The 144,179-nt window shown below is 44.5% G+C and overlaps 1 protein-coding gene and 1 long non-coding RNA gene across 4 annotated transcripts; one reads left to right on the top strand and one right to left on the bottom strand.

Moving 5' to 3' along the window:
• Positions 1-53,997: 53,997 nt before the first annotated feature.
• SUSD3 (sushi domain containing 3) lies at positions 53,998-134,199 on the top strand. Of its 3 annotated transcripts, XR_005774220.1 has the most exons (6): positions 53,998-54,292; positions 88,910-89,098; positions 105,254-105,401; positions 123,813-123,974; positions 127,067-127,493; positions 134,134-134,199. XR_005774220.1 is itself a non-coding variant. In XM_040407470.1 (5 exons), the coding sequence occupies exons 1-5, from the start codon at positions 54,208-54,210 to the stop codon at positions 127,272-127,274; spliced, it is 792 nt and encodes a 263-aa protein (XP_040263404.1). In that variant the 5' UTR covers positions 53,998-54,207; the 3' UTR covers positions 127,275-127,622. The 3 variants fall into 3 exon arrangements, 2 of the variants coding, with proteins under 2 accessions (XP_040263404.1, XP_040263406.1); XM_040407470.1 differs by lacking the exon at positions 134,134-134,199 and having other exon boundaries at positions 127,067-127,622; XM_040407472.1 differs by lacking the exons at positions 88,910-89,098; positions 134,134-134,199 and having other exon boundaries at positions 127,067-127,622.
• Positions 75,259-86,533, bottom strand: LOC120978987. Its single transcript, XR_005774221.1, has 3 exons — positions 86,522-86,533; positions 79,936-79,940; positions 75,259-75,397 (listed from the first exon to the last, which is right to left on the bottom strand). It is a non-coding gene; the product is annotated as an uncharacterized LOC120978987 (long non-coding RNA).
• Positions 134,200-144,179: the final 9,980 nt, after the last annotated feature.

Genomic DNA, 144,179 nt, shown 5'->3' with positions numbered 1-144,179 from the left:
TGCATACCTCTCTGCTCCACCACACCACTCATACAACCAAGTGTGAGGGAAGTTTTTTTTTTCTTTTTTCTTTTTCTCTTCCACCTGTGATTTAACATGAGGACAAGAAAAAATAAAATGACCCCTCTTTCCACAAAAGTAACATAGATTGTGCACTTTTCTAAAGTCTCTACTATCAGAATGGCAAGATATCTGACCTAACTGCACGCAGGAGGGATCCCCTGCACGGAGGGACCCTTACACCTCTCTCTGATACGTCTATCCAACCGTATAGCCAAAGACATTGCTTTCTCTAAAGTATCTGGGTATTCATGAAAAGCCAGGGCATCTTTCAACCTTTCAGATAACCCCTGACAAAACTAACTACGTAATGCGGGGTCGTTGCACCCCGACTCAGTAGCCCACCTCCTAAACTCTGTGCAGTAACCCTCTGCAGTATGTTTACCCGGTAGTAAGTTACGTAATTTCGATTCTGCCATCGAGACCCGATCTGGGTCATCGTAAATCAATCCCAGGGCTTGGAAAAATTCCTCCACTGACCGGAGAGCCAGAGAACCGGGCGGCAGAGAAAAAGCCCAGGATTGCGCGTCCCCTTTAAGCAGAGACATGATGATACCAACCCTCTGATCTTCATTACCTGACGAAAATGGACACAGTCGAAAGTACAATTTGCATGACTCTTTAAAGCGGAAAAAAATCATCCGTACCCCCTGTAAATCTCTCGGGAAGAGCGACTTTAGGCTCCCCACCAATTTGACCTGTACCTGATGCCAGAAACCTCTGACACCGTGTGACCGAACTACGCAGATCAGCAACCTCTAGGGATAAACCCTGCATGCGGTCACTCAGTGCATCAATTGACGCCATCACAAAAGCGCTGAGTGATGGCAGTCACAGTATGGCGGATTATAATGTCACGGTGGGCGTGCACTCAGTATAAAAGAGAACGCACCACTGAGATGGTGAAGTGGGAAATAGGAGCAGCCTGCTCGCACAGAACCTGGATGGGATAGATAACACAAAACAACCAACTAGAGATAAAACTTATCCTCCTGAGCTGGAACGGACAGCCAACCTTCCTTCCTAGCTTCCAAGACCACAATGATGAGTATAATCCACTCAGGGCACTGGGCTGAGGAGCTATTTAAACTAATGACTCCACCCAGTGCACCTGATGAGGGGCGGATCCAGCACGACTCCAAAATAAACACTAAACTCGTGCTGCAATCCTGGCCGACCTCCGCACATTGTCAGAGTGGGGCATGACAGGAAGCCCCTAGGAAACTGGAACCCCGGACAACTGACCAGTTTGCTACTCCAAACACCGGCACAGTATGTAAGAGCTCATTATTTTAGTAGTTTTATCATTTTCTTGTTAATCACGCATACACATTGCCAGCGACTGAGTTGTCAGCTGCAGGATACCTTTGTTTCGCGCTAGTTCTTATGAATACTCCTGCAGCGGTAGCGACAAGACGTATTCTCACAGAGGATAAGCAACATCATTTTAAGTTCAGAAGAACCGGAGTCGCGGAGGGTATTTGTCTCACGACTTATTTGAATATTCGTGTAATAATTGTTTGTTGCGTTTGGTTAAATTGGTTATCAGAATGAAACAAAGTGGAGATCTGGTACGTTAAGAGCCCGCCACTTTCCTAATTTACTTCACAAAAGGTACTTAGGCTGAAAGCGCTTTTGTTTTCGCATAGTAATATCAGAAGCCTCTTCTCCAGAAAGGGATTAGGTATAATGAATTCAATTTTAGCAAGAAATGTCTTTTCTATGAAGAAGAAAAAAAAACATTATGTAGAAGGACAAGAAATAATGTCTTAATCCAAAAATTATAAAAGCATTATGCACTTACAGAATAGAAAGAGGCAGAGAAATGCATTAACCTTTTATTCTAGTGGAGGCACATGATTCTCAATGTGAAATAAATTAATACCGAGCAATAGTCATTTAGGGACATTTTACACCCAAAAAATGTTAAATATAAAAAAAATCTGTTTCTAAAAAAAACAGTTTGGTTAAAGTGGTCTTCCAGTACAAAAACTAATTGGAGACAGTGGGGTCAGAGTGGCATAAAGACATAAAAGAACAGATACTCACCCCACCGAACACCCACCGTTCCAGTGCTGCTTTAGTCCTTGCTTCTCTCCACTTCCGGCCCCCATCTCAACACACAGGAAATTCCTGCTCATCTTATTACAGGCTGATGGGCGTCACCATTGCACCAGTGATTGGCTAAGGGGGCATTTCCAGTGTGCCAACACAGAAGCAGGAAGTAGAGAACAATGAGGACCAGAGCAGCGACAGATCCACAGCGGTCTGTTTCCACCAATTTTTTCACACTTAAAAACCCCTTAAAGTGTACCTAGCCTTATAAATTTATTTATTAAAACGTAAATGACCTAAAATGATTTTTTTCTAATATACTTTATTTTTTTATTTCTCCTGCATTTGCTCCACCCTGGTCGTTACACCTAGAGACTCTGCTCTCTCCGCAACGGCTGTGCCCTCTGCACTTAGATTGACACGATCAGGCAGTGTAAATGTCATCACACCTGGCCCTGTCAATCAAAGTACAGAGGGTGCGGCAGTTGCAGAGAGAGCATTTTCATGTAGTAAAACATCATTTTTCCCAGCAATGCGGGCACATATGAACATGGGACCAACACAGATGTCTTCAGCTGCCAAGTGCACATGTAACATCAGCCAGTGTCATAGGGACAAACCTGCTGACAGATGTCTTTTTAAAAATCCGTATTTGTTTCATTGGGTAAGACTAGTTCATTCATGGAATAATCTTATTTAGATGTTGAATAGCATAATCGGTCGAAATGGCTGGATCCTGAATGAGTGAAATGCCTCTGGAATGGATGCGAAAAACAAATGTATTTTCTGCAAAATCTGAAATATTTAGAATTAGATAGTATTGCATTAATATGTATTCAAAATCTATGTGTCAGTAACATTGCAGTGTATAGAATAGATCTTTGGGTCCGGATCAGACAAGAAAGATTTTAAGATTCTACCAGATTTATGAGGAATTGTGGCAACGTTTTTTCATCATTTGTCAAGCTTACGGCAGCAAGTATTTGGGCATAAATGCCTACTGAGATATGCCGGTTAGCTTACAATATCCTTCCGTCTCCAGAGTCTGAGAACTCCATTTCGCTAGCAGTCCGAATATATATTATATGTATTTTCTTTTTAGTACAGCACAAATTTCATTCACAAATTCCATTTTGTCTAATTGCTCTTTGTTTAGTGTAATCAGGGATGTAACTAAATATGGTGCAGAGGTAGCAATTGCACCGGTGCCAAATGCCCCTCTACACACCATTAGTTTCCGATAATTGCCTGCTCATCAGAGGCGGTGAGAGCGGCATGGATGAGCAGCAATCACCTCTGCTGTGTAGGGATGAATGATCACTAGAGTGATCACTCATCTCCATACACATTGGTTGCTTCTGGGCAGCAGAATCTGCTGTTCAGAAACAATGATTCAGGTGACCACAGCAATGATGCTTTCGCCTATCTTTACACAGGGCAATTATCATCTAGGGACTCCCTCCTTCCTGATAACTGCCCCAATCATTGGCCCATGTAAAGGGGCTTTAAGGGAGAATGGGGACCCTATAACAAATATAAGGCTAGCCATACATAAGGATAAAGATCAGCCAAAGCTGCCGATTTTGGTGAGACAGGCAGACTATCTAATGTGTATGGGGTACTCGTCTGTGATGGCATATGGGGTGGGACATAAGGATTGGGCATGTTGGATTTTAACTGCTCAATCCTTTTGTTCCTGGGCAGATAATCTGCTGCCAGAGGTGTTTAATTCAGTTTTTTCTATAATCTGAATTATTTGATGTGAGAATGAAGGGAGGAGTATTTCTTACAGGGGTTACCCGAGAGTATAAAAAGCCCCCCAATATGCCGGGCCCCCCACACAGAATATACTTTCCCCACGCCGCTCCTGGTCCCCGCACCGCCGCTGCTTCTCCCCGTGGGCGGATGAAAACATCCGGTGTCGGGGGAGAGCAGCCAATGGCAGGCGGGGACCAGCCTCCTTAGCATCGCGGGTGCCGATAGAGAGGCTCATCCCCGTCCCCACCTGCCATTGGCAGCACCCCTCTGACACCGGATGTTTTCATTCGCCCACGGGGAGAAGCAGCAGCGGCGGTGCAGGGACCAGGAGCGGTGCAAGAAGCGGGTAAGTATATTCGGCGTGGGGGACCCAGCATATTGGGTAGCTTTTCATAATCTTGGATAACCCCTTTAAGATCTGTTTTTTGCCTGTAAATGATAATGCAGGTAGGACTGACTCCTGTATCTCAGGAAGCCATTAGCAGTATACTGAAAAGCTGGAGTTAGCATTGGAGGAGCAGTGGTAGCAGTATATTATCAGTGGTCTTTTGTTTAAATGATTTTACCGTGTCGCTTTCATCACTTGGACATCTCAATGATTGGGCGGGTCACAGACGGCTGGTATTGATCCCCACCTTTTGTAATACGGCCATTGTTGGGTCAGCAGTAAAGTACTCTAAAGGAAAAAGCATTGTAATTAAATCAGACCATTATGAGAGAAATCAATGTGCTTAAAATTGTAAGAAATATGTTTAAATGACAAGAAACTTTGATAGAGGAACATACCGGTCACATTATATAGCAAATCGAAGGGTTTGTCCAAATTAATATTATTGTGGCACAAGATAAATAGTACTTTAGTATATTACATATGCAAGATTTAAGGAAAATTACCCCCATCGAGAAAAATCTTTCTCCCACCCAACGCTATTCATCTAAGGGTGTGTGCCCACCTTTGTACTAATTTTTTCGTATTGCCACATTGGATCAAAAAAAAATAAAGCATCTTTCCAAATGACCTTCATAACCCTTTACACAGACAGATGAAGCTGATGATTGTCAGGAAGGAACGATTCCTTCCTGACAATCACCTGCTCGTCAGTGGAGGAAACCACTGCAATTAAACATGTGGCCATCCCCTCCACATTATGGGGAGAGGGGATCACTAACGCCATTGCTCGTCCTCATACAGAATCATTGTTTGCCAGCAGCAGAGGCTGTTTAGATGGCCCGATAAGCTGGCCCCAAATAATAATTTAGGTCACCGCACCAACGATTTGGTGGCACTTTCAGACTGGTCGATTATCACTATCGTAAGAGCGTTCGTTAGCGATTATCTGCTGTGGGGATTCGCTCTGGTAGTTAGGATAAGCCGGCTCAGTACAGAGGCAAAATACAAGTTCGTAATTCAATCTTCAGTGTTTATTCACACATGATGCCAAAAACAAAACATCACTTTTGCAGTGTTGGTGTTACTTCAAACCCAATGGCAAGTTAATAAAACAAAAGTCACCTTGGTGGCAGATCTGCCTCAGAAAGTTCAAATACAGGCTTTAGGCGGCCTGTTCCCCTAACACACGGGTCTCCGCTCTCCAGCCCAGCACAGGCACCAGATCCCAGCACACAGACCTCCTGAGCTCCACTGTCAGACGAAAGTAATCCTCTCCACCTGGCAGTGCTGGCTGGTTTTTATGCCTGGCAAAACCCGGCCTGGAAAGTGAGGAGTAGTCACCCACCCAGCACTTTGACTACTCCCAGTAAGAGACGTCCCGGATGAGCTATTAGAGCCATGCTAAGTACCAAGGTGTCGAACAGCAACTGCTGCTGACACATAAAAACCGGCTCTTAATCCACCGAGGCCAGGAACCTCGGTGACATGTACCCATCATCCACAATGATTCCTTGTACCTTCTTACACTGCCCAAATATTGGGCAGTATAAAGGGGCCTTTACTGTTTTCAGGATAGCAGGGGCAGATGAAATAACACACAACTCCAGGGTCAGACTACACATAGGTAGGCTTGTAGTTTGTAAACATGGAGATCCATAGATCTACTGCACATACAAGCTGTGGAAGAAACACACCCATAATACATAATTAGGGCTTATTTAGACGGCCGTTTGTTTTGTCCCGCACCCGTTCCGCATTTTTGAGAAAGGGGTGCAGACCCATTCACTTCAAAAGATGCGGACAGCACACCGTGTGCTGTCCGCATCCATTGTTCCGTTCGGCGGCCAGCAAAAAATATAGACCATGTCCTATTTTTGTCCGCAATTGAGGATAAGAATAGGCATTTTCTATAAGGGTGACGGCCATGTGCGGTCTGCAAATTGAGGACCGCAAAACACATACGGCCACCTGAATGAACCCTAACATTGAGAAACAATGGCTTATAATCCCGTTTCCATTTAATCCTCTTTCGCTCATTGTTCACTTTCATCTCTGTCAGCAGACACCAAAAATCTAGTACCATTGTTAATGAGAATGCTGCAAAGCCCCAGAAACATAGTTCCCATAGCTCAGCACCAAAGGCACTCACAGAACTCTACCAATAACAGGTTCTGACATGGCAATTAAAGAGAGTTTCCTGGAGTTCAGTAATGATGGTCTATCCTCAGGATAAGTCCTACTCCTGGTATCCCCACCGATCATATTTTCAGTCAATCCATTCAAGTGACTGGGCCTGGGCTGCAATACCAAGCACAGCCACTATACAACGTACGACGCGGTGCTTGGTCTGCAGTGAGGCTGCTCACTGGAGTCCCAAAACCTCTTCAAAAAGCTGATTAGCTGCGGTTCCGGGAGTCAGTCCCCCAGCTATCAGATATTGATGACCTATCCTATGGACTTTTTCTTAAAATTCCACTGGACAAATTCCTGAACCAGTTGTATGGATACTAAATTCCCTATTTCCATGTAATTGATATACAGTGCAAGCCTTAGAGCTGTGCAACCTGTGAAGTTACCTCTACTAAGGGATGCGCCACTGATGGATCGGACAACCGACACTAGAACCCCAGTTTCTCTTTGGAGAGGCAGCAGTACAAGATGCAACCACATGCCCTAGTTTATAGATTGGGCAGTATTATTGTAATAGTTGGGCACCAAAAGGAGCACCATAAGGGAGGCACATCCATCGAAGGTACTGCACAGAGTATCTTACTGTATAGCATCAGCCTGGACTACCTTGAGCCCACCAGAGGAGATAAGTCTGAGGGTCCACTTCCAGCTTTACAGAACAAGTTCATGTTCCTTTTAGTTGCATCATAAACTCTGGATGTCTTGGGCCCTGGCCCCAAAGTAGGGCCAGTCCAATCATAGATTGCAATAAATAATAATGCCAACAATATCATTGAGTTCCCTTTGTTCCTTAGAAAATAAAATGGCACAGAGTGCATCTGCTGACTTTACCACAGTCAATATGCCAACAAGTGCAGTGTCTATAAATGTAAGAAACAGCAGCTTGAAAACAGATGCTGCTCAACTGCATTACGGAAACGTGGCTTGGAAAAGTCTATTATTTGCATATTCTACTTTTTAATTAAGGGCACAGGGATGTAGCTATAGGGAGTGCACAGGCAGCAGTCACATTTGAGTCTTGGCGCTTAAAGGGATTGTCCGAGTGTTTAAAACTGATGACCTATCCTCAGGACCATCCTTGAAACAGCTGATCAGTGGAGGTGCTGGGAGTCAAAGGCCCACCGATCAGCTGTTTAAAGAGACCATAGCAATCCGTTAGCACTGTGGCCTCTTCCTGGGCCAGTGATGTCATGGTCACATGGCCTAGGAGCAGCTCAGTTCCACTGAATTGAATGGGGTTGAGCTGCAATACCGAGCGCGGCAGCTATCCAATGGACAGTGCTCTGCTTGGTAAGCTGCTCGGAAGCCGCAGAGCTCATCAGAGTCACCATTCATTCCAAATGAACTCACACATGCCATGGTCACCGGGGCTAGCTGAGCTAAACTGCTGAGATGAACTGCTTCTACACTGCTTCTGAAGAGAAAAGAAGCTCCTGTGTGTATGTAAGTATGATCTCTTCCTTCTTATCAGCTTTTCAAGCTCTCTTAAAGAAAACAAACATAGTGGTACATAAGGGAAGTGAGGTTACTGCATACAGTACTGGCAAATTCCACGGAAGGGAGATGACCCCTGCGTGTGAGAGAAATGCATCTAGCTGCGCAGCTGAAACAGGGAATAATATAGCTGAGGAAGACATTAAAGAGGACCTTTCACCACTCCTGACATGTCTGTTTTAATAGCTTAATGCATTCCCCGCGTACTAACAATTGTGGAGCATCTATTCTTCTGTCTGTATGTTGTGCCATTCCTCTATTACTTCTACTAGAAGTTATGAATAATTGCTAGCTGTCTGCAGAAAGGGTACAGAGGGGAGGTAACAAGTTGGGGGGTGTACCTGCACAGTCTGAAAATGGCAGCACTGATTGGATAGAGTCAGTCTGTGCAGGTACACCCCCCCCCCCCAACTTGTTACCGCCCTCCTGTCCCCTTACTGCAGACTGCTGGCAATTCATTTATAACTTCTAGCAGGGATAATAAAGGAAAGGCACAACATACAGACATAAGAATAGATGCTCCAGAATTGTTAGTACGCCTTGAATGCATGTAGCTATTAAAACAGACATGTCAGGAGCAGTGAAAGGTCCTATTTAAGAAAGCCCCAAAAGACCTGCTCCTTCACAGTTCGGATTCTTTAATGTCTAAAGCTCCTGACTACTCCAGACTACTTAACGCCACAGCAGGTCGCGTAGACGTGTTGGACTGCAGACTCTGACTCTGGGCGGTTTGGAGTTAAATCCTCAGTCGCCTGCAGCTATCCGAGTTGTAGTGGACATAGGGGTGTTAGTAGCCTGAGGGAGCCTGTTAATTGAGCTGCTCTTCCTCCCCTTCCCCTCGAGTCTTCAAATGGTAGGTTCGGCCCCTCCCCTCAGAGTTAATAAAAAGGAGGGTCCCCCCCCTGGCCAGGTCTCTTTGATCCGGACCCACTCAGCAGGGAGCTTTTCCCTTTTGAAGTATGGCAGAGGCTAGAGCCCTTGTGGCAGCAATAGCTGCCAAAATTCAAGCTGAAGGAGCGGGATTCTTATCCCAGTTTATCTCTGGCATGCAGGAGCCCCCTCCTGCTTTGCCAGTGCCTGTTAGTGGCGTCGCTACAGGGGGGTGAGGGGGGGCAATTGCCCCCCCTATGTTATTCTTTGCCCTCCCCAGGTGCCCCCCCGCTGATTCCCCCCAAAGCAGGCCGGTGAATACTAATGAGCGCTTCCATTATGGAAGCGCTCATTAGTACCGAAGGACCAGGAAGCGGTAAACGCTCTGTACTTACCACTTCCTGGTCCTCGGCTGTCGGCTGTGCAGGGCTGCGCACAGCGTGAGGGCGCTCTGTGACCTCACGCTGTGCGCGCCAGTTCAGAGCACAGTCGACTGAGGAGAGAGAAAATTGCAGGCGGCGTCCAGGAGCAGGAGAGGTAAGTGTTTTTTTATTTTATAAAAAATGTGGCTGCTGGGGGCATAATAGGGGCTAATCATGAGAGGCATAATGGGGGCTAATTGGAGGCATATGGGGGCTAATTAGAGGCATATGTGGGCTAATTAGAGGCATATGGGGGCTAATGAGGCATATGGGGGCTAATGAGGCATATGGGGGCTATTGATGCATAATGGGGGCTAATGAGGCATATGGGGGCTAATGATGCATAATGGGGGCTAATGAGAGGCATCATGGGAGCTAATTAGAGACACAATGGGGGCTAATTAGACTATTAGAGGCATATGGGGGCTAATGAGGCATATGGGCGCTAATAAGAAGCATATGGGCGCTAATAAGAGGCATAATGGGGGCTAATTAGAGACATAATGGGGGATAATTAGGCATATGGGAGCTAATTAGGCATATGGGGCTAATAAGAGGCATAATGTGGGCTAATGAGGCATAATGGCTTATAATGGGGGCTAATGAGGCACAAGGGCTGATATGGGGGCTAATGAGAGGCATGGGGGCTGATATAGGGGGTGATAAGAGGCATAATGGGAGCTAATAAGAGGAATAATGGGGGCTAATGAGGCATAAGGTCTTATAATGGGGGCTAATGAGGCATAAGGGCTGATATGGGGGCTAATGAGAGGCATGGGGGCTGACATGAGGGGTGATAAGAGGCATAATGGGGGCTAATAATAGGAATAATGGGGGCTAATGAGGCATAAGGGCTTATAATGGGGGCTAATGAGGCATAAGGGCTTATAATGGGGGCTAATGAGAGGCATGGGGGCTAATATGGGAGTGATGAGAGACATAATGAGGACTAATGAGAGGCATAATAAGTGTCATCCACAGATGCCCCCATAACAGTGTGTCTTCCACAGATGCCCCCATAACAGTGTGTCTTCCACAGATGCCCCCATAACAGTGTGTCTTCCACAGATGCCCCCATAACAGTGTGTCTTCCACAGATCCACCATAACAGTACGCCTGCGCACTGACAAGAGACAGAAAGAAGAGGAAAGAATCCGTGGAAGCAAGCAGAGGACGGCACAGCAGACGACTGAATAGCTTCTTTTGTAAGTAAACTGTTTTATTATAAATGTATACCTGCATACCGCAATTCTCTCGTATTTAGTAATCTTATTTATATATACTTATTTTGTTTTTGCCCCCCAATTTTTGACTGTGGTATCTTTGTGCCCCCCTATATATTGTACCTAGAGTCGCCACTGGCACCTGTTATATCAGGGGCCAGTCGCTCTAAGCGGCGTACCCGCCCCCCTGAACGTTTAAGCCCCAGCCATCACCCTCCTGTATATAGACATCTGGTCCTTGGTTACAGTTGACCAGCATACGGTGGACAAGGAGCGTCGACCTAATTCAGATAGATTTATTGATCGTCGGCCTAAGGTGGCACGCACCATGGGCAATTGGCTCCAGGCATTTTCGGTTTTAGGTTATGTAATGGCTCAAAAACACCCAGAGCAATGTGCAGAATTATTTCTTTATATGGATTCCATTTATAGCACCTACAAGCGCCTACAAGGCACACGGCGTAACCGCCTGGTGGCGTTATGACGAGGAATTCCGCAGACGTTTGGCACTTCACCCAGAGATTGGTTGGGGAGTCAAAGCTACGGACCTGTGGTTGCGCCTCATGCTGTCTCAGAGAACTAATCCCTTTCTGTCCGCGGCCCCTGGCCCCCCCTCTGGTGGCCAGGGGCCCGTCGCAGTTTGTAGGCCAGGTGCCTGCTGGCTCTACAATGAGGGTCACTGCAAATTCTTCACGTTGTGTAAGTATAAACACGAATGCTCAGTTTGTGGTGGGGCCCACGCGGTCATCCACTGCCCCAGACAGCTACCCGCAAAAACAACAGCTTCCGTTAGCGCAAAAGACTCCAGTGAACGTAGCCGAGATGTCGCCATGGCTAGACCGGTACCCCAATAAATCCGCTGCTGCGCAGCTGCGTTTCGGTTTTACTTTTGGTTTTTTCATTCCCTTCCGTTTATCCTGGAGCTCCTGACTATCACCCAATTTGCCTTCGGCCTCTCAGCATCCGGAGGTTTTGCGATCTAAAATTCGAAAAGAGGTTGAGTTGGATAGGATTGTTGGTCCTTCCGACTCACCCCCTTTTGCCAATGTCAGGGTCTCCCCGCTGGGACTAGTTCCAAAACATGAGCCGGGATGTTTTCGGCCTATTCACCACTTATCCTTTCCCAAGGGTGTGTCAGTTAACGACGGTATCACCAAAGATGACGCCTCAGTTTCCTACGTTTCTTTTGACGGGGCTGTCACATTGGTTAGGGCTGCAGGAAATGGGGCGTTAATGGCCAAGTCAGACATTGAGGCGGCCTGTCGCCTACTTCCGGTGCACCCGGATTGTTATCACCTTCTGGGTTGCATGGTAGATGGCTGTTATTACTATGATACGTGCTCATGGGATGCTCCATTTCCTGCCATTTCTTTGAATTATTCAGCTCGTTCCCCGAATGGGTAGTGCGTTATGAGACTGCTTCCCGTTCCATTATTCACTATCTAGACGACTTTCTTTTTGTTGCCCCTGGTGACTCCCCCAGTGTCAATTCTTGCTAGACACCTTTTGTTCGTTAATGGCCAAATTTGGCGTTCCCCTGTCTGGGGACAAGACCCTGGGGCCGGCCACCTCCATTGTCTTTTTAGGTATTGAGATTGATTCCCTGGCTATGGTTTTCCGGCTTCCCGGAGAGAAGCTGGCAAAACTTTTGGCCTTTATAGAAGGTTTTTGCGCAGTAAAATCTGTCACCCTAAAACAGCTTCAATCTCTCCTCGGTCTCCTTGTTTTTGCGTGCCGGATTATGCCCATGGGCAGGATTTTCTCTCGTCGCTTGTCTCTGTCTACGCGGGACGTTACTAACCATCATCACCATGTGTGCTTAACCCTGCAGCTGAAACGGGACCTCCAGGTATGGCGTCGTTTCCTCCATAGCTACAACGGACACACATGTTGGCAGCTTCCAGAGAGTCCAAGTCCCGACTTGGCCCTTTTCACTGACGCGGCGGGATCCTTGGGTTTTGGCGCAATCCTGGGCGAGAGTTGGTGTGCTGCCCCCTGGCCTGCAGAGTGGCTCGCCGTGGGCCTCTGTTCAAACATTACTTTGTTGGAATTATTATTGTTGCTATTGAACTATGGGGTTCCACTTTGCAGAACAGGCGGATAATATGTCAGTTGTCCATTGTATTGACTGCTTATCCTCTTCTTCTCTTCCAGTTTTGTCTCTTTTACGCCAACTCGTCCTTAAATGTTTGCAGTTTAATATTTACTTCCGCGCCTCACATGTGCCAGGGTATGCCAATTGCGCACCTCATGCTCTCTCACGTTTCCAGTTTCAGGCATTCAGGAAGCTAGTACCGGTGGTAGCACCGGAGGGTTCCCCGTGCCCTGCTTATCTATGAGACATTCTATTGACCGCCTGATGCCTCTCATCCGAGCTTTGGTGGCGCCAAGAACCTGGACAGGTTATGGTAAGGCCTGGGCAGACTGGGTGGCGTTAGCAGTAGACGCTCCAGTTCACACGTCGCTGGCAGACCGGCTTCAAGTAACGGTCGACTACATGTTGCAATTGCGGGCTGCAGGGGTTTCAGCGGTAGTGGCACAGCGCCGTTTGGCAGGTGTTAGCTTTCATTTCCGCTTGCTGGGGTGGGCCGATGTCACTACGTTTTTTTCGGTTCGCCAAGCCCTCAAAGGGTGGCGGAAAGGATTTGTCCGGAAGGAGAGCAGGCACCCGATTTCGTTTCACCTCCTTAGTCGGCTACTTCAGTCCCTGTATTATGTTTGCTCTTCCCCCGCGGAGGTTGTACTTTTTCAGGCCGCTTTTTGCTTAACCTTTTTCGGCACTTTTCGTATCAGTGAACTCCTTCCTCCGTCCAGGTATCGCCCCGGGAGCATTACCCCAGAGGATGTCTCCTTTTCTGAGTCCTCGATTCGTATTCGTATCCGGCGATCGAAAACCAACGTCTTTGGCCGCGGTGCCAGCACTTTGTTGTATCGAATCCCGGGCCCAGCTTGTCCAGTTACGGCGGCGGCGGAATTCTGCGCATCGCGTCCACCGTGCCCCTCCTTTTTATGCCATGCCTCAGGTGTTCCGCACACCCGTTTCCAGTTTTGCTCGGTTTTTCGTCTTTGCCTTTAGTTCTTAGGTTTGTCGGTGTCGGAATACGGATCCCATTCGTTCAGGATTGGCGCTGCGACGGAAGCCGCTAGAGCGCGGTTACCAAACTCTGAGCTCCAGCGTATTGGTCAATGGAAATCAGATTGCTTTGTTTCTTACGTTCGTCCTGACTTACTTTGATTGTTTCGTTGCAGATCCCCAACGCCCTACGGTGTGTTTCCTGGGGCATTCCTACATGTTTTGGGCCGGCCAAAGGGTGGAAGCCAGACCTGGTGGACGGAGCCTAGGTTTTAGGAACGTCGAAGTCCTGTGGCGCGGCATCAGGGACCTTGGCTGGTCCCAGGTCCTTCCGGAAACCGTTCATATCAGTACGGTAACTCACCCCCCGGTGGTTTTAGTTGTACATGCGGGGGTAATGACCTCTGCATGCTCAAAGTGGCAGAGCTCATTACCCTCATAAGGGCCAATTTGGAAAGGATCCCTGCCTTCTTTCCCGAGGTTATACTGGTGTGGTCTGAGATGGTCCCTATAGTTACTTGGCAGGGTGCTAGGGATTCAGGGTCCATTAAGAGGGCTAGACGGACAGTCAATGCCAGGATTTCCCGTTTTGTCCGCTCCCGGGGGGGCGTGGTTGTCCAGCATTATCAGCTGGAAGGAGATAACCATTGTCTTATGCGTCCCGATGGTGTCCACCTTAATGAGATTGGTTTGGATAATGAGATTGGTTTGGATATCTTCCTCTCTGGTCTTCAGGATGCAGTGGAACAGGCCCTGTTTTTGCTGGGTGGGGGTCGGAGCGCCGTGTAGAGGTACACGGACTCCTCCGTAGAGGTCGGAAAATTAAAGTTAAGAATAACGGAGGAGAAGGCGGACTTGCCTTCAGTGGGGCATAACGCTTCTCACACTCCGGGGAGTGGCCTATGGCCGTACGGAAACAATGGTTGGTTGTTATAAACTGAGAGAAAATAGATATGAAAATAAAGCTGTGACCGACCCTTCACCCACAAAAACTGGTTATGGTGTGATTATTTATAAGCCAGGTGACAGGTGTTGTGCCGGTTGTCTGCAGTCCACTACTGTGCAGCAAACCTCAGTATTTTACTATACATAGGGGCAGGGCAAAAATAGACATGATATGGCACCCAGTTTAGGCAGAACTACTGGAGAGGCTAGATTAAACTAACCTTCACTGTATTCACAAAACAAGGCTCACCACAATAAAGAAGAATTTGGGAAAAGGGGAACTGACAAAACTGAATTTTTTTTATATATTTTTTTTTTTGCTCAAGACTCTGTATCTATAAAACGTTTTACCATCAAATTAGACTTTATTTCCAAGTTTTCAACTGGATTTACACTACAATCAGTGATCCATTCATAACTAGACTATTTCCTTTATGGGCAAGAAATTCATTATTACTTTGTGCTGGTTTATGAAGCAGGTTATCACTGCAGAGGGGCGAGAGGCGCCAGGGAGATCCATTCCCAGATGTGATAAATTCATTGCGCCTGTCCTACTTTTGCTAGCTCAGAGGATTAGGGGGATAAAGGACTGCACTGGAACTTTGGCTCCACATGCATTTCTTGGACTGTCGTAAGATGAGATGCCCTGGATTTACCTGAGCTCGAGAAGAATGAGCTAGGTATCTCAGCCTGAAAGAGACACACGGAGAGCATAAAGCACAATAGGGGCTTTGAACACCAATATAATACAGGATATGAATTCTTCCCAAATCAGCTCGGGTTTCCGCCACTGAATATCCTGCTATTCAAATCGAGCATGATATTGGTTAGAGAGTCTTCTGTTAATTAATTTGCTAATGCTCTACAAATCCAATAATGCACAAATAACTCAAATGTTAGTTTAAAGAACGTCAAACAAAGTAAAATGCCGGAGCTTGACTGTGAGAGCAGCAGAAAAGGCAAAGAAAAGAAAAGTTGTTGGGTAGGCGGTGGACTGGAAAATGCAACTCTTGAGGATTTGGAGGAAGTGAGATTGTTTTCACCAGAGAAGATGAGGATTAAGTGAGATGTTATTATGTGATTGTGTTCTGCACATGCCTACACCGGGCACACAAAACACTGAAAGAGAGCTTGTTCGTACAAGAAAGTTCAGGAACACGGCAAGAAGGAATATCTAGTCTTATAGGGGACCGACTCACACTTGAGGTCTTACAGGAAAACAAGCAAAAAAAAGTGTACGAAACCGTCGAGAAGGCAGAAATTGTAAAATACTGTTGGGTGTTCAGCTGTCTGACATTTAGAACTCAACCTACACCTGCATGACCTCCCATGTAGCTGTTATCCATGCTAGAATAATCTGCTTTAAAGGGTTGTATGGGATTAGGTGAAACGAATCTCAGTTTTTTCAGAAAAGGTGCTACCCTGGACCACAGGCTGTGCGTGATATTGCCGCTTACTGCACCAGAAATGGCCAATGAGCCAACAGCTGCACGAACTGAGTTTACGATTCCTTTGTGGTTGATGGACGAGCATCTGCCGGGACGGGGGCGAACGCGATCAAATGTTCGCAAACCGCAAGTTTGCGGCGGGTCCCATTCATTTTAATGGCAGGCGAACCTGAAAAACCTTCAGCTCATATTTGCAGCCAAGAAATAATTACTAGAAGTGCACAAATAGTCCCACAACATGGACAGTGACATACTAGATGTATTGTTCGAATTTGCGATCTCCATTCATTATTTTTTTCAATGCAAAATATCGGAAATATAATTTTCGCGTATGCGCATGCGCAAATGCACTATACAGTACCCAAATGCACTATAAAGAAAGTATATTGGTATATAACACCCCGCTTTAATCAGTTTTTTTGTGGGACGATTGGTATATCCCACCAGTAGAAATGATTTGTTCCAATAACGCTTGTCCCTCTATATACCTGCAGTATCGCAGCAGAACCGCACACAACTGCCGCACAATACAAATGCACTATAATATACTTTCTAATATAGAAAGTATATTATAACATTGTACAAGGAAGGCAATCCATTAGGCCCCTTTCACACGGGCGAGTTTTCTGCGCGGGTGCAATGCATGAGTTGAACGCATTGCACCCGCACTGAATCCGGACCCATTCATTTCTATGGGGCTGTGCACATGAGCGGTGATTTTCACGCATCACTTGTGCGTTGCGTTAAAAATTGCAGCATGCTCTATATTGTGCGTTTTTCACGCAACGCAGGCCCCATAGAAGTGAATGGGACTGCGTAAAAATCGCAAGCATCCGCAGGCAAGTGCGGATGCAGTGCGATTTTCACGCACGGTTGCTAAGAGACAATCGGGATGGAGACCTGATCATGATTATTTTCCCTTATAACATGGTTATAATGGAAAATAATAGCATTCTGAATATAGAATGCATAGTAAAACAGCGCTGGAGGGGTTAAAAAAATAATAATAATAATTTAACTCACCTTAATCCACTTGTTTGTGCAGCCGGCATCTCTTCTGTCTTCTTTCTTCAGGACCTGGGTAAAGGACCTGTGATGATGTCACTGCGCTCATCACATGGCCCGTCACATGATCCATCACCATGGTAAAAGATCATGTGATGGACCATGTGAGGATCGCAGTGACGTTACCACAGGTCCTTTACCCAGGTCCTGAAGAAAGAAGACAGAAAAGAAGCAGGGCTGCGCGAACAAGTTGATTTAGGTGAGCAAATTTTTTTTAAAAAATTTTTTTAACCCCTCCAGCGCTATTGTACTATGCATTCTGTATTCAGAATGCTATTATTCTCCCTTATAACCATGTTATAAGGGAAAATAATACAATCTACAGAACACCGATCCCAAACCCGAACTTCTGTGAAGAAGTTCGGATTTGGGTACCAAACATGCCGATTTTTCTCACGCGCGTGCAAAACGCATTACAATGTTTTGCACTCGCGCTGAAAAATCACGCATTTTCCCGCAACGCACCCGTATCTTATCCGGGCAAAAAACATGACGCCCGTGTGAAAGAGGCCTTAGAATATACATAAAGATAAAACGTAACCTTTAATAATTTTACTATGAGGGTCCATTCACACGTCCGTAAGTGTTTTGCGGATCCGCAAAACACGGACACCGGCAATGTGCATTCCGCAATTTGTGGAACTCACATCGCCGGCACTATAATAGAAAATGCCTAATCTTGTCTGCAATTGCAGACAAGAATAGGACATGTTCTATTTTTTTGCGGAAACGGAAGCACAGATGCGGAAGTGCGGATCCGCAAATGCAGATTTGGATCCGCAAATGCGGATGCGGACAGCACATTCCGGCCCCATTGAAAATGAATAGGTCTGCACCCGTTCTGCAAAATTGCGGAACGGATGCGGACCCATTTTGCGGACGTGTTAATGGAAAAGATATCCCTCAAAATGAAAATAAATTAAATTATTAAAGTTAAGCAAAAAGCATTGATGTGGTAGGCAATAGCAAGTGCTCGGCGGCACCAAATCAGAAACCATATGTCCTACCACAATCCGGGGGGTTCCAGTGAACATCCATGAATCCCGGAGGGAAAGCAAAAAACATCTATCCCTGGGCTAGATGATGATGATGTGGTATTGAAGGACAGGGTGGGCAAAGAACTGTCCCTGATATTGCCCTACAGGGGGGTGCTATTCTGGCCCTAATAGCCTAACCACAGAGCACCCGCCCTGATAAGAGCGACCCCGTCCGGAACCTTACCCTATATAAAAATGGCCCTAGTAAGCCCCTAAACTTCCAGGTGATCACTATATAGATCTATGTGTTTTTGACTCATTATAAAAGTATATTATAAGTATATCGCACCCCTCTGTGTATCACACCTATCGATAGCACACCTATACTAGTGCTCAAAAGTACTTTTGTGGCCCTATTAGCTAGCGTTTGGGGCCCTAACAGCCTGTCCCTGCTCCACACAGCAACCTCTCCCTACACTGGCAAAACACTGAATGTAAAATGGCGGCCAGATCAGGTTTATTTATAAGGTAGGGGGTATGTCCATGTGCTGAAACGTCTCAATTGGCTGTCCTGTACCACCTGATGGATGTGTCATGGGTCAAAGTTCTTCATAATGTAAAAGAATATGGCGGGCGCGAATTTCTCCATATGTTCGCATGTTTGGCGAATCGCAAACACGCAAAGTTCGCCGTGAAACGACCGCCGGGCGAACCGCAAGGCCATCTCTATTCCTTTGCACTACTGCATTTAGTTTGCAGAGTATTGACTAAACTGGATATAATTGTTCCAAATCCTATTCTGCTTTTCTCCTCTGGACGTAAACAACAATATTCCCGTAAACCCATATACACACTGTGCCGACGCCAGCGGGATGTAGTTCCCTCATAGCACCATAAACAGATGACGCAGGATGGTGCGTGCTCAGGAGCTGAGTCTCCACCATAGCTGTTAGCTGTAACTTACAGTTCATAGCGTGCTGTAATGGAAGCAGTTTTCTAAGCTCATGTGTTGTCATGGCAGATGGGGGCCTAACAAAGGTATGACAACCCATCAAACCCCATCGAAAAGCCTAAAAGGCTGCCTGTCAGTACAACACTGACAAGCATTACAGTGTATTATAGAAGCAATCAAATAGTTGCAAGTTTCAAGCGGAATTAATCAATGAATAATGAACTTTTCCTTACAAAATGCTTCTGGAAATATTATGAAAAGATAAAAAAAAAAATTATCTCCAAATAAATAATGACCCAAACTGTAATATGATCACATTATTTAACCCTCCAAAAAAGACAAAGTCAGAAGGGGTTAACTGACATGGTAAGGAATTATGCCATAAGAGTGGTATATAACTTTTTATTATACAGTAAGTTTAATTTACTTTCGCAAAGCAGAACCCCCCTTTAAAATAAAAGCAGAGGTATAATTATTGAGTGGAATTAATAATTTACCATAAGATGACAAAATTGCAGTATCACAGTCTTTAAATGGCTATGCCCAATGCCATAAATGTTAGACTGGATTGGGTCCCCCAATCTCCAAAGCAGGGCCCCAAAGGGAAAAGAGAGTACACCGTGCGTATGTGGTATCCTCTGGTATCCTCTGGGTTCACCACTATGGGAGTACTGAAAATAGTGGAGCCAGCGCTCAAGTCTTATAGAGGTAAATGTAGGGTGACTAAGTATGCACAGCTTGCTCTCCATTTGCCTCAGGGTCCTGTTCTGGAAATAGGAGCGGGTCCTAGAGGTTGAACCTGCACCTAACCAACATTTTTGGCATATGCTATCAATATGCCATAAATGTCCCAATCGGGAATATCCCTTTAAATTAACGTTTACATGGGGGGGCGTGGCCTGCAGCCGGATGGTGTAGACGTGATCCACCATGGCTCCTGCGGATGGGATCTAATCCTACCCCATCCACCGCATTAACACCGCCACAGTGCCTTAATTCCTGCAGTCCTGCGCTCCACTCATCACCCGGCACCGTCCTAACCAAGTGGGGAGCTTCTACGACCCAGGCGGCCCAAGATACAATTGCGGCCTAACCGACTGGACGGATCCCCGACCTCGATTTTCACGCCAGAGGCCCTCTGATTCATCTTTGGACCCCAGCGGAGCTCGGAGGGGATTGAGCGGAGACCAAGCCCCATCAGTTCAGCGCTCTCCCCCTACCACCCCTCACTCACTGGGTCAGACGAGGATCATCGCCATAGTGGCGGCCCCATCTTCGAGACGGCGTTCTCCTTCTCCAGCATCCTGCCACAAGGGAGCAGAAGTTCTCTGTGCCCGCCATCTACCGGATCCACGCTAGAGGTGAGTGATCCACAGTGAGAGACCCCCAGCTAAGTGCCCTGGGCTTAAAACCACTCCACATCCCCAGCCAGCTAATATATCATAGTGCTTCAGCCCTCAAAAGCTTCTGCCGATCACAGCAGACTTTGCAAAAATCAATACAGCAGCAGCACTGCTACATTTCCTTAAAGGCACAGCCTTCATTTTTTACAGTACCCTTTCCTGAGAAAGAGAGGGCCACACAGGACCACCATATACCTGATAAAAGGCACAGCCTTGATTTTTTCTGACACATCTCCTAGAAAACAAAGGAATAGATGTATAACACCAGACCAATCTGGAGGGAAAGATAACCTGTTTCATGTATACCCTCTTAATAGCATTACCCTGGGGCGCATGCACGAAGTTCACGGGGGAGGATGTGCGCTGAGTGAGCTCTGTGCCCGCCACTGCTGAAGGGCTTTAAAGCGCTGCCTAGGAGCTCCATGAGCATTGACCAGAGCTTCTAGCCTACCAAGACGATAACTAAAACCAAGAAATCGGGTGCACAGCCAACTTCCCAGCCTCTATCCCAGTCTATCCCGGCCATCTTCGCCTGTCAGGCCGCTTCCAAAATGGCGACCCCATCCACCCCAGACGCCAATGAGGACTCTAATCAGGGAGTACCGGGATCCCAATCACCGGCCCCAGCCTCACCCTCTGCATCTCCACGAGAGACCTTTTTCAAAACATCAGACAAATGTTCCGGGATGATCTAGCCCAAGCAGTAAATGAGTTTTCCCGCAAAATTCACAACCTAGGCCAACGTGTCGTTGATGTTGAAGCGAAGGCTGAAAGCATGGTCGATGCTATAGCAGCAGACCGGCATGATATTGATGCCCATGCAGCGCAAATAGAGGCCTTGGAGCTTAAATAGGAAGATCTAGAAAACCGCTCCAGGAGGGCGAACCTTCGTATCCGAGGGGTACCAGAGACTATCACCTCATTGCAACAAACAGCATCAGAGCTCTTTAAGACCCTGCTGCCCCAACAGGACGATTCACTGTTCCGTATTGACAGAATACACAGGGCTCTGGGCACTCCAAAGAATCTGAACATCCCTAGGGACATTGTGCTGAAACTCCACTATCCGAAAGCCCGCGACAAGATTCTTCTAGCGGCACGCAATCTATCATCATTACCGGGCCTTCCTCCCACAGCAAAGCTGTTTTCTGATTTGGCACCCTCAACTCTAAGTCGCTGCAGAAATATGAATCCTATCACATTGGCCCTCCAACAAGCCCAAATGCGCTACCGATGGGGCTTTCCTTTCTCTCTGACTTTTACCCACAGCTCCAGGACTTATTCAGTCCGCTCTCTGGAGGAAAGTAAAGAAGCTCTATCCAAAGTGGGAATTCCTATGGAGACGCAAGCGCCTCTACCTCCGAGGACCCCGAGACCAACAAGATCTTGGTCCAACAAAGCACACCCATCGATGGGATCTAGAGTGGGAACCCAGAACTGATCATACTTCATTTTCCACTTCTCCTGAGACTGCACTTATCTGATGGGTAGGATCTGAGCCAATGGCTCCTAGCAGTCCTCCCACGCCCTGAGAAGGTTCAGGGCCGGGTCTCTCGAGGTGGTGAATCCACGTTTTGGTCACTATCCTCAATATACCCTCTGGTCAATATTGTTAGAAAAATATAGTTGCCCTGCAGTGGCAGAATTATCATGTTGCCTTATGTTTCCTGGTCTGGGGGACCAAGGCTTTGGTACCCCAACTCCAGACCTACTGATTTGTTTTGGTTTTTTATTTTTTTAAATTCTCTGCTCTGTTCTAGTTATAACAGTGTTTTTGTACTGTATACTTTAATGCTTTATATTATGCTACATGGGGATTGTGATTATGTTGATTTGGGGGAAAGATGGCAGGGGGGTGGGAGGGGTGGTGTGAGAGCGAGTACTCCCAATCTTGCTCTTCTCCTGAGATTATCTGTTTTTAACCATGTGTCGCATAATCTCACATAATGTTAGGGGGTTTAATTCACCCCACAAGCATTTATTGACTAATAAAAAATACTCCCCTGATATTGTTTGTCTGCAGGAGTCTCACTTCTCCACCACCTCGTCCCCCCTCTTATATTCACTTTCGGTACTCTACCTTCTATACTGCTTCGTCTACATCCAAGACAAGGGGTGTGGTTGCAGCGTACTCAAGTTGTGTGCAATAGGTGTTTCTGAGTGATGTAGTGCAATATACACTAACCTGGTACAGCTGACTCTCTGCAAGGGCAGGTATAGGTAGAAATAGTTCGTGACGCCAGTGCCAAGTAAACGGTGGCACGCCGTTTGCGGATGCAGGAATAAATTGAGGAAACGTAGTATTAAAACAGAACTCCAACTTTAGTAGTTTTCAAGCAGAGACAATATTGGAATCGCAGTTCCTTGGCATACAGTCGATTTTGCAATTCGGTCGATGCAGGCAATTCAGTTACAGCAAGGTGATTACAGAGTGTTGAACACAGGACTTGCAGCACAGGAGCTTGCACTCTAATTCTGTCTGATCCTGGAATATAGCATATCTTCACCAAGGCCCATTAACCTAGTTCTGGCTTTATATCCTTGGCTATAGCTTTAATAAGTACCTCCTCTGTCTTTCTGAGTACCTCTTGCTTTCCTGATCTTTGCTTCTGTCTCTCTCAGCTTCTGGACACTTCCTCAGGCTCTAGAAACTTCTGAGCTGTGGTCTAGACTGACTTTTACTTCCCTGTCTGGGCCTTATATAAACTAGGGCTCCCTAGCTCCCTCTAGCGACTAGAAGCTGGAATGACACCCCTGCAGGCCTGTACATGCAAGTTTCATAGTAACAGGGAAACACATAGCATTGCATTACATGACATTTTATAAAACTGACATATACCAACTTCTCCATAATTAAGGAGGGACGACAGCACACCAAGTGACACTTTGGTAGTGACGGGTATTACAGTTCCCGTACACTACATACCCCACTGCTTTAAGCTGAGTACGACCTCGTACTCCATCATGGGTCGCCCAACTGGAATCTCTACCTGAAATAGAAAATAGAGACATGCAGGCATACATACATGTAATTCATCTGCATTTACATTTACATCAGGTCCAATTGGCAAAGGTGAAGGGTAGTGACAAGGGGCGTCGTTCTCTTCTCTCAGGATAATGAATGGAACTGGGGCGCTGACCTGGCACAGCGTAACATTATAACCAGGATAGTCCATGACAATGAATAAGTCCATGATAGAACAGCAAAATGGATAAAACAGTATAAAAGTTCTTGGAGGCTCAAAGAACAAACATGAGTCCGTACCCAGGTTATCTCTTATTAATCACAGAGGCTCTCATGCGGTGGAGTCCATCTCTGGGCACATTACTTTTAAAAGAATAAGAATCTCAGAGGCTCAGGTACTTTTGAGTCTGTCTCCGGGCACGGTTCCTTAGTATGAAGTTGCACAATAAAAGGACAGCAAAGACAAGTGCTGTAATACCCCTGATCAACCTGAAAAGGGGTGAAGGGTAAAAGGTGCAACTAAAGGAACAGGCACAACTTGGCGTGGGGTAACAAAAGCAGGCAGGAGATCCTGGAACCAAACGTGGCCTTGCTGACTTTGTGATTTCAGTGGTCAACACCTACCACTGAGCCGTGGACAAACTGGCAGCCGCAACAAAGGACCAGAAACGTAGGACTCCTGTCCTGGAAGGGTTAATACCCTCATTCATGGAGGAAATAAATCAAAGGCCTAGCAGGCTGATTACAGTGGCATATCATAACCACTCGGCTCCGCTGGCAAGTATCGTCTGTAGTATTCTTCTACAGGAGGGTGTGCCCACATAACTGTATCAGGGGGCAGCTGTAGGGTAAAGGGGCCCCTAATAGGTATTGGCCCATGAGGCCTAGGGGTGAACCCTCTGGTGGACCGTGCCGGTCCTTGCATGATCACTGCAGGGTGTAATGCGCTTGGCACCGCCGCAGCAAGCGGTCCGGTGCTCTGGGTGCAGCAGTTTACGGCAATCGCGGGTCCGGTCTGGGGCACTGACGGAGCGGTGGCAACAGAAGGTGGTCTACGGGTGGAGACAGGCACCCTTACCTCATCCTTCCTTGGCGGTGTCCGGATCCTGGCGGTGTGTATCTTGCGTAACTCCCGCAACTTCTCCTCCAGCCGGACGATCTGCTCACCGATGCTCTCTGTGTCGGAGTCGCTGTCATCTGCTGGCTCCGCCGGCGCAGGTACAGTCACCGATGGTGCGGACTCGGCCTCTGCAGGTTCTGGCGATGCGTCTGGTCTCCGTCCCATCCGGATGTTCTGAAAGGTAGCACTAAGTCCTTTTAACTGCTCCAGCTCCGATATTGTCTTCTCCCGACGAGGCAGCTCGGGGGAAGGATAGGGGCTCACCCATTTCTCCAACACATTTGGCTGCCAGAAGACATTAGGCCCAATGAAGGAGCTCCGCTCCTGAAAGGCGTGATGGGCCGGCTCTGGAGAGCGTTCCGGTTCTCGCTCGCAGCCAGAGTAGTCTTCTCCTTCTTCTGCCTCCCAGTCCTCAGGAGCTCGCTTGGGACGGGTCACAGCAGTTGCATAAGGGCCTCGTAGGCTCTCGGCAGGGGTGTACTCCACTTCCTCTCCCTCGCGGAGGCTGTGCTGGTACGAAGGGAGGTAGTCTCTTTTGACAGACCTTCGATTCACATAGAGGTCTCTGCCAGTTAGATAGTCCTGTATGAACCCGTAGCCACGGGATTTGTCAAATGACAGCACCACTCCCTTTCTCCTTTCCAGGCGGGGTTGGGTGTGCGTATGCTTCTCATGTATTGTCTTGGTTAGTTCCTCATAGATGATTTTGGTCTTTGTATTCCGCTTGATAGCGGCCTCTCGGATCTCCGCCATCAGGGAGGACCATTTGAAAGATGGTTGGAAAAAGTCCCTCCACGAGCCATAGCAGGGCTCGGGTTCTTTCTCCCTTGGGCGGCAGGCGGGTTGCTCCGGTCCCGGAGCGTAGGCTGGTGGAGCCTCTTCTGGCTCTACACCGATATCAGTCATCTTTGCAATTTCAGGTGCGGACGCTGCAGTAACACTCTGCTCGCTTTCCAACATGCTCGATCCTTCTGAGGAGAGCGATAGGGTCGCGTCAATTAGAGTAGCCAGCTCCTCCCACTGCACTGGGGAGCCGCCCCCCAGGTATTCCAGTATATGGAAGGCGGTGTCCATGCTGGCAGACATGCAAATGTCCAGATAAGCCGTGGCGCCTGCCCTTGACCTTCTTCCCGCTTTTTCCTCAGAAAGGCGCCAATTTTTCCCGCCTTTTCGGGATGAAGGTGACGCAGCAGTAAATTCAGCAAGCCCGGCAGCCATCTTTGGGTATAAACGCTGTCTATTCACTGACAGCAAGCAGGATTGTAAAAAGTCCACAAAACCACACTCCAATGCGGCGGTTTTCTTCCTCTTGATAGCGCAACACTGCACAGCGCTTTTTGGAGGTTTTAGGTACACTTTGGGTAGATTTTCAGTCCACAAAGTCCACTTGCAATAAACAGGCAATTTGTCACTTTGGTCACAGGGCAACTGTATAAGGCACAAAGTTCACGCTTCTTGCACTAGAAAGCGTGCGTATCCTGTTCGTGACGCCAAAAGAGAGGTGCAGCGTACTCAAGTTGTGTGCAATAGGTGTTTCTGAGTGATGTAGTGCAATATACACTAACCTGGTACAGCTGACTCTCTGCAAGGGCAGGTATAGGTAGAAATAGTTCGTGACGCCAGTGCCAAGTAAACGGTGGCACGCCGTTTGCGGATGCAGGAATAAATTGAGGAAACGTAGTATTAAAACAGAACTCCAACTTTAGTAGTTTTCAAGCAGAGACAATATTGGAATCGCAGTTCCTTGGCATACAGTCGATTTTGCAATTCGGTCGATGCAGGCAATTCAGTTACAGCAAGGTGATTACAGAGTGTTGAACACAGGACTTGCAGCACAGGAGCTTGCACTCTAATTCTGTCTGATCCTGGAATATAGCATATCTTCACCAAGGCCCATTAACCTAGTTCTGGCTTTATATCCTTGGCTATAGCTTTAATAAGTACCTCCTCTGTCTTTCTGAGTACCTCTTGCTTTCCTGATCTTTGCTTCTGTCTCTCTCAGCTTCTGGACACTTCCTCAGGCTCTAGAAACTTCTGAGCTGTGGTCTAGACTGACTTTTACTTCCCTGTCTGGGCCTTATATAAACTAGGGCTCCCTAGCTCCCTCTAGCGACTAGAAGCTGGAATGACACCCCTGCAGGCCTGTACATGCAAGTTTCATAGTAACAGGGAAACACATAGCATTGCATTACATGACATTTTATAAAACTGACATATACCAACTTCTCCATAATTAAGGAGGGACGACAGCACCCCAAGTGACACTTTGGTAGTGACGGGTATTACAGTTCCCGTACACTACATGGTAACTCTCTTTAAGAATAATTTCCCCTTCCAGGTTAAACAGACCTATTCAGACTCTGATGGAAGATAACTGATTATTATAGGAACCCTTCATGATACGTCCATTTGTGTCGTGAACTCTTACTCCCCTAATGAGCACCCCATTCATTTTTTCAAGAATTTAGATGAAATAATCGAACTTCTAGAATACCTATATCTTGTATGGTGTGGGGATTTCAACTTTGTACTGAAAACCACTCTGGGCAGGTCACACACGTCGGTCTCACACCACACACGAGAGCAAAAACAGATCATTAGCGACACTATGCACCAACTCTCTCTCTCAGATACTTGGAGAGAGCATAATGGATTAGCTAGGGGACACGCTTTCTACTCCTCAGCTCACAATTCCCATACTCTAATTGACTTAAAGGGGTTGTCCAGGTTCAGAGCTGAACCCGGACATACCTCCATTTTCACCCCAGCAGCCCCCTTGACATGAGCATCGGAGCAGTTTATGCTCCGATGCTCTCCTTTGCTCTGCACTAAATCGCGCAGGACAAATGTATTTTTTGGAGATCCGGTGACGTACCGGGGCTACCCATGGGGCTGCCAGGAAGTAGAACGGCTAGGGCAGCGCTAAAGCCCACCCATCAGAGCCAGTAACGTCACCGAATACACTGCAGTGTGTTATGATAAACAAAAGAGCCAGTGCCCTGCGCGATTTAGCGGAGCATGGGATCCGATGCTAGACTCAGGAGGGCTGCCTGGGTGAAAATAAGGGTATGTCCGGGTTCAGCTCTGAACCCGGACAACCCCTTTAATTCTTTCCTCAGCTAATGCACTCCCTCTTCTCCTATACAGTAGACACATTGTCTCAGCTTGGTCTGACCATGATGTTGTTTTTTCTTTTTTTGACTTCAGCCTAGAAGGTCGCTTCCCTTTTCGTGGCGCCTCAATGAAGTCCTGCTTTCAGACCTTGCAGTCCAGACTCAGATTGCCACTGACTTGACCAATTTTTTCACCGAGAACACAACGCCTGATTCCTCTCCGCACTGTGTATGGTTAGCCCATAAGGCTTTTATCAGAGGTAAATAATAGCTATTGGGTCAAAAAAGAAAAAAGATAGAGGACAGGCACAGTCCCAATTAGAGTCTAAGCTAGCTAGTCTAGTCCATGCTCACCAACAACACCCATCCTTATACCTCCAACAGGCCAATCCCAGCAACATATTAACCAAGTCCTGCAGATTCAAACAAAAGAAGGCCAAGTCACTAGTAACCCTAACCATATAAATAAGACCTTCCATGATTTTTATCAAGCCCTTTATAAACACCGAAACCCTCAAATGCCCACACTAACTGACTCCTTCCTCTCCAAAGCCAACCTTCCTAAACTGACCTCTGACGCTCTTCCACAGCTTAATAGGGAGGTATCAGCTGAAGAAGTTGAGATGACCCTTAAAAACCTGACTGCACTTTACTTTAAGAAATTCTCCCCAATCCTCATTCCGCACATAAGAACCTACTGTAACCATCTCCTCCAGGGTAATGCAATGCCGGATAGATTCCTGGATGCTCTTATAACAGTTATCCCCAAGCCTAACAAAAATCCTTTGTCCCCAGCTAATTATAGACCGATAACTTTATTAAACCTTGATGCAAAGATCTTTACATCAATTCTAGCTAGCAGATTAAACCTTCTACTTCCACTCTTGATCCATCCCGATCAAGTTGGATTTATCCCTCAAAGAGAAGCCCCTGATAATGTTCCAAAAAATTCTCAATGTAATCTCTTGGTCACATCAGCATCAACGTCCTCTAACCTTACTTTCATTAGACCTATAAAAAGCCTTTGATTGTCTCTCTTGGGATTATATGCTATCAGTCCTTAAAACTATGAGTTTTCATGGCCCCTTTGTCCAAGCGCTAGCAACTCTACTCACACCCTACAGCCTTCCTAAAATTACCATCTACCTCCCCCTCTCCTGTTAATATTGGAAGAGGCACGAGACAAGGATGTCCCTTGTCCCCAGCCCTCTTTGCCCTAGCGATTGAGCTGTTAGCTGCCCTTATACGGCAAGATCCTAATATCACTGGCATTACAATTGGGACCCAGGAACTAAAAGTGAATTTATTTGTGGATGATATGCTCCTTACAATCACCAACCCAGCTGTCTTCCTTCCCAACCTCAACGTCCTCCTACAGGAGTTCTCTAGGGCTTCTGGCCTGAAAATTAACCCTTCTAAGTCTGAGGTCCTGCATTGTAACACCCCTGCCAATAATGTTGCCCTGATAGAAAGGGAATTTGGTTTCCGCACCTGTCCTAACAAACTTTCCTATCTGGGAATATTCCTCACTTCACAACTGTCCAATATGTACAAAGTGAACTACATTCCCCTCCTCAGAGAGATTAGGTCTGACCTGGCTAAATGGGACTCAACTTTATTGTCTTGGTTAGGTAGAATCCATTCTATTAAGATGGCAATATTGCTGCGTCTATTGTATCTATTCAGAACCTTACCCATCCCGGTTCCCCTGGCGGATCTACACCGACTACATAGAGACCTCTCCTCTTTCATCTGGGCGCGTCGAAGGCCGAGGATTAAACTGGAAGTTATGTTTCTTCACAAGCGATTAGGAGGCCTTTCAGTCCCCAATTTCATCAAATATTACAAAGCAGTTAGTTTAGCACAACTTCTTTTGGTCCATGGTCGTCGACACCCCCTGTATATGGGTTGCCTTGGAGACGTACATGATTGCCCCATTTTCCTGGCCTGCATTGTTTTGGGATACAAATCCTATCCCTACTGACCTTAAATCTAAGGCCCTATTGCCTTTCTACGCTATCCAACTATGGCAATCAGTCCGTTTTAAGGCTGGTGTCACCAGTTAGAGGACCCAGGAGAGACCTCTGCGTCGTCAAGCAAAAACAAATGGAAATCAGGTACAGACACACAAGAGTTTATCGCACAAACAGAAACCAAGGAGGGAAACACAGGGAAAATCGAGAGCTCTATGTACCGTCCGCACAGTGGGAGGAAAACCACCACTGCGCCACTGTCTAGTAATACTCCAGAGGGGCGTGACTAAGCAACTCCTGGTATTCACTAGGGCCCCAGATGGTAGGGTTAGGCTTTGCCGCAGGGAGTTGCCAGGGTCCACTCTGGAGCGTGAACTAGACAGTGACAACAGGAGCAAACGGACAACAGGTACCAGAAAGTACCGACGGTACATAGACAAAAATAACAAACAGGCAAATACAAGCAGGCAACTAAAAACACAAGCAGGAGTTCACGCAAGGGAACAGGAGTGGCAATGAGCAGAGAAGGACTAGCTCCACCAGTGGTATACTGCGTGGCCTTGCCCATAGCACTCTGCAGCAGGGAACAGGATTGGCAATGAGCAGAGAAGGACTAGCTCCACCAGTGGTATACTGCGTGGCCTTGCCCATAGCACTCTGCAGCAAGGCATGCTGCAGCAAGGGCTTGCTGAACAGAGACATGAATACACACAAGGTGACTAAGACATAACTGGCAGAACAGATAACAGAAACAAAGGAAAGAGGACGTCAATGAACAAGTAGGAAACCCACAGAGCACAGACAGACACTGATCCCATGGGTCAGCAGCATGGGAGAGTGAGTACAAACAAGGAGCAGGACAAGTCAACACACACCAGGAGAGCTCACCCAGAACTGAGGAAACCTCAGCCTTAAATACAGGTTCCATGGGTGCAGCAGAGAGGCCACACCCATGGAGCAGACAGAGGATTAACTCCAGAATGAAACACAGGGGAGTTAACCCATAAAGAATCAAAGAATACACAGAAACGAAACTTCAGCGAGGAGCGCCGAACGAGCAAGGACGGAAGGTCACAGCCAGAGGTAACGACTGTGACAGCTGGCCTCCAATCCAGGCCCGCTCCCCTCACTCCTCTACTGACCAACCCGACCTTCCCACCTGGGATGGACCTGAGTGGTTTCTCATGGTGGTCGGCCAATCGCTTGACAAAAATGCATGACTTTATTATTGCTGGTAAATTACCATCTGCAGATCAGTTAAGGTCTAAATATTCTATTCCCACATCTGAAAGCTATAGACTGATCCAGATTTTGTCCTTTTGGCGGTCCATTGTTGGGACTACCTCTACTGCTCTCCTTTGAGGGAAGAAATACAAATGAGCTCTTAACAAGCTCTGCCTCTAATGCCACCAGATGTAAGGCAGCTAACCTATAAGTCAATGTTCAGCTCTTAAAATAAGCCTTGAGACAAGAGCTGAACATTGTCTTATAGGACAGCTGCCTTACATCTGGTGGCATTAGAGACAGAGCTTGTTAAGAGCTCATTTGCATTTCTTCCCTCCCAGAATTCCAGAGGAGCATGTATGGCCTATAAGTCTCCTCACACTGATTAAGGTGCTCTCTCCCTAAGGAGAGTTAGTGCCCGCCTGCTCTCCTTTTGAATGTTTTATCTTACATTCTTTTAGAAGAGCAGGACTGATATCTCTTCTCTATTGTTGGTTAAATACTCCATCCAGTGTACCATATATGGTGGGCATGCACGGTAGCAAGCTCATTTTGGTCGGGAGTTTGCGCAGTCTTGTCGGACGTTTTAGGCACCATAAGACCCCATCGGTTTGTTTCCTTGGAGATAAGCCTGTACGCTTAAAATACTCCCTATTTAAATTGGCCCAACACTTTCTGCTCGCAGCGCGCATTCACATAGCAGCCAAATGGCGATCCAACGTCTTCTGTCTTTCTGAGGTTGTGCAGCGGATGGATAGAATGGCCATATACGAAAAAATTGCTGCCACTATGGGGGATACGATGGAATGATACTCGAAACTCTGGCAGCCGTGGCTGACCTCCTCCCACACTTCTCATAGGATATCCTACTTGTCATTATAAAGTTGATTAGAGGTTCTTGATCCCCATAATTTATACTCTGAGATCCCTGGGGTACACTCTGCCTGCAACATCTGCCCCCTCAATGTGGCTAAGAATTCCAAAAAAGCCTTACTTTGAACAGGATACCATGTTTTTGTTACATGTTGTTTGTAAATCTATTGATTTTATTGTTATTATTATTATAATTTTTCTGTTCTCTTGCTCACCAATCCCTGGTTGCTTGATACTACATGCATAAAACCATACGCTTATCATTAACTGCCTCCTGCGTGAGGTGCAATTCTGCAATATTGCTTTTGGTTGTGTAACCGTACCTTTTGTTATTCTTTAATAAAATCTACTTTTTTTTTTAACTAGATTAACGTTCACATACAAATGTCACATATTGTAATTCCTGGATGCAGTTTACAATAGGAAGGACTATAAGGCTGGGGCTATACTGCGATCTTAGCTGCGACACCTGTCAAATGACCAAAGATCGCTGTGTAGTGACCACAATTCCGGAATCGCTAAAATCCAGCAGTGCTGGACTTTTTTGCGATTTTGGAGTTGCAACAACATGTGAGTTCAGTGGTTGCACTGCTACATGCCGATCTTTGCTCATTCGAAGGGTGTCGTGGCCAAGATCGCACTGTGGCGCTGGCCTGAAATCTTGCACTGAAGGATAAGATGCAACTATTGCTACATACAGACTGAAATAAGGACACATTTAACCCATCGCAGCCTGAGCCTACTAGAAATTATGCTTTAACCGGCTTGTTTGTCAGGAAATGAATCCTAGTGTATTAATATAGTCAATAAATCTAGACAGGCGCAAGAGATTTGTACTGTGGATATTAAGATAGTATTTTACGTCAGGGCGGCTGCGGCTGAGTCAAACAATCTGATTGCCGTGTGTAAAATGTTAATGAGGCATTTTTTAGTATAAAGCGCTATGATCTACAGGTATTTTCTGCCACAGGAGGAAATAAATTTTTGAGCTGATAATACAGTTAGATATATATATTTGATTTTAGCTTCGGAATGAAAGTTCACAATAATCGCAATATATTTATGGCTAGTATAGTACCGGGAGTGACCCAGTTCTCGCCTGCTGTGAGATAAGCCTAAATCTGCCTAAGTCTAATCTAGGTGTAATACAATATATGAATCCTCTACTGCATGAACCGGCAAACTTTTTTTTGGCTGCGTTAAAATTGCGATGGTTATATATTCTACTTTTCATTCTGTCTGGTTTAAGGTAGTGTTAATAAAAGTGTAATAGTGTAATAAAAGAACAGACCCAATACTTCTCAGAGCCCACCATTTGCTAGAATTGTATCCAACCAGGATTATCTACTGTGAGCTGAACAGCCTTCTGGTTTAGGGTGCATTCACATGACCGTAGTTTTGCGGAACGGGTGCAGACCCATTAATTTCAATGGGGCCGCAAAAGATGCGGACACCACACCGTGTGCTGTCCACATCCGTTGTTCTGTTCCGCATCCCCACAAAAAATATAGATCATGTCCACAAACAAGAATAGGCATTTTCTACATAGCGCGGGCCATGTGCGGTCCACAAAATGTGGAACACACATGGCCGGAATCTGTGTTTCCGTCGTGGGAAAGCACCTTACTTTCGGCTACTCCTAAGGGCATTATCCTTGCAGTCCCCTGGTTTTTACCCTTTAACCCCTGGACAGGATCTGGACTTTGCTGCAGGGGAACCACCAGGCTACTATCTCCTAGAGTAGTCTCTGTCTGGCTGACAGCTGACTCACGAGGATCAGAGACACTAGTGCAGGGCTCTGAGAAGTCAGATAAAAACGTGGTCGGGCTGAGGCCAGGGCAGACAGAAAACGTGCTATATGGTAAACGGTCCAAGGTCAGGGCAGGAAGCAGAGGGTCATTATAGAGATTAAGTAGAGGTCAGTTCCGGTAGCTGAGGGGCAGAATCCAGTAAACAGGCAGAGGTCAGTACATGGAAAGACAATGAGAAGTGTCAAATCTTTAAAAGAGTTAGCAGACTAAGAACCTTATAGCCTAGCATTTATACATTTGGATGAAAGTGCATTACCCCACTCACTGCCATGATCATATCTTATGGGAAAAACATATCTGTATGCAGTGCTATTATTCCTGTCAAAAACAAAGGGATCCACTTCGGCCCCAACTGTAAGTCTATCGGGCCTGTCAGGCACCTTACGCAGCCTTGTCAGCTTCTTATAATATTTCATAGTAGAGGGTATATTTTCCTTTATAATTCACTTATAATCACAGCTGCTGCAGAACCTCCACTGAAGTTTGGGCAGCTTCTTGTCCATTCATTCTGAATGAATTGATAAGAAACATCCTCATCCATTTCATGAGGGTATGACCACTCTGCGCAGATGTGACGCGGCTGCGCTTTTGTCGACTGCCATGCTCCCATATAAGTTCCAATTAATTATGACCGCACTGTTCGGTCAGTCTGCATTGCCAGTGCCCGCCTGGCCGTTAACAAATTAGACCAAATAAACAGCGGCGTTCTAGGAAGTGGAAAATGTCAATAGCGCGCATCAGCGAAACATGGAAATGTGAACGAGGCCTAAGGCACATGTACAGATCCACTGGCACCATGAATCAACCGCCCTCACGCCTGCACTTTCTTTCTCACACTGGATTTGTCAGGGGTGTCTCCTTGATTTGTAGGTGTCATGACGTGGGAACCATGTACTTTTATTAATATGATTTGGCCATCGACAACATTTTTCTTCTACTCCATGGTCGAGAGCGGCTTAAAAATAAACATGATAACGGGAAAATACCTTGAATGCTGACAGATCGTTGAAATGCCTTTCGTTATAAACAGCCAATTTTGCACAGATCAGCCATTGTCATAGAAACGTGGCCCGTTTCATATGAATAAAGGCATTTTTGTCTGCTTGCATTCAGTAAAATATAAATTTGATTCCATTACGTCTGTTGTGAAGGAGTTATATAACAGGGATATTGCTGCACAAGCACATAAAAGCATAAATCGCGAGAGAAAGATGTCTAAAAGACAGTTGGTTAAAGAAGCACGCGAATATACAATATATGGAACTGGTGCCCATGGGTCAGGCTGGTAATTAAAAAAGCCTCAGGCTTACAATACTATTCGGGTAAAGTAAAAGGAGTTGTCCTGCTCCCACTGGATCATGCAAAACACAACAGGTTTTCAAGTGGAATCATTAAAAGTGTAACTGTCTTTTTTTTTTTTGTAATGTGTAGTCAGGTCTGCACCGGCGCCTTTCTGCTGCCTGTGGTGAAAACTGAAATGGCGCCACCCTCCCCTGCACCGATGTTAAATTCTCAATTCAACCTGCAACCCTACAGGTATGTAATGTTATACTGTACATACATACCTCTAACATCCAGTGACATCTCCTCTGATGTTCTCTTTCCTCTTCTCCTCTCTTCGGACCAGACCACCTTGACGGCTTCTTTCACCCACATCTAATATCTGCATAGTTTACCACACAGACAACTTAGATTCATCATTTGTCCATCATCCTACCCCTCCTTGTGTCCCAAAGCTGTTATCCCGCTGCTAAACCAAATACTGTGCCCGCTGTGCTCCCTAATGCCCCCAAATACCATACTGCTAAAAGAATAGTGCCATAATAGTAAGTTATCCTTGAAGTCCCACCAGTGGTAATCATTTTTTTCTCCCAAAGTACCCTCATTAGTAATAGTGCCCCCTGCAGTGCGCCAATAACAAGAATGCTCCCCAGGACTGCCCCCTTTAGTAGTAATGCCTTCAATATTGTGCCCTATAATAATAATAATAATGTCCCCACAGTAAGCTCAGTAGTAACAATGCCCCCATAGGGCCCCCAGTAGAAATAAGGTCCACTTATAGTGCCCCCAGCAGTAACAAGGCCCCTCTATAAGGCACCCCTTTACAGCCCACAGTAGTAGCAAAGCCCATTTAATAAGTCACCCCTATAGAGCCCACAGCAGTAATAAGGCCCCCTTTAGTAGCCCCAGTATTTATAAACCCCACTGTAGTGCCCCCTGTATTACAATGTCCCCTTGTGGTGCTCCCTCCTGTACTATAATTCCCTCTTCCTCTGTGTACCGTAGTGCCAGTATGTATAATGTTACACCTATGATCCCCCTGTAGTGCTAGTATGTATATTGCTCACAACCCCCTGTATAATGATCTCCCCCATAGCATAGTGCTAGTATAGTTTAATGCTCTCACTCGCCCCCCCCCCCCCAGAAGTGCCCCCTGTAGAATAATATCCCCCTGTAGTATAATGCCCCTCTGCAATATAATGCACCACTTTAGTATAATGTGCCCTGTACTTCCTCTGTGGTATACTGCACCTTCTGTAATAAAAATGCACCCCTGTAGCCCCCCACTTAGTAGAATGGCCCCATGGAGATTTTATATATAATGCCACCCCTTGTGGTCTACCACTTAGTATAATATCCCCCTGTAGGGTTGCATAAATAATGTTCTCCCCCTGTAGGCCGGTATCTATACTAGTACTACTTCTATCCAGATACTTAGGACACTGGTGCTATCACCTATATACAGAATAAGCAGATGTTGACACAGATACAGTGGATATAAAAAGTCTACACACCCCTGTGAAAAAAATGTCAGGTTTCTGTTATGTAAAAAAAAATTATAGGTAGAAAGATAAATAATTTCAGAACTTTTTCCACCTTTAATGTGACCTATAAACTGTGCAACTCAATTGAAAAACAAATTAAAAACTTTTAGGTGGAGGGAAGAAAACAAAAAAAACACAAAAATAATATGGTTGCATAACTGTGCACACCCTCTTATAACTGGGGATGTAGCTGTGTTCAGAATTAAGCAATCACATTCAAAATCATGTTAAATAGGAGTCAGCAGGCTTCTGCTAGAAAGCTGAGCATGAAGAGGAACTTCATCTTTCAACATGACAACGACCCAAAGCATACATCCAAATCAACAAAGGAATGACTTCACCAGAAGATTAAAGTTTTGGAATGGTCCAGCCAGAGCCCAGACCTGAATCCGATTGAAAATTTGTGGGGTGATCTGAAGAGGGCTGTGCACAGGAGATGCCCTCGCAATCTGACAGATTTGGAGTGTTTTTGCAAAGAAGAGTGGGCAAATCTTGCCAAGTCAAAATGTGCCATGCTGATAGACTCATACCCAAAAAGACTGAGTGCTGTAATAAAATCAAAAGGTGCTTCAACAAAGTATTAGTTTAAGGGTGTGCACACTTATGCAACCATATTATTTTATTTTTAGATTTTTTTCTTCCCTCTACCTAAAAGATTTCAGTTTGTTTTTCAATTGAGTTGTACAGTTTATAGATCACATTAAAGGTGGAAAAAATTCTGAAATGATTTATCTTCGTCTTATTTTTTTTTACATCACAGAAACCTGACATTTTAACAGGGGTGTGTAGACTTTTTATATCTACTGTATATACACATACACAGAGATATACAAACATACTCACACAAACACTTATTTACTTACAGGCTGCAGGTTCTCCATTCTCCTCCTACTCCTCTTGTGTATTTTGCAGACTAAAGGACCTGCGATAATGTGACATGATGACATCATCAAAGGTCCTTTAGCCTACTATTACTGTATTGCAAAGTTATTTCATACTCTTGTATGTTGAATTAATTGTTGATCTATGCCTTTGTATATCGTGGTTTTGTTTAGGTTTTTGCAGCGAATTGCAGCAAAAACCCCAGTAAAGCCGTGATATACAATAATCTCTAAATACACAGTCACAAAGATGTCTGCAGCGCTGTGCAGGAATGCAGGCTAAATAACCACCCTTTTGCTGATCTAGCACAACACCACCTGAGGCCACTACCTCACATTGCCTAATTAGTAAAGTGCCCCTGTGTATAGGGGCATTGTTACTGACCATTTTTGTAATATATAATTACTTAAATTGTACATTTCTATTAGGAAAATAGCTCTAAAGTGGCCCATTTTGGGCCTCAGCAACATTCCTTCTGTTTACTTAACTGTGGAGACTTGCTCCACACTGACTGCTGCTGTACTTACTATATACTGACTGCTGCTGCCTCTCTCTCTCTCTATAAATATATATATATATATATATATATATATATATATATATATACTGACTGCTGCCTCTCTCTCTCTCTCATATATATATACAGTATATACATACACTCACCTAAAGAATTATTAAAAACGCCTGTTCTATTTCTCATTAATGCAATTATCTAGTCAACCAATCACATGGCAGTTGCTTCAATGCATTTAGGGGGGTGCTCCTGGTCAAGACAATCTCCTGAACTCCAAACTGAATGTCAGAATGGGAAAGAAAGGTGATTTAAGCAATTTTGAGCGTGGCATGGTTGTTGGTGCCAGACGGGCCGGTCTGAGTATTTCACAATCTGCTCAGTTACTGGGATTTTCACGCACAACCATTTCTAGGGTTTACAAAGAATGGTGTGAAAAGGGAAAAACATCCAGTATGCGGCAGTCCTGTGGGCGAAAATGCCTTGTAGATGCTAGAGGTCAGAGGAGAATGGGCCGACTGATTCAAGCTGATAGAAGAGCAACGTTGACTGAAATAACCACTCGTTACAACCGAGGTATGCAGCAAAGCATTTGTGAAGCCACAACACGCACAACCTTGAGGCGGATGGGCTACAACAGCAGAAGACCCCACCGGCTACCACTCATCTCTACTACAAATAGGAAAAAGAGGCTACAATTTGCACGAGCTCACTAAAATTGTTGAAGACTGGAAAAATGTTGCCTGGTCTGATGAGTCTCGATTTCTGTTGAGACATTCAAATGGTAGAGTCCGAATTTGGCGTAAACAGAATGAGAACATGTATCCATAATGCCTTGTTACCACTGTGCAGGCTGGTGGTGGTGGTGTAATGGTGTAGGGGATGTTTTCTGGGCACACTTTAGGCCTCTTAGTGCCAATTGGGCATCGTTTAAATGCCACAGGCTACCTGAGCATTGTTTCTGACCATGTCCATCCCTTCATGACCACCATGTACCCATCCTCTGATGGCTACTTCCAGCAGGATAATGCACCATGTCACAAAGCTCAAATCATTTCAAATTGGTTTCTTGAACATGACAATGAGTTCACTGTTCTAAAATGGCCCCCACAGTCACCAGATCTCAACCCAATAGAGCATCTTTGGGATGTGGTGGAACGGGAGCTTCGTGCCCTGGATGTGCATCCCTCAAATCTCCATCAACTGCAAGATGCTATCCTATCAATATGGGCCAACATTTCTAAAGAATGCTATCAGCACCTTGTTGAATCAATGCCACGTAGAATTAAGGCAGGTTTGAAGGCAAAGGGGGTCCAACACCGTATTAGTATGGTGTTCCTAATAATTCTTTAGGTGAGTGTATACTGACAGCTGATGTTCTCACGGCATCTCTCATATATATATATATATATATATATATATATATATATATATATATATAGAAAAAGAAAATCCAGCGGGAGCACCAACCTGGAAGATGGGTGCAATATCCAAGGGGGGGACAACGGCAATCCCCAATAGTATAATAAAGAAAGCAGGACTGCACTCCGGATTGTGATGAAAATCAAAGCAGTTTTATTCACCCATATATATATACACATTGACTGCTGCTGCCCTCACTGCCTCTCTCCACATATATATATACTGACTGCTGCTGCCCTCACTGCCTCTCTCCGCATATATATATATATACTGACTGCTGCTGCCCTCACTGACTCTCTCTCTCTCTCTCTATATATATATATATATATATATATACAGTGCTGCCCATAATTATTCATACCCCTGGCAAATTTTGACTTAAAGTTACTTTTATTCAACCAGCAAGTAATTTTTTGACGGGAAATGACCTAGGTGTCTCCCAAAAGATAATAAGACGATGTACAAGAGGCATTATTGTGGGAAAAAAAACATTTCTCAGCTTTTATTTACATTTGAGCAAAAAATGTCCAGTCCAAAATTATTGATACCCTTCTCAATAATCAATAAAAAAGCCTTTATTGGCTATTACAGCAATCAAACGCTTCCTATAATTGCAGACCAGCTTTTTGCATGTCTCCACAGGTATTTTTGCCCATTCATCTTTAGCAATGAGCTCCAAATCTTTCAGGTTGGAGGGTCTTCTGGCCATCACCCTGATCTTTAGCTCCCTCCACAGATTCTCAATTGGATTCGTCTGGACTCTGGCTGGGCCACTCCAAAACGTTAATGTTGTTGTCTGCTAACCATTTCTTCACCACTTTTGCTGTGTGTTTTGGGTCATTGTCATGCCACTGCTGAGGCCCAAGACCAAGTTTCTCTGCAGACTGCCTGATGTCATTGAGAATCCTCATGTATTCCTCTTTTTTCATGGTGCCGTTTACTGTGATTAGGTTCCCTGGTCCATTGGCTGGAAAACACCCCCAAAGCATTAGGTTCCCACCACCATGTTTAACAGTGGGGATGGTGTTCTTTGGGTTGAAGGCTTCCCCTTTTTTACGCCAAACATCATTGTGACCAAACAATTCAATTTTTGTTTCATCTGACCATAACACAGAAGACCAGACTTCTTCTTTGTCCAGATGAGCTTTTGCAAAGGCCAAGCGAGCTTTTGTGTGCCTTATCTGGAGAAGTGGCGTCCTCCTTGGTCTGCATCCGTAGAACCAAGCAGTGTGCAGTGTCCGTTGGATTGTCTGCCTTGAGACATTGCCACCAGCAGAGCCCAGATTCACCAGGAAGGCCTTGGTGGTGATCCTTGGATTCTTTTTCACCTCTCTAACTATCCTCCTGGCCAGCACAGGTGTCACCTTTGCCTTCCGACCACGTCCTCTGAGATTTTCTACAGTGCGGAACATCTTGTATTTTTTTTATAATACTTTGCACTGTAGCCACTGGAACTTGAAAACATTTAGAGCGGGACGTAGATGTTGATTTTTAACTTCCTTTTTTCAATTCCTGTCGGCTGAGGAGTGGGAGGGGGCCTGGCCTAACCGGATCGGGGGGGGGGGGGGGGGGCTTGCTGGACTTGCATAGTCTCCATATGGGAGTTTCTGCTGCTGAGCTAGCCTGTTGCTGCAGAAAATTAGCCTGCACCAAATGCTTTACTAGATCCTCCATGTTTGGAAGTTCAGACTGTAATCTGGCTGCTTTTTTTACCCAGGACATTAACCTCCTACAACTGCCTGTGGCTATGATTTCTAGAAGCGTTTTGCGCACATTCTCCACCAATTGTGGGGGTTTTAACTCAGTCACTCTTCACACACACAGGCGTCAATTTAGACTTCACCACAGGCAGAGTTTATTCCAGCAAACAATAATAAAAATGTCCAAGCTTTAGCTTTAAGCTTTCTTCAGCCCACACATATTTGATAACATAAAGTCCCACACTCTGGGTTAAATCCAAGCAGGGCAACAAAACAGTAGAATCTCACTACTCTTTGGGATCTTTCTGAGATCAACTCCCAGCCCAGCTTGTGCAGCTTTCAGATAGCCCATCCACACTTGATCTCCCCAACCTCTTTAACCACCCCTTTAGTGACCTGTCCCACCCAAACTCTGGTCACTCCTAAAACCCGGACCCAAAATCCACTTTAATCAAAACCTCGCAGCAACCTAATGTTACTGGCGTATTACTTCCTGTTGTAATTCCTACATATGCAAACTGTTGTAATTCCTACACCGTTCACATGATTTGGATGTAAATACCCTCAAATTAAAGCTGACAGTCTGCAGTTAAAGCACACCTTGTTTGTTTCATTTCAAATCCATTGTGGTGGTGTATAGAGCCAAAAATGTTAGAATTGTGTCGATGTTCCAATATTTATGGACCTGACTGTATATATATATATATACCGTACAGACCAAAAGTTTGGACACACCTTCTCATTCAAAGAGTTTTCTTTATTTTCATGACTATGAAGGCATCAAAACTATGAATTAACACATGTGGAATTATATACATAACAAACAAGTGTGAAACAACTGAAAATATGTCATATTCTAGGTTCTTCAAAGTAGCCACCTTTTGCTTTGATTACTGCTTTGCACACTCTTGGCATTCTCTTGATGAGCTTCAAGAGGTAGTCCCCTGAAATGGTTTTCACTTCACAGGTGTGCCCTGTCAGGTTTAATAAGTGGGATTTCTTGCCTTATAAATGGGGTTGGGACCATCAGTTGCGTTGAGGAGAAGTCAGGTGGATACACAGCTGATAGTCCTACTGAAAAGACTGTTAGAATTTGTATTATGGCAAGAAAAAAGCAGCTAAGTAAAGAAAAACGAGTGGCCATCATTACTTTAAGAAATTAAGACAAAAACAAAATGGCTGCACACCATTATATATACAAACAATAGAGCTAGGAAATGGGGTTCATTCTAGATAAAAGTGGTACAATACCGACTATAAATGAGTATACATGAATAATGGAAGCTCTTAGTGCACATACGTGTCGGGCCCATCTACCAGGCGTCAAGGTGGCTTCCGCATTTCCTAGCTCTATTGTTTGTATATATAATGGTGTGCAGCCATTTTGTTTTTGTAATTATGTTTGCCTCATGGATATGCACCTGTGATCCTGAAGGTTTTAGTCTAAATTTTCTTGAAACAATTTAAGAAATGAAGGTCAGTCAGTCAGCCCAAAAATTGGGAAAACTTTGAAAGTAAGGGCTATTTGACCATGAAGGAGAGTGATGGGGTGCTGCGCCAGATGACCTGGCCTCCACAGTCACCGGACCTGAACCCAATCGAGATGGTTTGGGGTGAGCTGGACCGCAGAGTGAAGGCAAAAGGGCCAACAAGTGCTAAGCATCTCTGGGAACTCCTTCAAGACTGTTGGAAGACCATTTCAGGGGACTACCTCTTGAAGCTCATCAAGAGAATGCCAAGAGTGTGCAAAGCAGCAATCAAAGCAAAAGGTGGCTACTTTGAAGAACCTAGAATAGGACATATTTTCAGTTGTTTCACACTTGTTTGTTATGTATATAATTCCACATGTGTTAATTCATAGTTTTGATGCCTTCATAGTCATGAAAATAAAGAAAACTCTTTGAATGAGAAGGTGTGTCCAAACTTTTGGTCTGTACTGTATATATACTGACTGCTGCTGCCCTCTTTCTCTCTCTCTCTCTCTCTCTCTCTCTCTCTATATATATATACATACACTGCTTCTGCCCTCACTGCCTCTCTTCATATATACAGTGGGATGCGAAAGTTTGGGCAACCTTGTTAATCATCATGATTTTCCTGTATAAATCGTTGGTTGTTATGATAAAAAATTTCAGTTAAATATATCATATAGGAGACACACACAGTGATATTTGAGAAGTGAAATGAAGTTTATTGGATTTACAGAAAGTGTGCTATAATTGTTTAAACAAAATTAGGCAGGTGCATAAATTTGGGCACCACAAAAAAGAAATGAAATCAATATTTAGTAGATCCTCCTTTTGCACAAATTACAGCCTCTAAACGCTTCCTGTAGGTTCCAATGAGAGTCTGGATTCTGGTTGAAGGTATTTTGGACCATTCCTCTTTACAAAACATCTTTAGTTCATTCAGGTTTGATGGCTTCCGAGCATGGACAGCTCTCTTTAAGTCACACCACAGATTTTCAATTATATTCAGGTCTGGGGACTGAGATGGCCATTCCAGAACGTTGTACTTGTTCCTCTGCATAAATGCCTTAGTGGATTTTGAGCAGTGTTTAGGGTCGTTGTCTTGTTGAAAGATCCAGCCCTGGCGCAGCTTCAGCTTTGTCACTGATTCCTGGACATTGGTCTCCAGAATCTGCTGATACTGAGTGGAATCCATGCGTCCCTCAACTTTGACAAGATTCCCAGTCCCTGCACTGGCCACACAGCCCCACAGCATGATGGAACCACCACCATATTTTACTGTAGGTAGCAGGTGTTTTTCTTGGAATGCTGTGTTCTTTTTCCTCCATGCATAACGCCCCTTGTTATGGCCAAATAACTCAATTTTAGTTTCATCAGTCCACTGCACCTTATTCCAAAATGAAGCTGGCTTGTCCAAATGTGCTTTAGACCACCTCAAGCGCCACTTTTTGTGCTGTGGGCGGACAAAAGGCTTCCTCTGCATCACTCTCGGATACAGCATCTCCTTGTGTAAAGTGCGCCGAATGGTTGAACGATGCACAGTGACTCCATCTGCAGCAAGATGATGTTGTAGGTCTTTGGTGCTGGTCTGTGGGTTGACTCTGACTGTTCTCACCATTCGTCACTTCTGTCTATCCGAGATTTTTCTTGGTTTGCCACTTCGAGCCTTAACTTGAACTCAGCCTGTGGTCTTCCATTTCCTCAATATGTTCCTAACTGTGGAAACAGACAGCTGAAATCTCTGAGACAGCTTTCTGTATCCTTCCCCTAAACCATGATGGTGAACAATCTTTGTCTTCAGGTCATTTGAGAGTTGTTTTGAGACCCCCATGTTGCTACTCTTCAGAGAAAATTAAAAGAGGAGGGAAACTTACAATTGACCCCCTTAAATACTCTTTCTCACAATTGGATTCACCTGTGTATGTAGGTCAGGGGTCACTGAGCTTACCAAGCCAATTTGAGTTCCAATAATTAGTTCTAAAGGTTTTGGAATCAATAAAATGACAACAGTGCCCAAATTTATGCACCTGCCTAATTGTGTTTAAACAATTATAGCACACTTTCTGTAAATCCAATAAACTTCATTTCACTTCTCAAATATCACTGTGTGTGTCTCCTATATGATATATTTAACTGACATTTTTTATCGTAACAACCAACGATTTATACAGGAAAATCATGACGATTAACAAGGTTGCCCAAACTTTCGCATCCCACTGTATATATATACTGACTACTGCTGTCCTTACTGACCCTCTCTTTCTCTATCTCTCTCTCTCTATATATATATATGTATGTGTGTGTGTGTACTGACTTCTGCTGCCTTCGCTGCATATCCCCCCCCCCCCCCCCCCTCTATGGAGAGAGGCAGTGACAGCAGCAGCAGTCAATACACACACACACACATATATATATAGAGAGAGAGGGGGGGGCAGTAAGGAGAACCTGTCACCTCTCCAGACATGTCTTATTTAGTAACTACTTGCATTCCCAATGTAATAACAATTTTGGGGCACCTTTTCTTACGACTCTGTGATGTGCCATTCCTCTATTATTCCTACTAGAAGTTCATGAATGAATTGCCAGTCGTCTGCTATAAAGGTCTAGATGGGTGTTACCAGTTCAGGGTGTGTCCCTGCACACTCTGACACTGGCAGCGTATATTAGATAGCGTCAGACTGTACAAGGATACACTCCCTAGCAGTCTTTGTGGAATATACAGTAGATGACATACGGAGGGGAAAAATGGACACATGGACCAACATTTCACAGATAAAACACTAATCACCATCTTGGACACAGAAAGTATTTTTGCTTTCAGATGTGGATCCATTCATTTCAATGGGGCTGCAAAAAAATGCAGACAGCACACTGTGCATCCGTATGTCTGTTCCACAGCCTCACAAAAAAGATAGAACATGTCCTATTCTTGTCTGTTTTGTGGACAAGAATAGGCTCTCTTAGGCCTCTTGCCCGCGACCGTATGCCCTCCGAGATATACGGTCTGTGAGCGGGCTATATGTTCCGGAGCGGCATTGATTGTGCGCATGGGAGTACACAGCATCATAGATTACAATGATGCTGTGGACGTCGGGCCGCCCGCGGGACTAATATAAAGATCAAGTGAGTGCAGGACAATAGCCCTGCGGGCGGCCCGGCGCGCACAGCATCATTGTAATCTATCCCCGTGCTGTGTATGGCCCGCTCACGGACCGCGGGCAAGAGGCTTTACAAAAAGGATGCAACACAGATGTCACACAGATGCCATCGATATTTTTTGTGGATCTGCATTCTGCAGACCGCCAAATACATACGGTTGTGTGAATGCACCTTACTTTTCAGTATTGATTCGAGGATGGCTGTCATGGTCTTACCTTCTTGCTGTTCTCCTTCGTTTGACATGTGCTGGCGGCCATCTTGGTTTCTGGGTTTCTTGTAACCTCCCACCCTGCGGCTTCTCCTTCCCACTGGGAGGAGCTGGATGCCTAGCTCATATATATAGGAGGTCTGTGGCTTCAGTTCCTTGCTTGGTCCTCCTGTGTTCACATGCTTCTAAGACTGCTGCTGCTTCTGGTTCCTGATCCTGGCTTCGTCTGACTACCCTGCTGGTTCCTGATCCTGGCTTCGTCTGACTACCCTGCTGGTTCCGGATCCTGGCTTCGTCTAACTACCCTGCTGGTTCCTGATCCTGGCTTCGTCTGACTACCCTTCTGGTTCCTGACCTCTGGCCTCCCAAAGACTCTGCTTCGGTTTCACCATCCGTTTGGACTTTTGCTTCACAGCTTTATTTTCAATAAAGCCTTCTTATTTTCACTTATCTCTTGTTGTACGTCTGGTTCATGGTTCCGTGACATTAGGACCAAGCCATGAATTCTGACGGTACAGGGCCATCCTCGCTACCCACGCTGGTTGCCAGACTTGATCAGCAGGATCACCTGTTGGGCCGGTTCGCTGTGGCGTTGCAAACCCTGCTTGAACGCACGGCTCATTTCGCTCCTACTGCCGCTCCGGTTGTTGCGCCAGAGTCTACCCCGACACCTGTTGTTGCGCCTGCGGTGTTTCGGGGTATGACCGGATCTGCCCCTCTTCCACAGCGCTTTGGGGGAGAGCCAACTCAGTGCCGAGGTTTCCTTAACCAGGTGGGCATTTATTTCGAGTTGCTGCCACATGCCTTTCCTACTGAGAGATCAAAGGTGGGCTTCTTGATCTCGCTGCTCTCGGACAAGGCCTTGGCCTGGGCCAGTCCTTTATGGGAGAACAACAATCCGGTGGTTGCCGAGTTTTCCGGTTTTGTTGCTTCTCTTCGGAAGGTATTCGATGTGCCGGCTCGTGCTGCCTCTGCTGCGAAGCTCCTTATGTCCATCAGACAGGGTTCACGATCCGTAGCTGAATACGCCATTGAGTTTCGTACCCTGGCAGCAGAGGTGGGCTGGAATAATGAGGCTCTGGTCGCTGCTTTCTCTCATGGTCTCTCGGATGCCTTGAAGGATGAGGTTGCAGCTAGGGACCTACCAGTGGAGCTCGAGTCTCTTATTACTTTCCTGATTTTGATTGACACCAGACTCAGGGAGAGACCTTCCTTTAAGGAGAGCCTGCGGAGGCCTTCTAACAGATTGGCGCCTACGTTTGCTGTCCCACCCGTGCCTCCCTCTCCTCCCACGCCTCCTGGGGATGACTTGTCTGGGGGTGAACCCATGCAGCTGGGGTTTGCTCGCCTGTCCGAGGGGGAGAGGGTACTCCGGAGACGCGAGGGCCGATGCATATACTGTGGTCTCGGTGGGCATTTTCGGTTGGCATGTCCGAACCGTCCGGGAGAACGCTCGTACCTGAGATCCTGTCGGGGGCAGATCTTGGGTGGTCTCCTCGTCCCCGGTTTCCCGTGTTAACAAACCACTGATCACTGTTGTCCTCTCCTGGGTCGGGGGCTCGGTGACGACCCAGGCGTTGGTGGACTCTGGTGCTGGTGGTTTGTTCATTGATAGTGTGTTCGCTGCCGCCAATTCCATTCCTCTGCAGGCTCGAGGTTCCCCACTGGCTCTTGAGGCGATAGACGGCAGACCCCTTCTGCCGCCACACGTGACTCATGAGACCCTTCCAGTGGGGATAGCCATTGGTGCCGTTCACAGAGAGTCGGTCTGCCTCCAGGTTATTTCGTCTCCACACTACTCGGTGGTCTTGGGGTACCCCTGGCTCCAGAAGCATAATCCGACTTTCGATTGGAGATCGGCCGAGATCCTCTCGTGGTCACCGCAGTGTGGGGCTAGTTGCATCCATGGGTCTGTCAAGTTGCTGTGTACTTCCTCGGACTCTCTGTTGCCTCCTGAATACGAGGAGTACCGGGATGTATTCGATAAGGTGCGCGCGGTTGCCCTACCTCCGCACCGCCCATACGATTGTGCCATAGAGTTACAATCTGGTGCCGTTCCTCCTCGTGGCAAAGTCTATCCACTGTCGGTAGCGGAGAATGAGGCCATGGAGGAGTACGTGAGGGAGGCGCTTTCACGCGGACACATTCGCAAATCCTCGTCCCCGGCAGGGGCTGGATTTTTCTTTGTGAAAAAGAAGGGCGGTGAGTTGAGGCCTTGCATCGATTACAGGGGTCTCAATCGCATCACGATCAAGAACGCTTACCCGATACCCTTGATTTCCGAGCTGTTCGATCGCCTTAAAGGGGCCACGGTCTTTACCAAACTCGACCTGAGGGCGGCATATAACCTGGTAAGGATCAAGGCGGGCGATGAGTGGAAGACCGCGTTTAACACCAGGACCGGTCATTATGAATCCTTGGTTATGCCTTTTGGGTTGTGCAATGCGCCCGCAGTCTTTCAGGAATTCATCAACGATGTTTTCCGTGACCTGTTGCAGCAGTGTATGGTGGTCTATTTGGATGACATCTTGGTATATTCTGAATCCATGGAGGCCCACATTCTGGATGTCAGACGAGTGTTGCTACGGTTACGAGAGAACAAGCTGTTCGGTAAGCTTGAGAAATGCGAATTTCACCGATCCCAGGTAACCTTCTTAGGTTACATCATTTCCGCCGAGGGGTTCTCCATGGATCCTGAGAAGGTTTCGGCTGTCTTACAGTGGCCCCAGCCCAGTGGTCTTCGTTCCCTGCAGCGCTTTTTGGGCTTCGGCAATTATTATCGGAAGTTCATCAGGGACTTTTCCATGCTGGCCAAGCCTCTCACGGATCTGACCAGGAAGGGCAGTAATTCCCAGGTCTGGCCGCTCGAGGCCATCCGAGCTTTTGAGGCCCTAAAGTCCGCTTTTGTGTCGGCTCCGATTCTGTCGCATCCCAACCCTGGGTTGCCCTTTGTCCTCGAGGTGGACGCGTCTGAGACGGGAGTAGGCGCCCTTCTGTCTCAGCGTAGAACACCAGAGGGTCCTCTGCTTCCTTGTGGGTTTTACTCCCAGAAACTGTCTTCCGCGGAGTGCAACTATCAGATTGGTGACAGGGAGTTATTGGCCATCGTGCAGGCCCTTAAAGAATGGAGGCACTTGCTCGAGGGTTCGGTGGTTCCGGTCCTCATCCTGACGGACCACAAGAATCTGACATACCTTTCTGAGGCCAAGAGATTGACACCACGTCAGGCCAGATGGGCTCTGTTCTTGTCACGTTTTAATTACGTGGTCTCCTACCTACCCGGTTCCAAGAACATCAGGGCGGATGCCTTATCACGGCAGTACTCCGAGCTGTCCAGGGAGGAGTCGATTCCGACTTCGGTCATTCCTCCGAATCAGATCCTGGCCGCCATTCGCACCAGCCTGACCTCTCCCCTGGGTGAGCAGATTTTGGCGGCTCAATCTGGTGCTCCCTCTGGGAGACCCAACGGCAGATGTTTTGTGCCTGAGGAGTTGCGCACTCGGTTGTTGCGAACCTACCATAACTCCAAGACCGCGGGGCATCCTGGAAAGAATCAGCTGTCCTGGGCTGTTTCACGTCTGTTCTGGTGGCCTTCCCTACGTTCCGACATCGCCGCATATGTAGCGGCATGCTCCGTTTGTGCCCAGAGTAAGTCCCCTCGGCACCTTCCGTTGGGCCTTCTGCAACCCATAGCCACCGGGGAGCGCCCATGGTCACACCTGGGGATGGATTTCATTGTGGACCTCCCTGCATCCCGAGGCCATACGGTCATTCTCATGATTGTGGATCGGTTTTCCAAAATGTGCCACTGTGTTCCTCTCAAGAAGTTACCCTCTGCACAAGAGTTGGCCACGATTTTTGCCAGGGAGGTCTTCCGGTTGCACGGTTTGCCCAAGGAGATTGTGTCGGATCGGGGGAGTCAGTTTGTGTCCAGGTTCTGGCGCGCCTTTTGCTCCCAGTTGGGGATTCATCTCTCCTTCTCCTCGGCCTACCACCCTCAGTCCAATGGGGCCGCAGAACGATCCAATCAGGCCTTGGAGCAATTCCTTCGTTGCTATGTCTCCGATCACCAAGACAATTGGGTTGACCTCCTGCCTTGGGCTGAGTTTGCCAGGAACACGGCGGTGAACTCTTCCTCTGGGACGTCTCCCTTCATGGCCAATTATGGGTTCCAACCTGCCGTGTTACCGGAGGTATTCTCTCCCCAGGATATTCCGGCTGTGGAGGATCACCTTTCCGTCCTACGTGCTTCTTGGGTACAGATCCAGAAGTCCCTTGAGGCCTCTGCGCAGCGCCAGAGACTCCAGGCTGATCGCAGACGAGCGCCTGCTCCTTCCTACCAGGCCGGAGACCGTGTATGGTTGTCCACCCGCAACCTCAACCTTCGAGTGCCCACTCCCAAGCTGGCGCCTCGCTTTGTTGGTCCCTTCCGAGTGCTTCGCAGGGTAAACCCGGTAGCCTATGCCCTTGCGCTTCCTCCTGGCATGCGGATCTCTAACGTGTTTCATGTCTCCCTGTTGAAGCCACTGGTGTGTAATCGTTTCACTTCCTCGGTTCCTCGGCCTCGTCCGGTCCGAGTGGGCAATCGTGAGGAGTATGAGGTGAGCAATATCCTGGACTCACGCCTGGTCCGCGGTCGGGTGCAGTTTTTGGTCCATTGGCGTGGTTATGGTCCAGAGGAGCGTTCCTGGGTTCCCTCCGCAGATGTCCATGCTCCTGCCTTGCTCCGTGCCTTCCACGCACGCTTCCCTCAGAAACCGTTTTTTGCTCCGCGGAGGAGGGGCCCTTGAGGGGGAGGTACTGTCATGGTCTTACCTTCTTGCTGTTCTCCTTCGTTTGACATGTGCTGCCGGCCATCTTGGTTTCTGGGTTTCTTGTAACCTCCCACCCTGCGGCTTCTCCTTCCCACTGGGAGGAGCTGGATGCCTAGCTCATATATATAGGAGGTCTGTGGCTTCAGTTCCTTGCTTGGTCCTCCTGTGTTCACATGCTTCTAAGACTGCTGCTGCTTCTGGTTCCTGATCCTGGCTTCGTCTGACTACCCTGCTGGTTCCTGATCCTGGCTTCGTCTGACTACCCTGCTGGTTCCGGATCCTGGCTTCGTCTGACTACCCTGCTGGTTCCTGATCCTGGCTTCGTCTGACTACCCTTCTGGTTCCTGACCTCTGGCCTCCCAAAGACTCTGCTTCGGTTTCACCATCCGTTTGGACTTTTGCTTCACAGCTTTATTTTCAATAAAGCCTTCTTATTTTCACTTATCTCTTGTTGTACGTCTGGTTCATGGTTCCGTGACAATGGCAACAAACAAAAACCTCTATGAGGGCGCCGCCACCATTGCTGGATCACCCTTCAGTTGCTTCTTTAGCCCATTCTTTTGGTGCGTTCACACGAGACAGATTTTGTTGCAGAAATTTCTGCTACTGAAAATCAGGTTTACGGAAATGCATGGGCTTCCCGCCAAAACAATCTCATTCAGATGAACTGAACGGATTCTCAGTTGCAGAAATTTCTGCAAAAAAATCTGCTTGGTGTGAAGGCTCCCTCTGACGCCACACGAAACGGATCGTGTCAGGATCTGTTCAGGGAAAAACGGACAGTTTTGCACTCAAGTTCAATCAGTTTTGTCTGTGATTGGGTTTTTTCCCATCCAGATTACGTTTTTCAAGTGCGTGAAGAAAAACCGAAGAATAACAATCTACATCTCCTAGCAACCATCGGCGACTGCATCCGAATACCTTCCGTTTTTAACACAAGCCCAATTCTCTTCTTTGAAACCAGGGCTGCAGGAAAAGCTCACAATATGTAACATGCTGCGATGTTTCCATGAACGCAACGATGCAATGCACAGAACCACAGGGACAAACTGAGAACTTAAAATGGCCCTGGAAAAAATAAATAAAAGTGGCCCCATGTTGTATACGAGTCCAAATTGACAGAAAGTGGGCCAACACAAGTAGATAGAGCCAACACAAGTAAATAAGTCCAACACAAGTAGATAGAGCCAACACAAGTAGATAAGACCAACACAAGTAGATAGAGCCAACACAAGTAGATAAGACCAACACAAGTAGATAGAGCCAACACAAGTAGATAGAGCCAACACAAGTAAATAAGTCCAACACAAGTAGATAGAGCCAGCACAAGTAGATAGAGCCAGCACAAGTAGATAGAGCCAACACAAGTAGATAGAGCCAACACAAGTAGATAGAGCCAACACAAGTAGATAGAGTCAACACAAGTAAATAAGTCCAACACAAGTAGATAAGACCAACACAAGTAGATAAGTCCAACACAAGTAGATAGAGCCAACACAAGTAGATAGAGCCAACACAAGTAGATAAGTCCAACACAAGTAGATAAGTCCAACACAAGTAGATAGAGCCAACACAAGTAGATATAGCCAACACAAGTAGATAAGTCCAACACAAGTAGATAAGTCCAACACAAGTAGATAGAGCCAGCACAAGTAGATAGAGCCAGCACAAGTAGATAGAGCCAACACAAGTAGATAGAGCCAACACAAGTAGATAAGACCAACACAAGGAGATAGAGCCAGCACAAGTAGATAGAGCCAGCACAAGTAGATAGAGCCAGCACAAGTAGATAGAGCCAACACAAGTAGATAGAGCCAACACAAGTAGATAGAGCCAACACAAGTAGATAGAGTCAACACAAGTAAATAAGTCCAACACAAGTAGATAAGACCAACACAAGTAGATAAGTCCAACACAAGTAGATAGAGCCAACACAAGTAGATAGAGCCAACACAAGTAGATAAGTCCAACACAAGTAGATAAGTCCAACACAAGTAGATAGAGCCAACACAAGTAGATAGAGCCAACACAAGTAGATAAGTCCAACACAAGTAGATAAGTCCAACACAAGTAGATAAGTCCAACACAAGTAGATAGAGCCAGCACAAGTAGATAGAGCCGGCACAAGTAGATAGAGCCAACACAAGTAGATAGAGCCAACACAAGTAGATAGAGCCAACACAAGTAGATAGAGCCAACACAAGTAGATAAGACCAACACAAGGAGATAGAGCCAGCACAAGTAGATAGAGCCAGCACAAGTAGATAGAGCCAACACAAGTAGATAGAGCCAACACAGGGAGATAGAGCCAACACAAGTAGATAAGACCAACACAAGGAGATAGAGCCAGCACAAGTAGATAAGACCAACACAAGGAGATAGAGCCAACACAAGTAGATAGAGCCAGCACAAGTAGATAGAGCCAGCACAAGTAGATAGAGCCAGCACAAAATACCATCTCAGCAGAACCAAATACCACAGTGCAGCACCAAATACTGCCGCCCACACCACAGTATTAGAAACTGTATCACTGTCCTGAGGATGGCAATACAGATGAATTCAGGAGGGCACCTGCGGTCATTGGTTATGCTCCTACATTAATTAAAGCTGAGAACATCAGGTTATTATGTACCCGGCCGGCGGCCGTGAAGAGGGCTCAAGTGTCCCTCTTGGCATCGGCCCACCGGGATATTTCCCTGTAGAACAGGAGTCAGCAACTTCCGTCACGCCAGCTGTTGTGAAACTACAACTCCCAGCATGCTCCATTCACTTCTATAGAAGTCCTGAGAACAGCCAAGCAAGTGTGCAAGTTTCACCACGCCTGGAGGTCTCTGATCCCTGCTGAAGGGTCTACGGCCAGTCCGCCCCTGCAGACCCCTTGAAATGAATGGGTCAGGATTGAGCCCAGATGCTACAGTATCACGACTCGCATCCAGACTGAAAATTCGCTCGTCTGAAACATCCCTAAGACGCCTCGTCCATGTGTTCTGTCCGCACCTTGATATCTATTGCTGTAGATCAGGCATGCTCAACCTGCGGCCCCCCAGCTGTTACAAAACTACAACTCCCATCATTCCCGGACAGCCTACAGCTATCAGCCTACAGAAGGGCATGGTGGGAGTTGTAGTTTTACAACAGCTGGAGGGCCGCAGGTTAAGCATCCCTGCTCTAGATCCAACCAGCAGGGCTCGGTCGCACACTTCCTAATTTATGACGAGGACATTAAACTCACCGCAGCTTGTGCCCATCATCATTTACCCTTTAAGAACAGACCGTCCGGTGATCAACTGAAGGCTTATTACCAAAGAGTCTGGAACTGGCAGCTTAACCTCTGATTGCTCAGGATGCCTGCTGCTCATACAGTTTTATAAATGATGCCCTTTCCTGTGTAATGGGAGCAGAAGAAGAAGAAGATGTGGCATCTCCTTCTGCCAACTTCACAATCGTTTTCCTCAGATGAGGAATGTTTGATTTGAAGTCCCTGAGGTGAGGTGCCATGAGCCACAGCAGCCTGCAGAGGGCGCCAGGGAGCACTGTCTTCCTGCAGCACATATAATCCAGTACACACTCAGTGCTGCTTCCAGACTCCAGCAAATATTTCACTCCTCAACTGTCCCTGTCCATTTCAGATTAGAGATTAATGGGAGAGCAGGGGGGTGATCTGGGCCAGCCTGTCCCAGCAGTCATTATGTGTGCAGCAAGACTGATGCCTCATTAAACCTCTCACAGGGATCTCCAGGATTTCTCACCTGCCACAGAGGTTTCCTTCCTATCTTTTGCTCCTGCTATTGAATGAGGACAGAGCAGAAAGCATGCAGTCAGCCACAGCCTCAGTGTTGGACCTGTCAAGGACTGTCCTGGTCACAGAGGAGAAGAATAACTTGTATAACAGCACAGGTAAGGAAGGACCTGCTCAGGGGGATGTGCCTGGCTGCTCCATGTCCCTTGGGGCTCATCCCTATAGGTATATACAGTAACATAGGGTAGAAGACACTCAAGCCATAGCCTATAGAATATACAGTGGATTAATATACAGTTGATGTAACCCTTTCTTATGATTATCTGATCTGTGATGATTAGAAAACCTTCACATTGTGACAAAAATGAATGTAGCAAAATTGTTTTGTAAATAGAGATAATTTTGCTTCACAGGGACCAGGAGCCCTAGGCTACTTTATGAGGGGTATGCTCAATGGGATTTCTTTTTTTCCCCAGAGATTCACTGAGATAAATGGGTGACCTAGAAGGATGACTCTAGGTGACCTATAATTTGAGCTGGGGTGATGCAGAATGGACTCCCCATTTAACTGTAATCATAACATGTGCTTAGTAACCTGACAATCTGAAGGGGGGGGGGGGGGGGCATTCAATTATGTGAACTTGAAATATTTTATATGAGTCCTTTGTCCATACTGTAATTGCCCATCATACACGTCCATCACTTTGACTTTGTGTATATAATGAAGCTTGTTATATGGATCCTTATACAAGCAGTAGTGCTGCTGGTGCCATAATTACTGTAAAAATGCATGTTTGTCTCCAAATTCTCCACAATTTATGGCAGTTCTGACTCTTTTGACAGTGTACCTCCATGGACGATGATGAGTTTGCATTAGCAAATCATATATAAATTGACAAGGCTCGTATAAATCATCGATTACTGTTTTCGACATTTTCTATAGGTGGCTTCCCATTGTAGCTACGAGATGTGTGTTATTACCAAACTGACCGATTGTCTTTCCAAATTACTTTTTTTTGGTGATTTATAAGTGTTTTTGTACATTTTTCATAATCTATAGTTGGCGTCACATTGTAGCTGATGTGTGGTATTACTGAACTGACCTATTGTTTTTCCAAATTGCTCTTTTTACTCTCAAGCCCCCATTAATAATAAGCTTTTATTAGCAGATCGTATATGAATTGATGAGCAATCATTTAGTTTATGAGACACTGGGTTCGTATGAATCATTGATTAGTGTTTTTGACTTTTCTTAGGTCTATAGGTGGCGTCACATTGTAGCTGTAATCCCTACCAGATGTGTAGTATTACTGAACTGTCTTTCCAAATTACTCTTTTTACACTCAACCCCCATTAAGAATGAGCATTCATCAGCGGGTCATATATGAAGTGATAAGTAATCATTTAGCTTATGAGACACTCGGCTCATCATTGATTATTATTTTTGACATTTATCATGTCTATAGGTGGCGTCACATTGTAGCTATAATCCCTACGAGATGCGTGGTATTACTGAACTGACCTATTGTCTTTTCCAAATTGCTCTTTTTACACTCAACCTCCATTGATAGTAAGCTTTCATTAGTGGATTATATATGAATTGATCAGTCATCACTCAGCTTATGAGACACTAGGCTCATGTGAATCATTGATTAGTGTTTTTGACATTTTTTATTTCTAAAAAATTGTAGCTGCAGTCCCTACGAGATGTGTGGTATTTTTCTAAACTTTCCTTTTACTTTTTGCACTCAACCCCCATTAGTAACGAGCTTTTATTAGCAGATCATACATGAATTGATCAGTCAGGGCGATAGATACACGAGGCTCATTAAAATCATCAATCAGTGTTTTTGACATTTTTTATTTCTACAGGTGGCGTCACATTGTAGTTGCAGTCCCTCATTAACAGCTTTAGAATGTACTGGAGGTGTTAATAATATAATCGGCCCGTAAGCTTTTAATGCCGCGCCATTCTCTCCGTTACTTGTACGGAACACATTACCTTAGTAGGTTAAAGTCTAGAACAGTTCAGGAATTCCCAGTCTCCTGAGTAATTAAATCTTTTTTTTTCTTCTGTAGAAAATAGCAGTGCAGTCCCAGAAGTCTGCACTCCTGAAGCTTTGTTAGAGAAGAGTTTGACTCAGAAGCAGGGAGAGTGATCTATTTCCCCTGTGGGTTTGATATGATCTATTTCATGGGCCATTCTGACAGCTCAGTTCCAGGTCTTTTAAATAACAATACAATGAGGAGAAGTAACAGATCCACTCCGCCGGTAATTAAGCCATGCTTTTCAGAGTCGAGGTTAATCTCCTGCTGTGTAATTTGTATTGAACAATTTGGACCAGTGACTAGTCATCTTATTGTGGTTGTAATGGTTGTGGTGGTATCACTGAATTGACTTATTGTCTTTTCAAATGACACATATTCATAGAAACCAATGATACATTTATTTATTTAATGCATTTTATATAGTGCTACTATATTCCGCAGCGCTTTACAGACCTTATCATCCAACTGTCCCCAATGGGGCTCACAATCTAAGGTCCCTATCAGTATGTCTTTGGAATGTGGGAGGAAACCGGAGTACTTGGAGGAAACCCACGCAAACACAGGGAGAACATACAAACTCCATGCAGATGTTGCCCTTGGTCTTGGATACGAACCCCAGCGCTGCAAGGCACCAGTGCTAACCACTGAACCACCGTGATACATGCAGTATCTCACAAAACTAAGTACACCCCTCACATTTTTGTAAATATTTTATTATATCATGGGACAACACTGAAGATCTGACACTTTGATACAATGTAAAGTATTCAGTGTACGGCTTGTATAACAGTGTACATTTCATGTGCCCTCAAAATAACTCAACAGACAGCCACTAATGGCTAAACCACTGGCAACAAAAATGAGTACACCCCTAAGTGAAAATGGCCAAATTGTGCCCAAAGTGTCAATATTTAGTGTGGCCACCATTATTTTCCAGAACTTTCTTAACTCTCCGGGGGCATGGATTGTTGTCACTGGAATCCTCTTCCGCTCTTCCATGACGATATCACGGAGCTGGTGGATATTAGAGACCTTGCGCTCCTCCACCTTCTGTTTGAGGATGCCCCACAGATGCTTAATAAGGTTTAGGTCTGGAGACATGCTTGTCCAGTTCAATACCTTTACCCTCAGTGTCTTTAGGAAGACAGTGGTCGTCTTGGAGGTGTGTCTGGTGTCGTTATCATGTTGGTATACTGCCCTGCGGCCCGGGGGGGGGATCATGCTCTGCTTCAGTATGTCACAGTACATGTTGGCATTCATGATTCCCTCAGTGAACTGTAGCTCCCCGCAGTGGGCAGCACTCATGCAGCCCCAAACCATGTGACACTCCCACCACCATGCTTGACTGTAGGCAGGACACACTTGTCTTTGTACTCCTCACCTGGTTGCCCCCACACACGCTTGACACCATCTGAACCAAATAAGTTTATCTTGGTCTCATCAGACCACAGGACATGGTTCCAGTAACCCATGTCCTTAATGTGCTTGTCTTCAGCAAACTGTTTGCAGACTTTCTTGTGCATCATCTTTAGAAGAGGCTTCCTTCTGGGACGACAGCCATGCAGAGCAATTTGATGCAGTGTGTGGCGTATGGTCTGAGCACCGACAGGCTGACCCCCCCATCCCTTTAACCTCTGCAGCAATGCTTGCATCACTCATATGTCTATTTTGAATATCACACTGAGCACGTGCACTCAACTTCTTTGGTCAACCAAAGCGAGGCCTGGTCTGAGTGGAAATTGTCTTGTTAAACCGCAGTATGGTCTTGACCACCGTGCTGCAGCTCAGTTTCAGGGGGTTGGCAATCTTCTTAAAGCCTAGGGCCATCGTTATGTAGAGCAACTATTCTTTTTTTACAGATCCTCAAAGAGTTCTTTGCCGTCAGGTGTCATGTCGAACTTCCAGTGACCAGAGTGTGAGAGCCATAACACCAAATTTAATACACCTGCTCCCCATTCACACCTTATTTTGAGGGCACACCAAATGTACACCGACTACCTTACATCATATCGAAGCATCAGATCTCCAGTGTTGTTCCATGAAAAGATATAATAATATATTTGCAATAATGTGAGGGGTGTACTCACTTTTGTGAGATACTGTATCTAGCTATGAATAGGCGGAGAGAGTGAGGTATACAACACGAGGGAGGCTACATGGATATACACCACCCTGCATTGTCTGGGGTCTATTAATATTCCATTTCAAAGCTAACAAATGTTGATACATTGCCAAGTGGAATGGTCATCAAACGTTTCATAGACCCTCAATGGCATACAAATGTTCTGTGGTTACCCTTAGACTACTACCACCCCTTTCAGACACTTTGAGGAAGGGATTTTGAGAGTCCACACTCTAGTTATACCTCCTTTTCTGTTTTCATTGAACTGACAAGATCAATGGGTGAAAAAAACTGGAAAACTCAACCAGCAACTGATCCACTTCTTACCTTCGATGGGTCCACAGTCTTTTGTGTCTGGGTCCCTCTATAGGGTCAGAACCTGGGCCCATCAAAGGAACCTCTGATATTCCTATTGGCCAGTCTTGCTCTACCACATTTTCCTTCACCATCTACTGTGGGGATCGGGGTCCGATTTCATTCTAGTTCTGACATTCTAGTCATGATCCAGAAGGTACATTATGAACATGGTCATAGGTCTCTCCTGTAGAAATTAAACAAAAAAAGCAATGCTACATACAGCATATGACTGCTGGCTATAGAGTCAAAGAGTAGACCTACGGATGTAGCAGGGCTAACACTCAAACTCTTAACTCAAATTTCTTAACTCATCGCGTTATCTTGAAACAAAAGCCATTGAAAAGCAATTGAAGGTGTTTGCTTAACACATTTAGTTTAGATAACACGTCTCATAAAGCATGTGTGTTAACTCTACTACAGTATGGGGGATGGGGGGGGCATTCTAGTGTGGGTAGGGATGATTTATTGGAGGCAAGCCTTGCGGGTTCTCCGACGTTATAGTCAAAAATGCATATATTATACTGAGCAATTTGATATTGTGTAAGAATTTTCTATTTTTGTATTATATTGTAAGTATCCCCCTAGAATGTAAAAAGAAAAAGAAATAATTGAATTTAAAAAAAAACTCTACTACAGTATGAACATTATAGTTTTTATTCACAAGACAATACAATCACACGAGACTAATTGCGTGGCAAGGAGTCGACCCATTATGGCGCCCTGGCAAAGTCACCTGGACACGCTGCGGTTTTACCACCATGTTGATTTGAACAATAATGCTGTTGAATTAATACAATTGAAGGGGTTTTCCATGCTCCTGATTGGTGAGGGCGCAGGGTGTCAGACCCTCAGTGATCGGATATTAATGACCTATCCTGAGGATGGGTCATCAATATGAGGAGCATAGAAAACCCCTTTTTAAAGGAATTGTCCAATTGATCACCATGAGCCTGGATGTTGAAACCGCAGGAGATCTGATGATGCGATCACACGGATGGGTTCCTCTCCACCCGAGAGGATGCTTCTCAGTATACATTGGATGATAGAGGTACTAAGCAGGGGGTACTCCTTTATGATGTCTTTTTGCACTAATAGGGCATATTGACAGCGTGGACCGATGCTATTAATCTGCCACTTTTTGCTGCTCTTGTGACTGTAAGGCAATATTGACTCTACTCAGATTTGCCATAGGCAGATCTGTGACCCCCCCCCCCCCCCCCCCACCCCCCAGAAGATCCATAGCAGAAATCGAACTGAAAATCATATTTATGCCACATATTGGTCAGAGGATCTGCAGGCAGATAGCGCCCATTGTTAAGATGGTGGAATAGATTCTGTTAAAAATGTTGTCTGACCTCAGACATATCGCTAGGATATGCCTCCAATATCTGATAGGTGTGGGTCCCAGAGGTGGTATCTTTAGAATGGAGCCCCCACCCCCACCACCACCACCACTACCACCACCACCAATGCACAGGCCTCCTCCATTCATGCTATAGGAATTTCCTTCACTTTTCGGGTTCCTTTCTAAAGACAGGTGCAGTTCCCAGCATTAGAGGTGACTAGCCCTTGTATTACGCAAACAGTATTTAAAGGGGGTTTTCCCATCTCAGAAAATGGGGGCATATCACTAGGATATGCTACCATAGTCTGATAGGACCCGCACCTATATCGGGAACGGAGCCCCAAAAGTCCCGGAGGGCGCACTGCATATGCGCAGCCACCCTCCATTCATTTCTATGGTGCCGAAAATAGCCAAGCCCCGTCAGCCCCATAGAAATGAATGGGAGCAGTGGCTGCGCAAGCGTGGTGCACTCCCATTCACTACTATGGGGAGTGCGGTTGGTGGTGGCCGGGGTCCTCAGCCACCATCTTCCCCACTCCGTTCTCGATATAGACAGTGGGGACATATCCTAGCAATATGCCCCCCATTGTTTCACATGGGAATACCCCTTTAACTACTAATGTTCCAGGAAAAAAGCATTCGTCAAGTTGAACTTTGAGTTGTGTACCTATGAAAAGCTTGTATTCAGTTATGCATTACCGGTGTTGAACCAACCGTATCACCCTGAGGCGGCTTATTATACCGCACTGTAATAACTTGCACTTTACATTAACTCCTATTTAATCAGCAAGTGACCAAGAGATAATTAGGCTACTTTCCCACTCGCGTTTTGGGCAAATCCGTCATGGATCTGCAAAAACGCTTCCGTTACAATAATACAACCGCATGCATCCGTCATGAACGGATCCGGTTGTATTATGTCTTCTATAGCCATGACAGATCCGTCATGAACACCATTGAAAGTCAATGGGGGACGGATCCGTTTTCTATTGTGTCAGAGAAAACGTATCCGTCCCCATTGACTTACATTGTGTGTCAGGACGGATCCGTCTTGCTCCGCACCACATGGCGGACAGAAAACGCTGCAGGCAGCGTTTGGTATCCGCCTCCAGAGCGGAATGGAGACTGATCGGAGGCGAACTGATGCATTCTGAGCGGATCCTTTTCCATTCAGAATGCATTAGGGCAAAACTGATCCGTTTTGGACCGCGTGTGAGAGCCCTGAACAGATCTCACAAACGGAAAGCCAAAACGCTAGCGTGAAAGTAGCCGACTTTCAAAGGCTCCCTTCTTCTATCTGCTGATTCCAGCCTGCGAAATGTAAATGTTTCCCAATGTGTTGGACTTTATGTATAAAGGTGAATAGTCACTTATTGTGAATAGTTACTTTTTCGTAAGGCATTTACTAACTGGTTACAGTGGAGAACTGCTCCGTTATTTGTCTATACATGCTTTTATACAATGGATCCAGTATTCGTGAAATCATGACTGAGTCTCTTTTTGACTAGTTCAAGCTATATGATATATATGTGATATACTTTGGTTATAAGAGTAGACATATGTAATATCATTTGGCAGCTCCAATGACTCCTTAAAGGGGATCTGTCACCTCCGACAAGCCCGATTAGGTACTATACATGTATAGAGGCCCTGCCGCTGACTCTGGATCAGTCATTTGTATGTCGATCTGCACCCCCATTCCCCTGCTGTGCTCCTGCAAACCAGCGATGAGACGCATTGAGAGGACTCCTGTGCATGCGCACATAATTGAGAAGTCCTCTCTATGCATTCTACGTCCAGTTTGTGGGTACATAGTGGGGGAAAGGGGGTGAGTATCGGCATACAAATGACTTATCTGGAGTCAGCATTAGGTGTTCTATACATGTATTATTGTACTTAATAGGGTGACAGACTGCCTTTAAAGAGTCACTGTGCTTTCACACAATTTCATTTCATTTAATAGAGAATGGTTTAACTAGCAAATTTGTAAATCACTTCATTTAAACGATATGTCTGCATCCACCTGAAAATAGCTGTAAAGTCATTGCCACTAGGGGGTCTTACTCCCATCTAAGTTGCAGAACACTGCCTGTTTCAGGCAAGATCGGCCCCGACTCAGAAGACGGCTGAGAGAAAGTGGGGGCATGTCAGAAACTAGCTGAGATTATGTGCCTGATAAAACAACTGCTTCTATACAGCTTCTGACATCACAGGGCCTCCTGCTCCCTAGAAGATGACAAACCTAGTGGGAAGTAAGGGAAGTGAGATCACTGCATACAGTACTGGGAGAAGAGATACACCTTTGCTTGTGAGAGAAATGCATCTAGCTGTGCATCTGAAACAGGGAATAATATGACTGAAAGAGACTTAGGGAAACGCAAACATAATGGTTCCTTCGCAGGTTATGATTGTACAAAGAAGCACGGAGCAGATTTTCTGCAAGCGTTTTTCATACCATTTTTGCTGCGTTTATGTACCAAAATCACACCAAAATCTATGTGATTTTGATGCAGATTTGATATGGATTTGCCCAGATCTCACCATCTGCATTTCAGAGGGTGAAGGTCTGCACTAAAAACCCACACTAACAATTGACATGCTGCAGATTTCCAAATCCACACCAGTTTAATTTTCACACAGAAGATTTCCGCATAGTGTACATAAGGGCTTGTTCACACGACCATTGCCCCTCCATGCCCGTGCTGTGGACCGCAAATTGCCGCATGCAGATCGCGGACCCATTCACTTGAATGGGTCGGCGATCCGTCTGTTCCACAAAAAGATAGAGCAAGTTCTATCTTTTTGCGGTGCGGAGGCATGGAACGGAACCCCAGGAAGCACTCCGTACTGCTTCCGTGGTGTTCCGCTCCGTGCTTCCGTTCCGCACCGCATCTCCGGATTTGCGGACCCATTCAAGTGATTGGCTCCGCCTCCGTAATACGGAATGCACACAGCTGGTGTCCCGTGTATTGCGGACCCGCCGTATGCGGGCCGCAATACAGCAACGGAGAGGCAACGGTCGTGTGAACGAGCCCTAAGACTTTGAAAATCTCAACAGCTTAGTTGGTACTGCCTTAGGGCTCATGCACATGAGCGTGTGTTGGCTGGGCCCGTGCTGCGGTTCACAATGCACGGGTACCAACCGTAGGGCCGCCGTATGTGGGCACAGGACCCATTCACTTCAATGGGGTACTTAATCTGCATCTGGCAGTCCACACTGCAAAAAAGTAGTGCATGCACTACTTTTTTGCGGTGCGGAGGCAAGGACAGAAAACCCGCAGAAGCACTCTGTAGTACTTCTGTGCCTCTGTTCCGCACTGTACCTAACAGATTGCCGACCCGTTCAAGTGAATGGGTCTGCATCCGTGATGCGGCGCACACAATACTGGTGCCCGTATATAGCAGACCCGCTGTCTGAGGGCCGCAATACGGGCACCGGCCAACAACGGTCATGTGCATGAGCCCTTATGCTCTGGATATTCCACACAAATATCCACATGTAATACACACCGTGTGCATATACAGGTCAGCAAAATAGCTGACAGTTAACTATGCTCATTACCTTACATATCTTTCCAAGCATGTTGTCCCTGATGGTGCTGTTATCCTGGTTTTGTGTTTCATGTTTGCAGAGAAAATCATCTCTATGCTACACTCTCTGCTTATGAGTGCTTACAAGTCAAGGAGGCTGGCCCCTAAATCCTGCCTCCTGCCCCTTGATGATGCTCCTCGCCTCTCCACATCTTGCAAACCACTCACACGGGCGCAGTCTGTATCCTCCAGAGCACCTGCACAGTAAAGCTGGGTGTACAACTCCTGGTTTCAGCCCTTCACAGCACCTGCGCCAGATATGCACCTGGAAAGGTTCGCTTCACTGCGCAGGTGCCCTGAAGGAGACAGACTAGGCCTGTGCAAGATATGGGTGAAATTGGCAAATTTTGTTTTACCAAAGTGTTTTTGTGACGGAGAAGGCTCGAAGGTCCATCTAGCGCATACGAAGACACAATTTACTAAATGGTACCTAATAAATGGGTGGGCTTTGTACAGATTTGAGGCTCTAGAACTTTAAAAGGGTTTTCCGAGACTTGGATAGGTCATCAGTATCTGATCAGTAAGGGTCCGACACCCGAGACCCCCACCGACCAGATGTTTGAGAAGACACTGGCGCTCGTAGTAGTGCCACGGCCTTTTCGCAGCATTTCCTAGGCCATGTGATGTCACGTTCATCAGTCAGATGGCCTAGGCTCGGCTCAGCCCCATAGAAGTGAATGGGGCTATGCTGCAATACCAAGCACAACCGCTATACGATGTACAGCGCTCAAACAGTTGATCGGCGGGGGTCCCAGGTGTCAGACCCCACCGATCAGATACTGGTGACCAGTATTTAAATCTCAGAAAAACATTCTAAGATGCAGCAAAAAATTTACGCGTAGTAAAAGAAGGGCGATATCCAGGATTTTACCTTTGGCACTACCCACCTCTGCCATCCGTTATTTCTGTTTTGTCTCTTCAGTGCCAGTTTCTACTTTAGCTGTGTGTAGATCGATCGGTGCTGGCAGCAGACCAGAGGAAATCGCGTGAAGCAAGTTAAAGCCTGACAATAAACTCAGTGCATGAAATAGCTCCGGCGCCGGGTAGCCTTATGATGTTAAATTTTTTACCAGCAGAAGATGCTTTTATTATTCTCATGCTTGAGTTTTTAATCTAATATTCATTAAGTGCTGCTGTCTTATCATATCAGGCTATTTATGCCGATATTATGTTATTCATTGTCGGAGTTAGGTCAGCGAGGGAATGAGTTTGGTGAGACATTCCAGTGGTAATTTTATTATGCTAAAATTGACCTTTTTAGGTGCGTGCATGAATGGTTTATTCCAATTTATTGCTTCAGTTATGGCTTCTTCTTGGGATCAGACTGAGGGTTGCTGTAATAAAAATCTTCGGTAAACTCCTCTGTCAGCATTTAAAGGGTTAGCAGAGTCACTTGCCATTGAATTGCCGTTAATCGGTCGTGAAATTGTTTTGTGATTCCTGTCTTCTCTTCGACTACCTGTCTGCACGTAGCTTCTCCTCCAAATATTTCCTTTTTACATGTTCCTATGTCCAAGCCATTATTCCGGAGATGGTAAAAACACCCCATATGGTTCTTATGACTGACCACAAGTTGTCTCGAATTTATGGTCATCTTTTGCTGTAAATATTAATGGGGTTTTCCAGGTTTTTAAACTGATGGCCTATCCACAGCATAGGGTCCACAATCAGCTGTTGATGAGGCCATGGAGCTCTGGGTGAGCATGGCATCCTCCCCACAGCTTACCAAGCACACTGCCTTACATTGTTTAGCGGCACTGCTTGGTATCACAGCTCATTCACTTCAATGGGACTGAGCTGCCCCTAAGGCCACGTGCCCGATGAACGTGTCGTCACTGGCCTAGGTAAAGTGCAAGAAGGCTGTCACGGGGTGCCAAAGGCGCACTCGGTCTCCCATCAGCCGCAGACCTGCTGCTTAGCTTCGGGAGCGAGGATCTGTGTTTGGCCTCGTTCCCAGGGCGGCTCTGCTAGCTGGGAGGCTCCCTGCTCCTAGGTCTGCCTTGAGCGCCGAGCTGATCACTCGGTGCTCGACTCTTCTGTCTGTCGGTCATGTGACACTGGCCACGTCACATGACCTCAGACCCCACTATAATACAGGCAGCATGCTGGCCACAGGTGCCTGTTAATTCTAGGTTCCTGGCTATTTGTTGGACTACTGAATACTCACCTGATCCTGTTCCCTGACGATCCTTTGCCTGCTCCTCCTGTACTGCGCATCTCTCCTGGTATCCTGACCCCGGCTTCAACCTGACGATCCTTTGCGGACTCCTGTTGTACTTTGTTTCTCTCCTGTATTTGACCTCGCTTTTCCTGACTATTCTCTGCTCATTCCTTAGTACTGCGTAGCTCTCTAGGTATTGACCCGGTCCGTTCACGTTCCGTTATTTGTCTTGTCTGTCTTCCCAGCACGTATCCTAAATTAGGGACTGCCGTCTAGTTGTCCCTGTCATTAGGACTTGCGAGGCAAGGTAGGCAGGGCCAGGGGTGAGGGTGGAGCGCAGTGGTCACTATCCTCCCCCCTGTGTGTAGTGTACGCAGCGCTCTGCCACCTTTATCAGCTGATTGGCAGGGGTCCCGAGTGTCGGACCTCCACTAATCAGATACTGATGACCTATCCTGAGGTTCAGTCATCAGTTAAAAGCAGTCGAAAAACCCTTTTAACCCAACTGCTGTAATACTGTAAGGCATAGACAGTGGTGATAGACCGCTATCATATATGTTTATCAGTGTTGGGGAGAATAAAAACTCATCACGCCTTGAAGGAACTTCTACTGGAGTCCCCTAATCTAGAACATGGTGACACCTTTGCCTCATCAGTGGGTGAAGTCCTATAATGTGCACAAAAATAGTCAAGTGTGTTCTTAAACGAATGATTGCTGCAGCCTAAGAATGGCAAGGACCAACATATAACTCCTCCTGTCAAACTGCCTTCATAGCGATGCATCCTTTCATCTATGTGCACCTACATTGGCAGCCCTGGCACATTGAATGGGAAGAATAGTGCTGGAAACAATGGAACCCAACAGACCTAAATGAAGTCCAGTAGGGTCTATCTGTCATGTGAGGGATCTGCCAGGGCGTTGTGGTTTCCATTATGAACAGAAACCACAACGCAACTATGAACAAAGCCTTAAAGGGAACCTGTCACCAGTTTTATGGTGTCCTAACTAAGGGCAACATAAATAAGTGACTGATTCTCTTAACAAAATGCTGGGTCACTTTCTTTAATTGACCCAGTCAATCTGCCAACATCTTGTATTGAAAAGCTCCAGCTGATAATGATGAGTCCTGAATATTCATGAGCTCCTGACCCTCCCCGCCCACCTGCTGCTGAATGACAGTTTGTTTCCATAGGAATCAGCAGCAGGTGGGCAGGGGAGTGGCTATAGCTCTGAATTAAATATACGCTGGACTCAATGACATCACGCTGGACTCAAATCAGCTCATTAGCATACGGCATGTGGCATCTTTGTGTGTATATTATGAGGTAACCATCTGTCACACCAGTAAGTGAATACATCTAAGGCACTTTTTAGTAGTTAATGATTGTATATAATTAGTTAGATTATAATCAAATATCCACATGACAGGTTCCCTTTAAGTAGAATTATTCAACACAGCATTATATACATTTTTCTAATCTGTTTTTAGCTAATAAGTCTTGAACATCAGAATAATGTCATATCCAATGTCAGCAATCTATTACTAGATTACGAGATTTTGTGAATATGATAATATTTACACATAGGTTAACCTAAATTTAAAGAATAACTCATTTTAATTTTATAAAAAATTAATAGTAAAGGTGAAGATAAGAAATTTTGTAAGGTATTTTTTTTTTTTAAATGGCCTCTTTCTCCATCTTTTAGGCTCTTTGCCCCCTCCAGCTTCCTGCACTGATCATTCCCTCTCAATTCACTGCTAAAAGCCATCTTTAGTAGCTCACTGAGAGATCTGGTTACAGGCTGCAGCCTGTAGCCTATAGAGGAGGGGGGAACAGAATGGTGAATGGGACAATGACAAGACGCTGCTGCAGCCATTAATACGTTTTCTATCTCACTCCACAACTGAATTCACAGCTACGTTGCTCAGTAAAAGCTCATGCACACAGCCATAGCCTTTTTTGCGGTTCAGCAAATTGGGGATCGGCAAAACACAGATACCAGCCATGGAACATCCAGCCCATAATAGAGCAGTCCTATCCTTGTCCATAATGTGGATAAGAATAGGACATGTTCTTTTTTGTGTGGGTGCCTACGGACGTGTACAGCACACAGTGCGCTGTCCACATTTTTTGCGGCCCCATTGAAGTGAATGGGTCCGCATCTGACCCCCAAAAAAATTCGGATCAGATGTGGACTAATACAGCGGTCGAGTACATGAGCCCTAATGCTGTATAATGAGCTACACACAGCTTCTGTTTACCAAAAAACAGATCCATACATACTTTGTAATATTGATTCGCAAACATTTCCCCTTAATGGTATAATTAGTATACTATAAGTTAATGTAGTTAGTGATTAACTGTGGTGGAAAGATGACAACCCAGCAGACGGGACATGAGAGAGTCCAGGAAGGAACCTCTGCTCAGCTGATTGAAGAAAATCATCTAGAAAGCGTGTTTATGCAGTTTGAGGAGACACCAGAGTATCCATGATTAGTTAAAAGCCTTAAATAATTTATATTTGTCAGGCCCTGGTACAAAAAAAAAAGTAATACGTCTGCTTGGAGAACACTCTGTAGACGGGATAATTGTAACATTTATCATTCCCACCAGGGTTTTCATTTGCTTAGTCATGTCTTGTTTTGAACGTTGGTGATATATCTTGTATGACAGGCAGCCGGCTTTTAACTCCCACATGACCAGGCAGAATGAGAACAGATCATACAACTAAATGTATGTACCCTACCCCCAAATCCATACTTAGGTCATGTTCACATCAAAAATATGGGACAAAATAGTGCATCACGCTGCTCTGTTTTGTCTGATAAAATAACGGGTTGCATGACGGAAACTCAGTGGACTCCATTATAGTCAGTGAGGTCTGTCGGGAGTCATTGGTGTCTGGATACAAAGTTTATGTTATTTTCATTGTTTTTCTTCTATAATGGAGCAACACAATGGAAATAAAGACGACGGATGTGAACATAGCCTAACCTGGTGTCCAAGATCATTGAAAGACGTAGACCGGAATGGGGCAGATTATGACATACTCAAGACTTCAGAGCTGTGAAGATTTCCACATGAGGTCATTGAGGTACGGAAAAGCCCAAGCAGTCTATCCACCCCCACAGTACTCCTGTTACCAACGGTCCAGGCCACTAAGTTATGCCTTATGACATGTCCATTTTGGGTGGTAGCTTGCGAGGAAAGACCATGTGGTTGTACAACAATTGATCTTCAATAGAAGAAGATAAACAGGGTCATGTGACCGTGTGCTGAATCGGTGGATCGATAATGAAATTAGAAAGTGTAAGAAGATTTTAATAGGAATCTCTACATACATAGAAGGTATGTACTAGAAAACCCCTTTAACCTTCTCGCTGAGGTTGGTCCTTGCTGAAGAGTACTCACAGGATCGCAGTTCCCAAGAGCACAACAGGAACCAGCAGGCAAATGCAAAGATCGTCAGGAAGCAGACAAGACTCACTGAGTGAAAGGGTCAGGATCAGGAGGTGCACAAGTATTAGAAAAGGACTACACGGGAACACTGGCTAGGATTGTTGAGCAGCGGGGATCCTATAGAAATTAATGGGATCGCCGAGGCAGTCCCAAGAAATCCAGCCGCGTCGATGTGTAGCCCTTGCCTTATTGTGGGTTTGATGGTCATCTTGTTAAAGTAGCTTTCTGGGATCAGGATACATAGGGTTGAGCGAATCGAAGTATTCCAAGTGGACTTCAATCCGAATTTCAGGGAAGATTCAATTTGCAGTGAAGCCGAATTTACTTGTGCTTCGTGGTAGTGAATCAATTTCCCCTCTGGATTTTCCAATAGTGTGCAAGTGCGACCACCGCTGCTGGATTGCAGGGTGGTCGTAACCCCTGGATATGAGCAGTGTATAATGTGATGGAAAAATGAATCCAGGAAGCAACATGGAAAATCACAATACATTAATAAGTGTATTGTATTAACTTTCTCTACATGATAAATGCTGAAATGAGACAACCCTTTCAAACAGCAAATTGAGAGGGGTGTCTGGTGTCCGGACCCGTGCCGATCTGATATTGATAACCTGTCCGGAGGATACGTCATCAATTTCATAATCTCAGAAAAAACCCTAAAGATAATTATTAGATAAGACAATGGGAAGCACATCTTGGAATGAGGGACAATAGTGCTGATGAGTTCAGGAACTTGGACAATTAAAGCTACATTATCATCAGAATCACTTACACCACTGTATTGCTTTTTTTGCGGGGGAACTTTTCTGGAAAAGTCACCTTTTTGCCCTCTTGTGTGTGGCCTCTAATTGTCCTGTAACCAGTTGTAAAGAAACAGGGAGCAGATGTCACCTCAGTAAGTGTGCACAGCTACGGATCCTCAGCTGCCGCAGACTTGGTGGGTTTCATTATTGACACAGTCAGCTCTAGCAGACAGAGGAATTGCTCTGGGCAATAAAGTCATTAGTCAAATCCCTTCCCCAATTTCACAGAGTTTGAGAGTTTCCAAGAAGTAATTGCAAGAATTAGTGGGAATCATTTCAATTCCAGCAACCTTGCCAGGCATGGCTACGAAAAAATCGGATAAGATGCAATTATTCCCCACAGGAAGTGACATTATGTCATCGTGTCACTATAAACTATAGGCGGTCGCACACTTTATTTTAACAAGAAAGCCGAACATGAGATTAAGTTGAATGTGAGAGATTTTCTAGTTTCCTACCGATTCGATTTTTATACAGAATTAGCTCTTATGCACACGACCGTAGTTCGGGGTCCGCATCCGAGCCGCAGTTTTGGCGGTTCGGATGCAGACTCATTCACTTCAATGGGGCCGCAAAGATGCGGACTGCACTCCGTGTGCTGTCCGCATCCGTTGCAACCGTTCCTTGGCCCCGCCAAAAAAAAATATAGCATGTCCTATTCTCGTCCGTTTGCGGACAAGAATAGGCATTTCTACAATGGGCGGCTTCCGTTCTTTGCAGATCCGCGGTTTGCGGACTGCAGAAAACGGCACGGTCGTGTGCATGTAGCCTTAATTTGTATAATCCTGGACATATTGCATGATATAGTTACAATATATAACAGATCTGAGTCTGTAAATGCAGCAGAGCGGAAATTGTCATTAGGCATTATATATTCCTGTTTTATTAATGAAAACAATGCAGTATTTATAAGATATATACAGTACAGACCAAAAGTTTGGACACACCTTCTCATTCAAAGAGTTTTCTTTATTTTCATGACTATGAAGGCATCAAAACTATGAATTAACACCTGTGGAATTATATACATAACAAACAAGTGTGAAACAACTGAAAATATGTCATATTCTAGGTTCTTCAAAGTAGCCACCTTTTGCTTTGATTACTGCTTTGCACACTCTTGGCATTCTCTTGATGAGCTTCAAGAGGTAGTCCCCTGAAATGGTCTTCCAACAGTCTTGAAGGAGTTCCCAGAGATGCTTAGCACTTGGCCCTTTTGCCTTCACTCTGCGGTCCAGCTCACCCCAAACCATCTCGATTGGGTTCAGGTCCGGTGACTGTGGAGGCCAGGTCATCTGGCGAAGCACCCCATCACTCTCCTTCATGGTCAAATAGCCCTTACTTTCAAAGTTTTCCCAATTTTTCGGCTGACTGACTGACCTTCATTTCTTAAAGTAATGATGGACACTCGTTTTTCTTTACTTAGCTGCTTTTTTTTTTGCCATAATACAAATTCTAACAGTCTATTCAGTAGGACTATCAGCTGTGTATCCACCTGACTTCTCCTCAACGCAACTGATGGTCCCAACCCCCATTTATAAGGCAAGAAATCCCACTTATTAAACCTGACAGGGCACACCTGTGAAGTGAAAACCATTTCAAGGGACTACCTCTTGAAGCTCATCAAGAGAATGCCAAGAGTGTGCAAAGCAGTAATCAAAGCAAAAGGTGGCTACTTTGAAGAACCTAGAATATGACATATTTTCAGTTGTTTCACACTTGTTTGTTATGTATATAATTCCACATGTGTTAATTATATTTTTGATGCCTTGATAGTCATGAAAATAAAGAAAACTCTTTGAATGAGAAGGTGTGTCCAAACTTTTGGTCTGTACTTATATATATTTGTTTTTTAAGTAATGAAAAGTCAGTAGGTCTCTCACTAGTTCTCACATTCGTATGTCTGCTCTGCGGCCCTTAAAAAAAAAAAATTTTAAATGTCCTATTCTTGTCCGTTTTACAGACAAGGATAGGACTGTTCTATCTGGGGCTGGCCATTTCATTCTGAAAAATGCGGACCGCAAAAACGGTAATGGCGCTGTACATGAACCCTTAGGCTACCTCGACGGGTAACACCAGGTGGGCCTTGCAGACTGCTGGTAATTCATTTATAAACTTCTAGTAGGAATAATAGAAGACTAGCACAGCATGCAGTTATATTAGTAAAACAGACATGTCATGCGAGGTGACAGCTCGTCCTAAAAAGGGCTTTCCGATTTTTTTTTTACTGATGACCTGTCCTCCGATCAGCTGCTTAAGAAGGCACCGGCGCTCGCAGTAGCTCTGCTGCCTTCTCGCAGATTTGCTTAGGCCATGTGATGCTATGTTCACCAGCCACATGGCCGTGGCACAGCTCTGCCCCACTGAGCAAAGAAAAGGATGTGGTGCTACAGCGAGCGTCGGTGCCTTCTCAAACAGCTGATCTGCGCAGGTCCCGGGTGTCGGACCCCCACCGATCAGATACTGATGACCTATCTAGAGGATAGGTCATCAGTAAAAAAAAAATCTCGGACTACCCCTTTCACTATGCAATAAATAGGGTATTTTAAATTAAGTATAATTACAATATACATGCATAAAAACATTGTGAGCTTGTTACTACATTAGATTTTACTCTCCAGAAAACCCTTTTAATATACACTGAGGTTGAGGGTGAAGAAAAGTAGTGTTTTATTACTTTATTACTTTCATCCAAATTTTTGGTTCATTTTGTTGGGAAATAATTCTTTCATTACCTGTGGTTCTTGTTGCTATTTGTATATACAGCTATATGGTATTTACAGTATTTTTTGCTCCATTAGATGCTCCATTTTTTGCTCCTAGTATTTAGAGGAAGAAAATAAGAAAAGAAAAAAATATTTCAGCAGACTTCCGATAAGACCCCTAATCTTCATGAGACCACAAAATCAGACCCCCATTCCTCATCAGACCTCAGATCAGATCACCATTCCTCATCAGACCCCATCAAATCTCAGATCAGACCCCCAACTCATGCCCTCATTAGACCTCAGATCAGACTCACATTCATTATTAGACCTTAGATCAGACCCCCATTACTCATTAGACCTCGGAACAGACCTCCATCAGACCTCAGATCAGACCCCCATTCTTCATTAGACCTCAACTCAGGCCTCACATCAAGCCCCCATTCCCCGTTAGACCCTCAGATCAGACCCTCAATAGACATAAAATAAATAAAATAACTTACCTCTCCTCCTCCCGACATTGCGACCACTCTGCAGATCCAGCAGCTCTTCCTGCACTTACCGCTCCCTGGTCTTTTCCATGTGCCCCGCTGCACTGTGACCTGATGTTGCTCAGCGTAAGGTCATAGTACGCGCACTGCGTCCTGATGCTGTACGCAGTCAGGAAAGTGCAGCGCGGTGCCCAGAGAAAACTAGGGAGCAGTGAGTACATGTAGCACCAGGAACGTTGTATTCACCGCTCCCCAGTCCTGTTGTATACTATTGTACACTTTCAAAATGGAAGCGCTCACTAGTATTTACTCCATAAGACCTTCTGCCATTTCCCCCCACTTTTGGGCAGGGGGTGTGTCTTATGGAGCGAAAAACACAGTAGTTTATTGGCAGGTGCAGTATATACATAATATTATAGATACACTATATGCAGAGGTTGTGCCGCTAGGCTTCTCTTCACCCGGGTTCTACCCCTGTATCTAAATACCCTGGTCAAAACGACCCCAGGACACATCTTTCCACAGCCTATAGAAGCATAACTTGAAGCTCCTGGTCTCCAATGCTAAATCTATAAGGCCGAGTTCACACGAACGTGTGTGACCCGTGCCTGTGCTGCGGCCCGTAAATAGCGGGCCGCAATGCACGATCGCCGGCCGTAGGGCAGCCGCATCGGATCGCGGACCCATTCACTTTAATGGGTCCGCGATCCGGATCACACACGTTCGTGTGAACTTAGCCTAACAGGGTTCTCACCTACCATTCAGAATACTGGTGTGATCTTATGGGGCAGAGGAACCTGTAGGCACCATCAGACTCCAGGATCTCAATGCAACTGCTATATGTGCCCCCCCTTTCATGTACCCCCTGCCTGTTTGTATGTTATCCCAGATCTCCTCAATTTCACTCTGGAGTCTATGGTTTAGAGTTATTTTTTATTTTCCTCTAAACCATTGAGATTTAGCTCTTTCATTTGGAAACTGTCATTGGCGCAAATCAAGTGTATTTTTTCTGTATCTTATTTTTATTTCATTTATGCTTCAATTGTCACGTCGAGTGCTTGTGATTAGTTCGCAGAGCACTCTATTTACTTAGAAATGCTGTTCTTTTATATCCGCCGCCGCTGGTATATTCACTGTAATTATTTTCAGAAAAGCATCACATATTTCATCCTGCTTTCCATTTCACATGCAGAACGGAGATTGTTCTGTATCTGCAGAGTCTGGAAAGCAGAATCCCATTGTTCTTCATGCCTTTTTTTTCCTGCCGCTTCATAGTATTCTGAAGGACGGTACGTTCCTCCGGTCAGTGTTTCAGCCATTGTTTCAGACGTGTAATGAATCAACTGACAAAAATATGTCACCGCATCCTACCTGAGAGTTCACTGATTGTTACCATAGGAACCGGGGCCCGGCTTCACGCGGCCGAGAGTGGCTGTACGGTAGTCGGTAATGACAGGAGAGCAACTTCTTGGAAAATCAGATGCAGATATTGTAGAAAGATTTGCAACAGATGAGCCCAAAGCCCCCAGAATCCGCTCTACTGTTTAGGTTCCTGACGAATGGCACATCAATCAGGCTCAGCGATATCTGGATTTTCCAAAGTATTATACTTATGGCTCATGCGCACACGGGAAAAAATGCGGATCGGATGCGGACCCGTTCATCTCAAAGCAGTCCGCATCCGTAAGTCCATTCTGAGTCCCTGCAAAAAAATAGAACATGTCCTATTCTTGTGCGTTCTGCGTTTTAGACGCCAGTCTTAATAAAGCCCTAAGCCGGTGGTGGCTCCACGGAAGTTATGAAGAGGCGCCGGCCTCTCCATAACTTCGGCGCATCCAGCGCCAATTCAATATGTAAGACCGCTTCTGATCGGATCCGTTTTCTATTGTGTCAAAGAAAACGGATCTGTCTCCATTGACTTACATTGTGAGTCATGACGGATCCGTCTTGCTCCGCATCCCAGGACGCACTCAAAAATGCTGCTGGCTGCTCCGTGTGTGCGTCATGGGAAGGCAACCAAACAGAACGGGATGCATTCTGGTGCACTCCATTCCCTTCAGTTCAGTTTTGTCCCCATTGACAATGAATAGGGACAAAACTGAAGCGTTTTCCTCCGCTGTTGAGATCCTATGACGGATCTTAATAGCGGAAATTGAAAACGCTGATATGAAAGTCGCCTTAAGGGGTATTCCTACGAGGAATATGCTACATTTTACAAGCCAGTAACTGGATCTGAATACTTTTGTAACTGCATGTAATTAAAAATGTAGTATAGTCAATGAGTTATTGAATAAGATCTTTCTGTGCAGCGCCACCTGCTGTCGCTGAAGTGGACTCACATGCTCAGTTCCATCCTTCAACTCCTGCCAGAAGCTGTGACAGGGAGAGAGCTGCATCACAAAGGACGCCCCCCCGAGTTGTGATACGGTGAGAACAGCATCAGAAAGGCCATGTCCCGACGTTAACTGCAACAAAAAGGATACTCCCCTGAGTTTAAACAGAAAGGACACACCCCTGAGCTACAGCAGAAAGGACACACCCCAGAGCTTCAGCAGACAGGGCTTACAGCTTGAAATAAATCTAGCAGAGCAATGAATGGGGGATGCCTGGATCCATGTGAGCTTTGTTAGAGATTGTTATGTACCATATGATGCCTGATTTTCATTTTTATATTAATCATGGGATGAACCGTTAAGGCACCGAGTACACTGTTGCAGCAGGGTTTAGTTTTACATTTTCAGTGGCTTTTATTATGTTAAGTGATAATTTAAAGTTTGCTGCAACAGTGTATTTATTAGCTCCAGAATAATACACAGTATAGTGAAACCACTTTGAAGCGACCACCAGAAATTCCTCAGGTCACCGCTGCAGCCAGTCACTGGTCTCAGCAGAGATGTCCCATGCACGGCTGAGGCCAGTGATTGGCTGCAGTGGTGACCAGTCACCGGTGCATCCAAAAAGATGACGTTAGCAGCGGCAGGACCATAGCACAGCGCTGGAAGAAACAGGGTGAGTATCCATGCATTTGGTTTTTCAGACCATTTACAGGGGTTGCCCGAATTTTTACCGTATTTTTCCGCTTTATAAGACGCACCTGATGATAAGACGCACCTAGGTTTATGAGGAGGAAAATAAGAAAATAAATATTTTGAACCAAAAGGTGTGCTTTTGGTAGGTTTCGAACTAATGGTGGTTTGTGGATGACACTATTATGGGGGATCTGTGGATGACACTGTTATGGAGGGGATCTGTGGATGACGCACTGTTATGGAGGATCTGTGGATGACACTGTTATGGAGGATCTGTGGATTACACTGTTATGGAGGGGATCTGTGGATGACGCACTGTTATGGAGGATCTGTGGATGACACTTATGGGGAATCTGTGGATGACACACTGTTATGGGGGATCTGTGGGTGACACACTGATATGGGGAAGCTGTGGATGACACTGTTATGGGGGATCTGTGGATAATACTGTTATGGGAGATCTGTGGATGACACTGTTATGGGGGAGCTGTGGATGACACACTGTTATGGGGGATCTGTGGATGACACACTGTTATAGGGGATATGTGGATGACACAGTGTTATGGGGGATCTGTGGATGACGCACTGTTATGGGGGCATCTGTGGATGATGCATTGTTATGGAGGATCTGTGGATGACACTGTTATGGGGATCTGTGGATGACACACTGAAATGGGGGGAGCTGTGGATAACACTGTTATGGGGGATCTGTGGATGACACTGTTATGGGGGGATCTGTGGATGACATATAGATAGCATCTTATGCTGGTCCCCTCTGTGTCTTCTCATGTCCCTGTGTGAATAGTGACCCCATTACACCAGGCCCCGCTCACAGCAATCTTTACATGTAAAGTCTGTTTATTTAATGCTTAAGCAGTGGCTTTGGTTTGTTAAACTAGCGTAATCGTCTGTAGTAGTATTCACTATCAAAGCGGCGGGCAGGCCGGTAGTGTAACGCACTCACTTATAAACGCTCCCGCTCCGCCAGCTTCATTAATGAAGTGGGAGGAGCATGACGGAGTGAGTGACGTTACACTGCCGGCCTTCCCGCCCAGGCTCGGACTGGCCCACAGGGGTACAGGGGAATCCCCCGGTGGGCCCCTGAGCAAAGTGGACCCCTAGTCTACCACCCACTGCACAAGTGGCACATAACAGTAGACTTACTGCACTACATACATATATTCAATGTACAGCACCTCAACCAGCCGATGTTCATATAAAAAACTTGTTAGATTATTTATTATATTTGAATGTATCCGTATGGTGGGCCCCCAAAATGAATTTTACTGGTGGGCCCTAGGTACCCTAGTCCGACACTGTTCCCGCCGCTTTGATAGTGAATACTACTACAGACGATTACGCTAGTTTAACAAACCAGAGCCACTGGTTGAGGATTACATGAATAGACTTTACATATGAAAACTGCTGTGAGCGGGGCCCTGTGAAATGGAGTACAGTGACTGCATCGGGCCCCTCCGCGAGTGCAGCAGCAGTTGCCAGCCTCCAGCCCCTCCTCCCAGTCCGCGTGATAGAGGTAAACTGTAACTGATACATCGCAGGCCGCGCTGTGCAGCATAGCGGCCGGCCATGTATCAGTGTCAGCAATGTAAAAATTGCACTATTTGCTTTTGGGGGGGGGGGGGGGGAGTGCATTTTATAAAGCAAAAAATACGGTATATAACTCGGACAGCTTTTTTAAGCACTGCCTAAGGACTGGCAGTCATAGCATGTACCACCTGGGATACACATACATATGTGGTCTTCCTTATCTTTCCTTTTGGCTTAACATATCCAGAGATGTGTGGCTCAAGATGACCAGCTTCTAAGAAAAATATGGCATTGCGATATTCTGTCACAAGATGTCTATCCTATATGTGACTATATGTGGCTCCCCCAGTGGTTGTGTTGTGATTAGCAGATCCTGCTGTTTCCTCCCTCATAATAAATGCACTGAACTGTAATACCTGATTGCAGCTGCGGGGATACTCAGAACTCTACCAGCAGAAATTATTCAGTGATTGATCTTTCAGCGGGTTGCTAGGAGCAACAAATGTTATTATTTCTACAATACCAGTTACCATAGAAACCTGTCATTTAAATATAGTCAAATAACTGAAACGCGGGTTGGGGTAGAATAGAGCCTGCCACGCGTATAAAATAAAACCGTGGAAATTCTGAAGGTGATGAATGAACACATACGGGGAGCGCAGAGCCTCGGTATATGTGACTCACTTATGGTTATTCATCGGCTATTATTTTTGAATGTGTCTTTTTCTTGCGGGTTAATAAATTATACAGAGACTTTCAGCCCGGTTGTGCTGTATACCCCGGCAACTCGCATGACTACAAAGCTGTTTTACAAAATTATGAAGTTAGGTTATCATTTAAGTGGATTACTCTGAAAAAATTATTAGAATTCCTGCCGCTAAGGCAAACATCTGCCACATTAAGATGTTTTGGGGAGAGTGGGAGGCAGGTGAAGCGAACAGACACCAGGTTATGAACAGCTGTTCTTTTGCTTCTTGCAAGGAGACTCAGGAAAAATAAGAAAGAGCTTTAACTCCATAACGGCCAAGCACCATATGTATTCAGCGCGTGGTGCTGGGCTTTGATCCAGAGTGGATTAAAGCTCCTGTAGTCTAGTAGGTCAGTTCCCGGCAGTTTATTACCGCTTCTGCCTTCTCCTCTGCTTGGTGCCTAGTGCTCAACGAGCGCTATTCTATGAACAGAGGAAGCGCCACCTGCCCTGCCTGCAAAAGCCACTGAAGTTCAGTATGGGTCTCAATGTTGTTTCCTCCTCCCTCTTCTTCTCTGTATGCCCCCAGAGCTAAAGTTTAAAGGTCATAGTGCAATGAGCCGGACCGTGGTACGGTTAAAGGGACGCCAAAGTATGCAGTGGGTCCGGATGAGGGTATAGTTAATAGTTTTTGTTCGTGACGGCAATTGCAGCGTGCGCAGGGTACAGTCTCAGGGCCCTTTAAGGTGTTGCAACTCACGTACCAGGTGAGGAATGCCAGAGTGGGGTAATGTCTCTGTGTAGCAGTAGTAATAGTGTCAACGGTGTCTCCTACCTTGGTACGGCTGGACTCCTGGATCCTGGCTCACTTGCAATAAATGAGTGTGTTGCTAGTAGGAGTAATTGAGGGTTTAAGTAGCAGTAAATGAGATCCAGACTTGAAATATAATTCAACTTGTCTTTACTAGAGGCAGCATTAATCCATATGAGGTACAGCAATAGTCTTTAGGTCCCAGCAGGTATTGGCAATGTATGGCAGGGATCAATATCTCTTCTGCATCTATCATGTGCCTGGAGAATATGGCAGGAATCTGTCTTCTGCTCTGTCTATCTTCTGCTGTGTATGGGACTGACTAGCTTAAGAAGAATTTGGCTTCTCCTGGTCTCTGGATAGTTACTCACAGTTAGCTCACAGGGAATGGCTCGTCCTGGAGTTCTGGAGGTGGCTGCTTGCTTGTCACCAGTTGAGGCTGAAGGGCTCAGACTGGGGATGAAGATCTTTGGTTTCAGCCGAGACTCGATCCTGGGTTGGGCTCCCTAGAACTGGGAGCTCCTACCAGCACAGCCTTCCCCCTAGCCAGGGTGGTTGGCACACACTAACTATAACTTCCTTCTCCTCCCCATGAGGCAGGATGTGGGAACATTCCACACCTCCTCAAAGAGGGGGGACCTAAACTGGAACGTACTATTCCAGTCTAGATATGCTAAACTGTTACTAAGTCTCTGCTGAACACATTGCTGCCATCTGCTGGTGTACATTGAAATTACAGCAAATTACATGTAACAGGCTTAGAATATGCACATTATTGAGGATGTGATATTAAATTATACCAGATGACAAGATAAATACACTTAACAGGATGTAGCGGGGAGAGAGTTTAGTAACATAACTCTGGGATGTTACATTAGTAAAGGGTCTGAATACTATTGTCCATGTGAAACGTTAGCTTTTCCTTTTTAACCCTTTCAACCACGTACCAGTTCGTCATGTTGGTTGAGGAAATGTATGGAGCGGGCTGCTACAGTGAGCCCGCTCCATACACTTCGAGTGCCGGCTGTATCATACAGCAGGTTCCTGACTGCAATGACGGGGAATGGCAATCACACCACACCTTGCCATTTAACCCCTCAGATGCCGCAATCAACACAGATTGCGGCATCTGTAGAGTTAGACAGAGGGATGCGGATCCCACTGCCTTCCGATCGGAGCCCCTACAGTGAAATTGCAGGGCTCTGACCGGTTACCATGCCAGCCCGGATGCTTATGAAGCTTTCCAGGCATGCCATGGTAAGTTTTCTGCTGAACTGTGCACGAGGCACAGCTCAGCAGGGAGAGTATCAGAATCCTAATTACCCTAATTGATCTCTATTAGGGCTCATGCACAAAACCATTGGCTGTTTTGCAGTCTGCAAATTGTGGATCCGCAACACAGATAATGGCCGTATGCATTCAGCATTTTGCGGCCGGCCCCTAATAAAACAGTCCTATCCTTGTCCGTTAATGCGGGCAATAATAGGATATGTTCTGTAATTTTTAGGATGGCACGGAATGTACGTGCGGATACGGACAGTGCACGGAGTGCTGTCCACACCTTTTGCATCCCAGTTGAAGTGAATGGGTCTGCAACCGACCACGGTTGTGTGCATGATCCTTAGGGTGAATAGGACAACGGATCAAAATATCTCATGTTCTAGCCCCCTGAGGGGGTTAAAAGTTATTACAATAAAAGCAAAAAAAATAAAAATGTAAATATTAAATCACCCCCTCCTTTCCCAATTTTACATATAAAAATATATTAACAATAAAAAAAAATTACATATGTGGTATCGCCGCGTCCAAAAATGTCTTTAACTATTAAAATATTTTTTTAAAATTCCTGTGCGGCAAATGCTGTAATGGAAAAAAAAATTAAAACCACACGATTCACAATTTTTTAGTCACCTTCCCCCCCTTCCCCCCCAAGAAATTGAATAACAGTGATCAAAAAGTCGTTCATACACAATAATGGTACCAATAAAACAAACTGTTTGTCCTGCAAAAAACAAGCCCTGATACAACTCTGTGGACAGAAATATAAAAAGTTATGGCTGTCAGAAAAAGGCGATGAAAAGAATTTTTTTTTTTAAGTTTTTATTTTTTAAAAGTAGTAAAAAAAAAAACATATACAAGTTTGGTATCACCGCACATCATGTCATTTTTAGCGCACAGTGAACGCTGTGATGTCGAAAACCCCCAAAACCTTGGCAGAATTGTGGTAAATCTTTTTCTATTTAACCCCACAAATAATTTTTTTCCCGTTTTCCAATTCAGACATGGTAAATTAAATGGTGCCCTTAAAATACAATTTATCCTGCAAAAAATAAGCCCTCATACGGCTATATGAATTAAAAATTAAAAAAGTTATGCCTATTGTAATGGGAGGGGAAAAAAACAAATGGGTTAATAAATTTGCAAACTTTCTAGCATTCTGTTTTCACTTTGTCATTGATGCCACGTTCACATTTCTGGTGCCTGTCTGCCAGAGTTCACCAGATCCGGCACTGCTGGATTCAACAGATCACCGCCGGATCCCTATTGACTATAATGGTATCCGGCAGTGACCTGGCCGCTTTCTGGTGTAAATGCCGGGTTTCAGGTGTACAAAAACAGTTGCATGCAGCAGCTTTTAGTCCGGCCGACAGCCGGATCATCTGTAATGGAGATGTGAATGCAGCCCATGGGGGACTGAGTGCAGAATGACAGGGGAAAACTTGTAAAAAAAAAAATATTTTATTTTCAGCACAAGGCCATAATATAACAAAATGTGAAAAAAGTGAAAGGATCTGGAAACTTTCTGAATGCACTGTATATTTTAGTAAAGATGTAGATTTTTTGTTCCACACAGTAAATCCATCCAGAGATGCGGAATGAGGAGCTTGGCAGAAGCCTTGTGTAGCCGTTATCTTAGATTCTTCTTTGAGCGCTCCTCTCCTATTTTTGCATTCTTGAAATAACATAGAGAATTTGTTTAACTTTCTGGAAACTTATACAAATGTATGGGACATAAGTGGTGGAAACAAGGAGATAAAGATTCTTCTTAGCATTATGTTCCACCTTGTGCATCTTTTACTCATCTTATGTCATGATTGTAACTTCAGGCATTTTTTCAATATTTTGAAAGTTTTTTGAGTTTTCTGATTATAGTTTATAAGATATTGGGGGAGATTTATTACGACTAGTGCTCCCATACATCAGTCTGATCCCCCTGCGCTGGAGTAAGATAACAGGCAAATGGCTCCTAATAAATTAGTTGCATCTCTACCCCTCCGTGCGCCAGATATTTAAGTCTATGCCAGCCAGGGGCTGGTGTAGATTTGGGCTATAATCTACCGCAGTCTCTGGCGTAAGTTATAGTAAATATGGCGGGCTGTGCACAGCTCCGCCCCCTTATCTCACCCCTTTAGAAAAGTGTCGAGAACCCCTAAAAGTCACAAATTATGGCGCAAATATGCCATCATTTGCGATATTTTTTATTTTTTTACAACAGAATAGTGGCGTAAATAACTTAAAGAGGACCTTTCACCAGAATAAAACATCTAAACTAACTATACAGACACGTAGAGTGGCGCCCAGGGACCCCCCTGCACTTACTATTATCCCTGGGCGCCGCTCTGTTCTCCGGTTATAGCCTCCGGTATCTTCATAGTTAGGCTCCACCCAGGGGAACCTGACGGCGTCTCATTCTCCGAGGCTGTAGCGCTGGCCAATCGCAGTGCTCAGCTCATAGCCTGAGAGTTTTTTTTCTCTCTCAGGCTATGAGCTGAGCGCTGCGATTGGCCAGCGGGGCCACGAAACGGAGCAACAGAAACGGAGCAGATTCATTCATAACTTCTAGTAGGAATAATAGAGAAATGGCAGAATACTGAGCCATAGAAATAGATGCTGCTACTAAAATAGACGTGTCAAGACAGGGGAAAGGCATTTTACATTTGGGAAGCTTTTTATGTCCTATTAATATCCACCAGTCTAAAGCGCCATTCAGACGTCCGTGTCGGTGCTCAAATCCATGAGAAGGTGGTCAGTGATGCATCCGTGAAGCTGCCCATGAAGGATCTGTGTGCTCCGTGTTTCCGTTCTTTGCTGTCCGTGTGCCATCCGTGTGCCATCCATGTTTCACTGAAACTGAACAGCAGAAAAATTATTTTCAAAACATCTTTTCTTAACGATCCGTGAAACACGGATGCAACACAGATGGCATCCGTGTTGCATCCGTCGATTTCACTGACCCATAGACTATAAGGCTACATGCACACGAACGTTGTTTGTTTCTGTGTCCGTTCCGTTTTTTTTTTTGCGGATAGGATGCAGACCCATTCATTTCAATGGGTCCGCAAAAAATGCGGACAGCACACCGTGTACTATCGGCATCTGTATGTCCAGTCCGTAGCCCCGCAAAAAAACATGTCCTATTCTTGTCGTTTTAGGCATTGTTACAAGGGATTCGAAAAAAAAAAAGGATGGCATACAGATGTCATCCGTTTTTTATTGCGGACCGCAAAACACATACGGTCATGTGCATGTAGCCTTATGGGCGTGATGGATCCGTGAACACGGACGAAATAGAGCATGCAGACGTGCTAAAACCACGGACCATGGTAAATGAAATGAATGGGGGCGTGTGCTATCTGTGGAGAACACGTACGGCACACGTCCGTGGAAGCTGATGTGTGAATGAGGCTTAATCTATTCACACACCATCAGAGGGCCTGTATATGTCTTTAGGATTTTACATCTGCCAGTGTACAGGCATATAGTGGCATCACCCATAGACTCCCAAGATTTAAAATAAAATACATATTTTTATGTTTTGTTTTAATATGGTTTTAACCTTTTTTTGTGGCATTTTTCAAAAAAATTTCAGTTTAAAAAAATGCTCCATCCAAATGTTTGCTGTAAACCATTAGGAAACGAACTGCATTTTTTGCATTTTACATCACTTTTTTTTGCGTATTTTTTGATCATTTTTTTTTTTCAAAACGCAGACTGGACTAGATATTGGAGCACATTTATTAAGACCGCCATTTTAGATGCCGATCTTAATAAAGCCCTAGGCTGGCGGTGGATCCGCCAAAGTTATGAAGAGGCCGCCGGCCCCTCCATAACTTTGGCAGATTCTCCGCCAGTTGAAAGCATAAGACCGCTTCTGAGCTGTCTTACATTTTGATCATTTTCTACGCCTATCCCCTTCCCCGCCGCACCTACACTTTTAGACCCGGCGTGAGCGGGGGCAAAGTCGCAGATAGCAGCGCAACCAACCGTTGTGCTGATATCTGCGCCTGAAATACGCCTAATTTAGGCGTATTTCAGCATAGTAAATGACCCCCATCGTGTTTTTTTTGCCATTTTCTACAGATTTCTTTATATATAACACACCAAACAAACAAATGTAAAATTGCATGAAATTCACAACAGAAAAAAAGCCAAAAAAGGTATGTGTGAGGGAAGCTCAGGGAGAACCTGTAAAAGCTAAAGACGGTTTAGTTTAAGCCCAAATCCCGTTCTCAGACTCCTTCTGGGGTGCCACAATGACTTAATAATTGATGATATCACATTCAGCCCTCAGTTTATTCCTCTCGACATATCTAGACTTCATTGATTCTTCCACTTGACTCAATTAATGATGCAAAATGAAATCTTACAGGTAATTGACTCTAACATATCTGACACAGAAGAGGATCCTTGAGTCATCTCATGATGTCAAGCACATTATATTTTTTTCTCTGTCTTTAAAAATACTTAATGACGTACGCCACTGGGGGGATTTATCAAATCTGGTGTAAAGGAAAACTGGTTAGTTGCCCATAGCAACCAATCAGAATCCACCTTTCATTTTCCAAAGGAGCTCTGAAAAATCAAAGGTGGAATCTGATTGGTTGCAATTTTTCAGAGCTCCTTTGAGAAAATGAAAGGTGGAATCTGATTGGTTGCTATGGGCAACTAAGCCAGTAGTTCTGACGATAGGCCATCAATAAAGAACTCCCAGAAAATCCCTTATAAATGCCTCCTGGCGTGTCTGTTTTTAATAAATTCATGTATTCCCCGCAAAATGATAATTCTGGTACATCTTGTCTTAGGGCTCATGCACACAACCATATGTATTTGTGGTCCGCAAAACAGGAATCCACAAAAAAAAGGATGAGATCCGTGGTGGATCCGTTTTTTTCTTTTACGGATTCATTGTAACAATGCCTGTCCTTGTCCGCAAAATGGCCATGTTCAATTTTTATTTTTTTTGCGGAATGGACATGCGGACATACAGACACGGAATTAGTAGAGGAAGTGAGAGCTGTGATGTGTGCTTCATTCTTCATGTGACTAGGCCTAAGTTTCAGAGAATCACAATCTCTGAGGGCTATCTACTGACAGACAGCCCTCACTACATCCAAACTTATATCCATACATTTGCACTGTGAATTATTTAGAACCCTGTTTTGAAGCTGTTGGATGTACTACAACTCCCATTCTGCACTTTTGTAAAGAGAGACGTTCATGTTTTATGCCGGCCACTGCACCCACCATCTCCTGCCTTGCACCCACACCAAACCCACAACATCAAGGGCACCCCAACTTAGGGTTGTCACGATACCAAAATTTTGATTCGATTTTGATACCATGAAAAAGTATTCCATTATGCCATTAGATACCATGCGAAAAAAATAAAACACCAAAAAAGCCGGGTGCATTTTGCATTTTATTGAACGTCCGGCCCATAATCGAACAGTCCTATCCTATTTTTTTTTTTTCTGGGGTCTTAACAGTGAAAAAAGGTTGTAAAACAAATTTGGGTGGCTCCACGAGTAAGCAAGATAGATGGGTGCTGCTATCAAAAATGGTTCCCCCTCTCATCAAAAGTAAATTAGATCAATGGTGTAGATAGGCACAACCAAATATCTGGGTCATTTGGAAACAGTTATTTAATTCCACATCTAATACAATATAAAAGGTACAATAAAAAGATACAATAAAATTCTATCTCTGGTGCGTATTACAATTCACCTATATGCGGTTAAAAAGGGGACATATATACTAAATGTCAATCAATGAGCAGAAGCCGACCTCCATAAAATATCCAAAGGATGAGATGACATATGCAATGAAATAAACTAGAATAAAATAAACTTGGATGATGATTAAGGATAATGTATATTAGATCTTGTTGTTCATCCTTCCAGAGAAAGCGATCGGTTGCTCGTATGCTTAGCGTCCTAACACTGACACGTTCAGTGTGTTGACCAAGAGTTCATATAATAGAGAATGTGCTGTCACTAATCCACTCTATATTTGCCCCAATTGTCTGCAAAATGTTCTTTCCAAAGTATCGGCATAAATCAGGGTACTCACAGCTATTGCGATCAAACTGCGGTCAGAGTTTCATGCTGTGTGGCGTCCCACCTGTGTTCAGCGTGATCGTCGTTGCTTGCGCAGTAAATCTCATGAATTAAAACGAGAACTGGAGTATTCACCCTGTTGGTCGTGCCGACTTTCAATCCCGGGGTGTATAGTTCCGTGGACAGCTGTTACTTGTAGCTAATCAAGCTTGTAAGAAGAAAGTTTTGCAGACAGGATCCTGTTTGTTGTTTCAATTATGTATATCTGTACTTTTCTTCAGAGAAACACTTGGGTACTTTGTAACTAATTTGTTCAAACCAAACGCGTTTCGGAGTATATATAGTTTTTTGTTCCTTCTTCAGTGGTCGAAGGAGTAAGAAACTATATATACTCCGAAACGCGTTTGGTTTGAACAAATTAGTTACAAAGTACCCAAGTGTTTCTCTGAAGAAAAGTACAGATATACATAATTGAAACAACAAACAGGATCCTGTCTGCAAAACTTTCTTCTTACAAGCTTGATTAGCTACAAGTAACAGCTGTCCACAGGGTTTTATTGTCTATGTGGCCATTTACGCCATTTGTAACAGCCAGTGAATAGCGGCCATCAATGGGACAATTTTTAACAGCCGTCAGACACTAGTGGAACATGGCCAAAAAATTACTCACCTCATCCACTTGCACATGCAGTGGCAGTCGCTCCTCTCTTGATGCTGAAGGTCCTGCGCTCAAGCGTGATGTCACCACGCAATCATGCTGGAAGCGCGTGGTGATGTCATCAAGCTTGAGCACAGGTCCTTTGGCAGGGCCTTCAGCATCAAGAGAGGAGTGAGTGCCTCTGCATGTGCAAGTGGATGAGGTGAGTTTTTTTTCTTTTTTTTCCACTTCCCAAAAAAAGAGGACCACTATGGGGGACTTTATTACTTCTAGGGGCCACTATGGGGGACATTATTACTGCTACGTGCCACTATAGGGGATGTTATGACTGCAGGGGCCAACTATGGGGAACAATATGTATACCGCAGGTGTTGGGCTTTTATTAAAAAAAGCCAATGAAATTCATGTTTTTAACCGCCATGAAAAATAGCCATTAAAAATGGACAGGCGGACAGAAAATGGATGCAAAAATGGTAGAAAAATGGCCATGAAAAACTGACAGTGTGTCCATTTTTCATGGCCCTTTTTTTTCCCACTGTTAGGTGAATGTAGCTTTACCCTGTGGATTGGTGCTAAAAGATATAATTGAAATGTCCCTTTAAATGAAAAAAAAAAATAAAAATCAAGTGCATGAAAAGTGCAGTCATCCTATTTAGGCCTCATGCACACGGCCGTATGTATTTTGCGGTCCGCAAAAAACGGATCCGCAAAAAATACAAGATGACGTCCGTGTGCATTCTGTATTTTGTGGAACGGAACAGCTGGCCGTGGAACGGAACAGTACTATCCTTGTCCGTAAGGCTCCATTCACACGTCCGCAAATGGGTCGGCATCCGTACCACAATTTTGCGGAACGCGTGCGGACCCATTCATTCTCTATGGGGACAGAAAAGATGCGGACAGCACACAGTGTGCTGTCCGCATCCGCATTTCCGTGACGCGGCCCCGAACTTCCCGGCTTCAGCCCCGAACTTCCGGGCCGTGGCTCCGCAAAAAATAGAACATGTCCTATTCTTGTCTGCAATTGCGGATAAGAATAGGCAGTTCTATTGGGGGTGCCGGCCGGGTGTATAACGGATCCGCAATACACTATGGACGTGTGAATGGACCCTAATGCGGACAATAATAGGGCATGTTCTATTTTTTTGCGGAACGGAAATACGGACATACGGAAACTGAATGCACACCGAGTACCTTCCGTTTTTTTTGCAGACCCATTGAAATGAATGGTTCTGTATACAGTCCGCAAAAGAAACGGCACGGACAGGGAAAGAAAATACGTTCGTGGGCATGAGCCCTTAGCGAGGGCTCGTTTGCTGAAGATTCATCGCTATAAACCTTATATCGATCAGAACCTTCCGTTTGTGCTTAGAAGAAAGCCAGTAACAATGCGATAGAGATACAAACATGCAGGTCACAATGTACGGGGCATTTCTCCATCAGGAAAGAGGGTCGGGAACATTTCAGATGGCTTTATAGAAACTTTCCGCTTAGCGTAGCATGAAACTACAGTACTTAGAGTTGACCTCGTATTTGCGGTCTACACGCTCAGCCGCCTGTTTATTGATTATCTAAAATCCTAGCAATTATTGCGGTTTTTCTCTCTGCTTGTTTGTAGGTCAGTGTAAAAAGATTGTGCCGCCGGAGTCCGGCTCATTCCACATTGTGCACGGAAATGGCTCTTCAGTGGGGACAGTTATTATGTTTCAGTGCTCCTCTTCATATCAGCTGGTTGGAGAAGGATTAACGACCTGTGTCTGGAAAGGAAACAGCACCTTGTGGACAGCGGGCGCGCCCTCTTGTAAACGTAAGGGATATATATATTTTTTTAATCAAAGACATTTTATGGTGTTCTCACATGGTGACCCTGAGGTTTATATTTACAATCTGCTGCTAGGGTTTTTCCCCTTTAAGGCTACATGCACACGACCGTATGTGTTTTGCGGTCCGCAAATTGCGGATTCGCAAAAAAACGAATGGCGTCCATATGTCAGAAGTTTTTTTTATGCGGATCCATTGTAACAATGCCTATCCTTGTCCGCAAAACTATTTTTTTTCAGGGCTACAGAACGGACATACTGATGCGGACAGCGCACATCCTATCCGGGGAAAAAAAAACGGAACCAAACCACGTTCATGTGCATGTAGGCTAAATCTGTAGATAAAGACCACAGCTCTCGCTTTCATCTGGTGTTCCAAATGAGTGAAAATATACAATAATCGCTTCAGTGAGAGATAAGGAACTCAATACAGTTGTGTTTTGGGTCCAAAATTCAATACCTGCTCTGATCTACTAAGGCTACTTTCACACTGGCGTTTTGGCTTTCCGTTTGTGAGATCCGTTTCAGGGATCTCACAAGCGGTCCAAAACTGATCAGTTTTGCCCTAATGCATTCTGAATGGAAAAGGATCCGTTCAGAATGCATCAGTTTGCCTCCGTTCCATCTCCATTCCGCTTTGGAGGCGGACACCGAAACGCTGCCTGCAGCGTTTTGGTGTCCGTCTGACGAAAATGAGCCAAACAGATCCGTTCTAACACACAATGAAAGTCAATAGGGACGGATCCGTTTTCTATGACACAATCTGGCACAATAGAAAACGGATCCGTCCTCCATTGACTTTCACTGGTGTTCAAGATGGATCCGTCTTGGCTATGTTACAGATAATACAAACGGATCTGTTCTGAACGGATGCAGGCGGTTGTATCATCTGAACGGATCCGTCTGTGCAGATCCATGACGGATCCGCACCAAAACGCGAGCGTGAAAGTAGCATAACTCGTGACCCGTTTATTTTATGAATCACTATGCAAACAATAGCAAATCATCATTATGCACTTCACATTGCGACAAACCAATTATCATGAAACAATTTAACACACATATATTAGTTACATATGAATATTTGTAGTGATCTGAACAAATGAAAAATAGGTCTTTGCGTGCTTATCTTTTACTCCTGCCCCCACCACCTGGATGCCAACAGAACTGGCAATTTCTGGTTTTATCTATCCTTTTGCTGAAAAACCTGAATTAGGCCCCTTTCACACGGGCGAGATTTCCGCGCGGGTGCAATGCGTGAGTTGAACGCATTGCACCCGCACTGAATCCGGACCCATTCATTTCTATGGGGCTGTGCACACGAGCGGTGATTTTCGCGCATCACTTGTGCGTTGCGTGAAAATCGCAGCATGCTCTATATTCAGCGTTTTTCACGCAACGCAGGCCCCATAGAAGTGAATGGGGCCGCGCGAAAATCGCAAGCATCCGCAAGCAAGTGCGGATGCGGTGCGATTTTCACGCACGGTTGCTAGGTGACGATCGATCTGGGGACCCGATCTGTATTATTTTCCCTTATAACATGGTTATAAGGGAAAATAATAGCATTCTGAATACAGAATGCAAAGTAAAATAGTGATGGAGGAGTTAAGAATAAAAAAAAATTAACTCACCGAGTCCACTTGATTGCGTAGTTGCGGATCTCTGTCTTCTTCTGTAATGTTGAGCTGCCGGCTAAGGACCTGTGGTGACGTCACATCACATGATCCAATCACATGGTCCCTCACCATGGTGATGAACCATGTGATTGGACCATGTGATGAGCACAGTGATGTCATCAAAGGTCCTATTCCTGTGCACAGCAAAGAAGACAGAAGAGATGCCAGCTGCGCGATCAAGTGGATTAAGGTGAGTTAAATTATTTTATTTTATTTTTTTAACCCCTCCAGCCCTATTTTACTATGCATTCTGTATTAAGAATGCTATTATTTTCCCTTATAACCATGTTATAAGGGAAAATAATACAATCTACAGAACACCTAACCAAACATGCCAATTTTTCTTACAAAAATCCTGCATTTTCCCACAATGCACCCGCATCTTATCCGGGCAAAAAACATGACGCCCGTGTGAAAGAGGCCTTAGAGTAAACTTTCAATTACAGACAGAATGCCCTTGAATAATCCCCTCTGATAAAATAGAAACACTCTCTAGTTCCGTTACTATCACACTGGCTACAGAGTTAGGGCTGCAAATAAGGACAAGAATAGGACATGTTCTATGTTTTTTGCACGGCCACGGAACGGACATACGGATGCGGACAGCATGCGGTGCGCTGTCCACGTCTTTTGCGGCCCCATTGTATTGAATAGGTCCGCATCCGATCTGCAAAATTGCAGAATAGATGCAGACAGAAAAATACGGTGGTATGAATGGAAGATTTTTTAACTGATGAGCCATCCTCTGGATAAATCATCAGTATCAACACCTGGGACCCCCACCGATCTGATTTAGAAAGGCACCAGCGCTCACAGTAGCACTGCGGCCTTCTCACAGCTCACCAAGCACAGCGCTGTACATTGTAAGGTGGCTGTGCTTTACTTGAATGGGGCTGAGCTGCGCCTAGGCCATGTGACTGATGAACGTGGCATCACATGTGCAATGTCCCACTAGTGTACATGGGCACTGCAAAAGCTTATTGTATCACATGTTATATCATGCTGTATTGCTTTCTTATGTGAAATCCCTGTTACCAGGCTGTCAGGTGCACTACATACATTCCACCACTAGATGGGGATAGCACTAGGCTATATATACCTCAGTTCACGCCTAGTTAGTCAGAACAAAGGAGGAGTAGGAGTGGAAGGAGTGAGTGCAGCTGCTAGCTGTGTTTAGTGAAAAGACAGTTCAAGTGAGAGAGTGGATAAAGACACAAAGGATAACAGCCATTTTACCAGGCTTTAAGGACCTTTGGATTCAAGGTGAAAGATCTATTAGCTTCAGGCAGCCTCACCATTAATAAGCTGGAAAAAGATAACCAGATAAAAGAGCTGAATATCAGTGAGTACATAATTAACTACCCTAGGCTGAGACATAACTACAAGTACAGCCTGTTACTGGGATTCATCACATCCAACTTGCATGTGTATCAGAGACTGCTTTGCTGTTCTCCTCTTCACTGCACTGCCGGCCCAGGGTGGCGTCTGCTAAACCGTGAGTAACCGATGAACTGTTTGTACACTTCAGCCCACCGTGAACCTCACGTGTTCTACCCCAGTGGACTGGCACGCTGCATGTAAACTGGCATCACGAACAGGATTCGAACCTGTGCGGGGAAACCCCATTGGAGAAATGCAGACCCAGAGTTACTCAAGCCATAGAGACACCGAAAGCAGCTCTTCATGCAGAAGGTTCTAATGTTAAGGAGAACCCTAGTTCCAATCACAAATGATCAGCATTATCATCAAAATGTACCATGATAGATCCGGACACTTTGGGGTACAAAAAACGTAGGCTACTATCCGCAGAAGATTTTATTGGATTGGAATGAGAGGAGATATAAAAAATTGGTGTCGAGAATGTTTTAGGCTACTTTCACACTAGCGTTCGAGCGGGTCCGTCTGATGTTTCATCAGACGGATCCGCTCCTATAATGCAAACGCTTGCATCCGTTCAGAACGGATCCGTTTGCATAACAGTTTATTTCAGATCTGATTTTTCACACAGAAGCGTTCCCATGGTGATGGGGACGCTTCAAGTTAGAATATACTGAGAACTGTGTACATGACTGCTCCCTGCTGCCTGGCAGATGCTGCCAGGCAGCAGGGGGCAGACCCCCCCCCTCCTGTATTTAACTTATTGGTGGCCAGTGCGGCCCCCCCTCCCTCCCCAGTATTAATTGTAACCAGTGCGGCCCCCCTCCCTCTATATTCATCGGTGGCCAGTGCAGATATTAAATATGAGCAGTGCGGTCTCCCCCTCCCTCCCTCCCCAGTATTAAATATGAGCAGTGCGGTCTCCCCCTCCCTCCCTCCCCAGTATTAAATATGAGCAGTGCGGTCTTCCCCCCCCTCCCTCCCCAGTATTAAATATGAGCAGTGCGGTCTCCCCCTCCCTCCCTCCCTCCCCAGTATTAAATATGAGCAGTGCGGCCTCCCCCTCCCTCTATTCATTGGTGGCCAGTGCGGATTCAAAGTATTGTGATCAGTGCGGCCTCTCCCCCCCCCCATCATTGGTGGCAGCGGAGAGTACCGATCGGAGTCCCAGTTTAAATCGCTGGGGCTCCGATCGGTGACCATGGCAGCCAAGACGCTATTGCAGTCTTGGCTGCCATGGTTACTTAGCAACAAATAGAATCATTATACTTACCTGAAGAGCTGCGATCTATGTGACCGGCCGGGAGCTCCTCCTACTGGTAAAGTGACAGGTCTGTGCGGCGCATTGCCTATAGACCTGTCACTTACCAGTAGGAGGAGCTCCCGGCCGGTCACATAGATCGCAGCTCTTCAGGTAAGTATAATGCTGCTATTTGTTGCTAAGTAACCATGGCAGCCAAGACTGCAATAGCGTCTTGGCTGCCATGGTAACCGATCGGAGCCCCAGCGATTTAAACTGGGACTCTGATCGGTACTCTCCGCTGCCACCAATGATGGGGGGGGGGGGGGGGGGAGAGGGGAGGCCGCACTGATCACAATACTTTGAATCCGCACTGGCCACCAATGAATAGAGGGAGGGGGAGGCAGCACTGCTCATATTTAATACTGGGGAGGGAGGGAGGGGGGAGACCGCACTGCTCATATTTAATACTGGGGAGGGAGGGAGGGGGGAGACCGCACTGCTCATATTTAATACTGGGGAGGGAGGGAGGGGGGAGACCGCACTGCTCATATTTAATACTGGGGAGGGAGGGAGGGGGAGACCGCACTGCTCATATTTAATACTGGGGAGGGAGGGGGAGACCGCACTGCTCATATTTAATACTGGGGAGGGAGGGAGGGGGAGGCCGCACTGCTCATATTTAATATCCGCACTGGCCACCGATGAATATAGAGGGAGGGGGGCCGCACTGGTTACAATTAATACTGGGGAGGGAGGGGGGGCCGCACTGGCCACCAATAAGTTAAATACAGGAGGGGGGGGGGCAGTCATGTGCACAGTTCTCAGTATATTCTAACTTGAAGCGTCCCCATCACCATGGGAACGCCTCTGTGTTATAATATACTGTCGGATTTGAGTTTCACGATGTAACTCAAATCCGATGGTATATTCTAACATAGAGGCGTTCCCATGGTGATGGGGACGCTTCAAGTTAAAATATACCATCGGATTGGAGAAAACTCCGATCTGATGGTATAATCCTGACTTTACATTGAAAGTCAATGGGGGACGGATCCGTTTGAAATTGCACCATATTGTGTCAATGTCAAACGGATCCGTCACCATTGACTTGCATTGTAAGTCTGGACGGATCCGTTTGGCTCCGCACGGCCAGGCGGACACGAAAACGCTGCAAGCAGCGTTCGGGTGTCCGTCTGCTGAGCGGAGCGGAGGACAAACGGTGCCAAACTGATGCATTCTGAGCGGATCCGCATCCACTCAGAATGCATTGGGGCAGTACGGATCCGTTCGGGGCCGCTTGTGAGAGCCTTCAAACGGAACTCACAAGCGGAGCCCCGAACGCTAGTGTGAAAGTAGCCTTACTTGTGCCATTGGGAGAAATAAAAGGCATGACCAGAGAGCACCATTGCATCCCATCGTAAGTAAAACACCTCTAGAAATAGTGGCCATTGACCATGTAAAGTTAGAACCAAGTCGCTCAGGGTATACCTACGCCATGACCATACTTGATCATTACACCAAATATGTAGTAGCCATACCCGTTAAAGACCTGACAGCCAAAACCGCTGCAAATGTTTTCTAGAAAAACTTCCTGTTGCCCTATGGATGCCCTGAAAATATTCTTACAGATCAAGGATCTGCCTTCGAGTCCCAATTGTTCCATAAACTGTGTTCACTTCACAATTGTCAGAAGATCAGAAAAACAGCTTACCATCCTCAAGGTAACGGACTTTGTGAAAAAATTAATCAAACAATTGAAATGTTGAGGGCTGTACCACCTGCTAAGAGAACTGAGTGGCCAACTTTACTACCTCAATTGATGTATACTTACAACAATACCATCCATTGTTCTACTAGATATACTCCATATTATCTTATGTTTGGCCGTCAAGGAAAGTTGCCTGCAGATCACACCCTGGATGTGCAAGTTCCAGATTTAATTAATCCCCTACCACAGACTGATTGGGTGAGTGAACATCAAAAACGTCTAGCTGATGCCCAGGAGATTGTACAAGTCTGTATGGCAAATGTACGCAACAAACAGAACGACTATAACCAGTCTGCCAAAGCAGAACCCTTAGAAGTTGGTAACCATGTGGAAACAACCATCGCACTAGCAAGCTGGATAGCAAATGGGAAAGAGAACCCTACCTCATTACAGCTATTCCTAATGGTGAGACTGATGTCTATGAAATCACTAAAGAAAATAGAGCACCACAGATAGTGCATCGCAATCGTCTTAAGTTGTGTTTAAAAAGAGCTGTTCAAGAGGAAATTCCATCCACAGTGCAAGTGTCTGAAAAATCAGCTGATCCAGAGGGACCAATGCAGACAATTGAGAAACTGTTACTGGAATCAGATCCTCTACAGTGGTTCCTTATGCCATGGCTTAACATTCCTGTACCCGCAAAGGTAAATACAGTTCCACTTCAGCCAGAAGAACTACCTTATGGAGGATCCTCGGAAATCCCTGATGTACCCAGTTCTCTTGAACCAAAGTCTACGGAGTCACTACCACTCTGGAGATCCGACCGGACTTCTAAGGGACAACCGCCTGCCCGTTACAGAGAATTTCTGTAGCGGCAGCCGAGGAGACAAGGAGAAGACTTCCAGTCCTACCTGTTCAACAGTAATTCCATTTCATTACAAGTTGAAGCCACAGAGCCGTGTGAGAGACTTATTACTTTGATTGTTTTGCCTTACCTTAAGGACTCTCTACAAACCTGCTTCTACCTGTTTTTGCAACATTTAAGCCTTGTGCCCGGAGATGGACTTTAACTTTCCTGAGCCTCCGTGATGTTCCACTATTGACATTTTGCTAAGGGAACAGACTCATGCCCTGTGAGCCTCCTGTAAGATTGTTGTTGGATTTCATTATGCACTATCCTGGTTTTTACTGTTCGCTGTGCCAGGTCAGTGCCCCAGATCAGCAGTCTTGAAGGAGAACGACTGTCCCTTGTCACCCAGATTATGCTTTGATGTATTTCTATAGGGTGTATTTTCATACTGTTTGTTATTTATATTTGTATGCCCTGCCTGCATGCTTTCCCCTTTATATCTTTCAGGAGACTTCGTCAAGAATGTGTTGAGGCCGACACATATTAAACAAAGGGGGTATGCAGCGTCCCACTAGTGTACATAGGCACTGCAAAAGCTTATTGTGTCATATGTTATATCATGCTGTATTGCTTTCTTATGTAAAATCCCTGTTACCAGGCTGTCAGGTGCACTACATACATTCCACCACTAGATGGGGATAGCACTGGGATATATATACCTCAGTTCAGGCCTAGTTAGTCAGAAGAGAGGAGGAGTAGGAGTGGAAGGAGTGAGAGTGCAGCTGCTAGCTGTGTTTAGTGAAAAGACAGTTCAAGTGAGAGAGAGTGGATAAAGACACAAAGGATAACAGCCATTTTACCAGGCTTTAACCCCTTAAGGACTCGGCCCTATTTCACATTACGGACTTGGCCATTTTTTGCAAATCTGACCAGATAGTTTTTTTGTCACATATTGTACTTCATGACACTGGTAAAATGAAGTTAAAAAATATTCATTTTTATTTATAAAAAAATACCAAATTTACTAAAAAGTTTCGATTTCTCTACTTCTATAATACATAGTAATACCTCCAAAAATAGTTATTACTTTACATTCCCCATATGTCTACTTCATATTTGGATCATTTTGGGAATGATATTTTATTTTTTGTGGATGTTACAAGCAAATCTTGAAAATTTTTCAGAAATTTTCAAAAACCCAATTTTTAGGGACCAGTTCAGGTCTGAAGTCACTTTGCAAGGCTTACATAATAAAAACTGTGGCGGAAAGCAGAAAGCACCCAAAAATGACCCCATTCTATAAACTATACCCCTCAAGGTATTCAAAACAGATTTTACAAACTTTGTTAGCCCTTTAGGTGTTCCACAAGAATTAATGGAAAATAGAGATACAATTTCAAAATTTCACTTTTTTGGCAGATTTTCCATTTCAATAATTTTTTTCCAGTTACAAAGCAAGGGTTAACAGCCAAACCAAACTCAATATTTATGGCCCTGATTTAGTAGTTTACAGAAACACCCCATATGTGGTCGTAAACTACTGTACGGGCACACGGCAGGGCGCAGAAGGAAAGGAATGCCAAACAGTTTTTGGAAGGCAGATTTTGCTGGACTGTTTTTTTTGACACCATGTCCCATTTGAAGCCCCCCCTGATGCAACCCTAGAGTAGAAACTCCATAAAAGTGACCCCATCTAAGAAACTACACCCCTCAAGGTATTCAAAACAGATTTTACAAACATTGTTAACCCTTTAGGTGTTCCACAAGAGTTATTGGCAAATAGAGATGAAATTTCAGAATTTCAATTTTTTGGCATATTTTCCATTTTAATCCATTTTTCCCAGTAACAAAGCAAGGGTTAACAGCCAAACAAAACTCAATATTTATGGCCCTGATTCTGTAGTTTACAGAAACACTCGATATGTGGTCATAAACAGCTGTACCGGCAGGGCGCAGAAGGAAAGGAATGCCATACGGTTTTTGGAAGGCAGATTTTGCTGGACTGTTTTTTTTGACACCATGTCATAGAATGTGTCGGCAGATAAGAACCATTTGGCCCATCTAGTCTGCCCAAATGTCCCATTTGAAGCCCCCCTGATGCACCCCTAGAGTAGAAACTCCAAAAAAGTGGCCCCATTTTAGAAACTACGGGATAGGGTGGCAGTATTGTTGGTACTAGTTTAGGGTACATATGATTTTTGGTTGCTCTATATTACACTTTTTGTGAGGCAAGATAACAAGAAATAGCTGTTTTGGCACCGTTTTTATTTTTTGTTATTTACAACATTCATCTGACAGGTTAGATTATGTGATATTTTTATAGACCAGGTTGTCACGGATGCGGCGATACCTAATATGTATACTTTTTTTATTTATGTAAGTTTTACACAATGATTTCTTTTTTGAGGAGAATCATGTTTTAGTGTTTCCATAGTCTGAGAGCCATAATTTTTTCAGTTTTTGGGCGATTACCTTGGGTAGGGTATGATTTTGCAGGATGAGATGATTGTTTTATTGGCACTATTTTGGGGTGCTTGTGACTTTTTGATCTCTTGCTATTACACTTTTTGTGATGTAAGGTGACAAAAAATTGTTTATTTAGCACAGTTTTTATTAAAAATTTTTTACGGTGTTCATCTGAGGGGTTAGGTAATGTTATATTTTTATAGAGCCAGTCTATACGGACGCGGCGATACCTAATATGTATACTTTTTATTTATTTATGTAAGTTTTACACAATAACAGCTTTTTTCAAACCAAAAAAACATGTTCTAGTGTCTCCATATTCTGAGCCATAGTTTTTTTCTTTTTTGGGCGATTGTTCTTTTTAGGGGCTCATTTTTTGCGGGATGAGGTGACGGTTAGATTGGTACTATTTTGGTGGGCAAACACCTTTTTGATCGCTTGCTGTTGTACTTTTTGTGATGTAAGGTGACAAAAAAATAGTTTATTTAGCACAGTTTCTATTTTTTATTTTTTACAGTGTTCATCTGAGGGGTTAGGTCATGTGATATGTTTATAGAGCCGGTCGAAACGGACGCGGCGATACCTAATATGTATACTTTTTTTTCCCCCCTATTTGTTACCAATTTTTTTTAACTTTATTTGGGGAAAATTACGTTTTTGTTTATTTTTACTTGAAACTTTTTGCGGGAAAACTTTATTTTTTCAACTTTTTTTTTCACTTTATTTTTTGTCCCACTTTGGGACTTGAACTTTTGGGGGTCTAATCCTTTACAATGCATTCCAATACTTCTGTATTGGAATGCATTGGCTGTATGAGTAATACTGTGATGAACTGTTTGTACACTTCGGCCCACCGCGAACCTCACGTGTTCTACCCCTGTGGACTGTCACGCTGCACATGGCCTAGCCTAAGCTGTGAAAAGTCCACGACAATATTGTGAGCTCCGGAGCCTTGTCAAACAGATGATTCTGGGTGTCAGACCCCCCACCGATCAGATACCGACCAGAGGATACCGACCAGAGGAGTTACAAAGTCTGGGAAAACCCCATTATGGCACTTTTAATTAGCCCTCACAGCATGTGGTTGGTGCCTAATGAAAAAGTCATAATCACCTGCTCCCAGCCTTGGCTCCTTTTGGTGATATTCTGACCTTGGCCTGTTTACTTGCAGCAGGGTTAGAGATGGGGGTCATATGCACCACTGCTGCCAGTGATTGGCCTCAGTGGTGACATGATTCCAAGTGGCACGTGACATAACACTGTTGCGCTGCTTGGGGTCATGTCACTGCTGAAGTCATTGGCTGCAGTGCATTTGACCCCATCTGTAGCCCCGCCCAGACGGAAGTAAAACAGACCACAAACCGGAAGATTGCCGAACAGATCAGGGTGCAAAAATGGAACAGTGGGTAACAGGTAAGAAGGACTTTTTCATTAGGTACCACACGAACCAGGTGCTAAATAAAAAGGGCCATAATCCTGCTCATTTTTTTGTTTGCTCAGATGCATTCATTTTTATTCAATCTGACCTGGCGATAACAGATGATCATCATGGTTTGGAGAATCCTGACACATGGCGATCAGCTAATCTCTCTCAAAAGCGTATTTTCCAGAGGCTGCATGACCATCCATTTATGATGAGGGACCAGCCATGGGGCTGCTGGAAAATGCAAGGCACTACTGAGAGGAGGTCAAGTGACATGTTCTGACAATTAGTGAGGGTCTGGGGACACAAATCTTGGACACCCATTTAGCTGTTGCTGCAGAATAGTACCATAAGTAGAAAATCTGCAGCAGACTGCTCTGTGTGGATGTACTCTCAGCAGGATATAGAGCACAATGCCATACATGTAAACCTAGGTGATTCATAGGCACAGCACTGAGAGGGCAAGTGACACTGTCCTTATGCCTAGCTGCTCTTATGGCCAGGATGAGCCATTTAACCCGACAAGCACCACAGTCAATGCTGCCAAGGTCCTGTGACCCCTGATATTGTGTTTGCAGAGGTTTTCATACTGGCGGCCCAAGGTCAATTAAATAATAACAGTAACATGATCTTGTCAATTAAGGGGGTTCTCCCACAAAAATATTTGATTTTTTTTTTAAAGCAGCACCTAGATCCAAATACTTTTTTATGTAATTAAAAATATAATATAGCCACTGAGTTATTTTTTTGATAAAACTATCTGTATAGCACCACCTGCTGATTGTTCTTTTCCTTATTTCTTTGTCCACCTCATTTCATCGCTGAGGAGGTCGCACATGCTCAGTTCTATCCTTCAATTGCATAAGCTGTATCTTCTGTTAGAAGCTTTGACAGTTACAGGGAGAAAGCAGCAGAAAAGACTCTCCCTTCCTTCCCCCCAAGAAAGGACACACTCCCTGAGCTACAGTAGAAAGGTAGAAAGATCACACCCCCTGAGAAAGAACACGTCCCAGAGCTGCCAGCTTGAAATAAATCTAAAAGAGAAATTGGAGCAATGAATGGGGAAATCTCTGGATCCATGTGAGGTACAGGGCTGGTTCTAGATTTCTTAGAAAGAGGTTGTCATGTTCTATATGATGTCTGATTTTCATTTTTTACATCAGTCATGGGATAAAATCCTTTACGGTGAAGAAATTGAAAAACAAAATTTTTTGCATTCGCCATAATAAAAAAATGTATATGAATAATTTATATGTACTCCAAAATGATAACTAAATGGTAAAAACATTGCTCAGAATTACAAAAAAATGGAAACAAAAAGGTCTGTTCTTTTTTTTGCAGACACAGCGCCACTATTGTACATTAGCTTTTTCAATTATTGCAGCTCATTCAAGGGACTGGGGCTGAGTTGTTATACCAGCCATGACCTATGGATAAAAGTGGGGCAATTTAAGGAAATAAAGCAGACCCCTTACTCTAACCATGGTCAACTTCTTTAAATCAAGATTTCTTTTTAAGAGAATTTGACCTATCCTTCGGGTGATCTGCAGCACCTTTACACGGGCAGATTATTGGGAACGAGCATTCGTAGGGACGTTCATTCCTGATAATCTGCCCGTGAAAATGCATCTTTAGTCTTTAAGGAGTTACTGTTAGTCCTGAAAAAACCTCTTTAAATAAACATGTTGTTCATGGAGCATTTTATTTAAACATAAGGTGGATAAGGGAGAGATGGTTGTTCTATATCGCTGACTCATCGCTTCTCTCCCCATCTGTCACTGCTGACTGTCATGCACGATGCAGGAAGGTTAAATGTAGATCAGTGAAATATGTGGGAAGAAAAAAAGCATAAAAATATTACAACAACACCCTTGTAATGGTATAACTGTTCAATCATGTATTAAGACAATGCTATAAAAAAATTCTATAACAAACCTTTCATACAGAAAATTACTGCCTATAAAAAGCTGAGATACATAGTCATCATAGAACATCATAAACATACTGATGGCAGGATTCTTGGTAAATTTTGGCAGATTTGAAAATCTTGTAGAGATCATACACCTCAAGGCTATGTACAACTTCGGAGGCAGATTTTTTTATGATTGAAATTTTTTAAATGGTCTTTATTAAAAAATATTGAGCCGTTCTGTCACAAAGGGTTAGCTGTTTATCTTGCTGTGTGAATCGTACTTTTTACTTTCACTTTGTGCTGTTCATCTAATAACCCTTATCTCTAATTTACTAAGAGGTCATAAACACTTATTTAGGTGACATTGTTATCAGTTATAGCTATAATGAGTGTTTAGAGAAGACACAAGGAGCCCATCAGATTAGCTCGCTGATGGAGCATAGAAAAAAATTCCGATCCCTCTTTTAGAGCATCTCAGCCCTGTACAGAAAAATGGCTCCATATTTGTAATAAAGACCAATTTAAAAAATGTTGTTTAGCTCAAAATGAGTACAATGCAATAATTTAAAAAAATTGCCCCCAAAGGTGTACATAACCTTTAAGCTTACATTAGACATGCAGAAATTTCGTGCAGATCATCGCTCGCGTTTGTGCTGACCTGGCAGTGTAATACTGCCACCGCATCTAATACTGCAAACGCTCGTTTATCGGGCAATTGGAATATCTCAGCAGGTTTAAAAATAATTGCTTGCCGGCGGCAGATCGTGCTGTCTAATCACTATCTGCTGCCTGCAAATAATGATTCTGTATGAGGACGAGCGATGGCATTAACGATCGCTCCTTCCCATACTGTGGAGGAGATGGCTGCATGTAATAGCAGCTGTCTCTTCCGCTGACGAGCAGGCGATTGCCGGGAATTGAAGACCCATTCATTTCTATGGGGCTGCACGACGTGCGGCCCGGCTCCGGAAATGCAGACCTGCACTTCCGGGTCCGCATTTCCTTTCCTGAAAAAAATAGAACATGTCCTATTCTTGTCTGCAATTGCGGACAAGAATAGGCATATTCTATTAGTGCCGGTGATGTGTGGTCTGCAAAATGTGCCGTGTCCGTGTTTTGCGGATCCGTGGACATTACGGACGTGTGAATGGACCCTTAGACAGGCTGTCCAGACCGGCACCAGATTTATGAATGTCACAGGGAGGTCCCAGATCCAGGAGGAGGGCCATATGTTTTTGGCCCATTTTCTCTATGTGCATTCTGACTGGACTGTAGTGTTAATGCTGGTTTCCCTAAAACTAAAGCAATCCTGTCTTTATGTAGGATTTGCCTAGAAGGATATATAAACTGTACAGTATATGCAGAGGCATAACTAGAAGCTCCTGACCTCCACTGCAGATTCTGTAAAATGGCCTACTATTATACAGCTGGGGTCTTCCAATGTAGCACAAGAGTTATCCCACAAAAAAAACATTCATCACCTGTCCCCAGGATAGGTGATACATGTTTCATTGCTTAGCCCTCTGCTGTTCTAGTCAATGACTGTGGGGCTGACGCAGATATCCGCTAAAGCTGTCAGCCCCATAGACATTGACTGAAGCGCCCGTGCACAAGGGACCACTGCATCATTCAAATGCCTCCTCGTTGTGGTCGTGCAATGAAGCAGATCCAGGGACTTGGGGACCAGTTATAGTGATCTCTGGGGCCCCAGCGAGCATACAATTATCAGTTATCCTGTGGATAGGTGCTAAGTGTTTTTCATGGGATAACACCTTTAAAAGAAACCAGTCACCTGGACAATTCCCCCAAACTCGGTAATCTGCTCATCATGTTCCTAGTGGTGTCCTTATTTGCTTAATCTGACGGCTAATTTAGTTGGAAAAGCACTTTATTACCCACTCCCATCATATATGTAAATTAGTGGTTTGGCATCAAGGACGTGGAGGCCTTGCTTAAAGTCAGGCTTGTTACAACCAAGTGTCATCCCTTCACTATTGATAGACATCCCTGAGAACAGGAACGGTTACCAGGGAATTTCCTGAAATAATGTGACACAAAGGCACATGCATGAGATTTCAAGAGGTTTGCTAGTCACATGACGGAGGTACTGGTTAATACTACTCGACCCCTATAGTCATACCTCCACCCCCTCAAAACAATCTGCCTCCCTCAACCCTCTCTACCCCAATAAAGACACTGACACTGCTTCTTTGGATTAATTTTGGCCACAGCAGCCGATTTATTACAAACATACATAGAATATTATATAAAATATTATAACACTAGTAACCTCATGAATACTAAGCAAAAACACATGTCCCTTTTTTTCCGAGGGGGAGGTCCTTGAAGCCCTAAAACCCAAAACAACCGTACCGAAGGTGAGCCGCCTTACCCCCAGCCGTTGACCACTAGCTCGGAGGCACCCCTGATGGCTCACCCTGACAGTTCTGCCACATCCACCCAACAATCCTGGGAGTCCAGCCCCCACCTGTAGGGCCCTCCCATCCTCATTACCCTCAAATCACACCGACTCCAAGGACCTCCCACCGCTGTACTGCCGTGACAATCTTCCCCTGCCCCCAGACTTCTCCCCACTTCGCAACGTCCCCCTTTCCCCCTCTTACCACCCCTTTTCACCTTCTCAAAGGGCAGGTGGGTGGGCGCTTGCTCCACAAAATGGTCCCCGACCGGCTGCTGCTCCCCTCGTTTAACCTCTTAGCCACCCCCACTAAATCAAACCCACCAATCCCTACCCCTGGGAAAGAGGGGAGGGGGTCTCGCTAACCACCCCCCCCCTTCATGGTCGCCTCCTCTAAAGGCTCCCGCCCCCCAGTCCGGCTCTACTTTCCCTGTGCACAGGGAGGTCAATCAATATTGAAGGGATGGGGCATGGGCTTGACAAACCTGACTTCAAACATCAAGGTCTCCACCTCTTTGACTTCAAACCACTAATTTACATACAACAAGAGAGGGGAATAAAGTGTCTTTCCAACAAGATTAGCCAAGGAAGCAAATAAGGACACCATTGGGGTCATGATAAGTAGAATGGTTAGGCATTCCAGACAATTTGGGGGGCAGTTGGTGACAGTTTCCCTTCAGTTATTCTCAAGAATCATCCCAGTAATTGCAATTTTATAAAACAATACTGCACATCTTTCACTGTTCTAGTACCTAAACGCAATGTAACACTCCCTGAACCCTGAATCTCCATATATATGCTATTAATCACCAAGGTCTACTTGGCTTGCTGTGTCAAATCAATATCTGTCACCAGGTAGTCTCCCGCATTAGTGATATAAAATAAGATCCCTGCCTTAAAGGACACTATGTGGTTTGAATGACATCCAGAATTTAACCTAATTGTTCATGCACAGACAGATCAGCCGCTCAGTAATAAAGGTGGGGGTAGGGGGATTTGAACAGTGGCTTAATGATTAAATGGCTTTTCCATTTAGTGTACTCATTCATAATTTATATCACTTTACAGCCTTATCAAAATACGAGACATTTGGATTTAAAGTGGCCGTTATTGCCTCCATCGTGAGCTGTGCCATCATTCTGTTGATGTCAATGGCTTTTTTGGTGTGCTGCCTTGTAAACTGTGTGAAGAAAAGTGAGAGGAGGCGATCAGAAAGGTGAGATGGAAGGCAAAAAAGTTGGATTTTTTTATGATATTTATGCCCAATCTTTTACATGTTTTTTTTTCCAGTGCCTAAGAAGTAAGACCTATCAAAGTAGCCTCAGCACATAGTACATGTCCGATTGACCCACTAGATTTTCCATTCCTGCCTGTTCACCTCTTTCCATGCTCAGTAGGGATTAGAGGGCACGTCAAAGAGTAGCTGCTGACAATACTTTCTGATTGGTCAGCACATCATCCATAGAGATGTTGTTTTAGCGTGAATTCAAAGATTCAAGAATAGAATAAGCTTACACAGGCTAAGTGAATCAACATATCTACTAAATGTGATAAAAAATATAAAACAGACAAATCACATACAGCGTAGTAAAGATAAATAACAATCAATCACCCAGCTTGCAACACAGTGGGGAAATATAGCACATGACCAACGCTGCCATGAGAATATAGGTGAGAGATAGTAACCTACAACATCCTATCTAGATGAAGTTCTTTGTCTTTGTGCACAAACGTTTATACTTTTCAGCCCCTACTCCTAAGGATGTTAACATTCTGGGATGTGGCCTGGTGGTCATCTGAAACAGAAGAATGGCTTTGTATATGTTAACTATTAGTAACTTGCTACATTACAAAGAATATAAAAGGTAATATAATAAATAAAAGGGAAAGAAACAATCAGTGCTTAATTAAAAAAAAATACCCTTCTAACACATATGTCCATGAAGGTATCCAGCCCAGCCACATTAGAAATGGTTTATATAGTGTCAACGGACTCCACAGCGCCTTACAACTGAGGAAGCAAGTTAGTAATTCTAAACTGGGATCCTCGAGCTACAAGTTACACTTCTGGTAATAAGGGAGGATATCTATTTACCACCATTAAAGGGACTTTCTTTGATTTAGTATTAACCCCTTCCTGACCACCATGCATACATGTACAGCAAAAGTCAGGTTTTTAAAGAAGACGCCTGCTCGAGAGCGCAACGCGCGCCGTAGTTCCCGAGTTTCTGCTAATGATTGTGATTGGCAATAATGCCAATTGCAGACGTTTAACTTTTCAGATGCCATGATCAATTGTGACCATGGCATCTGAGAGTGTAAATACAGTAAGTGATAAGGGAAGCGGGGTTTTAAACCCATAGTTTATATGGAGCCCTGCAGGTAGCAGGGTAACATTGGAAAGTGAGAGCAGTGCCCTGATAGGTTGCTAATGACAACCTCTCCGTTTCTCCTCTTCACCAGTTTTGATGAATCTCTCCCATTATGGTTAATTTCAGGCTCATTGCTGAGATTTCGCTCCATCTGTTTGTATCATTAGGCAAATGTGTTGCGGCCTGATGTAACTCCGCTCTCCTGTACATATCCACACAACATGGTGGCCATAACATCCTTTTTTGTCTATTTAAATCAGTGTTTGGATACTATCTCTTTTAATTGTCAATTTGATGCCCTGTCCATTTATTTTCTGGACTTGTGTCTGAGGCGTGATGTACCAATGTCAAGGGTATATACCTCTACATATAGGAAAGACACAACGGGCAATACAAAACTCTTAGCAACTTCATGTCACCCTCCCCATGTGATCCGTAACATTCCTAAAGGGGAAATGATACTTACCAGGCGCAATTGTACTGATGTTGAGACATTCTTGCAGGAGTCTAATAAGGTTAAGAAAATTATAAATTTTTCCAAACAATACCATTGAGTATGAAAAAGAAAATACTAATTGTGAGGAATATGGATTATTATTTTATGTCAGCCATGTTCCCACACCAACCATCAGCTGTCAGATAGCAGAGATAGTGAACTCCACAGGGGGGCCTTGCTTTAAAGCCCAGCCAACAGAGAACCTCTAGCAGGCCACAGTTGTTTACAATTTCTCACCTCCATTCAGCCAGCCAGGAACTCAGCTAATGGACTAGGAAAAACCTCTCTGCAGGAGGTCTAGGCCATTCCCCATTTCAATCAACATTATCAGGCATCATAGAACCGGCGATTCATAAGGAATTATGAATCCCCGTCCATCACAGACATAAACCATATGCATATTTGGGTCCCTGTGGCCACAATGAACAGGGCCGTGATCATAGTTTGGTGGTGGGATGCCAGGGAGAGGAGATATACATATCTCCCCACAGAAACCAAATAACGGTACCATGCTTGGACTCTACTGGTAGCCGGAACCCAGGCGGATCCATTGGTCCCAGAACCACCTCCCTGCGACATTCTGGTCTGGAGCCATGAGCCCTAATCGGTTTTGTGGCTCATGTGCTGCCAGCCCAGCAGAGGTGGGTGGACCCCTCCCAGAGGCCGGGAGGGGAGCGGCCGGCTACAGGTTAAAAGGCTTGTGCCAGAAAGCGGGCGTGTCTTTTTTCTCTGAAGGAGGGTCACATCGTGCCATGTGTTTAGAGGGACCTGCAACCAGCTGACATCACTGCTTCCCATGTGACCACAGCTAAGAACTCATCACAACCCAAAGGACTCCTATACCTGGTAAACTGACTTTTGTTCTGCTTAAACCTGTTTGTACCACACCATCTGTATTTGTAACCTCAGACCACTGTATATATTCTTTGTGTGTATAGTGAGCCCTTAAGGCGATTAAATATATAATTTAATCTTGTGCTGTCTTGTATCTCGATCACGAATCCCTACGTCCGTGTTTCGGCCTAGTAATACACTACCGTGGGTTGCTTTTTTACCCTATATAATTCCGTTAGCGGACCGGGCTTACATCAAACAAGAAACTGGTGGCAGTATTCCCGGGCTGAGAAAGTGCTGTTTCACTGGGGCAGTGAAAAGGCTCTCTCAGCTTGTTGCCTCTCTGTGCCCGTGTGCACAGGAGGAGTCTGTGAACAATGTACCAAGCTGACCTTACCTGCTCCTCAGGGACGGCGTAACGTCACGCCTTGGTAACCAGTGACCATACCGTATCTCGCTGGCTCTACATATTTGACGTCCGACGTCAGCCGGGGTACGGTATTCATCACACTAATCTATCTAAGGATAAGGCTATCATATTTTCTACTAGTTACAGTGAAGAATTTAGGGATATTTGCCAAATCATAAAAAAGCATCTTCCTGTACTAAGCTATGATAAGGATTGGACCGCGTTCGCAATGAGCGGCATTAAATGTGTGGCACGCCGGGCTCCTACGCTGGGAAATATGCTGAGCCCTAGTCTAGCCCTAGAAATATGGCTGACTAGTAAAGGAAATTTCAAGTGTGGACAGACATGGCAGAAGCATTTGTTGTAATCATATGAAAGTGAACAAGACCTTTTGAGTCTACGGCAAATCGCAAGAAATCTGAGGTTAAAGCTTATCTCAACTGTAATACTAAATTTGCCGTATATTTAATTACTTGTAAGCTTTGTTCACTTCAGTATGTAGGTTGTACAACTAATGAGATTAAAACCAGGATAAGAAAACATATTTCTGATATACCTCACTTTAAAACGCAAAATGTCTCTGCCGCTAGTCTGCACTTTGCCCTAGTGCATGGAGGTGATACTTCAGCTCTTATTGCACAGGGCATAGAAAAGGTTACAGCTCCACTGCGGGGTGGAGACCATCGGAGAAAGCTTCTCAACAGAGAGGCTTTTTGGATGTTTCAGCTAGGCACGTGCTTCCCTACAGGTTTGAACAAAAGACACGATTTAATCTCACAGTATCGTTGATAAAATATTTACCATTGACTATTGCATTGTTTTGATCTTTGATTTTATGAGTGTGTGGATGTTTTATGGAAGAATATTATGTGTTCTGATTTTATTATTTAGTTTCCGATCATGTGATACCCTAATCATTACGGATAGGTGTAAGAGGAGTATATAGAAAGCTGTTTAGTATGTTATTCATGTCATGATTAAGGACCGGAATGTAAGGGTTCGAAACGCGTAGACTAAACCTTGCATTTGTGAGTTGGAAGTTTTTACTGCACTGCAAATAAAGCATTCTCTGTAGTTATAGCTGGATTATCCTTCGATTTTTTTTTTATTTTAAAAATACAGCCGTGTCCAGGCTGGTATCTGAGCTCACAACAGGTGAGAGCTGCTCTTTTTTTGTATTAATTATATCCACACAACAGTCTTATATCCCAGGAGAGTGGAAACCACGGTGGGTAATAAACTAAGAATGAATCTGTAAAGTGAAATAAATGGCTTTAATAAAGTGTTGCGGGGGGTACATCCGTACACAAAAATCTAAACCTGCTATAGGAGGCTGTAGTTGTAGTGACTTGCACTAGTATTCACAGTATGTGCGACATCCCCCCCCCCCCAGTCACATAATAATGATATGTAACTGATTATCTGGAGCGTACACATTCATATTGGAAGCATCTGCACCGTGGATTCACTTTTGTGCTGACTATTGCTGGTATTGGTTCTCAACGCTATGAATTAACTATAGTCCTTGCGACTCAGAGCTTTACACGCTTATGTATTTTACATTTGCTGCATGTCAGCATATTTGCCTCTGTGTTGTAGATCAGTTTTTCCTGCCGTTCCTAAGTCAAGCCTCTCCTAGAGAAACAATTTATTATTAATAATAATAATCTTTATACAGCGCCAACATATTCCACAGTGCTTTACAATTTACATCTAAGTACCCCTAAGGCTATGATCATTCACTTTATCATACACAAAACACCCCCCACGACTACCCCTAAAGACATGCCACACATCCCTAGGGTATTCATACCTAAGGTTGAGAAGGTAGGTTTTAGTGGATTTCTCCCTAAAATACACCTTGTCTTCTGCCTATTTTCATAACTTGTAGTCAACAATTCTACCTGTTTCTAGAAAGACTAAGGCTACATGCACACAACTGTGAAAAAAAAGTCTGTTAAAAACGGATAAACTGTCCATTTTCAGTGGACGTTTTTTCCCCCACTGATGCCTTTCTGAGAAACGGACGTTAAAAATAGACCCATTCAATTGTATGGGGGCAGTCGGTCAGTAAAAAACGGGCAAGATAGAACACTAGTTTTTTATGTCCATTATTCACTGACCGTCAAAAAAACTGCCGTGTGAATAACCCCATAAATGACCATTGGTCTTAAAATGGACGTGTGATGGCCATCACGCGTCCATTTTCACTATCGTGCGTGTAGCCTTAGTGACAATAATTTGCCTACCAACCTGTTTCCTACGACCTAGAATGGAAATTTGGCCTAGTTATCCAAGATTGCTAAAGTGGAGAACTGATGGCAGCATAACGCTCTGGTCACACTTGTGTAATGGTTTCTGCTCTTAGTAGAAGGCACTACGCTCCGCCGGAACTGTCAAATGATGGATGCCATTAGACCCTGACAGACCCTATTGACTTTCAGGGGGTCTTCTGAGTTCCTGTGGTGGTGTCCGTTATTTTGATGGAAGAGCAGAGCTGCTGTTTTTCCGATGGAGTTTGTGACGGAAGCGCCAATGCAAATGTGACCAGCGCCTTACAAGAGTCTGGGAAAGCAGTGCGACGATTCCTTTGGGGCAATAATAGTGGTCATGCTCAATAAAACCATTTCCAAATGTACTCAAATGTTTTTTGCTTTATTATTCAGAAATGGACACATAGGGGCAGATTTACTGAGACAGGCTCTTAGTCAAGAGTCTTTCGGAGTATGATAGGCCTGTCCATGCGCCAAAAACCACATGCCATGCACTGGTCTATTGCTGATAAGCACAATTTCTAAACATGTACATGAGATTTTTTGTATACAATATTATCAAAACGCATAGGCCCACTCACCACATCACAGTGGCCTCCTTCGTGTGGGTCCCTACACTAATAGAAACCACAGCCGTTGCAACACAGCATCTGCAGGCAACGAGACTCAAAAGCTCAACAGCACCCCTGCTATTAAACTAAGCCCCCATGGCACTGGGCCACACCAACGTGCAAGCACAGCACCCCAGGCATCATGCAGTACGGCATTAACTGAACAGATCACAAAAGCTTTCCATCTGGCCTCAGAAACCAGACAAATAGGTATTAACCGCCGGCAGTCGCCATGTGGTGTTACGCCAAATAATGTAGGAAACCACTCTAAAACAGTCACTGTGACGTGGTGTGGACCTATACATGTTAATAAAAATTTATGAAAAGTGCATTGTGTACATACTTAGAAATTATGCCTAGCAGCAGTAGATCAATGCATGGCATGTGGATGTCCTATCCATGCCTTTTTTGAAAAACTAAAACCTACACTTGTAATAAGCTGGCAAAAGTTTTACATATATGTTAGTTTTCTGGAGTAAATTGTGATAGATCTGTTGGGCTGAAAAGACCACATTCTGTTAAGTCCACCCACTTTGTGCAGTAGGAAATCTCAAAATGTCCCAAAGTTTGATACAAAATTGGTCTGTACCAAAATATGTGATCATAAAACTGGCGCACGGGCCGTAATTATAACATTGTAGGTGGCAAATTCTGGTCATGTAAGCCCTGCCCTTGGAAATATACTTGTGGGCGGAGCTTACGTAAACCCCATCCATTTTCAGAACTGGACGACCCCAATTTGACATGATTGTCTGGGAAAATTAGGGACAGTCCCTACAAATTCGGGACTGTTAGTGCAGTGACCTGGAGGGGTAAATGAGGAAGGGAGGAGTGGTCGTGGCTATGATAGTGGTAGTAACATTCACAGTTTATGGAGACAGTCCTCACTTCAGCTTTCCGTGGTACATACACAATAAATGGAAGGCGCACTCTTTCTTCCCTGACTTTCTGGGGCTCCAGCCTAGTTGGGGTGCCCTTGATGGTGGATGTTTGGCAGGGTGCATGGCAGCAGGTCTGGTAGAGTGACGGCTGGAAAATGGTGGAGACAATCACCAGGCCCAGTGTAGTTGCAATAAATGAAATCCCGGGGTCCAAACAACTCCCCTGCATAGCGATTGGGGGATCCGGTCATTTCTTGCGATAGCCTCGGTCCCTCTGAAGGATCCAAGGCTATTATGGCAGTAGTTCTATAGAGTAAAATGAAACTCCCATAGGCTGAAATTCCCATAGGCTATGTACACGTTTGGGGGGAAATTTTTTATTATTGCATTTGAGCTAAAAATCATTTTGAAATTGGTCTTTAATAAAATATGGAATCCTTATTTCTGTACAGCCTTGCGTCCCTTATCTCTGCTTTCTGACTTTAAAAACAGTCATTATAGTTCAGTTCTTATCTTGTCTCCGAAGGTGTACATAGCCTTTAAAGTTTGTGTAAAAAAAAAAGTAAAAAAAAAGTTAGATTGTAAATTCAAATCACCCCCCTTCCCAATAAAACGCCACTACTATTAAAATATAAATGTATTTATTCCATACAGTGAAGGTCATAAAGGAGGTGGGGGGAATCAAAATGACTGGCTGTTTTTTTTTCTCGTTTTTTTCTCCCCAAAAAATGTATAAAATGCTATCAAAAATAATACATACTCCAAAGTGGTATCAATAAAAACTACAGATCACCCCACAAATAAACCCCTACACAGCTTCAAAAAAGTTATAGGGCTCAGAATATGGCGGTGCAAAGAAAAAAAATGTAATTTTTGCAGTGGCGGATTACAATAGAGACGTTCAGGTCGACAGCCCCGGGCCCAGCACCGCTGGGGGCCTAACGTCGACCCAAATGCCCACATACTGCGGCGGGGGCACGGGAGAGCATATTTCCCTGCCCCGCCGCCGTCCGCCGATCACCGCCATAGGCTTCAGGCCTAGTAGGCCTGAGGCCTATGCAGTAGTGAAATCCTGGCGCAGGCGGGCGTGATGTCGTCATTGCACGCCTGTGTCAGGACGCAGCACTGTGACGTGTGCGCGCATGCCTTATCACGCCTTCCTCTCCTTCGCCTGGCCCTGGACATAGGTGAGTATTTAGCTTTTAATTTTTTTTCCATTTTTTTTAATTTATTTCATGTGCCTACTTTGGGGGACATGTGGGGTGGGGACACATAGGAGGACATATTAAGCGACACGAGTACATCTGGGGGAAATTACTATATTGGGGCAAATTACTATGTGGGGGGAAATTATATGGAAGGATAACTATGTGGGGGCTGTGTGGGGCCAAATTATTAAGGGAGGGACTACTATGTGGGGGCAAATTACTATGTAGGGCAGTGTGGGGGAAACTACTGTGTTGGGGCTGTGTGGGGGAAATTACTATATGGGGGCAAATTACTATATGGGGCAGGGTGGGGGCAAATTACTATGTGGGGGCAGTGTGGGGGAAACTACTGTATGCGGGCAGTGTGGGGGAAATTACTGTGGGGGGGCAAACTACTGTGTGGGAGAAATTACTGTGTGGGGGAAATTACTGTATGGTGGCAGTGTGGGGGAAATTACTGTGTGGGGGGTCGGAGAAATTACTATGTGGCGGCAGTGTGGGAGAAATTACTATGTGGCGGCAGTGTAGGGGAAATTACTATGTGGGGGCAGTGTGGGGAAAATTACTGTGTGGGGGCAGTTTGGGGGAAATTACTATGGGGTGATTACTATATGGGGTGTTGCTATTAGGGAGGCACTGTAGGGGCAATTCTATTATTTTTAGGGACACTATACAGGGATTATTGCCTGGAGCACAATATTGGGTGTTATTATTACTGGGGGCACTCTAGGCGACATTATAGCTGCTGTGGACACTATAGGAACATTTGGGGTAATTTATCAAACTGGTGTAAAGTAGAACTGGCTTAGTTGCCCATAGCAGCCAATCAGGTTCTACCGTTCATTTTTGACAGCTCCTTTGGAAATCCAGCTCTACTTTACACCAGTTTGATAAATGACCCCAATTAGGTCCACTGGGGTCACAATTTTTTCATTAGTATAGTACCTGGGGCATTGGGGGGCACAACGGGCACAGTATTGGGAGTGGCAGCAGGATGACATTCTCAGGAGACCAGGATGGGGGGGTTGATGGAAAAATTGAGAAATCTAACGTGTCCGTATTACAAACTCTGTAGAGACCAGATGCGGCTGAAAGAATTTGCCATGGCGGTCTAACGGAGGAGAAGAGGAAAGAGAAGGTCTGCATGACAGGAGATGTCCCTGTATGTAAGAGGTATGTGGTACTGTATTTTCCTCCATGTCTTTTTTATTATAATTATATGTATTTTAAATTTGGCGACCAAATTTTTCAGTTTAGGACCCAACTTGGGTTAATTTGGGGTATTTTTTTAGTCTGAAAATGTAATTTGGCCTAGGAAGAGATTGGCGCTCACAAAGCACCGCAGCCTCTTCATATAAAAAAAACTAAACTAAAATGGAGGGAGGGGCCCAAGTTGGGTAGACAGCCCCGGGCCTATCATGCGCTTAATCCGCCCCTGTACATATGATAGCGTGCCAAGCTGTAGAATGAAAGTTACAGGTCAGTTTTACCACATAGGGAATGCCATAAAAATGAAACCCATGAAACTATGGCAGAATTGTGTTGGATTTTTTTTCAATTCCACCCCATTTGGAGTTTTTTTTCCAGCTTCCCACTACATCATATGCAACTTGCTCTCTGTGAACAGAAAAATAAAAAAAATAAAAAGTTATGTCTCCAGTAAGGCCTCATTCACACATACGTGAAAAATGCAAATGCCAAACAGATTTGGCATTGTTCAGTGTTGAAAGGGTTAGAAAATTGAAATAATTACTAATAAGTTATGAAGTGTATTAAAGGGAACCTGTTATGTTGATCATGGTGTCTCAGCTGCAGACATCATATTATAGAGCAGGAGGAGCTGAGCAGATTGATATATAGTTTTATGGGAAAACATTCAGTATAACTTGCATTTCGTTCATTGAAATTTCTGCTCATTCTGGGCTTTGAAGTTTGATTGACAGCCTTCCCTCTATGCAGAGTTAGCTGTCAATCACTGATTGGACCGCCTCCTGGGCTTCAAAGCCCGGAATGAGCAGGAACTTAAAAGAATAAAACACAAGTTTCACTAAATATTTTCATATAAAACTATATATCAATCTGCTCAACTCCTCCTGGTCTATAACATGGTGCTTTCAGATTACACTGCATTTTCATGGTGACAGGTTCCCTTTAAAGTCAACGTCTTCTCATTCCTGAGTTCAAATGGGGTATATGAGTTATAATATCCCCCAGGCTAATCCATTTCCTCCTGACACCTAAAAAAAAAAGAGCTGTCGATTAGACTCCACTTTAGTCGGCCTGGCGAACATTATGTTTTTGCTAAGCTTAAATTGAAATTGTGTTAAAGTTAATTAAGTGGAAAGCAAAAATAAATGAAAAGGCGTAAAGCGAAAGAGAAAAAAGACACACTGAATTATTATCAAAATGTGTTTTTCTTATGTGTTGGTTAAATAAATTTCACTTATTTGTATTACAAAAATTGTGTATAAGGGACATTTTGTTCTAAAGATATAGCCTATAATTGTCATTCACATATTCCCTTGCTTTTATGAGACATATTAAGTGTGTATTTGGAACTGAGGCAGAGAATTTGTGCTTACTCATTTATTGTAGCTTCATAATGGGAACAGTGCTGCAGTAATGGGAGCCGTGCTGCAGTAACCAGTTCCATCCACTACACAGCACTGCAGCTACGCACAAACAGCTGATTGGTGGGGGAGTGAGGTGTCGGACCACCGCTGATCCGATATTGATGACCTGTCCTAAGCATAGGTCACCAGTTGTTAACTTCTGGGGAACCCCTTGTAAGCAGAGAGCCCTGCTTTCCTATTTTACTCACCTTGACAGCTTTCTACATGTACTACTGTATGTCATGTTGCTCCATAGGATGGTTTAGGAGTAGCATTTTAGTAGCATCCATAGGGTTCTGCAGTTATTTAGGGATTAATATCTAATATATTTGGTGGTCTAAGCTGATAAATAGTTTATCTGTTATATGTATGGTCCTTTATGGCTTAAAGGGGTATTCTGGTTGTTAGAAGTTATCGCCATCAATAGATAACTTTTAGATTGGTGGGGGTTCTACTGTTGGAACAAGAACAAGGGCCCTGTAACCTTTTCAGCCCCCCTGCAATAAATGGAGAGTTCGGTCGCATATGCGCATGGATACTCCATTCATTTCTATGGGAGTTCCGGAGATAGCCGAGTGCTGTACTCGGCTACATATCTCCGGAATTCCTATTGAAATAAATGGAGTGTTGGTCCTAGGTGTTGGACCCCCACCGATCAGATACTGATGACCTATCCAGATGATAGCTCATCAGTAAAAATATCTTGGAAAACTCTTTTAATAGACCTGAAGGTTTAAAGTTGGTTAGATGTTTTGGGCTACCTTCACACCAGAGGTAGCTATGTTCCGGCAAGATGTTCCAGCAGGCAAGCGGAGGTTAGCCGGACACAAACCGCAGCTTGCAGCGGTTTCTGTCCGCAGGTTCTTCACTTCCCAGCCAGATGCGGATGGAATGTCCACCGGACCCCATTATACTAAATGGGGCTAGAAGACATTCCATGTGCATCCAGCAGTGCCGAAACTGGTGAATTCCTGGAAGGCTGTTCTCTGCTGGAACAGCCTGCCAGAAATCACACCGCTGGTGGAAAACTAAAATTATCTGATATTCCCAGTGGTTTAGGATAGTGAAGGGATTTATATTGTTATTTACGGAATCTAGAAAAGTGAGATTGTATTTTCATGTAATTTAATTAGAATAGGTTTAAAATTCCTTGCTGATGGCTGTAGCTCTGTTCTTCTGATACAGAGCTCCAAATCATCTGCTTCCCTGATAAAATTCTGGTTTCCTATGGCTACCTGTAGGGGTCCTCCTTGTAGACATGTTTATACAGCTCCCTTTAAATTTAGTAGTAGCTGCATAAATGCGCCAGTTGCTCTTCCATGTTATCATTTAAAGTGGTTTTCCAGGGTAATTATAATTTTAAAAAAGGCGGCAATTTGTTAAAAATAATACATTATCACCAATTTCCCCACCGCTGACATTCCAATAATACTCCAGTACCCACTGCTCTACAATTCCTGGGCTCAACACACAGTAAGTGGCTTAATTTGCTGGCTCAGTCAATCTCTGGCAGGCCATTCACAGCCCGCAGTAGATACTCGGCAGGGCGGTTGCAGGGCCAGGAAGACTGGCAAGGTCCCAATAGCTGGATACGGCCTCCAGAGTATCAGGCTTGAACTTACCACATTACAGTCTCCAAACCAGAAGTGCTCCATAGCCACCTGTGTTTCTCAGTGTGGTCTCCTCAATGGGCCAAACACTCCAGAGCAAGTCCATGGTGTAGGCAATGATCCCTCTGCGCCCCACTGGATCTCAGGGTCTCTAGCTCGGTTACCGCACTCTAATTAGAGGCAGGTGGGCCTTAGCTCAACAGCACTCTGCTGAACACACTCTAGATGACTGACCCTGAGGGGCTTCGGTTCCTCCTATTTAGAATCTGGCCCTGCCTTAGGATGCAGTTTTGTGGTGCAATGCTACAACATCCGCATGTGTGAGCCCTGACCTCAGCCAAACTGGATGCCGACCGCTAGAGCCTTAAAAGGTGCAGTACATTTCAAATACAGTGCCTGCAAATACATTCATGTTAGGCTTCCCATACACTTTCTACCCAGCACAACTTGTATAACACGGCATAGCACAGTGTACATGACATACCTCGGCAAAACATATCAATTCAATACTGTGGTCACCAGTTACTTTTTTATGCAATCTCTTTTTATTAAAGAAATATCATATAAAACACAATCTCAAAATGGTTGTACCTTCACAATCTATAAGTCTCGGGTTGGGGGTAGTGGCTCTCCACTTGGTTGGGATTAAAACCTTAGTTGCTGCTTGTAAATAAATTGTTGTGAGATAGGGGGGAAGTTAGGCTGCAGAAGCCAAAGAAGAACCAGTATTAGAGCATACCGCATTCATCACTGATTCCACCTTGTGCCAAAATGGTTTCATTAAGGGGCAGCTCCACCAAATATGCGACATAGTCCTTGAGTCTCCTCCGCATCTCAAGCATGTGTCTGAGGGACATAAGCCAATTCCGTAGAGAAATTTCACCACCTACAGATGGTTTTAAAGGAGGCATATGCAACAGAAAAAACTACACGCATGAGACAGAACGTAAGAGATCTCCTTTTTAGTAATGGAACGAACCAATTCTTTCTCCCAGCAAGACAAAAAAAGGAAGGAAACTGACGCAAATAGGAGGAGAACGTACAAACTCCATGCAGATCTTGTCCATGGTCGGAGTCGAATCTAGGACCCCAACGCTGCAAGGCACCAGTGTTAACCACTGAGCGTGTCTTGTTAAAATCCAGGTTCTATATAGGACAAGAGGGACCTAAACCTAAGGTTTTAAAGACATCTGATAGGCTAACCATGGCTAAGGACTTTAAAATCTCAGACACCTTTACCGTATGTAAAAGAGCAGTCACCACTCACCAGTCAATTCTCTATCAGTTACAGTTCAAGGATATGGTTTGATGGAGGCAGCGGTGAGTGCACCGACAATCCTCATTGGGGCATTTACGTGCTGATTTCTAATAGGGTATTCAAAAATGGTTTTATAAGTGCTCTTGCACAGGACCGTGATTGGCCCAGAAAACACAGTCCGTTTGTCTGCCATATCTTTTGAGCCGACCACAGCTCCCCTGAGCTGAACTGACGGTATCATAGTGTTTTATGACGTAGTCAGTTCATATTTGATCAGGGATCTCTTGTACAGAACTCACCATCACTCAGATACAGAAGTGACGGTACCATTATACACTAATATACAGTAAGTTCAGGGAAGCTGCGGTTGGCTCGGGAGATCTGGCAGACACACGGACCGTGTTTCCCAGTCAATCACGGTCATGTGCATGAGCCCTTAACGAGACAACTCCATTAGCATTTATTCTTTAGAGGTCAAGAGATGCACATCTTCCTTGGTGGTTTCATTTTCGCCTTAAGAAATTATTTTATTCTATAAAGTGCAGTGCGGAGAGGAATGTAGGCCTCATCTTTTACCTTTCAAAGATTGGATCTTCTCAGCAAAATTCTCATTGTCATCTACATCGATAGATTATTTACTCTGAAACATTTTCACTCAAAAGGGTTTTTTCAGCAGGTATTTAAAAAAATGTAAAACATTAAAGCCTCATTCACTAATCAGTGTTTTATCAGGGTTTTCCATCAGTGATTGTAAGCCAAAACCAGGAGTGGAGCTACACAGAGATAAGGTATAAAGGAAAGATCTGCACCTGTTCTGCATATAGAGAAGCACCTGGTTTTGGCTCAAAATCACTGATGGAAATCCCTGACCGAACACTGACATGTGAATGAGGCTTAAAAAAGAAGCTTTACTCACCTGTACCGTTCCCTTGCTGCTGTTGTACTGATGCTCCTTCAATCCCCACTGCTCTCCACTGTCTGTCCCAGTTCCATACATGAATAATACCAAGAAGGACCTGCTTAGCAAATTACTGGGTGAAGCAAGTCACCACCAAGGCCTGCAAATTGCTGAGCAGGCCTTTCCTGGCTTTTTCAGGGTTTCGATCTGGGGCAGGAAGTGGAGAGCAATAAGGATTGGAGCAGCATCGGAACCAGATTGGTGGAGGTGAGTAGTGCTTCTTTTTTGTTTTTAACATTGTCTAGACCATTTTATTTTTTATAATTTAATTCTCCATGGTTAACCCCTTTAAATATAATTCCCTTTTCTCCATTAGAGAGGCTGTTACATTATAAAAAAAACGCTGACTGGTTTGATTTTAATGTCACGCACATACTTTCATCTACCCAAGGGTATGCACCAGGGCTCTGGTCGCCTTGGCAAGTTGTCTGACTGCATCACTGTCAGTAAACAAAACACTCGACATCTTTCCATGCCTTGAGCCTTGACGTGATGAAATGGCTCAGAACCGTGTGAAGTACAACTAAACTCACAGAAGGTAGCAGATTAAACTAATTACATGGTAAAAATAAACTCAGAGTCAAGGACTTTGTCACCAAAATGCCACTCACTGCTGAGTAATTAACGCCTGATGGAGATCACATTGAAATTTATGTTTGGAAACAAATATTGTTAATAAATTGGAAACCCAACGGCTTCTGACTGAAGCAGAAATAAGCCGTCTATGGCTGTCTATTTAAGAGCCAGAAATTCATGTGGGATTATGGGAAAGGGAATGTAGATTAGTGTAAGGCGTGTTATTATTTTTTTATTTTTTTTACATTTTCCATGTCACTATCTATATTTTAAAAAAATCCTAAAATTCAGCAGTTTTGCATTGGCTACTAACATGCTTACCAACAGTCCTGATCTAGGCATGGCAGCCCAACTGGGTATTACATGGGTGGTACAGCCTATTTTTGAGGTATTGCTCATAATTTTACTTTTTACATTTTGGTAAGTATGCAACCAAGCCTTTTAAAAGGCACCACCACTTATGTAGAGATCACTTTTCAGCAGTCATCTCATTATTATCACAGACAGGATTACAATGAAAGGTTATACCTATATACAGAATATATAGATACCACGGGATTTACCATGTACAATAGGTGATGGTCACAGCTCGCCTCTTTCCCCTCCCTGCACACTGAGCTTTGCAGATGTCAAACAGCATGCCTAGAAAACTCTCCCATAGAAAATATGGTGTCTGTGTCCCACTGGGCTGCTGTAAAGAATATCTCTAAATGCTGTTAACAGCAGCTCAGGCAAGATGGCTACCCCCATAATATTGCATAGAAATTAGAAAAAAAACATCTACAATCAGAAAAAAGAATGTTTGTCGATATCTGATTTTAATTGGTAAAAAACATGTAGGTGACACATTCCCTTTAGGTTTCCCTTTGTGAGAGGAAGCTACCCCAGCAATCAGTTAATTGCAATGCATCTGGCTTCTATTACCCCTAGCGGTTAGCTAATATGTCTGGGGGGAGTTGGCATAAATGTTTCATAGATGTGGGTGCCACCTCACTTCTCTTTTCCTGAACAGCCCCCCAAAGCCACTCTGTGCACCTTTGTCCCTCCTGATTCCTCTACTAGCCCCTCCTCCTCCTTCTGCATAGTCACCTTACTTGGCCCTGTCAATCAAGAAGAGGAAGGGTCTGTCGGAGGAAGCAGGAGGAGCGAGGTTGCACAGAGTGCCTTTGGTCCTCCCTCCGTGCACTTAAAGGGGTTGTGCCATTAATATAAACGTATCCTGCCCAACATATATCGCTGTTATATCACTTTCCCCAAATACCACCATTTATCAAAACTACCTTATTCTAAAATTATTACCCTACCATTGTGCCCTGTGGCAAATCTGTGTCACATGTCTTGTTGATGTCAGGAAACATCTTACTGCCCTAAGGTATGATGGGACAGCAGACACATGACAAACCAGGAAGTAGAATTCAAGCATGGGGGATAGGAGAAAACTGCTGAAGAGGTAAATAAGGAGGAATGGGAGCTACAGTCATTGATGAAAATGCATTTTAGGCCTCTTGCACACGACCGCATGGCTTTTTCAGTGTTTTGCGGTCTGTTTTAAACGGATCAGTTTTTTGTTTCAGTAGTGTCTCCGTTCCGCTTCCGTTCCGTTTTGCCATTCCATTTTACCGTTTGGTTCCTGTTTTTTTGCGGATCGCAAACGGAAGCATGGCATATATAGTATACAGTAATTACATAGAAAAATTGGGCTGGGCATAAAATTTTCAATAGATGGTTCTGCCAAAAACGGAACGGATACGGAAGACATACGGATGCATTCCGTATCCGTTCCGTTTTTTCAACAGCCCCATTGACTTGAATGGAGCCACGGAACGTGATTTGCGGGCAATAATAGGACATGTTCTATCTTTGAACGGAACGGAAATACGCAAACTAAATGCATACGGAGTACATTCCGTTTTTTTGCGAACCCATTGAAATGAATGGTTCTGTATACGGACCTTATACGGAACGCAAAAAACGGAACGTAAACAGAAAAAATAAACGTTTGTGTGCAAGAGGCCTTAGAGTGAAAAGTAGTTTATGGCACAACCCCTTGCATAAGGATTTAAAGCATCGTTTCTCCAGAATAAAGCTAAGCTTTGTAAAAGGTACCATTACACTTAAGCTGAGCTAGCCCCACAAGGAAAGCAGTTGGCAACATCTATCAATGTCTGTACGTCATGTAGTGAAAAAAAAAAGGCGTAAATTGTGCTACGATATGGTGTGCACCATAATTTGAAACTTTTTGATCTTCTCTCTCTACACTAGATCCAGATCTAGGGATGGGAAGGGGCCCCAGCAGCCGGACCCCTGCCAATTCAACCCCTTTAAGCATATCCCTTATCCAAAGGGGGGGGTGGGGGGGGGTGAGTGCTTAATTTGTAGAGGTCTGTCCACTGGGACCTCCATGATCACCAAAAGAGGTGTCCTGTATGAATAGAGCAGCAGTGGAGCATTCATCTCTATGGGCCCACTAGAAATAGCTGGGGGTCCTCTCTGGCAGTCCCTCAGAGAATAAGACCTAGTTCACACTTTGGTTATGTGGTCAGTGATTTCCATCTGTTTTTGTGAGCCCAAACCAGGTGCAGGGTCAAAAACACAGAACATTCATCTCTGAGTAGGCTCCACTACTGGTTTGGGCTTGCAATAACTGATGGAAATAACTGACCAAATAACTGATGTGTGAAGTAGGACTTAGGGCTCACGCACACGACCGTATGTATTTTGCGGTCCGCAAAACACGGATCCACTAAAAATATGCATGACGTCCAAATGCATTCCGTATTTTGCGGAACGGAACAGCTGGCCCCTAATAGAACAGTCCTATCCTTGTCCATAATGCAGACAATAATAGGACTATATATGTTCTATATTTTTTGCAGGACGGACAAACAAAAATGGAATGCACACCAAGTAACTTCCATTTTATTTTTTTTGTGGACCCATTGAAATGAATGGTTCTGCATACGGTCCGCAAAGAAAATGGAAGGGACACGGAAAGAAAATACGTTCATGAGCTCTTAATAGAATAGCAGTGCGCATGCTCAACCACTGCTCCACTCATACGGGGGGGACACAGGACCGGTGGGAGTCTTGTGAATAGGGGATCATTTAAAATCTTGGCACGACCCCTTTAAGAATGAAATAGAGTCATCTCAAAGTGAAAAATAAAAAGTTTTTCCATCAGATTGATCTCTCATTTATAGAGTATTCTCCCTTCTACTTCAGTACCTGCCGCTCTGCTGTTTTGTTCCAGAAGCGGCATAGCAGGATAAGACGCTTTCCCAAACAATGAATCTGTGAAGCCGAAAGCAGAAAAGGTTGTACGTGATCAAAATGGATTTGTGTTCATAATCTCAACTGTGAATTGAAGACAAATAGAATATAACATTCAGGAAGATATATCAAATTGTGACAGGAGACTGAGATCTCCGCGGTTAGACGTGGCTCTGAAAGACGGAGCATTGAGAGTATGCATATTGCAATGATTTGTGTCCTGCATTCATCTAATCTCTTGTCATCTCGCACTGTACAGAGACAAGGTCATGTGGCATCAATTAGAGTGCGAGGAACTGGAAAACATGCAAGCCGCCTACTTTGCAATGAAAGGAAGAAATAACAATAACAACAAGCAAGGGAGCCGGCCGAGAATCGACGACTGGATAAATATGGCTTATGAGAACCAGGGATTTTGTAGGCAAGTCTTAAATCTGCGTAATTGTAGTATTTCCTGCATCAATTTTTATCACAGGCAGGACCTACATAGGTGTGCGCCAGGTGAACCTTCACGGAATAAGTGACTGTTCCCAGTTGTGCCTACAATCCAATTGGGCTTACCCAGTGGTGTAGCGGGGCAAGCCATGTATTGTGCCCCAACCTGTGGACACACCCCTTTTTTTACAGATAATGTAGCAGTCCTATGTACCACCACAGATAATATAGTGATAATTCTCTGAGTACAGATCATGTAGTAGATGGGTGTGAGGCCCCAGAATTCAGAACACGAACAGTGTGACCTGAAGTCTGGGGCCAGGATGCGGCAGGGTGGGCCATATTCTCAATCCACCCCCCAACCCTACCGTGAAACAGATATGTGTTTGGACATTACATACATCACTACAAAATATACAGGAGAATACAGCACCACATGCCTCATCCATCCAGTGACATCTCCTGTGATGTAGACTTTCCTCAGCATCTTCATTCGAAGATAAGACCGCCATGACACCTTCTTTCAGCCGCGTCTCATCTATGCAGAGTTTTATTATTATTAGTTATTATTATATTATATAATGGCCCCTCTGTAATATTAGGATATATAATGACCCCTCTGTAATATTAGGATATATAATGGCCCCTCTGTAATATTAGGATATATAATGGCCCCTCTATAATATTAGGATATATAATGGCCCATTATATATCCTAATAATACAGAGGGGGCCATTATATATTATAATAATTCTGGGGGGGGTCATTATATATAATAATTATACAGATGAGCCATTACATATAGGTAATAATAATACAGAGGGGGCCATTCCATTATATATCCTAATATTACAGAGGGGTTATTATAAATTATACAGAGGGGCCATTATATATAATAATTATGCAGGGGGTCATTATATATAATAATTATACAGGGGGGGCATTATATATTATACAGAGGGGTTATTATATATTATAATTATACAAAAGGGCCATTATTAATGGACCCTCTGAATAATTATAATATATAATAGCCCCTCTGTATAATATATAATGGCCCCTCTGTATAATTATAATATATAATGGCCCCTCTGTATAATATATATTGGCCCCTTTGTATAATATATAATGGCCCCTTTGTATAATATATAATGGCCCCTCTGTAAAATATGTAATGGCCCCTCTTTATAATATGTATTGGCCCCTCTGTATAATATGTAATGGCCCCTCTTTATAATATGTATTGGCCCCTCTGTATAATATGTAATGGCCCCTCTTTATAATATTTATTGGCCCCTCTGTATAATATGTAATGGCCCCTCTTTATAATATATATTGGCCCCTCTGTATAATATGTAATGGCCCCCATTCTTTCCCCCACCTCCATAGTGCCCCCAGTATGGCCCCTAGTACTTACATAAAAAAAAATATAATTCTAACCTCTCTTCATTGCCTCTTGTAGCCTTTGCTCGGGCGTCCGGGCGCAGGCGGTCAGGAAAACCTCACCGTGCCCTCCTACGCCGCGTCATCACGTCATCTCGCGAGACCCGACACAAGAGGTCACTGTGATGTAATCGCGATCTCCTGCGCTGTTCTACTGCTTCATAGGCTTCAGGCCTGGCCTGAAGCTTATGAGACAGAACGGAGGGGATGGAACCCGGGGCAACCCCCCGCCCGCCCCCCCCCCCCCCCCCCCCCCCCCCCCCACGGTACGCCACTGGGCTTACCTATGTCACACACAGTAGGGTAAATTCCATAATAAGTCGAGACGCACACAGATATGCAAACTAGGGGTGAGCGAATCGATTCATTAGCTCTGTGAGTCACTGTCCTCAAGCTTGGTGGTCAGTATTGTTGCCTAGAAGAACTGGTATCCTGGGTTTCAATCTGACAGCTATGTGTTTGTTTTAGGGATGAGCAAATCAATGCTAACAAATAAATTTGTCCTATTGGCACAAGCTCTTCACCTTTTGAGGGACTGTCCTCAAGGGTGAAGTAGTGCCCACCTGCCCTCTCAATCTCGTCCATGCGCAGCTGCTCAAAGTAGAGATGCAGGCCCCAAAACTTAAATTCTGCCTTGGGAGTACCAACTGCACTTGTAACGCTGCCCGGAAGTGTAGCCGCTCATGTGCAGTTGTTGCTCCCAAAGCAGATTCGAGCATTGGGGCTACTAGCGGCTGGATGTCCAGTCCTGTCAATCACCAGGCAGGTGGGTGCTTCTTCACCCTTGAGGACAGCTCCCCACAGGTAAAGAGACAAATTGATTAGTTACCATCGATTTGCCCATCCCTAATACAAACACGTAACTGTCAGATTCAAACCAAGGAGCCCAGTTCTTCTAGGCAACACTACTAACCACCAAGCAACCTTGCACCCATTTATATACTTGGTGGGGGCTGAAGAGACATTTGAAAAAATGGAAATGATTGTTTTTATTAATCTTTGCTGTCTGGCGATTGAGCTGATCATTCAAGCCATTCCACGGCCTCTAACTAACTTACATGATGACCACTGCCTCCCCATTCTTCTTAATGTGCCCCTGTTAGCAGGATCGACCCTATTAAGCTAGGCATGCTGTTGGTAGGTTTGATTCTGCACTTTAAAATGATACCTGCCTTGTGAAAATCGGTCTTGGCATTCCCGAGAGAATATTTTTATTCTGTATGCAAATAAGGACTTCAGTGCACCAAGGGGCGGAGCCAGCACTGGAATCGGACGCTAACAAGCTGAAGTGCGCCAAGTGTCCAGGCACCGCCCCTTTAGTGCACTGAACCCCTTATTTTCATAAAGGATAAAAGTATTTTTTCTTGGGAACGCCACAACCGTTTTTCAAAAAACAGGTATCATTTTAATGGCAGGATCAGTCCTACTAGACGGTTTAAATGGGTTTAACCTGCGGACTGGTGCTCTCCAAATGATATGAAGGTTACCAATATTCTATCGTTCCATGTGAGATAAGTAATACCATTTATTTACAAAGATATCTATAAAATACTATAAAATAGCATTGAATATTGGCCATACCTTTTAAATTTTTCAAGCCACAAATACGGGACATAACATGTTTATCCTTTGCAGATGCCATGACGTTTGGAGCAATGATCGCCCAGCACATACTTCTAGAGAGGGGCATTGTGGGCATTGTCACAGTAAAGACCGCTCGAGCAGACCTCCTGTCCCTGGCTCCAATGCTGCCATACAGACTATTAGTGGAATGCATGTTGTTGAAATTTACAGACATGAAAAAGATTCTCAAAGGAGACATGAACCCCTTGCCCCTGAGTAACGACATGGATTGAGATGGCTGACATCCTAAGACTGCTATTTGTTATAACTATGTGCCTTAGAAATGAATGAACTATTGACATTCTAAAAAAATATCTCACAAAATTTCTGGAGGACTTGCCTGATTTCACATGATCCAAGATGTAGAGGAACTTGGCCCTCACTTCACAGACATGAGAAGATCTCAACCCTAGGACACTATCCTCAACTGCCATACAAGGTGCATTAAATAGTGATCTGCTACTGTACATAGCTGTAATGATACATGGATACATGTAAGATATGGCCTTTTCAATACAGGAATGTCTTTTCTAGATTTATACAGTGTTATTAAATTTGTTTAAAGATGGGTCATCAGCATTTAATGGGGAACTATCAAAGCCATGCAATACTCTGATTGGTTTGCTTTGATTTAGTAATGCCCATGGAAGTACCACCACAACTAGTAGTCACTCATTGTTCTTAGCCAAAATCTTCTTCTCCAGCCCTCAGAAACCAAGCTGTGTAACTGTCTTGGTTGTAACCTTAAAATGCTAAGAGCATTTCTAGGGAAATCCCGCTCCGAAGCCACAAAATCTGGAGAATTTAAATGTAAGGAATAATATGGGCAACGTAAGTCCCAACAAAAAACTGCTGGAAACTGCTGAATGACTTTCTATCGAGCTTTCTCAAGGTTTTGTTGGATCCTGTTTAATAATTTAAAGCAGGGATGTCAAACTCGAGGCCCTCCAGCTGTTACAGAACTACAACTCCCAATATACTTTGATAACTGTAGGCTGGCCGGGCATGATAGAAGTTGTAGCTTTGCAACAGCTGAAGGGTGACGAGTTTGACATCCCTGATATAAAGGAACCACCCTCACTTGGTATGCAAAGGAACACATTTGACAGATTTGTCCTTCTTTACCTTTCCTCTTGGCTCATCACATGGCGAGATGTGTCGTTCAAGATGACCAGTTTTAAAAAACATGATTTCATGATATTCTGTCAGGGGATGTCTATACTACATATGTTTATGTGCAGCCTTCAACTGGTTGTGTTATGCATTGCAGCCTGACAGAAGTTTTTCTAGAATGTCAAGATATTGTATTGAATATATTTAATGAGAAATTGGAGTCCTTACCCAAACTGAAGACACGGTAAAGGTGGGCACATCTGTATAGAGCAGCACAGAACATGTAGTACAGGTAGACAGTAGTACAATACATGTAATACAGGCAGATGGCAGTGCAGTACATATAGCAGAGTTCGCAAACCCCGAAGGGAGCATCCGACGCAGCCGAAGGAGTGTTCACATGATGTTTTTGTCCCACATTTATTTGGGTTTTTTTTTATACCGCTGTTAAACATATACTTTTTTTTATTTGCAATGGGATCCTATGATGATGTATGGCATCCACCAGAGGCATACTGCATGCATATACGTTAAATATGGGACAACATTTTGATGTGTTGTATGTGTAGAGAGCAGTACAGTACATGTAGTATGGTAGAGAACAGTATACATCATGTCTACAGAGCAGTACAGTATTTGTAATAGAGGTAGAGAGCAGTACAGTACATGTATTACAGGAAGAGAGCAGAACAGTACGTGTATAAAAAGAGTGCAGTACAGTACATGTATTGCAGGAAGAGAGCAGTACAGTACATGTAGTATGGTAGAGAGCAGTACACATCATGTCTACAGAGCAGTACAGTACATGTATTGCAGGAAGAGAGCGGAACAGTACGTGTATAAAAAGAAGAGTACAGTACATGTATTGCAGGAAGAGAGAAGTACAGTACATGTAGTATGGTAGAGAGCAGTACACATCATGTCTACAGAGCAGTACAGTACATGTATTGCAGGAAGAGAGCGGAACAGTACGTGTATAAAAAGAAGAGTACAGTACATGTATTGCAGGAAGAGAGCAGAACAGTACGTGTATAAAAAGAAGAGTACAGTACATGTATTGCAGGAAGAGAGAAGTACAGTACATGTAGTATGGTAGAGAGCAGTACACATCATGTCTACAGAGCAGTACAGTACATGTATTGCAGGAAGAGAGCGGAACAGTACATGTATTGCAGGAAGAGAGCGGAACAGTACGTGTATAAAAAGAAGAGTACAGTACATGTATTGCAGGAAGAGAGCAGAACAGTACGTGTATAAAAAGAGTGCAGTGCAGTACATGTATTGCAGGAAGAGAGCAGTACAGTACATGTAGTATGGTAGAGAGCAGTACACATCATGTCTACAGAGCAGTACAGTATTTGTAATCGAGGTAGAGAGCAGTACAGTACATGTATTGCAGGAAGAGAGCAGAACAGTACGTGTATTGCAGGAAGAGAGCAGAATAGTTCATGTAGTACAGCCAGAGAGCAGTACTGTACATGCAGCACAGGTAGAGAGCACTACTGTACATGTATGAGTAGAGAACAGTACAGTACATGCAAAGAAATGTATAGTACAAGTAGCACAGGGAGTGAGCAGTACAGTACATGTAGTACAGGCAGAGGGCTGTATAGTACATGTCACACAGACAGAGAGCAATACAGTACATGTAGTACTGTACATATAATACAGGTAGGACGCAGTATAGTACATGTAATACAGGAGGAGAACAGTACAGTACATGTAGTACAGGTAGAGCGCAGTATAGTACTTGTAGCACAGGTGGAGAGCAATACAATACATGTAGCACAGGTATAGAGCAGAACAGTATATGTAGTACAGGTAGACAGCAGTACACTACATGTAGTATGAGTACAGTACATGTAGTACAGGCAGAGATCTTTATAGTACATGTAGTACAAGTGGAGAGCAGTACAGTACATGTAACACAGGTAGAGAGCTGTACGGTATATGTAGCACAGGTAGATAGTAGAACAGTACATATAGTAGAGGTAGATAGCACAGGTAGATAGTAGAACAGTACATATAGTAGAGGTAGATAGCACAGGTAGATAGTAGAACAGTACATATAGTAGAGGTAGATAGCACAGGGAGATAGTAGAACAGTACATGTAATACAGGTAGATAGCAGAACAGTACATGTAGTAGAGGTAGATAGCAGAACAGTACATGTAGTAGAGGTAGATAGCACAGGTAGATAGTAGAACAGTACATGTAATACAGGTAGATAGCAGAACAGTACATGTAGTAGAGGTAGATCGCACAGGTAGATAGCAGAACAGTACATGTAGTAGAGGTAGATCGCACAGGTAGATAGCAGAACAGTACATGTAGTAGAGGTAGATCGCACAGGTAGATAGCAGAACAGTACATGTAGTAGAGGTAGATCGCACAGGTAGATAGCAGAACAGTACATGTAGTAGAGGTAGATAGCAGAACAGTACATGTAGTAGAGGTAGATAGCACAGGTAGATAGTAGAACAGTACATGTAGTAGAGGTAGATAGCACAGGTAGATAGTAGAACAGTACATGTAGTACAGGTAGATAGCAGAACAGTACATGTAGTAGAGGTAGATAGCAGAACAGTACATGTAGTAGAGGTAGATAGCAGAACAGTACATGTAGTAGAGGTAGATAGCACAGGTAGATAGCAGAACAGTACATGTAGTAGAGGTAGATAGCAGAACAGTACATGTAGTAGAGGTAGATCGCACAGGTAGATAGCAGAACAGTACATGTAGTAGAGGTAGATAGTAGAACAGTACATGTAGTAGAGGTAGATAGCACAGGTAGATAGTAGAACAGTACATGTAGTACAGGTAGATAGCAGAACAGTACATGTAGTAGAGGTAGATAGCAGAACAGTACATGTAGTAGAGGTAGATCGCACAGGTAGATAGCAGAACAGTACATGTAGTAGAGGTAGATAGCAGAACAGTACATGTAGTAGAGGTAGATAGCACAGGTAGATAGCAGAACAGTACATGTAGTAGAGGTAGATCGCACAGGTAGATAGCAGAACAGTACATGTAGTAGAGGTAGATAGCAGAACAGTACATGTAGTAGAGGTAGATAGCACAGGTAGATAGTAGAACAGTACATGTAGTAGAGGTAGATAGCACAGGTAGATAGTAGAACAGTACATGTAGTACAGGTAGATAGCAGAACAGTACATGTAGTAGAGGTAGATAGCAGAACAGTACATGTAGTAGAGGTAGATAGCACAGGTAGATAGCAGAACAGTACATGTAGTAGAGGTAGATAGCAGAACAGTACATGTAGTAGAGGTAGATCGCACAGGTAGATAGCAGAACAGTACATGTAGTAGAGGTAGATAGTAGAACAGTACATGTAGTAGAGGTAGATAGCACAGGTAGATAGTAGAACAGTACATGTAGTACAGGTAGATAGCAGAACAGTACATGTAGTAGAGGTAGATAGCAGAACAGTACATGTAGTAGAGGTAGATCGCACAGGTAGATAGCAGAACAGTACATGTAGTAGAGGTAGATAGCAGAACAGTACATGTAGTAGAGGTAGATAGCACAGGTAGATAGTAGAACAGTACATGTAGTACAGGTAGATAGCAGACCAGTACATGTAGTAGAGGTAGATCGCACAGGTAGAGAGCTGTACAGTATATGTAGCACAGGTAGAAAGCAGAACAGTACATAAAGTAGAGGTAGATCGCACAGGTACAGAGCTGTAAAGTACATGTGGCACTCAAAGCAGGTCTACTAGACACCCAGTCAGTGCATGCAGTAAAACAGCAGATTGGCTCTACTTGCCCCTGTAGGGATATACAGGTTGGTTGTTCAATGTGTATTCTTCCATCCAGTGGTCAGGACTACCTGTGGCACCACAAGCTAAATGTGTTTGTTGGGTGAATTTTATGTGAATTCTCCAGGCAGCCCTTCACCTCATTGTACCAAAAGGGATCACCTAGCACCCTGCCAGACACTGTAGCAACGTTCTGCTTCTATTGAGCCTAGGGCGAGGAGGACAGCTACCATGTCACTTACTATAGACTGGTCAAGAACGCTCACTGAGGTGATGAGAACTGCACTAGCCATAGGGCTCTGGTCACACAAAGGATATGGCAGGAGGGGAGGGCGATGCTTGGTGGATGTGCTGGTATCCATTTCTTCAGCTTCACTAGTGCTTCTTGCAAATGCTCTAATTTAAAAGGCCCTGTCCTGATAACCTATTACCTTTAAAGAGGACCTTCAGCAGGATCAGCCTTATTAATACTGCCTGATAGGGTAGATCTTGCTGATTAAATTCATACCTCTATTGTCAAAATCCACTGCAGCGTTACAGAGAAAAAGGAGTTTGATTCTGTATGCAAATTAGGGTTTCAGTGCCCTGAGGGTTGGACCCTAGTCCATTGGTGCAACTCAGCCTCCTCTGCCTCTTCCCCTCCCCTTGATCAATGATGGTGCTTGGCCCTGTCAGTCAAGGGGTCGAGACGTCAGAAAAGATGGAAAGCGGTGGAGCTGAGGCCTAGTGCAGCATTTTCAGGTGTCACGCTTTATCTAATGCACTTTTAGTGCCCTTGACAGGTAACATTTGTCATGGTTATACATCGGCACTGTTTATTTTTTCAATGAGATTTGCATTTCCTCCAATTACATTATGTGCCAATGTTCTACTCTGCGCTACAATAAATCACAACACTCCCCTAAAGTTTCCAATGTGGTGGAGTGGACACAAACAATAGACTGTTGGCAACAGAAGGCACGTGTCTGTTCCCTTAGGTAGCAGATATATAAGTCTCTTGCTTAGGCTTTTTTTTACACTTGTGTTTTTGCCTGATCTGGCAGGGATCAGCAAAAACGCTTCCGTTACTGATAATACAACTGTTATGAACAGACCTGGTTGTATTATCTTTAACATAGCCAAGACGGATCCGTCATTAACTCCATTGAAAGTCAATGGGTGACGGATCTGTTTTCTATTGTGTCTTAAAAAAACAACGGATCTGTTCCCATTGACTTGCATTGTGGGTTGCTGCGGTTTGCTCTCCGGTATAGGAACGCAACCAAACAGAACAGAATGCATTTTGGAGCACTCCGTCCTGTTCAGTTATTGTCCCCATCCTATGACGGATCTCAATACCGGAAAATGGAAACGCAAGTGTGAAAGTAGCTTTAAAGGATTATACCTACCTCAGACATTGATGACCTATCACTAGGTTGTTCCATCAATGTCAGATAGGAGCGGGTCCCAGCAGTGGAACCACCACTTATCTCCAGAACGGGGCCCCCGGGTCCGCGCTTGCACGGTGCGCTCTCCTTCAGTTTGGGATCTGCGCATACCCCTTATAACACATAAAACTGTGCCCTCTATTATTTATAATAAATTTATAATAATTAGTTGCATTTTGCCACCGAGGACAGAAGGGTCTGGTATCTGTCTCCATTCCATGCCTTTTTCATTTTTCATGGACCTTGGGCCAATTCACTGACCCCTTGTTTGTTAACAATGAAGTTTCCTCTGGAGAAGAGAGTCTGGACAGGTACTTGCCACCAAGTAGCAAATTATGGGACTTCTCACTGCCAGGATAGACAGCGGCTGTATGATCTTCCTCTGTGGTTTGCATGTCCTTGGTCATCACTAATACGGGGTTTTTTTTGTATTTATTTTTATTCTATAATTGTAATTTGCCAACTGTTATGTCTGATTTGAGGTGGTAAGGCTGAGACGCATCAGGTGGTCTTAAAGCGTAACTGAGTTAAAAAAAAAAAAAGTTTCATAATGGTTGTGCTTCATTGTAGAATCATAATTGTCAAGGAGCAGGTCTTTTTGGGCTTCCCTAATGTCTTCAAATTATTCCCTGTTTCCCTTGCACAGCTAGATGCATTTCTCTCACAGGCAAGGGGGCGTCTCCGTTCTGTTGAATCTGCCAGTACTGTATGCAGTGACTTCACTTCCCTTACTTCCCACTATGTTTGTTTTCTGCTAGGGAGCTCAGAAAGCTGATAAGGAGAGGGAGATCACTCAGACTCCCAGGAGTTTCTCTGCTCTTCAGAAGCAGCGTAGTTTTTTTGTTAATCAGGCTTAGAATCTCAGCTAGCTCTGACACCCCCCTATTTCCTGTGAGCATTCTTCTGTGTCTCTGTTACTAAGGACGGATCTTGCCTGACAACAGGCAGTGGACTGCAAGTTAGGCGGAGGTGAGACCCCTAATGGCCATGACTGTAAAGCTTTTTTTCAGGTGGATGCAGACAGATTTTTTAAATGAAGTAATTTAGAAAATTGCTAATTGCACCATTCTCTATTAAACTAAATTGTGTGAAAGTGCAGCGTCTCAAGACAGTCGTATCACTGAAACTATAATCCTGTACCGGGAGCAGCGACCTCCTCATTAATGGGATTACCGGTATGTTGCTGAGGACATGACTTCATATGACTGGGACAATGTCAACATTTTCTCAGAAGGGACAAATAGAGAAAAAAAATACTTCCAGTTCTGTAAGTTCAGGAGAGCATTGGTACGGCTTTGCCCTTTAATTATTGCCTGATTAAAGAGGACCTGTCAGCAAGATCAACCCTATTAAACCGGACATAATACCTGGTCGGGTTGATCCTGCTGAGTCAAATCATACCATATTTATGTTTGTATGTGCCGCTGTTACCAAGTAATCATCGCTTTTAATTGATATACAAATTAGCTTCCTGGGGGTTCAGAGCACCAGATCTAGGACCATGTGCCAGTGATGTATCAGCATCAGCACTAGGGAGAGACGTATGAGAGGGGAATATTCTTATGTTATGATTCTTTTCACAGCTCTGGACTACTCCTGCATGTGAAGCCATTGTCTCCAGTTCTGGTTGCACGCTGACATCATCGCACATGCGCAGTAGATAACAACACTGCTTTGGAAGCTGAAGCAGATGTTCTGGGTATGTGCCGATACTGGGTGCAAGATTACAGGATCAGGTGAGATGACTGGTTCTGTCAAGCTAGGGGAATTGGGGAGTGGTAGGAGGAGCAGGGCATTGAAGGACATTGAAGATCTGGTGCTTTGAGGGGCTTGAGCCCACCCCTCGGTGCACCACTAAGCTAATCTGAATGTCAATAAAAAGGGTAATTACTAGGGATGAGCGAACTTGATGTTTATGCAGGAGTCCTGTCCTGCATAACGGAAACCAGATGGATCCATTATGCTGCCCATAGACTTCCGTGATAACGGAATCCATAACGGAATTCAACCAGAAACCGAACCCAAACTTGAAAAAAGCGAGTTCGCTCATCCCTAGTAATTACATGGTAACAGTGGCACATACAAACATAAAAATGGTATCATTTGACTTGTCGGGATCAAACCTAGCAATCGTCATGTCTGGTTTTATGGGGTTGATCCTACTGACAGGTCCTCTTAAAACTATGAGTAAATTAAGGGTTACAGCAAACGTGGGGTCCCCTATACAAAGATCAAAATGTCTCCTCCCCATCCCTCCACAGATCCTCTTGTAAAGTGTCACTCTAGGCCGGGGATCGTCAATCTACGGCACTCCAGCTGTTCTGAAACTACGACTCCCAGAATCCTCCTTTCACGTCTGTGGAAGTTGCAAGAACAACCGTTTCAGTGTGCATTCTGGGAGTTGTAGTTTCGCAGCAGCTGGAGTGCCAAAAGTTGCTGATCCCTGCTCTAGGCCCTAAATGTATGACCATATAGTATGGCATAGCAGAGGCTTGTAGCACAATGTTTCGAATCCGGTTCTGAGGAAGAATAAAGCCTTGTTTCTGTACACGGTTATACAGCAGGGTCATTATCATTATATTTGAAAGAAACATGGCTGAAGCTGATTTGTGTTTGCAGATAAACCTGTAAGTCATTTTCTATAGAAGGAAACTAATTTCCTAAATGCTTAATGATTAGAGACATGGCCGGCTATATACGGCGTACAGGGACGGAGGCTGAACAACCCAAAAATAACAAATTGGTGCTGGGACCAGTACACCATCCATCTTCAAGTCTTCTTGTTTGCAAGCAATATACAAAAAGGTTGTGTTTTAAAGGGGTTTTCGAAGATTTTTTAACTGCTGAACTATCCTCTGGATAGGTCATCAGTATCTGATCGGTGGGGGTACAACCACCGGGACCCCCGCTGATGAGCTGTATGAGAAGGCTCCTGTGAGCGCCCTGGCCTTCTCTCAGCTCACCAAGCAGAGCGCTGTACTTGGTATCGCAGCTCAACCCCATTCACTTCAATGGGGTTGAGCTGTGCCTAGGCCATGTTACCAATGAACTTGTTGTCACATGGCCTAGGCAAAGCTGTGACAGGGCCACCTACTCAGACAGCTGATCGCTGGGGGTCCTGAGTGTAGAACCCCCCATCGATCAGATACTGATGAACTATCCAGAGGATAGTTCATCAGCTAAAATATTTCAGAAAACCACTTTAAGGATTACCCGTAGCCAATAAAACCTCTATACTAGCAGGGGTTTACTTGCAAGAGTAAATGGTGGTGTGATTGGTTCCTTCATTGTGAATCGCCTTTTCCAATGTAGCTTTTATAGTGCAACACGTATGTATAAACCATTGAATATAAGCAGAACCACAATTTTAAAGGGGTTCTCCCATCATAGTAAGTGCTTGTGGTCATGTGACTGCTAGGATTCCCATTAATTTGTTAGGATGAAGAGGCAGAGGCACTAGATAAGCGCTGCAGCTCCTTCACAGTGTATCCCTGCACTTTGTTCTCTGGGACCTAAAGATGTAGCAAAATGCAAAAACTTCCTACGGTGGAAACAGTCCTTTAATGTCAAGGATCTTCTGCATGTTGGTGTAGAAGGACATTTGGAAAGGTTTTACTGCTCTATAGTTCATCTGAACAATGCCAACTCACAGCAGGGATCGAAGACTCATGCAGCACCCATCAGACTCTGCATTAGGTATAAGCCTAGTTTCACACCAGCAGTAAATTCTTCCAACAGGCTGTTTTGGCAGAGGGACAGCTTGCCGGAGGACATTGTATCCAGCATAACCGGATACTGCCTGACCCCACTGGAGCCAAATGATGAGACTCAATGGGGAACCGTCCTGTTTCCGCTATTAGTGCTGGGAATTGGCCAGACAATGCCAGTAACAGTGCAGATTTCTGCTGGAGCCCACTGACTATAATGGGACTCAGCGGGGATCCGGCCCGTCTCCGCCATTAGTGCTGGGATTTGGCTGGACAAAGCCAGAAACAGGGCAGATCCCTGCTAGAGCCCACTGGCTGTAATAGGACTCAGCGGGGATCCGGCCTGTTTCTGACATTAGTGCTAAGATACGGCCAGACTATGGCAGAGACGGGCCGGAGTCCATTGACTATAATGGGACTCAGCTGGAATCTGGCCTGTTTCCGCCATTAGTGCCGGGTTTCTGCCAGGCAATGCCAGAAACAGGCCGGATCCCTGCCGGGGCCCACTGACTATAATGGGATTCAGCAGGCATCCGGCCTCTCTCCGCCATTAGTGCCGGGATTTGACCAGGCAATGCCGAAAACAGGCCGGTTTCTTGCTGGAGCCCACTGACTATAATGGGACTCAGCGGGGATCCGGCCTGATGCGGATTAAAATGTTTAAGTTTTGCCTGGAGTGATCCTCTAAAAGGGTTGTCCACTCCTTTACAAGTGATGGCCTATCCTCAACTGATCAGGAAAATGGATGGAGCTGTGTAGTTCTGGCACCGGAGGTACTGCAGAATAGCTGATCAGCAGGGGTTTGGGATGTGGGCCCTCTCCAATCAGATAGTGATGGCCTATCCTGAGTATAGGCCATACCTTCTAAAGGAGTGGACCATTCCTTTAAAGGGGTTTTCCAGGACTTTGATATTGATGACCTATCCTCAGGTCTGATCAGTGGGGGTCCGACACTCAAGAGCCCTGCCGATCAGCTGTTTTGAGAAGGCATTGACACTCTTGTGAGCGCCACAGCCTTCTCCATGCTCACCAAGCCCAGAGCCATACATTGTATAGCGGCTGTGCGTGGTATCACGCTCTGCCCCATTCACTTTAATGGTCCCCCACCAATGAGATAAGGATAGGTCATATCAAAATCCCAGAAAACCCCTTTAATGCTTCTGTGTCTATAAAAATTGATTGTGATAATATAGTTATGTTATACAATTGCTATGTATGCATTTTCTTTATGTATTTTTTAAATTGGTTCCAAAGCTCCATATTAAAGGGGTTATCCCATGATTAAAGTAAAAAATTAAAATCATACATAATCAAGTACATGACAACCTCTTTCTAACAAAGCAGGGACCAGCCTTGTACCTCACATGAATCCATTACATTACAAAAATATTCAGATCCAGATGCTGATTTGAAAACTATAGAATGTTATTCGTGGGACAACCCCTTTAAGTTATTTGTGAGAATATAACAATATACCTTTTTTCCACAGACAAAGTATAGTAACTTTTTCCCATATGTTCATGGTCTTAAACAAACTGCGGACTCCAACAGAATCTTAGAAACGTCCAAAAGATTCCCTGATGTCTTAATTAGTGTAATAAAGTCAAGACGTTGCCAGTAATATTTTAATAAGCCTGAAATGTATTATCATCAGTTAGACGATATGTAGAACCCAAGAGAACGTGTATATATAATGTTCATGTTCATTACATTTCATGTATTAATTGCTGGCACATTATCTGCACTTGCTAAATAGATGTACAGAATGAGAATGTTACACTTCTACAATGTATCTTTTCTATATTGATGAAAGCATATTTTTCCACATGTTTAATGGGAAATCACAATAAAATTTTCTTATGAGATATGGTCCTGTTGTCTCCGGTGGGTGCATTGTATTTATCATATAAGAACACAGTATTAGATATTACAATATTAGTGCAAACGTATTCAATTTAGTTAAAGGCTATGTACACCTTTGGGGGTATTCTTTATTAATATTTCATTATTATTTCATTGTACTCATTTTGAGCTAAAAGCAATTTATTTAATATGGTCTTTATTTAAAAAAAAGTGAACCCCTTTCTCTGTACAGCCTTGAGATTCTCTAGTAGAAGGCTCTGCATTTTGACTCTCTTCCATGAGACAGCTCTGCTGACGGCTCCTTATCTCTGATCTCTGACCTCCTAAACACTCATTATAGTTCAATTCTGATCTTACTAATAAGAATGTGGCTTAAATAAGTGTTAGGATTAGTGTTTTTAGTAATTTACAGATAAGGTTTATTAGATGACCGGCAAAAAGTAAAAGAATGATTCACACAGCTAGACAAACAGTTACCGTAATCCTTTGTCACAGAACGGCTAAATATTTTTAATAAAGACTAATTGAAAAAATGATCTTTAGCCCAAAATGAGGAAAATGCAATCTGTCTGCATTTGAGCCTCTTTTTCTTTTGATCTTAGTTCGGCTAATACCCTTAGGCCAGTTTCACTCAAGCGTGTTCGGTCTGGGAAACACTATCAATGTGACTGAAGGTCTACTGTCCTGTACTCACAGCTACATGGGAGTATAATACAGTACAGCCACGGTCACGCAGGAACTCCTCCTTGGAGCACCTTGACTAATGAATGACCAGGCATCTCACCTGGCCTTATCAAATGCTGTAGGTGTCTGCGCTGTTTAGGAAACAGCAGCAGAGTCTCTGTGCTTGTGCTGATACTCAGGCCAATGGTGCAGGTGTAAGATTGACCAGGCAAATTTTCTGGCACTGAAGGGAGAGTGTCTTCAGCAACAGGGTATTGACAAACTGGTGCTTTGAGGGCTTGGACCAGCCCCTTGGTGCTTCAAGAGCCAAATTTTGCATATCACAAGAAATAGATGTATCTCTTGAATGGCATAGTGTAGAAGAATAAATACAATATCGTTGGAATCAGCAGGCTCAACCTTACCAGGCAGGATGCCTGGTTTAATAGGGTTGGTCCTGCTGACAGATGTTCTTTATTTAACACAGAGACTTGCAGACAGAAATCATGTTATGTTCTTTAGGTGGGCACTCATGTAAGACCTGGGAAGAAAAGAAAGTTGGAATGACACAACAGCTGTTGAAAGTCTACTGTAGAAAACCAAGCACTGGTTCATACCATTATCTGCTAGAGGTTAACGTGAGATGGATTTTTTGGCTGGTCTCCATTGCAGACAGATAATTGAGGAAGGTTTTTTAATACAAACGGCTTTCTTACTGTATATACAGTAAAAGTGCAATGCCAGACTTAACCAATGGACAAAGGAGGCGCTGTTTTTTTTTTTTTTAAACAGCAGATCTTTTTGAAAATAGTGGAAAATTATGTTACCCACTAAAATCTTGTTTGCATCCATTCTCTGATATTCTGTTATCTGTATTTTATATTTGTCCATTCCAAGTCGAATTGCCTATAAATGAAGCACATCCATTAGTACACATTGCAAGTGTTCTGCTTATCTATTGAAATCTTTTCAGATTTCCAAAACACTGCAATTATCTCAGGAACTTCAAGATGTTCAATTAGTTTCTAATTATGGGAAAAGTCATATTCAGTAAGATCAGAACAGACGGATGATTCAGATTCTGTGAGCGTCCACCCCTTCATCTTTGGCAGGGAATGGATATTACTGACGCAGATTCTCTTGCTTGTACCTCCAAAATTTCTGGACAATTATCAATTTTTTTCTGAACACAAACAGATTAGTGGTAATCCTACTGTATCCCCTGGATACTAGCCAACTCCACTTAAAACTGCTTGAATTAAATAAAAAGCTACATATGGCAGCGGGTTAAAGGGGTTATCTAAAATTTTTATATTGATGGCCCATCCTAAAGTCACGTTCATTGGTCACATGGCCTAGGCACCGCTCAGTCCCATTCAAGTGAATGGGACTGAGCTACAATACCAAGGACAGCCAGCCTCTATCAAATGGATGGCACTCCGCCCCATCAGGAATGCCATGGCCTCCTCAAACAGCCGATCATCACAGGTGCTGGGCGTCAGACCCTCACCAATCTGATATTGATGAACTATCCTTTAAATTGTAATTGAAGGAGCCATCAATCCTAAGTACTTTTGAACATACAATCAGCTGTTTCATCAATATTCATGATGGAGGTATTGGTTACCTTCCGTACGACCACTCTAATACTCACCTGCCCCTTATCTGGCCCCCTCCCCACTGATACATTCCCACCCAGTGTTCAATACCCCTTTAACCTTAATAAAACTCGGACACCAAGCTGGAATGAATCGGCCACAGCAGCCGTTTTATTAACATACAATATATATAAAAAACATAAACTCCTTGCAATGATAATTCCTTCCAGGGGGAGGTCCTTGAAGCCCCAAATAACTGAAATTACCCCACCTGCCTCAAGCGTTACCCACCAGCTCAGAAGAACCACTGACTGGCCCCTTTTAATTCCGCCACAACTGGGAGTGCAGCCCCAACCATGGAGCCTTCCCATCATCCTCACCTGTGAATATAACCAATTTGAAGGACCTCTCCCCGCCACCAACGCAAAGACTTGACCCCTTAAGTCTGCCTGTCCCTCCATAATTTCAAAGCCATATCGATACCTTCTTTTAACGCCAGACTCCACATATCCAAACCGACTGCATTTAAACGCACACCATCAGACCTCCAAAAACCCCCAACACCCTTCTCAAGTACTATGTGTCTCACCGCCACTGCCCCATTCCTGGCCATAAAGAAACCCATTGCCCAGTTCACCTTAACTCTCGCCCTATTCACGCCCTCCACTGATCTGGCACCCCTCCAAACCATCCTCAGGACTATATCTGACCATACTGTCACTAACTTTGGAAACAAAGCCAATAACCTCAACAGGTCAAACTTAACGTCTCAAAGTAGTTCCCGAAACGTCCGTGCTGCCAAATCGTTGCCGCCCACATGCAGCACTAAAACATCATATGCCCTACCCTGCCTAACCAACCAATGTACTTCTGGCAACACCCCTGCCCATACTATGCCCATGCGACCCAACCACCTTACCACCACTGCCGACCGCGGGAAGCCAGCCTAATTACTGCCCGTCCGGCCGAACCGCTGCCCGGACAGCCCCCCAAAAAACATATGAATATCCAAGGATCCACACAAGGGCTGGTACCGCACCTGTAACCAAAGCAAGGAACAATGCTGCTGTCAAAAACCACTAACCCTGCAAAACCCCCCATTTCCCCAACTTCTTCATATTACATTTGATTTAAGCGGACATAAGACCTAAAACGAATAGACTCCCAACGCCCAACACGCTTTATAACCTCATCAATCAATCCCCACTTAGCCGCCTCAGTCGCCACTCCAATCCTAAACTAATGACTTGAATATCCCGCCTGACCGAGCCCTAACTGCTTTAAACATTTTGGGAAAAAAACTGCAGTAAACTGCATCATTATGCACTAACAACGGTAAAACCCCCATCCTCATTTCTGCCCCATATTCCCGCATACATTGTACTGGACACATTGCACAGCCCGGAATGCTGAACAGTACTACTCTGCGCCCTCTTCCTTCTACATCCGTCTTTGAACGGTGGATGATGAATTCCACCCTATTGTGGAACAAATCCAAGTCCTCCCTGAGCAACCCTTCCACCCGATTAACCGTCGGAGAGACCAACTCCCCCAAGCATAACGCCCCAAAAAACGCCAGGGAAAATGCTAATCTCCCAGGCCGAACTACAAACCCCCTTTAACTGTTCTCCTAACCCCAAAAGCAAAGCAAAAGACACCGGCCTCCTACTATCTTCCCCTGCCCTTAACCGACGCCACCCTTTTAAAGCCCACATGACCAAAAAGGACTTCATAAACTTTGTCATTTTCCTCAACTTAAACCTAAAAGCCAACCCTGCTATGTAACTATTAATTTTTGCCACCGACCAACCCTCCTCTCTACAATGCCTCACAAACAACAACAGCGGAACTTCCAACTCTTCGTTCCCAGCACCCAACCCGTTACACCAGTCCTCCCAGTACTGCCACGCTTTTAAATATGTGCCAATGATGCCTGAATGAGCCCCGCTACGGTGCCTCCAGAAGATCCCACAGACAACTCGGGCACACCCTCCAAAACTCTTCTGCCTCTAAGGCCAGCTGCCAGAAATGATCCTACTGTGAACGAGAGAGAGCATCAGCAACATCGTTGTTGACCCCCGGCACATGCACCGCCACCACCCAAATTATTAAGTGATAGACACTCCAATACCAGCGCTGTAGCATCCGCACCACTAATGGTGACGAGGCCGACAACCCATTTATCGCTTGAACCACTCTCAAATTATCACAGTGGAAGCGAACCTTTTTATCCCGAAAAACTTTTCCCCACAACATAACTGCCACCACTATGGTTAAAAGCTCCAACAATGCAAAATTTTTACCCAGCCCTTTTCCACCCAACTATCTGGTCATCCCCCAGAGCACCATTGACCCCCGCAGTAAACTCCAAAACCACAACCCCCCGCCGCGTCTGAAAATAGCGCAAAATAAAAAGAGTTCACCACCTTACCGATGAATAGCGAGCGACTGTTATAATTCTCCAAGAAAGAATTCCAAACCTTCAAGTCTGCTCTCAATTCATTCCCCAACCGAATGTAGTGGTGTGGTGCAACTACGCCTGCTATTGCCCCTGATAACAGTCTGCTAAAAACCCTCCCATGGGCCTAATCCGGCTTGCAAAATTAAGTTTTCCCAGAAAAGCTCACACAATTTTATCTTTTTTTAACCGAATTGCCCTCGCTACCTCTCCCTTTAAATCCACCAACTTATCCCTAGGCAGTCTACATTCCATTCTAACTGTGTCAATGACTATTCCCAAAAAACTTAAATTCCGTGATCTGAGGTCTGATATGGAGGTCTAATCTGAGGTATGATATGGGGGTCTGATGAGGATTGGGGGCCTGATATGGGGGTCTAATAAAAAAAATATCAGATTTTCCTCCTCTAAAACCTAGGTGCATCTTATAATCTGGTGTGTCTTAAATAAAATACTGATATTTAGTGGTGTACCTAGAGAGGTTTCAGAGGAATACAGTTTAAAAAAAAAAAAAG

This window comes from Bufo bufo, chromosome 9 (assembly GCF_905171765.1).
Source record: "Bufo bufo chromosome 9, aBufBuf1.1, whole genome shotgun sequence".
NCBI classification, from domain to species: domain Eukaryota; kingdom Metazoa; phylum Chordata; class Amphibia; order Anura; family Bufonidae; genus Bufo; species Bufo bufo.
The sequence above is the reverse complement of the archived record's forward strand: the minus strand, read 5'-3'. Positions and strand labels throughout refer to the sequence as shown.

Bases quoted from the DNA above. Each gene is read 5' to 3' on its own strand.
- SUSD3 (XM_040407470.1), top strand. From the start codon at position 54,208: ATGCAGTCAGCCACAGCCTCAGTGTTGGACCTGTCAAGGACTGTCCTG. The intron at 105,402-123,812 runs GTGAGATGGAAG...CGCACTGTACAG, and splicing joins GAGAGGAGGCGATCAGAAAG to AGACAAGGTCATGTGGCATC. The intron at 123,975-127,066 runs GCAAGTCTTAAA...TATCCTTTGCAG, and splicing joins GAGAACCAGGGATTTTGTAG to ATGCCATGACGTTTGGAGCA.